At 40.5% G+C, this 138,015-nt stretch overlaps 1 protein-coding gene across 1 annotated transcript; it reads right to left on the bottom strand.

Annotated features, from left to right (window-relative positions):
* Window positions 1-22,425: 22,425 nt before the first annotated feature.
* ACBD6 (acyl-CoA binding domain containing 6) lies at window positions 22,426-136,311 on the bottom strand. Its single transcript, XM_032226982.1, has 8 exons — window positions 135,997-136,311; window positions 125,568-125,632; window positions 123,868-123,964; window positions 101,563-101,645; window positions 93,616-93,721; window positions 89,046-89,135; window positions 34,957-34,987; window positions 22,426-23,474 (listed from the first exon to the last, which is right to left on the bottom strand). Exons 1-8 carry the CDS (start codon window positions 136,276-136,278, stop codon window positions 23,320-23,322), a joined length of 909 nt encoding a protein of 302 aa, XP_032082873.1. The 5' UTR covers window positions 136,279-136,311; the 3' UTR covers window positions 22,426-23,319.
* Between the last annotated feature and the right edge of the window lie 1,704 nt (window positions 136,312-138,015).

The raw sequence follows: 138,015 nt of genomic DNA, 5'->3' as shown, positions 1-138,015 counted from the left end.
GTATGATGTTAGGGGTGCCAGCTAAAAACAAAGGACAAATTCGCTGACTCTTCACGGGGCTGGGCTGCCCAGTTGGATCCTAGCACATCTTGAAATGACTAAACTGATTTTTGCTCCTCGACAACCCTATGTCTTCCCACAGGCGGCATGAACATTGTTCTTCATTTGCTTGACTCTCACCAGCCAAGCAACAGGAATCAAGGCAATATTTCCAACTACTGAAGGGACAGAAAGTTGCTAAGCAGTTTCAGTTTTTATCCTTCCCACTTTTCTTTCTGTCTGCAATTTCTTTTCTAGAGTATGCCTTATTAAGGAGACATGGTAAAAGGCAGCTTAAAGGTGCCCTTGTTTCTTACCTACATCACACCCTTTGAGCATCCGTTATTCCCTCTCAAGTGGATCACGGAATCTTTTGCTGATGCCTTCTTCTGGTTGACATCCAGCTGCAAGGAAGTAGTAACAATCCCCCAAAGCAAGAGCTGCTGATTCTTTAGTTCTCAACCCCTGTATGGTTGTTATTCCTCCTAAAGTTGTTTTTGTCACTCAGTTAAGTGAATAGGACACCAAAACCCCCACCTCAGTCTTAGTAAACAGGGGGATTATACCTACGCTCCTGATTGGGTATAGCAGGAATTAGGGATCCCATAGCAAGCTTCCTTTTCTGGGCAACCACTCAATTGTCATTCAAGAAGAAGGCAACGACAATAAAAAAAGGAATCCAGACCTAGGAATGCACCAGGGGTTTAAAAAAACAACAAAAGGATAATTACAGGCATTTTACACCCTTCCGCTACTTTTAGGTGTCAGTTCATGGTACAGAAAACCTTTCAAATTATGAACTCTATACTAATGAAGCACAAGGTGTATTTTCTTCTGAACAGAAAAAACGAAATATTATTTACTTTGCATGACATTCATTTCCATAGGAGTTTAACAATGCCTGTAATCCAGCATGAAATTCAATGCTGGGTCTCTCTCTTTTTTTTAAACATATGTAATACAGGTTCCACCACAAAACCGCGCTCGACTAAACCGCGTCCGACTAAACCGCGTCGCTGACATCAACAGGGCGACAACAGCACGGAGACAGAAGCACGCTGTAAACCCTAAACCTAAAATTAACCCCTAAACCTAAACTAACCCCCCTAAACCTAATCCTAAACCTAACCCTTAACCTAACCCTAAACCTAACCCTAAAGCTAACCCTAACCCTAACCCTTACCTTAACTTGAATCGGCTTGCTTTCAAAGCGCTATTTAAAGTGCCCTTCTTTCTCCGCGCTGGCCCTGTTGATGACGTCAGTGACGCGGTTTAATCGGGCGCGGTTTAGTCGAGCGCGGTTTTGATGGGTCACGTGTAATACATGGCATTCTCCTAAGCCCGTGATGGCAAACGTATAGCACGTGCTCTCTGTGGGCAGGGGCGCCACCACCAGCTGCTCTTCTGGTTTCTGGTGCGCGCTGGCCACTTGGTCTTCCAGGTTTCCAGCACTCCAGCATGCGCAAAGCCCAACTGGCCAGCGCGCATGCATGTCCCGGAAACCAGAAGACCAGGTGGCCAGGGCTCGAATGTGCCCTGGCCAGCTGGTCTTCAGGTTTGCAGGCCTATGATGTGCGCGCATTCTGGTTTGGGCATTCGGTGCTGAAAAAGCTCAGCATCACTGCCCTAAGCAATTTATAACCTCATTACTTATACTGTTGTAGCAATCCACAAGTTTTCCTGTAAAGAAAGGGAGGCAATTTGACTAACCTTTTTAGGAGATTAAGATCATTCTAAAAGTATTCACAAATTGTTGGTTGGTTGGTTAGTTTGGTTTATTGGATTTATATGCCACCCTTCTCCCAAGGACTCAGGGCGGCGTACAACATTAAAAAAAACCACATATTATAAAAGTTAAAAAAAAATTAAATCGAATATCCAAAACAAACCCAATTAAGATTTAGATAACATTTTTTAAAAAGTTTTTTGATTAAAATTAACAATGATCTATCATTTATTTTGTTTTGTTCAGGCCAGGCCGGCTTGCTGGAAAAGCCAACTTTTTAGGGCGCGTCGGAAGGACCGGAGGTCGGGGATTATACGAAGCTCCGGGGGCAGCTCATTCCAGAGGGAAGGCGCTCCCACAGAGAAGGCTCTCCCCCTGGGGGTCGCTAGCCGACACTGTCTGGCCGACGGCACCCAGAGGAGGCCAACTCTTTGGGATCGCACTGGACGGTGGGAGGCTACCGGTGGCAGTAGGTGGTCTCGCAGGTACCCTGGGCCTAAAGACCTAAATAAAGGTTTTATAATGTAGATAAAATATGAAAGAAAAAGAAAAAATATCACGACAATCATTTGAAGCAAGACATTAACCAGAATGGATAGCTTCTAGGGAGCTTTTCAGAGATGGTTTGAGATCAGGAGACACAGAAGCTCACATAAGCATAAAGTTTGAGGCAGTTCTGTGCCTGGAGAGCAAGGATCTTGGAAGTTCTTTCTGAAACTCTAAATTTTGTTTTGCTCTGGGGTCTTATATAAACTAATTAGAACTTACAAACACTTTGCAGTGGGTATTATGGCCTTGTATCCGCTGAGTAACATGAGCAAGGTGACACAGCTATAACTTGAGAATTAGATAACTTGTTCATGCATTCCTTGCGGATTTGCATGCATGAGCCAAATTTCCCCGAGGAACCATTGAGTTCCCATTACTTCAAGCACAATGCTTCTCAGTGGCATCTTATCTCACATAGATAAAACAGAGCCAGTGTTGGTATATGTATGTATAAGCCCCCAACTTTCTGTTTTCTGAGGTTTTGTCTCCAACTGAATATGGCGCAGTGGTTAGGGTGCAGTACTGCAGGCCACTTCAGCTGACTGTTATCTGCAGTTCAGCGGTTCTAATCTCACCGGCTCAAGGTTGACTCAGCCTCCCATCCTTCCGAGGTGGGTGAAATGAGGACCCAGACTGTGGGGGCGATATGCTGACTCTGTAAACCGCTTAGAGAGGGCTGAAAGCCCTATGAAGCGGTATACAAGTCTAACTGCTATTGCTATTGCTATTAACTGGCTAGAAAGAATTTTATACCAAATATTTTTGTGGCTATAGAGCTAATTTTGAAAGAGCCTAGAAACTGGGCAGCACATAGCAAATTATCACATTGCAGAGGTTCAAATAATGCCTATTTTTATCTTGCCGTGAGTGTCTATCATTTACTCTCCCATAAAACAATTTTTGTTAACAGAAAAATAAGGTGAGAAATCACTAGTTCCCTGAAGTAAGTACATTTCAATATACCTTGTAGATAGTATAAATGTGTTTCTGGTCTATTTATTGTTCTGCATGGCTGCCATTCCAAAATCTAATCAGGTGAAGGATATATTTCCCAAAGGATCAGTTAAGATGCTTTCATAAGTAGAATGCAACTCTGATATTCTGAAAAAAAATCTGCTTTCCTTTCCAGATTCTATACGGAAAGGAACAGCTGAAACTGTTTCTCCTCCCAGATTCTGTTAGGAAGCTTACAAAGTTGTATTTTACCCAAGAATATGAGTCTCACAGACTTAAAATAGATAAATAGTCTTTTATATGACATGATTTCACTGTGCTTCTGAACAGGAGTCTCATTTCCCGTCAAAATTGAGTGAGTGCAGTTGGTTTAGAATCAGTCTTCGGTTTACTTCTAGTAATGTAATGATGATAAAAGTGGTTCACTGACAAAACCACGCTCGACTGAACCATGCCCGACTAAACCGCGTCGCTGACGTCATCAAAAGGGCGACAACAGCGCGGAGACAGAAGCACGCTGTAAACCCTAAACCTAAAATTAACACCTAAACCTAACCCCCCTAAACCTAATCCTAAACCTAACCCTAAACCTAACCCTTAACCTAACCCTAACCCTAACCCTTAACCTAACCCTAATCCTAAACCTAACCCTTAACCTAACTCTAAACCAAACCCTAACCCTTAACCTAACCCTAAAGCTAACCCTAAAGCTAACCCTAAACCTAACCCTTAACCTAACCCTAAAGCTAACCCTAAAGCTAACCCTAAACCTAACCCTTACCTTAAGTTGAATTGGCTTGCTTTCAAAGCGCTATTTAAATTGCCCTTCTTTCTCCGCGCTGGCTGTTGTCGCCCTGTTGATGATGTCAGCGACGCGGTTTAGTCGAGCGCGGTTTTGACGGGTCATGGATAAAAGTAGACATTGAGGAAATAAAAGTGAATGAAGACAAGTAGGCTGTTCTATCAACAGGCTTGGCTAAAAGACTCTGCATGGACTGTGCCCTCACATTTTCCTCTCTCCTGGTGCTGGGGAGTCTATTCGTGGTCATCTTTGAAGGCTACTGTCTTATCTAAATGCAAAAGCCCCACTGTTTTGGAAACTTAATTTGGTTGCCAGAACCCCTAAGATAAGGTGCAAGGTTTGATTAAACTTCTCTAATTTAGCTGATGGACAACAACAACTTTAGAGTACAAACACCTAACTACATATATTTATACACTCCTGTATTAATCCAAAAGAAACAAGTGACTGTTCTTTACTGCCTACCCATAGATGAGCCAACTTAATCATTAACCTGAATATATTCATATTCCCAATATCTTCCTTTCCAGAACTACTTCCACCCCCCCCCCCCGTCATTTAGTAATGACTCATATACCGAGACTAATGCAACTTAATTCCTAAAGAGCTTGTATTTTTTCAAGAGGAAAAGCAATTATTTCAGTAACACAACTCTTTCATCGAGATCAATCTGTGATACCCATGTTGGAATACTGTCTGAAGAATTTAAAATAGGTACAAGCAGCTTTTCCACGACCTCTTACTTTGAACGTTTCAAATGTGAAAAGATTTAATATGATGCTGTTTTTTTTCAGTTATTGACAAACCACCACAAGCACATTATCAACAGAAGAAAATCCTAGAAAAAAAAAATCGGTGTGAAATTTCACCTGTCAGACTTTATCCGCACCAAGGCGAAGGAGATGGCCATCTTCAGCTCACGTAGGGATGGATATTTCGAGATTGCAAAGGTTTTGCATGGCATATATGATTAACATCCTTAAAAAAGTAAAGGAATAAAAAAAGGACATGATTTTTCCAAAAGTTAAGCCCATTTGAGTTATTTTTTGTTTTCTGCAATAAAGCTGCAATCTATTCTCATTTTCCTGAGGGTTAAATCCCTTTGAGACTCAATGGGATTTCATTTTGGGGGGAAACCATTTTTAGAGTTGAACCATGACCTCTCCCATCAGAATATTATATCAATGTTTTCTATTGTCTACATCTACTGTACAAAACCCTTCTACAACTTCCACCTATGAAATTGTTTTTATTTTTTTACAAATGTGAACATTTCACCAGCCTTCCCAATTTCCATTATCCAAATCCTAACCCCCTGATGCATTGTCTTTAGCTGTTTGTAATCAGCAAAATAAAACAAATGAATGATTAACCCTGCAGTAAAAATAAACCTATTGCTCAGTGATCCTGTCCCTGCTTGAAAGGCAAAAGTTTCAAGGCTGCCCCACAGCAGAATCCTGGAGAGATACCGAAAGATAGTATCGAGCCCAGCAGAACGTTGACCTATCTTGGGTAAGAGCTGTGCCCAAACGATGCCCTTTTGTGCGAAATGAAACTTTTAGCAGTTCTTAACGGAGATGTGCCTTTAAATGCATTGCAACTATTTCTAAAGGAAAAATACACTCCTTGGAGATGCCAGAAGTAATTTGGGAAATTTAATAGATCAATCCATTCCAGAACCAGGAGCAGCAGATTATTTTTTCCAGCATAGAGCACTTTGCATAAGATCCGGAGCCAATATTATGGCCATCAGTCTAAAATGCTTTAAAATACTCAAGACTCTGCTTTTCTCTATCACGGAGGAGGGGCTTTTAAAAAAAAACCTGAAAGTTTACTTGAAAAAGACAGTGTTGTCGGCTGAAATCTATGCTAGCTTGCAGGATTTGGATTTCAGGTGTTTTATTTGGAAGAGGATGACAGTTTCTTAATATAAATATTGGAGGGGAGGGATTCATTCTAAGAGAGAATTGTTCACGAACATATTCTTTCATTTGGAAAACCCCACCTTTCTTTCTTGGTTCTTTGCCACTGTAATTGCATGAGGTTCTAGGTTCCCTGGGATTAGTGTAAAATGGGTTGGATGGATGCAGAATAAACTGTCCATCCTTTACTGTAGGAGGTCATCTGCTCTTTAGTGAGGGATCTGAAGCAGCAAAGGATGAGCAGTTTATCACAGGTGTAAGAATGACAAACTTTTAATAGTGGTTTGCTTCTGCATGCATCTTGTTTTCAGTTCTTTGAAAAATTCATCTTTAATGAATGGGGCAGCCCTTGAAGAGTATTCGGAGACTTCAACTCGTCCAGAACGCAGCCGCGCGAGCGATTGTGGGTGCACCTCGGTACACCCACGTTACACCTATCCTCCGCGAGCTGCACTGGTTACCGATCAGTCTCCGGATACGCTTCAAGGTGCTAGTCGTCACTTATAAAGCCCTTCATGGTATTGGATCTGGGTACTTGAGAGACCGCCTGCTGCCAATTACCTCCCACAGACCCATTAGATCTCACAGGGTTGGCCTCCTCCGGGTGCCATCTACCAGCCAATGCCACCTGGCTATTACCCGGGGGAGGGCCTTCTCTGTGGCAGCTCCGGCCCTCTGGAATGAACTCCCCGCAGGGATTCGGACCCTCACCTCTCTCCAGGCCTTCCGAAAAGCCATCAAAACCTGGCTTTGCCGGCAGGCCTGGGGGTGATGAGTTCCCTCCCCTCTCGACATGTATGGTTGTGCGACTGTTGTCTACTTTTATTATTTGTATTTTGTCTTTTTATGTTCCCCTTTTTTCCCCCTTGAATTGTTCGCCGCCCTGAGTCCTCCCGGAGAAGGGCGGTATACAAATAATAAAATACAAATACAATACAATACAATACCATAGAAAATGCCTGCATTAGATTTTGCTTTAAATCAACCCCCTCCAAGCCAACAATATGTCGAAGCATGGTACCACACTTTGTCATCTTCAACATGCACTGTAATTGGAAGTGCTGGCTGTGGATGATGGGAGGAACATTCCAACACACCTAGAGGAAAATGCCCAACCAATTGCAACCAATCATATTAATCTATTAGGCGGAATTTATTGTAAGTTGAACACTTTCTGTACACATGAAGTCATCATGTTATCTTGGTTTCTATATATCTTTCGTAAAACCCAATGGCTAACAAACTACCTGTTGTTAGGTTTCTAAACTTGACTGTGTTTTAGGCGCTCTAGGAATACCGATATCTCTAGCTAGAGTTTACCTGTGAATAGAGAAGATAGGCTTTGCACATCCAAGACTAAGCATAAATTATAAACGTTTTGCCCCAAAAGGCCAATAAAATTTAAATCCTTTTAAAAGGATTTAAAAACATCGTTTCATTTTAACACAGACAATATCATCTGTCCAAAACTGATCTGAAATAGAATCGTAGATTTCCCTCCTCCCTCTTCCTACCAAGAGGATCAAATTGATCGCTGCATTTTACCACGCATGTCCATTTAATATTTCCCAAGACACTAGTTTTATCTGAGTTTACAGAACGCTGCCCTTTATATAATAACTGTTTTTAGGCTAGATTCTTCTAGGAGTTTTACATATACCTGGACTCTACAGCAGCATTATAAAAATGACTCTCCTGGTTTAACTTACTGCACTTTAATACTTGAAAACCGTGATCTGAGAACAAATTCAGCTTGGTGGGACTCGCTATATTTTATCTCCTCTTCTCGCAGAGCTTTGATAACGATGGCCGAACTTCAAGTTGAAAAAAAAAAGCACATTACCTGTTGTCTCCCACCTGTCTCTGGTTCTAGGATTTTTCAGTTGTCTTTTTCAAAGGCTGAGAGCATTTGCTGCAAACAGTAATAAAACGTAAAATTGTGAAAATGGAGATCAGCGACTACAAATGAGGTTGAGCTAATTCGCTGGACAGAGAAGGTTTTCTCCGCATCAGAAGTAGAGCAATGGGTGGTATCTACGGAGGCATCCTGAACTCCTCCGATTTCCCATCCATTGCTCTGCTGCGTAGATATGTCAGCACAGGTCCCTGGGCCCAGAGGGGAGATTGAAATTTAAAAATTTAACTCAACGTGAAACTACCCTCTGGTTGGCTGTTTCAAGCTCGGAGAGCTTCAGAGCAGGCCTGCTACATTTCTTACAGCTCTTTCCTCTAATGCCCTCTTCCCCACTGTAACCATCTCCTTGTGTTGACAAATTTTGTACAGTTCTAAGGTGACATTTTTGAGAGAAAGAAACGTATTTATTGCCATGTGTCTTTGGATAAAAACGAAACCCAACAAGTTTCTTGGTATTTGCCTTCTGTCCGCTGGCATGACGTGTATGTACAACAACAGCAACAACAAAAGTTCTATGTAAAATAAATATGAAATGGCCTCCAGGGTTCATGTGCCTTTTTCTGACTTGAATTAAACATTCATTTTAAAGCAGAGAAAGAGGGAAAAAAACAGGGGTGGGTTTCAACCGGTTCGCGGCGGTCCCTGCGAACCGGTTGGTCGGCGAACCCGGAAGTAAGTAACTTCCGGGAACGGCGAAGGGCCCACCCGCCCGCCCGCGGTCCTTACCCGGTTTTGACGAGTTCTGCGCTTCCACGCATGCGCAGGACGCATACAGTGCCTGCTCGATCCTCCAGGAGCAGCTGGAGCATCGCACAGACGCTAGTACGCATGCGTGCACCGCGCGTGTTCACGAGGACGCCGCCGGCCCCGTTCCAACCGAACCAGTTGGAACGGGGCGAGAAACCCACCCCTGGAAAAAACCCACACATACAAACACAATATTTGAAATACAAAAGCTCAGAAAAATACCTTGCTGTTATCAAACAGTTGCCAAGATTATTAAGTCTAGCTATACACACAAACTCTAAATTCTAAATACCGCTCTACAATATGAAGCTGGAGACTATAACATTTTTGGAAAACAAAACATTAGCAATGTCATTTGAGTGCTGGTTGGGCGCTCTGGAATAGGGTCATGCATTAAATTTAAATTGCGTTTTGTTGTGAACACAAAGCATCAGAACTTTATATTTTATTTGTGCATGGACACATTCATATTGTAACAACAATAAATGTGCAAATGCAAACCAGAAAAGCCTACATATAAATGCAACCTTCAAGCACAACATCAGCAGGTCATCAGAGGACGCACAAAGGATAAACATACATCGAAGCTCAGCAAGCCAACCCAAACCATCGGCATAATATCGGTACAAGCAATGGGGTTGGTTTTTTTTTTTTTGCATTTGAAGTCTACAGCATTAAAAGCAGAAGAAGCAGAACAGCGTGCACACAAAGATACATATGCACCCTTTGTGTACATCTTTGATTTCATTTATTTGCTCTTTTTGCAGATTATCCACAGAACGCAAAACAAACATGTAACTCAATTTCTCTGAAATTTAAATTCACCACCACAATATTATTGTCAGGGTTCCAAGTATCATGCAGAATTAAATCAGAGTCCAAGGCAAAACGATCCTTAAAATTCCAATTTAATAAATCAGACATTTTAGCACATCTGTGGAATTCCAATTCTGGATGTTACATCAGATTCCCACCCAGTTGAAAGTTCATGATCTTGTCGTCACACCCACAATCCATCACATGGTCCGATCCTCTTCTTCCACGCTGGCATCTCCACCCAGCTGCTTCCGGTCAGGTGTAAAAGTACGGAGACAAAAGATGACCTTGGCTTCTAGTAAAGAATGACAACAACACATTCCACAATTCTACTCCTTTCTATTCCCCCCTCCCAACTATTACACTAATGAAACAGCATAATGAAATAAGAGAGAGCGTGGCAGGCCAAAGATCCTAAAAGGAATATAACTGGAGGCCTGACAATTATATTTCATCCGGCTTACATTTGTGAGCAATGCTTTTTTTTTTCTTTTTGCCCAGAAAAAAATAGCATTGCAGGATTCTCAATGGCTGGCTTGGTAACTGCAAGTTTTCTTTACCACTGTATCATCCATATTACCCCATTTAGTGAAAGCCAGCAGCTGCAGAGATGTGGCTGTGATGGTTGGGTGGGATGTGGTTTTCTTCATACATCTGAAAACAAAGCTGCCATTGCAGCCTCCAGAATACTCAAAACAACACAGCTGTTGTTAATAATCAGATTTGTTTTGGAACTGATTGGCAAAAGCTCTACAGACAGGTTTTTCCTGGGTGAGGGGGAAAATCCATACAAAGGGGGCAGACTTGGCATTGGTTGGGCATGCCATGGGCCATTTTCCCCATGGCAAAGCCTAAAAAAAAAGCAAGTTGGGAATAAAACCCAGAATAATTTTCACTGAAGGTAAGTGTCATTTATATACAGGATAAATATTTTGCATATTTAATATTTTCCCCTTCCTGCCACATTGAAAATGAAATTTATTATGAGAACTCTGCAGGTAGCACTTAAGATTCGGAATGGGAAATATATATTGTCCTATACGTATACACATACACTGTAGTGTAGGCAAATTCTCCAATTTCATAAACCAGGTAAGAGGTCTTGCACAATTGGCAGCAACAAATGATCCTCAAATTCAGTCAAGCCTCTGGATAACTTCAGGATTCAGCCATGGAGTCTGGCAGAGCAAGACTCAAACTAGCTTCGCTTTTCACCTGCCTAAAATGTGGAGAAACATTGGCAAAACAAGGCTATTAAACAGGGTATCATAAACAGCTTCATTGCCCATCAATGTTCTCTAACCCAGTGGTTCCCAAACTTGGCAACTTTAAGACTTGTGGACTTCAACTCCCAGAATTCTCCAGCCAGCTCTGTAGAGCTGGCTGGAGAATTCTGGGAATTGAAGTCCACAAGTCTTAAAGTTGCCAAGTTTGGGCACCACTGCTCTAACCAGTTGACAATTCAATGCCTCATGCAGCTGCACCACAGAAAGCAAAAACAAAACAACATCTGTATGAAAACAATAACTTTGTTACACAAAGACATTTTGAAGATACTGTGTACCAATAAATAATGTAAATAATGTAAATGTTGGAATTCCGCTATACGTCTACCCGTTTAAAAATCTAAGAAGTGATAGCTCTTTATATTTTGTGCAGTAACACCAGTGGTGGGATTCAGCCAGTTCGCACCTATTCGGGAGAACCGGTTGTTAACTTTCTAAGCAGTTTGGAGAACCGTTTGTTGGAAAAAATCTCCTTTTGTTTTTCCCCACTTTACAGGGCTAATCCTGTAAGGAAGGCAGGAAGGAAACATTCTAGTGTTGTTTCTAACCTAATCTTTATTGACCTGCTTACAGAAACTGCCTCTCTGGTTAACCTTATTACATTGTAACAGCTAAGGCGAAGCGCCCATCGACGTGAGTGATGTTGAGTTGGCCATGCCTACATGACCACTGAGCCATGCTTAGTCAGCTGGTCATTAGGGCAGAGAACCGGTTGTTAAATTATTTGAATCCCACCACTGAGTAATACAATCTATTGGCTGGCTTAAAGCATACTGAAACCCAGTGTTTTTCTTTGTCTTTCATAATTCAGTTTATCCAAATGTTTTCATTATGCTATTTGCTATTCATCATTCAAATAACAATATGTACACACACACACACCATAGACACATACACACATATGGGAAAATCACCCATAATTAGCCAGGTGAATGTATTTTAACATGCTACTCGAAAAAAACGGAATTCCCAAGACTGCTCCCGTTTCGCATTCTTAACAGGGACCAATTCGTATGCCAGACAAGGAGACCAGAATTTTTTCTTTAATATTGAAAGTTTCAGTGAGGAACAGTGCAGGCCGTAGATCCCTTTGTAAAGAAGAACTTGCTTCCTTCTGTTCGTTTGATATTTGCATGTGTTAATACAAGTAGTAATGTATTCTACTAGTATTCTACTAGTATAATGTATTCTACATTAACATAGTAATCAGTGGTGGGTTTCAAAAATTGTTCGAACCTACTCTGTGGGTGTGGCCTCGGCATCTTCATATCTGGTCACATGGGCGGCAGGCCACTCCCATCTGGTCACATGGGCGGCAAGCCACTCCCACAAAGGAGGCCACACCCACAGAGTAGGTTCGAGAAAAATTTGAAACCCACCACTGCACCACTGGTATGGAGAGAGACAGCACCTCAAGACTGAAGAAAAGCCATGAAAAATGAAAGATCAGAGGCAAGAGGGGGGAAATTAAAACAAAAAATAGAAATGAGAAGAAAGCAGCATAAAACTTAAGAGGAAAATCTTTAGGAAAACATTCAACAGAAATCTGTTGAAAACAATAGAGAAGCGAAAAGAAAAAAGGAAACCTTTCTGCAGCCACTGTTTCCTATTGTCCAACATTCCTGCCTTTTTCTTTTCCTGTTTTTCCTGCGGTGACTTTTCTTTATCCTGTCCAAAGGTTCTAATGTACTCAATCTCCACTTCTGCTCTTCGTCGTCCCAAGGATAGATGTTGTTGTAAATAAGTTTAAGTTTTAAGTTTAAGTTTTATTTTATTTATATGCCGCCCTATTCCCTAAAAGGGACTCAGGGCGGCGAACAACTTAAACGGGAAGGGGAAACATACAAGTACAAAATGGACATTTAAAATGACCAACAACCACACCTGTCGAGAGGGGAAGGGAGCTCGTCAACCCCAGGCCTGCCAACACAGCCAGGTTTTAACAGCTTTTCGGAAAGCAGAGAGAGAGGTGAGGTTCCAAATCTCCGCGGGGAGTTCGTTCCAAAGGGCCGGAGCTGCCACAGAGAAGGCCCTCCCCCGGGTCGTAGCCAGATGGCATTGGCTGGTGGATGGAACCCGGAGGAGGCCGACCCTGTGTGATCTGACGGGTCTTTGGGAGGTAAGCTAAATCTAAATGTCTAACCATTCTGAATTATACCCCCTGGATCTTCTAACACAACTCTTGCTATTAAAGATGATTTTTTAAAACTAATGTTTCCTTTGAACAAAAAAATATATACAGTAGCAAGGTTCAACGCCTTATCCTCCAAGCTGAAGCCTATCAAATCATCTCTTGTCTGGCTGGACACTGTAGATATCATAAATTTTAGCCCACAATTCTAGCTATCACACTGCCTACTGTACCACCCTGCCAACAAAAGTGTGTAAAGTCAGTTTTCCCAGTTGCAATGTATGGCTGTTAAGAGTTGGACCATAAGGAAGGCTGAGCGCCGAAGAATTGAGGCCTTTGAGCTATGGTGCTGGAGAAGACTCCCGCGAGTCCTTTGGGCTGCAAGCAGAAGTGGTATTCTGCTGGTTCTTACCGGTTTGGGTGAATTGATAGCAGTAGCGGCTGGAGGCTCCGCCCACCCGCCCCAACATAATGCGCGCTCATTTGCGAATCGGCAGCGAAGGTAAGTGAATCCCGCCACTGACTGCAAGGCAATCAAATCGGTCAGTCCTAGAGGAGATCAACCCTGACAGCACTTTAGAAGGCCAGATCCTGAAGATGAAACTCAAAAGACTTTGGCCACCTAATGAGAAGGAAGGACTCCCTGGGGAAGAGCCTAATGCTGGGAATGATTGAGGGCAAAAGAAGACGGGGACGGCAGAGAATGAGGTGGCTGGATGGAGTTACTGAAGCAGTTGGTGTGAGCATAAATGGACTCCAGAGGATGGCAGAGGACAGGAAGGCCTGGAGGAACATTGTCCATGGGTTTGCGATGAATTGGACATAACTTCGCAACTAACAACAACAACTCTACTAGGACTAGTGATCAGTTTTGCTGTTCCCTCTCCTTATAGGGGATGGACCATGTCTGAGGCTATGTAGGTTTTACTAGCATACTTCTCCATTGAAATCTTTAAGAACATTGCTAAATTCTCTCTGGAAATATTTTAAGGTTGTTAATGTTGCTACAGGACTGATTTGCAAGCTAAGGGGTGAGGTAAAAAGACCAAATGTTGCTAGTAAGACGTTTAAAAAACAGCTTAAAGCATCTGGATAAACCATTCATTCAGCCTTCGTGATGGTCTTATAAGTGGAACCTTAAGTTTGTAGTTCACTCAATGTTTTGGGAATAGCAATAGCAATAGCAGTTAGACTTATATACCGCTTCATAGGGCTTTCAGCCCTCTCTAAGCGGTTTACAGAGTCAGCATATCGCCCCCACAGTCTGGGTCCTCATTTCACCCACCTCGGAAGGATGGAAGGCTGAGTCAACCTTGAGCCGGTGAGATTAGAACTGCTGAACTGCAGATAACAGTCAGCTGAAGTGGCCTGCAGTACTGCACCCTAACCACTGTGCCACCTTGGCTGACAGGCTGGCCCATTTTTCCTTTGGGATACCTGGGGTTTTCTCCCACACCTGTTCTGGAAGGAATGGACTCGATATAATCGCATTCTTCACTTCCTGGTGTTTTTAAAAGGTTATATAATTGATAGCCTTCCTCCCTTCAAGAAGCGCATGTTTCACCACTGAAAGGAAACAATATTTTTTTAGAGACAGTATCGTGTCACGCAGAAATGGGCATTTAACCCTTACCCACCTCTGCAATTCAGTTGGCTGTTAGCTGAGTGTTCAGCTCCATATTCTTTTCATCTTTCATTCCCACCAGCTGAAAATGGTTGGGCTGTTTTCTCATCTCAAGAATGCTAATGCCAAATGTTTGTTATACAACCAGGCCATTGTGCAATTTGTGTTTTTGGTGCAGAGCAATAGGAAAGGGATATTAAAAGGTATGAGTGCTGGTGCATTGCTGGCAGCTGCTTTTACTGCTGTACTGTGGCTATCAGTCATCTGGGTTGGTCTTACATTATGGACGGTTTGGCGAAAATGCCAAAATAGGACAACAGCCCCCCTTTTTATGGTACCTGGGACATATCTGCCACCTTGTCCGGAAGCCAGGTTGCATTTTTTGGGGGGGGGGGGTTATTTTGCACTAAAGGTTATCCTTCCCAGCATTTTATACTTTTTGCAAGCGGTGTGCTGTCAGATGGACATCTTGTGCATTAAAAAGCACTTGATGAGTGCGTTGATGCGAGTGGCAAGCAATTGTGCCCACGGCTTTCACAAAGAACATTTGCAGAGCTTAGGATGGATACGTTTATAGCACTTTAGGACTATTTGTGAGGTTGGAACTCTTCCAAAGAAAAAAAAAAGGGGGGAAAAAGGAAAAGGCATATATTATTGTTTATAATCTGCTTTATTCAGCCAAACCTTTTCCCCACAACAGCCCCCTGGATTGCTGTTTAAATCCTCCGGTGCCTTAAACTACTGATTCTGAAAACAGTTAATGCATATCCAAGCTAAGCTTGGCATCTACTGCAGGAAATCACTTTAATTGAGAAGCATTAAATGTTAAAATGATTAAAATATAGAAAGCCAACATGGTGTATATGAAGAGCACAGGCGCGCAGCTTTAGAGCGTACCTTGGCTCAGCTGCCAAAAGCTTCGGCTTCTGAGGCTGATGGGAGTGAAGAATTCCTTAAAATGAAAGCCTGTCCATTTCCTTGGCTTGTTATAACCCTGAATGCCTTCCAGAAGGCAGTCAGCAAAACTTTTAAGAGTGGTGGTAGATCTGATGTTTTTGCTAGCCTTGTTTTTACTTTCTAAAGCAGTATTTTGACCAGAATGACCTTCCGTTAGAGAAGGAGGAATGTTCATGTCTATTCCTGGTTTATCCCATGAGAAAATGCTTTCAGCTTTTGGGAAGTAAATTTGCCCATTCCAAGCTGCATTTACATAGCAGGGATCCTAATTAAAAAGAAAGAAAGAAAATAACTCTCTGGTTCTGGAGGGGAGGGGTTAGATCAGTGTTTCTCAACCTTGGCAACTTGAAGATGTCCGGACTTCAACTCCCAGAATTCCCCAGCAAGTATTCGCTGGCTGAGGAATTCTGGGAGTTGAAGTCCGGACATCTTCAAGTTACCAAGGTTGAGAAACACTGGGTTAGATGATTTTATCCAGCTTGCAACTCCATTTTCTAAATCTGCCAATAATAAATAAACGATTGTGTAGATACCATTTTTAAAAATGTCCAGTTTTGTAGTTGGGTTTTGGCAGAGGGGGCAAAAAAATCTCCCTTTGTTGTCAATTGCTGAAGAAACTGACATGTTAAAATATCCCAAATGGTGTTAAGGCAGGTACCAAAATAAATCCATTCTGAAATTCAAAGTTCTAATGTTTGTGATAAAGAATACATTACAATACATTACTACATTACTACTTGTATTAACATTACTATCAGAGGTGGGTTCCTACCAGTTCGCACCTATTCGGTAGAACCGGTTCGTCAAATCTACCGAACCGGTTAGAAGAGGTTCCACCAGTGGACCCGGAAAGCAGGCCACACCTACAGAAGAGGTTCCAAAATTTTTTGAAACCCACCACTGGTCCTTGGATATGATTATTCTGCACTATCATGCTCATATTTATAAAACTCAGTGCCTCTGTGAAAGGTAAGGATGACTACTGCGTTTGTGGTGCAATCAGAACATTGCGTGTGTTGAAGTTGTTTTAACGCAAACCAAAGATGCCTTTTAAAAAACAAGTTGGCATCCTATTCTTATGCATGCCAGCGCTGTGTGTGAGGTAATTTAAGGTGGTTCTGACAAGTGTCGTCGGCATCTTCATATCCGGTCACATGGGCGGCAAGCCACTCCCATCCGGTCACATGGGCGGCAAGCCACTCCCACAAAGGAGGCCACACCCACAGAGTAGGTTCGAGCAATTTTTGAAACCCACCACTGGTTTGCAGTCTCCCACCGTCATGTGACCACGATTTGCAACATTTTTGCTGGTTTCTTGCATTTATCTTCGGTTTCCATAAAAAGTGCCCATTGGGAAAAATTGATTTGCTCTATGACCCATGGCTTTCCCTTAAGAATTCCCACAAAAATTGTCAAAAAATTGGGACCAGTCATTTGATGTGACTTACAATCGTAATTTCAGGCTCAATTACAGCTGTTTAACTGACCGGCAACATTCCTGGTAAAGCAATTGGAAAGCTGCAAACAGCTGTTACCACTCTCATAAAATAGGTGTGGAGTTGAAATAGGCCACCTGCTTGGACATTTCAAAGAAAAAAACTTGATGTTTGCTAAAATTCATTTGGAAAAGTGTTGGGGAAGAGAAATTGCACTGTAGATATTGGTCTCTTTGGAATAATGCCCTTTCGTCCAAGTGGAAGGCAATTGCTTTTCCAACGTTGAGAGAAAAGTGATTTGTCAAAGTTAAGAGACAGGAAGAATCTCTGTGCTAGACACACACGTCTCCCTGTTGGTGAGCCAAGGTCACAGCTACCGGTAGTAACATCTTTCACAATAAGAGGTGTGAGTAAGGGCAGTAACTGTGGGCAGAAAAGGCTCTGGAATTAAGCCAGAGAAAATGATGGACAAAATAGAGGAAGGAATCAACAGCTATATCGGGGAACAGAGGAAAACCAGTCCTTTGACATAACACCTTACTAGTGAGGGAGGTATCACAACCACATGTTAAAAATAGAAGTAGATATTTATTTAAGCTATCAGCTGATGGAAAAAAAGTGCCAAGGCATGTGTAGTTAAATATAAGAATAAAATATGATGGCATTGCAGAAGAACTGAGATATTCTTCATTTTTCTTCATATAATTCCCACCCTTTAACTTCATGAGAAGCCATTGTGGATGGTTTCTGAGCAGACCAGTGGTGGGATTCAGCCGGTTCGCACCTATTCGGGAGAATCGGTTCTTAACTTTCTAAGAGGTTCAGAGAACCGGTTGTTGGAAGAAATCTCCTTTTGGTTTTTCCCCACTTTGCAGGGCTAATCCTGTAAGGAAGGCAGGAAGGAAACATTCTAATGTTGTTTCTAGCCTAATCTTTATTGCTCTGCTTACAGAAACTGCCTCTCCGGTTAACCCTTATTACATTGTAACAGCTAAGGCGAAGCGTCCATCGATCTGAGTGACCTTGAGTTGGCCACACCCACCCAGTCACATGACCAGCGAGCCCCACCTATGCAGCCGGTCATTAGGGCAAAGAACCGGTTGTTAAATTATTTGAATCCCACCATTGGAGCAAACCTTTTGATTCTTTGTAAGGCAGAAAGGAATTCTCCAGACTGTAAGTGAAGAGAAATGTGATTCTGGAAGTTGAGCTGTCTATGATGGAAGGAGAGGAGATTGGGAATTGCTTAATAAGGCTTAAAACGACGCAAGGGGGGGGGGGGAGGGAATGAATCATGGCTATCAAGGTCATCATGGTATGATGAGGATGTAACTGGCTGAATCCTTTTGATCTTTCCAAGATCTCCAATCAGAAAGGGAATGAGTAGAAAGATACTGTAGATGTCTGCTTCGAGCATTATATGTATGGAATTTATCCTGCACCTGCTGCTGAGCTAAAGGAGCCGAGGTGGCGCAGTGGTTAGGGTGCAGTACTGCAGGCCACTTCAGCTGACTGTTATCTGCAGTTCAGCGGTTCTAATCTCACCGGCTCAAGGTCGACTCAGCCTTCCATCCTTCCGAGGTGGGTGAAATGAGGACCCGGATTGTTGGGGGCAATATGCTGACTCTGTAAACCGCTTAGAGAGGGCTGAAAGCCCTATGAAGCGGTATATAAGTCTAACTGCTATTGCTATAAAGACCCCAAGATATAAATGTGGGAGGAGGGAGGAGGGATTCAATTTCAACATACCCATTGATATACGATTCGAGCCATAGCTGAAGGATGCAGTCCATATTACTAGGTCGGTGATGGCTAACCTCTTTCCCATCGCATGCCAAAAGCGGGGGGAATGCAGGGGGGTCATGTGTGGGTGTGCCCACACCCATGCTATGTGCGTGACCCACCTGCATGCATACATGCGCGCGCCCTCCCCTCCCCCCACTTTTGGCTTGTGATGGACCCGTTTTTCACCCTCCCCAGGCTCCAGAGGCTTTCTAGGAGTCTGGGGAGGGTGAAAACAGCTGTCCTACCCTCCTGGAGGCCCTCCTGAGACCTCCCTGAAGCCCCCGGAGCGCGAGAAATGGCCCAATGCGCAAACCGGAAGTCTGAACAGCCGAAAAAGAAGGCTGAAGTCAGTTGGCCAGTGCACGCTTGCGTGCTGGTGCTGACAAGGTAACGCCTCGCGTGCCCTAACAAATGGCTCCATGTGCCAGGTGTGGTATAGTGCCATAGGTTCACCATCATGGTACTAGGCCAATATGGAATGTAAGGCCTATCAGTGCCATTATCAGCCTTGACCCATTAAACAAAAATCATTGTTTAATATCAGCTTTGCCTCAAAAAAACACTGATTTTCAAATTCACCAAATTCCAGGAACTTCAGCTTATTGAGATGCTACAATGAATGAATTATGGGCAAAAGTGTCAGATGAAAAAGGAATGAAGACATAACTGTGTCACCGATGAATTGTGTTAGCGACCAAAACCTGGAGAATTGACCTTCAGTGAGATTGTTTGTAACCTATAGCAATAGCAGTTAGACTTACATACCGCTTCATAGAGCTTTCAGCCCTCTCTAAGCGGTTTACAGAGTCAGCATATCGCCCCCAACAACAATCCGGGTCCTCATTTTACCCACCTTGGAAGGATGGAAGGCTGAGTCAACCCTGAGCCGGTGAGATTTGAACAGCCGAACTGCAGTCAGCTGAAGTAGCCTGCAGTGCAGTGCTGCATTTAACCACTGTGCCACCTCAGGTCTACCTGCCACCAGTGAAGAGGCTCCTTGATGCAAGAATGACGGATGGATTTTGTGATATTTATGATATCAAATATCAAATGTGATGAACCATGCTTGTAAGGTGTAGCTGGAGATGAGCAAAGTTGGGGCTTCTATGCAACCCAACAATTACAGGGTATCAAAGGTCCTTACTTCTTCTGGGGCCATTTTGTGCATGATAGCCTGAAGCATACATGGTGTGCATTGGAAAGAAGAAAGTTCCCTTTGCGATGATAACTACTGCCCCAATAATTAGGTAACTTATGCAGGAAGAACAGAAGACTTTCATAACCAACAAGATCGCACAGGTTGGGCTTCCTCTGGGTGCCGTCGACCGGAGAATGCCGGCTGGCAGGCCCCCGGGGGAGGGCCTTCTCTGTAGCTGCGCCAGCCCTGTGGAACGATCTACCCGTAGAGATCCGGACCCTTACCACTCTCCCGGCCTTCCGTAAAGCCACCAAGACCTGGCTGTTCCGGCAGGCCTGGGGCTGTTGATCAATATCCAGCCCCACTTAGACAGAATGGATGGTGTGTAATTTTAATAATTGTATCTTTTATCTTAAATTTTTAAATGCTTCTTTTATCTTGCCTGTAAGCCGCCCAGAGTCCCAAGGGAGTGGGCGGCATACAAATTTTATTAAATTGAAATTGAAAATTAAAATAACAAGGAGAGATAGTAGGAAAGGAAGAGGAAGAGTGGAGGAGAGGTAAGGGAAGAAGTAAGAGGTAAGGAGAGGTGGGCGGAAGGGAGAGAAAGAGAAGGAGAGGAGGGAGGAAGAGAGAGAAAGAGAAGGAGGGTAGGAAGGAGAAGAGAGAGGGTAGGAGTAGGGGAGAGGAAGGAAGAAGGGGAAGTAGAGGAGGAAGGAAGGAAGTAGAGAAGGAAGGGAGGGAGAAAAGAAAAGAAAGAGAAAATAAGGTGGTGATACAGCAGGTGCTAGGGATGGTAAACAAAGCAATCCAAACTATACCTTATAACCTTTTAAATGGAATAACAATAGTATTAGAATGGCAAAGAAAAAGAATAACTATGTGAATGTATACCTATAACTGTATGTAAGAGAATAAATGACAGTAAGAATATAAACCACAATATAGGTAAATAATATTTGGTTATGAACAGCTAAGTATAAATAAATATAGAATAGCACATAAAAATGGATAACGAATAAGGAGATTATGAATGCAAGATAGAAATGTATAGAAGGGAAAACACTAACTGCAAAGAAACCGATACGGAACTGCGGTATGATATACGATGGAACTTATTGTTCCTATGTTGTTTCAAGTTATGTGTCTGTTTCTGTTGATGTGTTTATGTGTATAAAATAAAAATTTATATTCATAAAAAAAAGAAGACTTTCATAACTGATGGAGAACTCCAGATCGTAGGAGTAAGACCTGGGATATATTGCAAGAAAATTCAGAAGAGGAAGGCATATCTTTTAGTCTGCCAACCAGGTAACAGAAGTAATTAATGGAGATGAAAGAGCATGAGAAAAGATGCTATTCATTAAAAAAAAAAAACAACTCTTAAAGAGACCATGGCAGGACCAAATGATAAAACATAAAATTAGTATATGGAGCAATTTATTTTGCAGTGAATAAAAAGATGGATAGGGCAACTATGAATATATAACATTAGGAAACCTGCAAATCAATAGATACAAACCACATCTCCTGTAGTAGGAGGAAAAACTCCGTACTGAGTGGAGTCAGCCTGAAGTAGGAAGATTTCATGAAAATAAAAATCCAGCATAGATCTATTGAATGAACTTCCACAGGGCAGGAAAATCCTGTTGATGTGTGATTCTGATTTTTAATTTTGTAACACTGGCACTTACAAATGGAGTTTGTAAGGCTAGAGAGGCTTGAAGGAAAAAGACACAGACTTGACTATTCTTCAATGGGGAAAACATGGAGAGAGTTATGATAAAAATAACTTGAAATAATAATAACAATAAAAAAATAATTCAGGGTGGGTGGAGATCTCAATGGATGAAAATGCTAATGCTACGGCTCTCCGTGACCCGACAAAAGCGCGCCGACAAAAGCGTGTCACTAAAACCGCGATGTCATCACTGTGATGTCATCACCGCGGTGACAACAGCGCGGCAACAGAAGGGCGCTTTACAACAGCGCGGCAACAGAAAGCCAATTTAAGTTAAGGTAAGGTTTAGGGTTATGTTTAGGGTTAGCGTTATGTTTAGGGTTAGCGTTATGTTTAGGGTTAGCGTTATGTTTAGGGTTATGTTTAGGGTTAGGGTTAGCTTTTGAATGCTAGTAAAAGCATTTTGCTGAGTGCTTCGGAAGGCGCGGATTTGCCCTCCGCGGTTATATCGGCGCGGAAAAGGGCTTCGCGGTTTTGTCGGTGAACCATGGCTCTCAATATCAAACTGAAAAGTTTACTATGAACTGTACCTTGCTTCGTGTGAAACACACAGAAGGCTCCCACTAGAAATTGTGTAAGTAGGACATAGTCAAAAATTGGATGCAGCCATTCTGAAAATGCACATTTCTTCTGAGACAGACTACGGTAACAAGCTTAGGGATTATAATATTTTTTCTCCCTTTCTGTCCTTGAGGTTTTAGCCATTTATGTTGATATTTCCTCTAAAAATGTTTTAGTTATATGTACAGGGTTAAAAAAAAAATCAGGATCAGATTTTGTAGTGTCCAATATAAACACATGATGCTTTTTATATAACTAGTTTGGTTTAATGGCAGGTGAAAAAAAAAGAAGAAATATTCCAGGAACATTTTTATATATTTCATATCATGCAGGAAAGTATTTTTATACCAGAAACAGAGAGATATACACAATTAACATGCCCATCAGTTCTCATAGTTTAACAACACAGCAACTACTTAGCTAACCAGCGAATCAGTTTAGGATCAAGGGGAAAAAGTCCGCTGCCTTTATTTTCGGATCTTAGAGCACCACAGTATTTCTAATTCTGAGTTCAAAAAAATATAAATAATAACACTGTCACTAATGTGGAAGTTTGGGGGGAAAAAAAGTTTTATAAACTGGCTCATATCTTCCTTTCCCCTATCCAGCTGTTGGATCTTCCTTTCCTACAAGTTGCAAATAAGAAGTTAATCCTTAAATCCACTTGGGAAAGCAGGTTCAACACTATTCGTGTGTCTAATTAGGGCTTATTCTCAAGAAGGAACACATAGGACTTCAGCTTTAGTATGGTTCCTTTTTTCTCTTCTCCGTAGCCTCCATACATGATGAAACTCCTGTGCTGATAAAGCAGGACTTCTGATGTACCAGGCTTGTAGTGTGCAATCTACCCAACTGAACATCTCTTACAGCTACATCTGACACGATAGCAGAAAGCCAATATATCCTTTTTATTAGTTTTAAGACTGAAAAAAAAAAGAAGGGACTATTAAGCAAGTCACAAACTATGGCTGAGGTTATTTTTCACATGGTAGATAGTAGGTTATGCTGTGTGAGTCACAGTCCACTCCTTAATTTTTGGATTTCCAAATATGCATCAATACCAAGTACTTTTCATTCAACAAATTCCAATCCTTATGCATTGTGCAGACTACGTAGTAGGAGAAGGATGGATTTATTACAGTTTTTGTTCCATTCTGAAAGCCTTGGGCTTCACCTCCTTGGCCTTTCGGTTAAGCTTTGCCAGCTGTGTGTTCCTGGAGCATAGAGGTGATTACTCTACAGTCTGTCACCTCCTCAGGCAAGTATCCTTCCGTGTCCCGAAGAGTAGGGTCAGCTCCGGATTGAAGCAACAGTTCCACAATATCGGAAAATTCACAGGTAGAAGCTAGAAGGGAGACCAGAACAAAACGGAAACAAGTCAGAACCAACGGTTTGCATCTGCTGAATGAGGCATATCAAAACTACAGATGCGTAGAGGGGGAGGGGAAGTAGGGTAGAGGGGAATGATGGAGGGAAGATAGTAAGTTGGAGGAGGGCGGAAGAAAGAGGTGTATGGAGAGCGGAAGAGGTATATTGGGTTTCTATTTGAGTTTGAGTTTTATTTTATTTATATTTCTGAGGGTATTGTTGACAAGAGGAACTGATGTGATTATTGTTTAATGTTGTATGGCCCCGGTTATGCACAGTATATATGTGACTGTATGAAAATGAAAAATAAAAACATTTTATACTTGAAAAAAACAAAACAACTACAGATGCAACAATCTAAACAGCCAAACAGAACAAGGAAGCTGGTATAAGAAAAATAAATTATCCTCAAGATTGGCACTCCACATTCTACAACCACGCTAAGATACGCATTCAACTTCATTATGAGTCAAAAGCAAAAAATGGCATTGCCTCGCATCACTTCAGGGATTGCCTCATCAAGGTTAAATCTGCCCATTTGTTAAGGAAACCTGGTGAGGTCTCCACTCCAATGTGAGTTTAGGGTTAGGGAACAAACGTTTTCTATTGTGGCCCTCATACTTTCCCGTGACCCGTCAAAATCGCGCTCGACTAAACCGCGCCCGATTAAACCGCGTCACTGACGTCATCAACAGGGCGACAACAGCCAGCGTGGAGAAACAAGGGCGCTTTAAATAGCGCTTTGAAAGCAAGCCGATTCAATTTAAGATAAGGGTTAGATTTAGGGTTAGGTTAAGGGTTAGGATTAGGTTTAGGGTTAGGATTAGGGTTAGGGTTAGGATTAGGTTTAGGGTTAGGTTAAGGGGGGTTAGGTTTAGGGGTTAATTTTAGGTTTAGGGTTTACAGCGTGCTTCTGTCTCCACGCTGTTGTAGCCCTGTTGATGACGTCAGCGACGCGGTTTAGTCGGGCGCGGTTTTGTTGGTGAACCATACTTTCCAACTCCTTGAGCATCAGGTTCCTTCCTCTTAGCGTTTGATTAGTTTATTTATTTAAACAATCCATACAGATGCCCAACTCAAAACAGTGCCTCTTAGAAGTGCACACAAGAGTGGAACCAAAAATCCAGCAACATAATATACAAATGAAAGATTAAATATTAATTCAAAGCAATAATAGTAATAGGAAGGAGGAGGAAGAATATTCCCAGGTATAAAAACATTGCATTTTCAATCAGTAAAACCAAAATAAACCAATCTACCAGCAGTGTTGTTTTAATCACCTGGTCTAAATGACTGAAGGAACAATCTTTAATGCCTCATGAAAGGCCAAAAGCGTCAGGCCCATCCGGATTTCGGGGGGGGAGGGGGATGTTCTTCTATAAGGTAAGGTCTTGAAAAGGCCATGGAAATAATTCTCTTTCACTGTGCTTTTAAGTAATGTTTATGGCACATTATTAACCTGGGTACTTGAGAGACCGCCTGCTGCCAATTACCTCCACTAGACCGATTAGATCCCACAGATTAGGCCTCCTCCGAATTCCATCCGCCAGCCAGTGTCGACTGGCGACTACCCGGAGGAGAGCCTTCTCTGTGGCTGCTCTGACCCTCTGGAACGAATTCCCCGTGGAGATTCGAACCCTCACCACCCTCCAGGCCTTCCACAAAGCCCTTAAAACCTGGCTGTTCCGACAGGCCTGGGGCTAAAGAGCTGTTGCCCCCGTCTCGAATGGTATGACTGTCGTGTGTTTTAAATTATGCATTGTTATGTGTCGTTTTTAATTTTTGTCTGTATCCCCTTCCCTGGTTTGAGTTGTGAGCTGCCCTGAGTCCCCTTCGGGGGAAAAGGGCAACATATAAATATAATAAACAAACAAACAAACAAATTGTATGGTTTTTCTCTACCGGTATATGTATATGGCTCCCGGTTTGTGGATTGGAGCAGGCTAAAAAACTGCTCTCTCTTTATCAATAAACACTTTGCTTTCCTGTATCTTTGGTATTTGAAGATTTCATTTGTTATGTTCATATATATGAATGTTGCATTTGAATAGATTGGCCTATTCTAGAGCTAAAAGGTTTTGATGGAAAGTCCCTTCCCTAACTCATTGTGTTTGCCCTTAAGGATTGGCTCCCAACGTTAATGCTTGTTTCTGGAACTGACAAATCAGTGGAAGAGAATATATGCAGCTCAGGATTAGACATAAAGGAGGGAGCAAATCCAAACTTAATAGACTCTGATGCAGAGGTGGGTTCCTACCAGTTTGCACCTATTCGCTAGAACCGGTTCGTCAAATCTACCGAACCGGTTAGAAGAGGTTCCACCAGTGGACCCGGAAAGCAGGCCACACCTACAGAAGAGGTTCCAACATTTTTTGAAACCCACCACTGGTCCTCGGATATGATTATTCTACACTATCATGCTCATATTTATAAAACTCAGGGCCTCTGTGAAAGGTAAGGATGACTCCTGCGTTTGTGGTGCAATCAGAACATTGCGTGTGTTGAAGTTGTTTTAACGCAAACCAAAGATGCCTTTTAAAAAACAAGTTTGCATCATATTCTTATGCAGGCCAGTGCTGTGTGTGAGGTAATTTAAGGTGGTTCTGACAAGTGTCGTCGGCATCTTCATATCCGGTCACATGGGCGGCAAGCCACTCCCACAAAGGAGGCCACACCCACAGAGTAGGTTCGAACTATTTTTGAAACCCACCACTGGTTCATACATATGAATGTTGCATTTGAATAGATTGGCCTATTCTACAGCTAAAATATTTTGATGGAAAGTCCCTTCCCTAACTTATTATTCTTGCCCTTAGGGATTGGCTGCCAACATTAATGCTTGTTTCTGTAACTGACAAATCAGTGGAAGAGAATATATGCAGCTCAGGATTAGACAGAAAGGAGGGAGCAAATCCAAACTTAATAGACTCTGATGATGCTACCTAGTTGGCAGTGAAACATCTGCAAGCAAATAATCATGCTCAGGGACCATCCAGGATTCCACTGACAAATAATTCTGGAAGTCAGGCAAAATGCATGTATAAAACAGAATATAAAATGGAAATGCACATTTTTGATAATGAAGTGCTGTTAAGGGGCAGTGATTAGCCCAGAGATGTATTGGTAAACATGAAAAAAGATGGAAGCTTAGAGATGGTTACAGTGCTACTGGAGAACAACAGAAGATATGTAAGGTAATCTAAAGATAGTTTATCCACTATCCAGATATAAAAAAAAAACATGTGCTGAGAATAATGCAAACCTCTCATCCACTGATATGGAGCTGCCTTCACAAGCATGATGGTGAAAGAATACAACTGCTATAGTGAATAACCTTGCTAAAGATTGAGAAGGCATGGGACAATTCCTGTCACCTAAATTATGTAAAGTTTTTGGCAACTAAGGAGGTACTCACTTTGTGACTTTCCCCATAATAAATGAGGCACTGAGTGGAAAGAGTTTACGGCTGGACGCTGGATCTTTCAAAGTCATGAGCCGAGGTGGCGCAGTGGTTAGAGTGCAGTACTGCAGGCCACTTCAGCTGACTGTTATCTGCAGTTCAGCGGTTCAAATCTCACCGGCTCAAGGTTGACTCAGCCTTCCATCCTTCCGAGGTGGGTAAAATGAGGACCCGGATTGTTGTTGGGGGCAATATGCTGACTCTGTAAACCGCTTAGAGAGAGCTGAAAGCCCTATGAAGCAGTATATAAGTCTAACTGCTATTGCTATTGTCACAGGACGCAAGGGGAAAACACCAATAAAACCAATCAAAATAAAAGTTGTAAAACAACAAAGTGAAATTATCTAAACAAGGTTAACAGAAAATAAATGGACAAAAAAAATATTCTCAGTTCCTGAAGGATGAACTGAGACATAGCAATAGCAATAGATATAGCAAAAGCAATAGCAATAGCAGTTAGACGTATATACCGCTTCATAGGGCTTTCAGCCCTCTCTAAGCGGTTTACAGAGTCAGCATATTGCCCCCAACAACAATCCGGGTCCTCATTTCACCCACCTCGGGAGGATGGAAGGCTGAGTCAACCCTGAGCCGGTGAGATTTGAACAGCCGACCTGCAGAACTGCAGTCAGCTGAAGAAGCCTGCAGTGGTGCATTTCACCACTGCGCCACCTCGGCTCTTAGTAACATGTTGCTAACTGAGAGATGTTGAAGTGGCAGAAAAGGGACTTAGGTAAATAGTGGGAACTATGAGCATTGGGGCAAGTGGAACAGGGCAAATGTGGAGTTTCTGATAGAAACTTTTAGCTCAATGTTCTGTGCTGAGCAGGTACCAACACCAATATATATATAATGCACAAAGAGCCACCATTTCAGTTTCTTGACTTTGATTTATTACTAGAAAGGAAAAGCATCTAAGTCTTGGAACAAGAGGAAGAGCCAAGAAGGAGAACATGGCAGCAGCTCTAATATAAGTGATAGATAGTACGGTAAAATTTCTTCGGGGATAGTCAGGAAAACATGCCTTGCTGAAATGAAGCAGAGGAGAGTAGGAGAGAGGCAGGATATTAAATTTAAATCATAACCTTTTGGAGAGAACATGAGACCTGTAACCTTGGCCTTGGCATTTCCTGACTCTTTGGGCAATCTTAAAGATGGAATTATTTTTACCAGATCATTTACAATTTTTTTAAAGGTTCAATCTTACAAGAAGACAAATTGCAAGGAAGACATATTTTAGGATGGAAAAAAAAACATTGTTTAGGGAAAGCAAACACGCTGTATCTTGCACCAACCAGATGTCGATTTTTTTTTTTAAGCTAAGGTTTTTCTTTTCAAGCTGGGAAGCAAAAGCTGGCTTCTAATCCAATGCTGCCACCATTTAAACTCAGTTATGTACAAATTGTCTTGAGAATTTAAGAGCGGCGTTGTCCACCCCCCCCCCAGCTGAATCAGTTTTGTTTCCAAATATGGATAGTGAAGTATTTTTTTTTTTCTGAATAGGCTACTTGTAAATGTTTGTGGAATCGTGAAGAACGTAATCACTTGCCAGTGACTTTATTAGTCCATGAAATAAAAGACTGATTAAAAGTGTTGGTGAAGGGCATTTAGTAGCCTAACATCAATTTATTGTCTCACATTTCCGTGATGTGAAGCTAATGCAATAGGAAGGGATAAAGTTGGGTCAAATTGAGCAAAATTGGTACTTCACAGGACGCTCATTTTGAGGCTCATAGTTGGTTGCAAGGAGAATAGCAATAGCAATAGCAGTTAGACTTATATACCGCTTCATAGGGCTTTCAGCCCTCTCTAAGCGGTTTACAGAGTCAGCATATTGCCCCCAACAACAATCCGGGTCCTCATTTTACCCACCTCGGAAGGATGGAAGGCTGAGTCAACCTTGAGCCGGTGAGATTTGAACAGCCGAACTGCAGAACTACAGTCAGCTGAAGTAGCCTGCAGTGCTGCATTTAACCACTGCGCCACCTCGGCTCAAAGGAGATGGATAATTTTTTGGGGGGTTCAAATGATTCTTCGGGGACACAACTGCAGTGGAGAGAGCAACAGAACACTAACAAGCCATCTCAATATGATTTGTCCTTAGTTTAATACTATACTATTTTTCAAACAGTGTATTTAATGTCAGTTGCGGAAATTTATTAAAAACAGCAATGTTAGTACTCTTCTGCTTCTTAACAATGGAAACAGATACACCAAATAAAAATTCCCATATGTATCCAAATTCAACTCAGATGCATCAGATGTGGTCATAAGATTTCTCCTAAAAAACTCTGCAGCTGAAGTTCCAATGGGACCTGTATTTTCAAGGTACCCCTCAAGCTGAACCCTAAATTATGTTTTTAATTATACTGCAAGTCAACACATTAATGGTGTATTTCCCTTTGCAATTAGCTGTAGTAATTAGAAAGTATCTTGAGAAAATATCTTTTCTCAGCTGACACTATGGGGAGAAGCAAATGTTTAATTAAAACAGGACAACAGTTCAGTCGAAGCTTATTTAAACCCTTGCATTGTTAAACTAAAATGACAAAAGGCCTCAAATCTAGTTTTCTATGTTCCTGCAGTCTGAGTTTTTTTTTTTGTTTGTTAACCTTATACCCTGCTGCCAATACGGGACTGATTTTTATTTTCTATTTGCCATCTTGAATGGGGAAAAATATAAATCATTGGGGAATTTACAATAGCTTTCTTTAATAGTCAGGTCTCTCTTCATACATTTTGCTATGGGAGAGCATAAGCTACAGAGTTATTGTCAAGGTGTGTAGGACTGAAGCTACCTATTAGAAGTCTCTTAAGAAGTCTGGAACGTTTTGTGTAAGTGGGCTGGTAGCAAATACAAATGAAGGACCAGGAAACTACATATAAAGTTTGTATTAAGTATTAAGTATTTGGTTTATTTGTATGCCGCCCTTCTCCAGGGGGGACTCAGGGCGGCGAACAACTCAAAGGGGAAAGGGAACATAAACAACAGTACACATAATTAAAATACATGAAAATCACACAGCCATACCAGTCGAGAGGGGAGGGGAACTCATCAACTCCAGGCCTGCCGGCACAGCCAGGTTTAGACGGCTTTCCGGAAGGCCTGGAGAGAGGTGAGGGTCCGGATCTCCGCGGGGAGTTCATTCCAAAGGGCCGGAGCTGCTACAGAGAAGGCCCTCCCCCGGGTAGTAGCCAGATGGCATTGGCTGGTGGACGGAACCCGGAGGAGGCTGACCCTGTGAGATCTGACGGGTCTTTGGGAAGTAATTGGCAGCAGGCGGTCTCTCAAGTACCCAGGTCACTTCTTGTCCACTTCTAGCACGTGAAAGTAATTTGGGAAGGGGAGGAAAAGAGAAAGGAAATCTTTGAAGCCGAGAGAGCCAAAGAGGAAGTGATGGCAAAGGACAACAGCTACACAGGCTGGTAAGAACCCTCTCCTATACAAATGGTGAAAAGTGCAGAAGACTCTGTGGCTATTCTAGACGGTTTATTTCAACCTCTTGCCACAAATTGTGTTCTATGCCCCACTGTAACATTATTTATCCATAATATGAAGCAACAAAGGCACAGCCAGTGCGCAGAACTATACAAAGATACAAATAGCCTATTTTCTGGGGTCAAAAGAAGATTATGTAAGGAATTTGTTAGGGCATTAAAAGTCCCTTTGGCAGTATACTAAAAAATTCCCAGCGTACAGAACAAGAATGATTGACACAGTATATGTACATTTCATTTCATTTCATTTGTCTTGTATGCCGCCCACTCCCGGAGGACTCCGGGCGGCTCACAATAGACAAGGGAAAGGGGATAAATAGACAAAGACAACACTTTAAAAAAGACGGACATTCACAATTTCCGTGGGGCTGGATGTTTCACAAGCCCCCCCGGCCTGCTGGAGCAGCCAGGACTTGATGGCTTTGCGGAAGGCCAGGAGGGTAGTAAGGGTCCGGATCTCCATGGGGAGGTCATTCCAGAGGGCTGGAGCTGCAACAGAGAAGGCTCTCCCCCGGGGAGTCGCCAGCCGACATTGGCTGGCCGATGGAATCCGGAGGAGACCTAACCTGTGAGATCTTATCGATCTGAGGGAGGTAATCGGCAGGAGGCGGTCTCTCAGGTACACTTTGGAAACATGTACTTGAAACATCTTTAAGGTGTTTTTCTAATTTTAACAAAGCACACCTTGTTCTCTTATTTTAACACTATAGTATTAAATACTGGATTTCTTTTTTGTATTTCACCGACATAATTCCTAATAAAAAAAAACTTCAGGTTTCCATTCTATTTTAACCCCTGTTATTGCCTCCAGCCAATTTTTGATCCTTTTCCAAAAAAAATTTGCCTCCTCACAGGTCCACCATAAATGATAATCTGTTCCGTGTATTGATTCGCATTTCCAGCATTTGGGGGAGGTGTTTGTTGAAATTTTAGCTAACCTTGATGGTGCCAGGTGCCATCTGTAAAACATTTTGTGAGTAATTTGTACTCCTGATGCATCCACAGTACCTGACGGAGGAAGGCTGCTCTACATTGAACAGAATATTTCCAAGCTTCTTAGATGTTGAGAGTTCCACATCAAAGGTAAAATGAAAATCTACTGGAAGAATTGTATCTCAGGTTCCCAAAGGACATGCTTCATAGTAACAGACAAATAGAAATACGTGCAATTTTAAAATAGATAAAAGTGGAAACACATTTAGCATGGGGTTGTCCTCCTCCGGGTGCCATCTACTAGCCAATGCCATCTGGCTATTACCCGGGGGAGGGCCTTCTCTGTGGCAGCTCCGGCCCTCTGGAATGAACTCCCCGCAGGGATCCAGACCCTCACCTCTCTCTAGGCCTTCCCAAAAGCCGTCAAAACCTGGCTTTGCCAGCAGGCCTGGAGGTGATGAGCTCCCTCCCCTCTTGACATGTATGGTTGTGCGACTGTTGTTTACTTTTATTATTTGTATTTTGTTTTTTATGTTCCCCCTTTTCCCCCTTGAATTGTTCGCCGCTCTGAGTCCTCCCGGAGAAGGGCGGCATACAAATAATAAAATTCCAATTCCAATTCCATTGTTTCCTTTTGGAAGAAGTGGTAGGGTATTATTACAATTTAGATTTAAGTCACTGTTTTTCCATGAGAAAAGAATCATCTTTTCTCTTTTCATCTTTTCTTATGAATTCTTTTATAACATATCTTTTTTTGTAAATCTGAAGAAAATGGTTCAAGTCATTTCTTGAGTTAAAATCCACACATCCAAGTCACTTTTCTGGCTTGCTATTTGTGCTCCCTTTTAATTATTAAAACCTCAGCAGGTTTCATTTGTAGGTTTTTGAGGTTGATTTTCCTTCAACCTGCAGCGAAATCAGTTTTTCAATTTTAAAGTTATGGAGAACGTTTTCAACTTCAAGGAAGAGCATCCAGTGTGATAAAACGTGTCCTTCTGAAGGTTCCTAGCATCCAAAAAGCAATTTACAAGCCATTTATAGTCAAAGTAATTAAGAAAGGAAGTGGGCGAACACGGTGTCCCTTTGATGGCCCCCTCTGGGCCTTTACTCAAAGCTGACTTTCCCAGCTTCCAGAGTTCTGAAACCCAGCAAAAAACACTGTTTTAAAATCTGGCAGCATCTATAGGGATCCCTGTGGGCAATCCCAAATCCTGTCCTTCCTTTAGAAAGGAATTCAGAGAACCGGTTTATTCACTGGCCCACTCCAATTGTTGCAAAGCTGTCTTTAGTTTGCCCCTGCTTCCCTGGAAATGCACAGCGTTTACTATTCATGGAATTATCTAGCAGAGTCTATCCTACAACTGTGTCCCTTTGAAAATGATATGATCTTTACAGAGGTTCCCTTTCATGGCTTTGCATTTTTATTTGATGCATATTTGTGTATCTAAAGGGACTTAACTGATTAATCAGTGAGGGCAATCTTAAATCAGTAGCGCTGCAGGTCAATGGCACACTTGAATCAGGAACGAATCTCGTTCCTGATTGTTATTATCTTTCCAACAGAACCCTCTGCAGTAAGCAGAATGGAGCCAGATGCTGTTTTACTTGAAAATAGCCTGTTTACATTGACACCGGGGATCTTCCGCAGATGGATGACTTGATACGAAGGGCTGCCATTTGGCACGGCGCTTGGCATATCTGAGAAGCAAGCCTTCCATGACACAAGGCGTTGCCTCTGCAATGGGCAGCCCAGGAGGATATCAGCCCACTTCTAAATACAGTGAAGTCGTCCCTGGAGATTACAACAGTTGTTGAATTTACAGCATGCCGGGGGGAACCTCTATTTGTCAAACACTTAGCAAGGCAGCCTTGACGTGGCCATAGGTGAAGATGAATTTCCATTCAGCACAGTTTGCCTTCACAGTCCATTAATCCTCAGGGTCTTCATGATGGATTTCATTTTTTTAAAAAATATTATTTATTTCCTCGCTGGTATTCCCTCCGACTGCCTTGCCACTGTGCAAAAAACCCAGAGCAGATGGCATTTTAACAGTGAAAGAAAATCCCCAGGCGGAGAGAGCAAGCCAGCCCACTCTAAAGTCATGTGGTTTCAAGTCCAAGGAGAAACCCTGATTTCCTTTGGGACGCAGAGAGGCAATCATCTGAGCATTCCCTGCAGGGAAGAAGCGTGCACAGGCGGGAGCGGGCGGGGGGGGGGTGGTGGTCTTAAAAAAAGAATATAAAGCGAACAGGCCATCCATAAGGGGGACCACGCATATCATGGTATTTTAAGAGAGAGAGGAAAGAGCTGACCACAAATGATTGGGGCACTAATGGCCGAAATATATTTGGCCGAGGAGGGTGAGGCTCTCTTGGCAGCACATCTGAGGACAACATACTTGGGATCTGTCCTTCATTTAACCTCCTAATGACTCTGACCAATGTTTAATCAGAATGAACCAGGATTTATAACTCATTTAAGGATACATTTTGGCACTTTCTGTAATCATCAGAGCTGCAGAGGCAAGGACAGCTGTCAGGCCAAATGCCTTCATAAAAAGATGGATAAACCCCCGATTCCGTTTTACCCTTTTCACTCCAAGGGTTATCGTTCAATCCTCCGTTTATTGTATAGCTCGCGGCAAAATTGATTCCCATAGGGTAAACGTGGTGCCTATGTACTTGAGTTGAATATTATAATTAATAATTTCGTGCAGTCCAATTTATACCTAAGTAAAATATTTTCAGAGGAGAGCAGATTTAAGCAAGTATGAATGGTTTATTGAAGTAATAGGATACCACCACAGTACGCATAATATTTGATTGGTGCTACTAGAATTGGTCTGATCCTGGCCAAAATGACAAGGCAGAAAATATATAGACAGACACAAGTCTGAAATTATAATACTTCATTTTCTTGTACTGACTAACAAGCAACGAACACTTCAATTGCATCAGACTCACAGAAATATAGTATCCTCCAATTATTAGAATATTTTTTTCTATGAACGTTTCTGAATCACAAATTGCAAAAAATGGTGTTTAAAAACAAACAAGGTATGGAAAAGATCCTCTCTATTCCCATTGGTATATATTTCTACCTCTCTTTATAAGCATGGCTTTATTGCAAAATTGAATGAAAATTACCAATCGTAAATAAATATTCAACTCTGGATGGTTGGATTGTAGTAGCAATCTACTAGAGTTATTTAGCTTCTGAGGGCTTGAAAAAGACTGAGGTTGCAATTATCATATGTGTATGATCAATGGTAATTTTACAAACATTTATGGAAATACAAAATAATTTGACAATTAGAGATGTAGTTTCCACAATGTTGTATCTTAAAGATTATTATTCTCATTGTGATAATGTTGCATTAACATTACTAAAGGCTTAAGGTTAAAAATCATTGTACAGAAAACTAATTTTCTGATTTTGGATCATTTATCGATCATTTCTGAATGAAAGTTTGCTCCTGCTGCAACCCTCTCTCTCTCTCTCCTCTTTAGGTATTCAAAATGCATGATTATATCAGGTTAATAGTAAATATGGTAATGTACCACTTACCATAATGCAATGCTGTTTGACCTTCATCATCCTGGAAAAAAAAAGAGAATAAGTTAAAGTTCCTTCAACTTATTTTTTTCCTGATTTCCTGGGTCAAGGCAATAAAATTGGTCAAATTTTAAAAGAGCTACATTCACTTCTGGTCTGCTTCTATCTTTTAATTTTTAAAACCTCAAAGGGGATGCAGGTGTCTATTCATTTTAAGTGACTTTTAGGCTGCTTTTACCATGCATCTCTAAGAAGTGTACTGCAATTCTTTGAATAGTATCACTAAAATCAATAAAACACTGTCTACCAATAGCATCAATAAAATGATACTGTAACAATAGCCGAATATCAAACTGATCGCCACATTCCCTATTTACATTATAGACATCGTCGCTCATTAAAGCACACAGGGCTATCCCAAATTCTCTCTGGAACTAGCTTTCAGCGGCTTCCGTGGCGGGTTGCAAATATTTTTACCACCTGTTCAGGCGCACTCCTGCGTGCGTGCAATGCTTCTGCTCATGCGCAGAAGCGTCTGGGCGGGGTCTCCCGCCGTTGCCACTACCGGTTTGGCCGAACCGGGAGCAACCCATCGCTGAGCGGCTTCCTAAAAATTAAGAACGCAGCGGACTAAATACCGATCTGTAAGATTTCTATTCTATTTCTATTGAGGCCTCTACTGCCTCCGTACTGCAGAGATCAGTGAGATTACTGGCAGAATTACTCTCCAAATTACTGAGAAATTCCACATGCATCCTCTGGAACTAAACTGATCAGATACTTGAAGTGGACTACTAGATCTCGCCTTGCCTCTCTGTGCAGATTACTCACACAGACATGAAATGTCCATTACAAAGGAGTAATTGTTACTTTTTTCACTACTAGATTGAATCTCAGCCCTGTGACCATGGGTGACAGGGCATGTTTGTTAGGTAAGCTCCCCGTTGGGAGAGCGAGTGCGTTCAGAGAAGTATTGTGAGAGTTGTGTTGGATAAAACACAAACCAGCATACAGAGATACTGCAGTTTAAATAGGCTTTTACTTTCGTGGAAATAGAGGTATCAGAGTCCATCAAACAGCCAAATCATACACGGATAAGACAGTCAGTCATCAATGTCTTTCAGTTAAGGGATAATCCAAATAACATAGTCCATAATCATACAAACAGTCCAGTACTCAAAGTTTGCTAGCAGTTGCAAAACTTACAATAGCTCACGGCACTTTCTAACAGCCAGCTTCCAAAACACTCAGATCAGATCAGCCCAGCATCTAACAAACAGAGAGCTAATAGACATTCTGGCGCCCTCTTATGGCCGATTGAGGAAAACAGCAACCAATCACATTTTACAGTATGATTTAAAGAAACAGGTATAGCATTGTTACATGATTTATATATTGCCAACCCAACCGTTAGATTAGATTCCTAACAATGTTGATTGTAAAATCCAAGGGTACTTTCAGAATCCACCTCAGTAGTTATGGAAGGTTGAAATTACCGAGTAGTAAAAAAAAGCTACATATATCAACTATCACTGTTTATTTAAGAGGACAGTATCACAGAAGTATCTCCACCATGCGTCTCTGGCCTAACCACACAAAGAGTATTTCATAACTGGTCACCAGAGAGCAGAACTCCCAGTAACCATTAGAATCTCTTGATAGATGAATGTCAATCCCCTCTCCCTTAAGGTCTGGAGGAATGCAATACCTGGCACATTTATCTTTCTCTCAATATAAATATCATTGGGGACCTCCTAGATTTCACTTAGATGAAGTAAGCAATAAATGAAAGACTATTCAGCCATGATACTCCAAAGCCTGAACTCTCCCAACAGACAATCATGTTTGTCTCAAAAGTTTTATAACTTTCTAGTATCCATTTGAAGTTTTTTATTTTCACAGCTTTGATAGATCTGCTTAAGAATGTTTATGTGACATGTTTACCCTATTGTTATATTTATTTTTTTAGCAGATTTTTTTTATATTTTTTCCCTTCTATAACACCTTACAGTCATTATATCAACATTGTTATGTCATTATACCTGTACATGTATATAATATTTCGCTTCTATATTTACACACCTTTATACACAGTTCTATATATACTTATGTATATAGTTTTTTGGCTCAATTAATTTTATTCTTGTTTTGCAGCTATTTGTACCAATCCAGTTTATTTTTTTTAACTGACCTCATTGCTTATACTTTAATTTCTAATATAAAAGGAGGAAATCAAATGTTAGAAATAAAAACAAAAAGAACCCCTTTGCATTACTATTCAGTTCACAACTCAACGAAAACATCATAAAATGGATGTCTACAAATCTATACTAGATTTCTGTACAGAGATCTCTGCTGCTGACTCTATATTCTAGAAGCAAGAGGCATGAATGCTACCAGCTGATCAATGAACTCTCTTTCTTTTGCAAGCTCCATAAAGCTCTGACTTGTCCCTTGAGCTATGCAATTCATTTTGAAGATGACTCCAGTAATACACTTGTTCCCTACTTGGTAAGGCTGTCACTACCCCAATGTTAGGCAGTAATTCCTGTGAGCGTTTGGCCTGGCACTTTTATTTCATCTCAAGCTCAGTTGCAATCTTGCCTCTTGTCCCTTTAACTGTTGCCTGCCTTTTCTGGAATTTTGCCTACACCATTAATCTTGGATTATTTCAGATTCTGCTCGATTATTCCAGAAATTCCATTTTGCATTATATGGATCGCACGTGTCTTGTATCGGTCTCCAATAGGTATGTTTGCTTATATATCATATTTATATCCCACCACGATTGTATGCAGCCTCTTGGTGGCTCACACCAGGAAAAAACTATAACAATACTAAAAATTGAAATGTACAAACTACATTCCAGATAGCAGCTGGCAAATGAAAACCACTATTTCCAGAAGCTTCCAGAAGACAACTAGAGTGAAGGCCAAACATATTTCTCATGATAGGTCATTCCAGAGGATGAGCCTGATGATGGAAAAGCACCTTTGGGCCTCGGTCCTCTTGGCTTCTAAAAAGTAATTAGGCTGATTCCAGAGATGTGGTCCTGAAGGTAACTTACCATAAATTACTTTTATATTAAAATTAGTACTATAAATTACACTCAGAACAGAGGTGGGTTCCTACTAGTTCACATCTATTCAGTAGAACCGGTTCGTCAAATCTACCGAACTGGTTAGAAGAGGTTCCCCCAGTGGACCCGGAAAGCAGGCCACACCTGCAGAAGAGGTCCCAAAAATTTTTGAAACCCACCACTGGTCCTTGGATATGATTATTCTACACTATCATGCTCCTATTTATAAAACTCAGTGCCTCTGTGAAAGGGAAGGATGACTACTGCGTTTGTGGGGCAATCAGAACATTGCGTGTGTTGAAGTTGTTTTAACGCAAACCAAAGATGCCTTTTAAAAAACAAGTTTACATCATATTCTTATGCATGCCAGTGCTGTGTGTGAGGTCATTTAAGGTGGTTCTGACAAGTGTCGTCGGCATCTTCATATCCGGTCACATGGGCGGCAAGCCACTCCCATCCGGTCACATGGGCGGCAAGCCACTCCCACAAAGGAGGCCACACCCACAGAGTAGGTTCGAACAATTTTGGAATCCCACCACTGACCCAGAAGCTGAAAAGCAATAATGCAGATCCTGCAAAATATTAGTGATATGTTCAAATACTTATAAACTGGCTAATGCATTTTACACCAACTGAGGTTTTCTTGAATCTTTATAAAAAGGTACTCTGATTATTGAATTTATCATTTTATAATGTGTCATACAATAAATACAATTCAATTACTCTGAAGTAAAGTGCTGATAGCAAAAAGTCAAGGAAAGGAGCAACAGAAGAACCTAATGCTCATAATCATATTCATATCCTAAACCCTCTTGTCATCTAAATTCAAGGTAAAGGGCAGAGAATATTAGCTCTGTATGTGGAGGAGGGTAAGAAACATACTGCCAAAGGTCATTTTAACACCCGAAGATAAAATGCTGCACAACAATATCGGATACCACCAATGCTAATCACTAGATCTCTACTATGCTCTGCCCCTTTTCTGGGATCCTTTATTGGTCCCATTGGTGGGTTTCAAAAATTTTTCGAACCTACTCTGTGGGTGTGGCCACCTTTGTGGAAGTGGCTTGCCGGCCATGTGACCTGGTGGAAGTGGCTTGCCAGCCATGTGTTCTCTCTCTCTCTCTCCTCCCTTATGTCTCTCTGTCCCTTTTTCCTTTTTTTCCTTTCATCTCTCTCTCACCTTTTCTTTCTTTTTTCTTTATTTCTTTCTTCCTTTCTTTCTCTGTGTGAGTCTGTGTGTGTGTGTGTGTGTGTGTGTGTGTGTCAGTGGTGGGTTTCAAAAAATTTTTGGAACCTCTTCTGTAGGTGTGGAATGCTTTCCGGGTCCATTGGTGGAACCTCTTCTAACCGATTCGGTAGATTTGACAAACCGGTTCTACCGAACTGGTAGGAACCCATCTCTGATTGGTCCCCATGTAGACAAGTTGCTTCTGTTGCTGTTTGATGTTGTCCACTTGGTCATCAGAACTGAAAAGCACGAAATGCAGTAAGGGCAAGAAGCTTCTGCTCACTCCTTTAGGATGTTTGTGGAGACAGGACCTAGCAAATCTAATCATTATTACTGACTAGAAGACAGAAAGTCAGGCAAATGAGCTCTTTGCCATAGTGACTTTTCATCATCAAAGGGGATGACTTTAAATTCACATATAAAATGCAAATATTGCAACAGTTTCTAAAGAGGACTTTCATTAAAAATTCAGAATTTAAAGAAACAGAGCAGATTTCAGGGCAAACCAATATGTCTCCAAATGACTACAAATAATGGCCACAACGAAGATCAAAGAATTGGTGAGTGGACCAGTTTTATGATACCTCTCCAGATAAGAAAAGGATCGGAGATCACCCATATTTGCCCTGGGCAGTTGATTCTCGGAAGAAGACTGCATGATAGTGGTCTCCCATGGATCGGAGCACCAGAAGATGAAGAAAAGCTATCTGTCAGGCCTGCAGTTATATCCCTTTTAGGATCTTTGGCCTGTCACACTCTCTCTTATTTCATTATGCTGTTTCATTAGTGTAGTAGTTGGGAGTGGGGAATAGAAAGGAGTAGGATTGTGGAATGTGTTGTTGTCATTCTTTTCTAGAAGCCAAGGTCATCTTTTGTCTCCGCACCTCGACACCTGACCGGAACCAGCTGGGTGGAGATGCCAGCATGGAAGAAGAGGATGTGATGGATTTGTGGGTGTGGGGACAAGTTAATGAACTTTCAACTGGGTGGGAATCTGATGTAATTTGCAGAATTGGGATTCTACAGATGTGCTAAGATATCTGATTTATTAAATTGGAACTTTAAGGATCGTTTTGCCTTGGACTCTGATTTAATTCTACATGATACTTGGAACGCTGACACTATCATGGTCTCAGCTGCAGCAGGATCTTTTAAAGGACACCAGGTTTACTAACTTCTCTTTCTAGGCACTTTTGGAGATCACCTGTTTAATTAACGTAAGGCTAAGAGAGATCTTTAAAACATCACAAGTGAGTTTACTTTCATTCTTGAATAAAAGAAAAAATAATCATAAGCTTGAAGGGGCTTTGCTTTGCTCTGACCTGCCATTCATATCCCTCTGTAGACCACCAACATCTGGCTGGCAAGTTCGCAAGAGCAAGATAGGGGAAACCTTGCAGCCATCCAGTCCACCCCTTTGGCTTTAAAAGAATGACCTTCCTTATGAAATTGCATAAATTTAATCCAGTACAAGTCTATTACAGTAAATTTAGACACTTGACACCAACGATCGTTATTTAAAGAGAGAGGAAGCAAGGATATATTTTAGCTTCTCTCCCTTTCAACTTCTGTATTAATTCTCTAGTGCGAGTCTTGACAAAATCCAAGTTTCATTCCAAAATCTTACCCAAGAAATGTTGTTTCAGTTTCTTATCTGCTGATTACTTAGGCATCGTCTCTCCAAACCCCTTCCCCTACTATCGAGGCAAAGATTAGTTATTAATAGTAATTTTCCCCAAAAGTCCTGTTATTTACCACTATTCTTAGAAAAACCAATAGATGGAATCAAAGTATTTAAATTCTTGTATGTTTCTTTCAAGTCTTGGCAATCTGGAAAGTACAACAATGAACTGTCCCTGGCCAGTCCCACAAATCTACAAATGTTATTCGGTGCTACACAATCGCATATAATCACATCCCAGCTACAATGGAATATTCAGAGCAAAGGCTATCAACTAGTTGATATATGGTGCAGAGATATGTAATTGCTGTGATCCAACTGTCCTATTCAGTCCGATCTGCATATACTTCAATTTGTATCAAATTACCTAGTGAGGTTCAAATCTGGCTTAATCTTCATAAAAGCTTGCTTTAAACTTTTGCATTTGAAATTTCAGATTAAATTAAATTTCCCCCTTACAGTTGCCTGGCTTTCAAGAATAATTGTCATCGCAGAAGGCAGGAACAAATCTCAACCTAAGTTTTTATAGTTTTATCAGTTCAATATTGCCTTATTTGGTCTTGAAAGAGCTCTAATAGAACTGAAACATTGAGCTCTTGGCAATAACATTCAGAAAGATCTAACTACTTTGTTCAGATCTGTTTGGAATATGTCTTTTCTTTGCCAACTGTCTAGCCAAGTAGCTTTTGCCCAACCCAATTTCAATTGCTAGATTCAATGTTTTGCCATCTGTGTTGCTGGAGGGAAAATGTAAGAATAATTCCAGTGCAAAAGTGATCATGTTCCGTCCACTTGGGGAAATATTGGCCTTCTATGTGCTTCAGTGCTGTTCTTTCTACTTCAGTGGCTGTAATAATAACTTTCTTAATTAACAGCCCGTGTAGATCAGATAGGAATATTCTTCTGTTATCTGGCAAGTTGCCCAAGATCCCCAGAAGAGTCGCCAAATATTGCCACTCAACATTTAATAGTATAATGTTCTTGACCATTTGGGTACTGGTTGTATATTTTTAATATATTCAATTCAAATTCAATTTATGTTTTAATGTAAACTTAGTTTCTTATGGGTTTTTTTTTGGTCTTTGAACTTAAACAAAGCTAAATGTTTCTGCACTTGAGGTTTTGCTGCAGAGAAGTATTAGACCTTGTCTAATACTGTCTGATTACTCAGTCTTGAATGACTATCCTTGGCAAGAGGAAAAACAATCAATTTCTCAACCCTGAGACTTTTCAGCTTAAAAACTCTTTACTGCAGAAGAAAAGTATCCTAAAAAGGTGCTACAGCTCTGATTGATAGAAACAATATAATTCTACAGGACTTTATAAAGAGTATTGTTTTGCCAAATCATACAAAGTTTCTGATGTTTAAAATACACACGTTTGTAGTTTAGCACTACACAAAATAGATTTGGAATGTACAGACTTCAAAATGTTGGCTAAATTTTTGGAATGGAGGAAAGTTTTGGTAAAAGTAAATAAAGGAATAAATAAATAGGAAGGGTACAGTAAAAATTTCCACGTGTAATTTTGATAAATTGCTTCTGGAGAGTACTAAGAAAAATTTCCAGTCGTGCTATAAAAATGCAACTATAAATAAGCAAATGGAGCAGGTGATCTTTTTTTCTTGGAAAATGAGCAGGGTAATTAAGTCTCATTTTGAGTTACTAAACAAGGAGGGGGAATATTTCTAATAGTTATTTATACTCTGTTCTGTTAGCAAATGAATTACTGCCTAAAAGTAGCTCATTTGGAGCTGTACCTATCAACAAGAACTAAGCGATACTGAAATATGAGAAAAAATGCTTAATTGATCATGATTTTATTTTTCACATTTCTTCAGTCTGGAAGTCATATGATCACACGGAGACTGAGCTTTCACATTACATGGATCTTAAAAGCATTTTACTAAGTTTCTATATCAGCTCTCAACTGTCATCGTTTTTAAAGATGATTGGCAGTATTAATTTTTGATTGCCTTAGTTCACATTAAAAAAGAACAACTTTAAAGCAAATACGGCTTTTCTGCTAATTTAAAATAAACCAAGGTCCATAGGAAAATATTTTAAAAATTCCATGAATGACAGATGGTCTTACCCGAACTGTTATTTTAAGAGGTGTTTGCACGATGGTCCAGTGCAGTGGTGGGATTCAACCAGTTCGCACCACTTCGGGAGAACCGGTTGTTAACTTTCTGAGCAGTTTGGTGAACTGGTTGTTGGAAGAAATTATTAGGGCAGAGAACCATTTGTTAAATTATCTGAATGTCCATAACGGTTCAAAAGGCTCAGCTATGAGACCCCGTAACACCTTGGTGAGGTGCCACGTAGGAAACCTATAGCAATAGCAATTAGACTTATATACCGCTTCATAGGGCTTTCAGCCCTCTCTAAGCGGTTTACAGAGTCAGCATATTGCCCCCAACAATCCGGGTCCTCATTTTACCCACCTCGGAAGGATGGAAGGCTGAGTCAACCTTTGAGCCGGTGAGATTTGAACAGCCAAACTGCAGAACTGCAGTCAGCTGAAGTAGCCTGCAGTGCTGCATTTAACCACTGCGCCACCTCGGCTCCACCTCCTATGGACTGGCGGTGGACGTAGGTGGGCTGCCCCTTGAGAAACCTCTTAACTAAGGGCAAACGAGGCAGCGGAGTGGAGCCCTCCCCAGGAATCACCGTGGCTAGTGCCACCAACTGTCTTCTTACAGTAGCTAGGGACAGGCCCTTATCTAAACCCTCCTGGAGGTGGCCTGCTTTCTGGGTCCACTGGTGGAACGTCTTCTAACCGGTTCGGTAGATTTGACGAACCGGTTCTACCGAATGGGTGCGGACTGGTAGGAACCCACCTCTGATATGGCCTGAAATGCATTTTTAGGCAGAAGTAATTATCTAAGTATCTTGAAGAGGAGGAAATAGGAAAGGCTGAGTAACCAGATCTTTGCAGATGTGTGGCAGAGATACCTGAATCAGGAGAAAGGAAGGGGCTGGAAACAATGGAGGATGGGTAAGTAAGTGAAACATTGCCATGCCGAGAAACTGGCAGCAATATTAGCAGAGGGGAAACATGGTAGGAGAGTAGGAAAGGCACAGGGTTGATGGTCTGATAAGCTATACCAGTGTTTCTCAACCTTGGTGACTTAAAGTCGCCAAGTTTGAGAAACACTGAGCTATACCATCCTGGTTCTTGTTCGTTACTTCTGAGACCATCACAATAAGGAACAGGTGTGCTGTTACTTACATTGGCAGCAGTTAATAGAAGGGAAGATTCTGGGAATATTGGGGGGGGGGCGAGATGATCTGGCACACAGGCCATTCATTCCTTAGAGGAGGGGAGATAGGAGCTAATACATGCAAGCCAAGCCTTGACCCCCAACAAATCACAGTGGGATTCCTCTAGATTTTCTGGGGGCACCTGAAACAACCATAGCATTCTAGGTTTGTTTCTGCCAATTTTGGGCCAGCTCAAAATGATCTGGTAGAATTTCCAGAAAGTGATTGCTCTTTCAGGCTTGAAACAAAACATTTTCCCCTGTAATACAACCCATTAAAACACAATCTACTAAAAACTATTGGAGACAGTCACTGATTTACTGATTTATATATTGGTATTGAGAAATACCAACATATAAAGTTTATTCTTTAAAAAAAATATTTGATGCACTTCATCCTTAGAGGCAGGATGTTTTACAGAGAGGGTATTTCAAGGACAGATGGCCCTATGGATAAACCCTACCTCTAAATTATTGCCAAAGCACAATTTGTATGCATCTGTGGACAGCAGGACCTTCCCTGAAGATTGCTAGTATCTTACGACGACCATTTCTTGAAAAGCTCCACACTGTACTTAGAATTTGGCAGCTAGTGCAGACTAATGCAATAAGCGCGTGGTGAAATAACCTAGTTGCCTCAAAACAAAGAAAATATGAGTCAAAAATGTTGTGCCACTTCATTGTAATGCCACCACCCCATTATGATAAATATTTCTTTGGTAGCCTTTGTATGTGGGGAAGGGGACAAAATATGCCCTTGAGCTGAAAATATTGCCTGTCTCTTAATATATCAATATTTACAAATTGCAGATAGGTGAATTAAAAAGCAGGACTATACAGTTTTCAAATCCCATTCTTATGGGCTACTATGTACTATAATATAGTTCATTATTTGGGCAGCCACATATATAATTTTGATAACTGGGTAATGAATATTTAGCAGTAAACAGAAAATGCAACCAATCAGACTCACTCCATAAAATGTCTGTTCTGAATGTATTTATTGAACTTAACTCTTGATTTTAAACTTCACAACTCTTAGGAGAAATAAACAAACTAAAAACAAAAAAGATCCAAACTGTCTGACTTATTCTATACCAACCATTTATTTCCTGGACTTTTTTTTTCTCACTCCATGAGAAAATGTTCACGTCCAAATCAAAAATACTATTTTAAAACTACTGTGAAAGAAACTAATTCCAGTATTCCTTCAGCATAACAAAGCGATCTCTCTTTTTTTTGGTTAACCTTAAGAAGAAGAAAAAGAGGTAAATCACGTAAACGTCAACCTATTTCCTGCAGGCAGTTTTCTAAGATTTTAGTCAGGGGTCTCTCTTCTGCCTTTCTCCCAACTGCTTATCAGTTTAGTATGGATGAGGCAGGTATCTGGTTATTTAAAGAATAGGATAAATGGTCCGAGACAGTTTCTCCCAGCCCCAATTCACCAGGGAACACTCAAGAATTCCACCTGACACTGGGACAGCGTTGTGCTCTTAAACAATCTGGCGGTCTGATCCGATTGTTCCCCAGTGGGAAGGCAGCAGGCCGCAGCTCACTCAAGAGTCATTGATTGGATTAACAGCCTAATTCCCAACAGATGAATAGAATACTGATGTCTTGTCAACCCAGATCATAGAAAGAAAACACAATCTGCTAATACAATTGGAGATTTAACTCTTTAAACTCCCCTACAAGGCAGCAGAGATCTGGACTTCAAATTCAGCAGGACGTTGTTGTTTAACTGACCAGCGGTTAAAAGCTTTTTCCTGCCTCTTGACTGATTTTATATGAAAGCTTGTTTGTAAACACAGACAATTGATAGAAATCTTTTTTAAAAAAAAAAATCTAAAAAGAATTGTAGCATTGGTACAACTTTTGGCAAGTCTAAAAAGCTCTCATCAATGTATATCTTGCATTTTATTTGGTATATTTTAAGGCAGTATACAGTATCCTCGCTCCTCCTATGTACATTTCCCACAATAAATTGGTACGAGGGGAGCTGGGGAGGGGGAATAGCTAAACAAAACCTTAGTATTTCCACCATTGTTATCTTCACATTCACCACCTAGAATATTCAGTGGAAGGATAGTAGAAAGCCAAATCCACGCAATCTCACAGCCAAAACAGCTCAACATTCCTGGGGAACATTCACATTGGTCCTCACAGATGACCAAGATGAAAGCATCTATGAAAAGACGCAGTTTTATATAGATGGTCATGTATTTCTTCATGATTATTGGAATCTTGTCCCTTTACAATTGGGCAATATGCTTCCCTCCGTGGCCTGACAAAACCGCGCTCGTCAAAATAGCGGCTAAAGCCGTGACGTCATCACTGCGACATCATCACCGCGGCGACAACAGCGCAGTGACAGAAGGGCTCTTTAAAACAGCGCGGCGGCAGAAAGCCGATTTAAATTAAGGTAAGGGTTAGGATTAGGTTTAGGGGTTTGGTTTAGGGTTAGGTTTAGGCTTAGGTTTAGGGTGCTGAGTGCTTCGGAAGGCACGGATTTGCCCTCCGTGGTTATGTCATCGCGCTAGGGTCGACTTTTTCCTTAGCGCTTCGGACGGCACGGATTTGCCCTCCGCGCTTATGTCGGCGCGGATAAGGGCTTTGCGGTTTTGTCGGTGAACCGCTTCCCCCAACATTCCTTCAAGGGAAGGAAATGAATTAGAAATGTTTGCTTGCTGTGCTTCTAATTCTTTCCAAATAGGAATCTGATGATTTAACAGTGAAAAAACATCAGGGATTGGATGAATAATTGATACATTTAAAATAGTCTTAAAATATCACTATGTATCTTTATTTTATAATCAGGAAAAAAATAAAGCATTGTAAGTTCGTCAACACTGAACTGAAACCTAGGAATAATTTCCGTAAATATCTTCTTTAAAAGATAACTTAAAAGGGTTGCATGTATTCCACAAATGTTGACCTATATATGCATCAAGTAAGAAATGTTATGCACGGGAGGAACAGGAAACAGCAGTCCAGAAAAATAAAATAACAAAGCACAATGTTAAAAAAAAAGAATAGCTTGTTGATAAATTGCAGGTATGATTAAATTGATGATTTCTGTCAAAACCAAAGATGGCAGGCATCTGTCAGAAATATGGATTCATCATGAATTATGATTCTTCTATCTGGCACCGGAGTGATAAATTTAAAGGCCTATAATATTTAATAACATATTTCCATTTGAATTTGTTTGGTTTTCGGTAGCTAGGGGACTATTCGAGCAATTGATTTTAGTTAAACACATCTGTAATTTACTACATCTTCATTCATTCTGTGCTTTTTGGGGGGGGGGGAGTTTAGCTGAAATTCCACCTTAGCCAGGAAAAATATTCTAGAGCCTCAAAGCGAAGAGACTAGCAGAGGGGTGATTTCACTTAATCTCTCTGAACTTCAGGCCCCACGTGCTGTCCAACAGCCGGTCCTCTTTGGGCTCTCTGCCAGCTGTGACTTTGCATGCTTTATGGCAGAGATTACTGAAAGGAGATTAACTTTCCTAAACCCCTTAGATTTTAATTATTTCTGTATGTATTTATAAAACCTACAGTCTGCTAGTATCCGAGCACAACTGTCCAAATAGCCATCCTTAACCTGGTTTGGTAAAGACTGATGCCACTAAGTGTACAGCACAAGACATGGCCTGATTCTCTTTCCTGTATCCTATATATTATAATTGCAAATAAAGGCTAGAAATATAATATTTAAAACAGTACAGTATTATTATTTAATTGCAGTATTACCATTTCGCCACTGTTTGAAATGTATAGTTTTTCGTTGGTTTCTTTGTATTTCAGACTCTTATTACTGGATTTCCAAGTACACTTCAAAAATTATTATATTGTTATAGAGACTAATTTGTTTTTGTATTTAATAACGGCAGCAAGACTGTTGGTGGCGCAATACTGGAAGAAGGAAGATTTGCCTACTATTCAAGAATGGACATTGAAAGTAGCAAACCTAGCAGAGATGGCTAAAATATCAGCAAATCTCAAGGACCATTCAAATGAGAGATATAAACTGGAGTGGACAAGAATAAATATGGGACTAAGAAATTCCAGATAGTTTATGACTGAAGAAACAAGGAATGATATAATCTGTTTAGAGCTAGCCTAGCAAAGAGGAGTTAAAGCTCAAATGAAAGATGATACTAACTTTTTTTAAAGTTTATTTTATAATATCTTTGTTAAAGATTTATACCCTGTATTGGTTCTGGGAAGTCGGGGGGGGGAGGTTGGGGTGGGGTGGGGGTGAGGAGGGTAGGGGAGGGAAGTAAACATTTGTAAAAGTTTTTTTTTCAAAAATGTTCAATAAAAAAAATTATTCAGCAAAGTAAAACTGAAATAAATCCTTTCTTTGCTTTTACAGTACGATACAAATTATTATCTAACGTGGAATAATAGTAGCGCCCCATGCAAAATATAATATATCTCTGATCTGAATTTTTAGCTGTCGGAATAAAAGAAAAGAAAATGCGCTACTAGATAATTATTCAAGGACATTAGCATAAAAAATGGAGCCTTTATTCTGGTGGATCAATAATTTTTGAATATTTAAAAATGCAACCAGACCAAAGACAATCAAAAGTGCAGAAACTGTTAATTTATTTATCCACTCAAACGTCTTTTTCACTGCTATCAAAAGAACTCTCAGCAGTTTATAGTGCATAGAACAGAGGTGGGTTCCTACCAGTTCGCACCAGTTCGGTAGAACCGAAATCTACTGAACCGGTTAGAAGAGGTTCCACCAGTGGACCCGGAAAGCAGGCCATACCGACAGAAGAGGTTCCCAAATTTTTTGAAACCCAACACACAGAGAGAGAGAGAGAGAGAGAGAGAGAGAGAGAGAGGAGAGAGAGAGAGAGAGAGAGAGGAAGGAAGGAAGGAAGGAAGGAATAAAGAAAAAATGAAAAAAAGAAAGAAAAAGTGAGAGAGATGAAAGAAAAAAAGGAAAAAGGGACAGAGAGACAAAAGGAAGGAGAGAGGGAGAGAGAGAGAGAGAGAGAAAGAGAGAGAGAGAGAACACAACGCCAGCAAGCCACTCCCACCAGGTCACATGGCCGGCAAGCCACTCCCACAAAGGAGGCCACACCCACAGAGTAGGTTCGAATTTTTTTTGAAACCCACCACTGGCATAGAACCAAAACTTAAAACATTCAGAGTTACATCAAAACGTAATAACAACACTAACACTAAAATGACCTTATTAGGTCTCACATAAAAACATAATAAATTGCAGAAATAGAACAAAAATCAGAAACACACATGCAACTGACAGTCTGATTTGGTCTAGGACTGTATGGTTTTCATAGATTTGAATTTTCCTGAAGTCTGAGATGTATAGGAACTTTTGGATGGGAATCCAAATGAACCCTGTTCTGTTCTGCAACATGAATGGTAGACACCACTCTTCACTTATTGTGCATTATACTCAAAACAACTTAGTGAGAAGAAGGGGGTAAAATCTGCCATTCCGGAAGATCATTTTAAACAATCCTTACAGCTTTAGCCCAAACCCCCTAGCCTGCAAATACTTGCCTAATATCTCTAAGACAACTGTGCCGGATTATTGTAAACTTATGTAGGCCACTGTTTGCAATGCTGGATCTGAATGACACTACAAGAATGTTATAAACCATTCTTTTCAACTTGTAGGCAGGTAAAATAAGGCAAGGAAAGCTGTAATATGAAATATTATGACGTTTCCTTCAAATAGTGTCCAATGTTTTTGTGTACAGCAGTGGTAGTCAACCTTTTTCTATCTACCGCCCGCTAGTGGATCTTTCTTGATGGAAAAATTTCCTTACCGCCCACCAGTTTTTGCGCATGTGCGAAACATGAGCATATTTCTTTTTTTTCAGACATGGGTTCTAAATTTGTTTCACAATTTAACAACTACTTTTACTCTTATGTTTTGATCTGCACTCCACACAGTGCTTTTTTCCCTCCCCTTTTCCTTTTTATTACAAATACCCCAAACAATGGTGCCAATTTTTATTAAGTGTCACCATAAAAAAAATTCCTTTTCCTGCCTTCTTCACCTTTCTTATAGTATTTCACTATACCAAGGATCTCTTTTTCCCTTTTTTATTTTCTCCTTCTTCTTCCTTTACTTATTTCTTTCTTTTATTTTATAAGATAGCAAAACTTAATTTATCAGCCAGACTAAACACTGCTTACTCTCCTCCTTTATTTTATCCCCTTTTCTCTATTTTTCTTCCTTTTGTTATTTTTTTTATCTTTTCCTTTTTAATCTCCTTTTTCTAAACCTTCCTTAGGGCAATGTACAAAAGTAAGGCTGAGCTAGTTAAGCCCACTTCTTATTATTAGCCAACAACAATTCTCTCCTGCCTATAACTTTTCTTTCTCCTATTTTGCAACTGCTCTGCTCCGCTTCTGCCTGTCCCTGCTATCAATTTCCACTCCTCCCCTTTCTCTTCCCATGTGTTTGCTTGTTTGCGGGCATGCGCACGTTGGTTTATTGATGTGTGCGCTCACGCCTGCCCACTCGCTCAAACGGAGGTTTTAACCTCCGAAGTCCCTACCGCCCACCTGGAATCCCAAAACGCCCACTAGTGGGCGGTAGGGACCAGGTTGACCGTGACCCGTCAAAACCATGCTCGACTAAGCCGCGCCCAATTAAACCGCGTCACTGACGTCATCAACAGGGCGACAACAGCCAGCACGGAGAAAGAAGGGCGCTTAAAATAGCGCTTTGAAAGCAAGCCGATTCAACTTAAGGTAAGGGTTAGGTTTAGGGTTAGGTTTAGGGTTAGGTTAAGGGTTAGGGTTAGGTTTAGGGTTAGGTTAAGGGTTAGGGTTAGATTAAGGGTTAGGTTTAGGATTAGGTTTAGGGGGGTTAGGTTTAGGGGTTAATTTTAGGTTTAGGGTTTACAGCGTGCTTCTGTCTCCGTGCTGTTGTCGCTCTGTTGATGACGTCAGCGACGCGGTTTAGTCGAGCGCGGTTTTGTGGTGGAACCCAGGTTGACAACCCATGGTGTACAGCATCTAAACTGAAACTCCATTAATGATCAAGAGATCTGGTTCGTATATCTGGGATATTACTTTCCAGAGCCTCTGAGTATATATATATACTTCTTTATGATTGCATTAATGTTCCTGGCTGACAGATGAACATGGTTTTCTATTAGCCTGGTGGAACAATCCAGATTTGAAGGAGAAAAGGTGATTCAGAGTGTGGTTGGGTGCACATATCCCACCTGTCAGCACTTCCTTAAATCAAATGTATCTTTTTTCTGGCAACTCTTGTGAGCCCAGGAATGTTATGCAGCTTCTTTAAAGAGCTGCTGACAGATGCACAGCCTTGTTTTCTACAAGTGTACTTGTAAATGTTGAGAGCTTGCCAGTAACTTAGGTCACAGAAACTTATTTTTTTTTTTCCCCTGAGGAAAATATCTACTTTATTATAAAGTATCCATATTACCAAAGACATATTTGGGTTCACAGTGAAGTCAAATGACACATCCATTACGATAAACATTAATTGCAACGATTTGTTCCCCCCCCCTTCTAACTCTAAAATGTGCTACCGGAAGCAACAGGGTGCATGATTCGAAATGTGTTCCTACATAAGCCAAGAAGGAATTTAACCTGCTCGCCTGGGGAAAAACAGTTGATCGCTCTGAGATAAATCTTAATTTTCAAAAATCCTTGTGAGAGTGGCTGAATAGAAAGTTTACAAAATTAATCATTTTTTGTAATTATCTAAGTATGCATATCAAGAGAAGAGAGAAGGTTGGCAACTATTTTAAGACCATCTCTATAACATACGCTTTAGATAGCAATAGCAATAGCAGTTAGACTTATATACCGCTTCATAGGGCTTTCAGCCCTCTCTAAGCGGTTTACAGAGTCAGCATATCGCCCCCACAATCTGGGTCCTCTTTTTACCCACCTCGGAAGGATGGAAGGCTGAGTCAACCTTGAGCCGGTGAGATTTGAACCGCTGAACTGCTGAACTAGCAGTCAGCTGAAGTGGCCTGCAGTACTGCACTCTACCCACTGCGCCACCTCGGCTCTTAACCAGATACTTTGTTAGTGGACTTCAACAATGCACAAAAGCCCTGTTAAAATGCAAAATAAGTAACAAATAATTTCTGTACAATCTACCTTCACATACAGTGGATATAAAAAGTATACACATCTTTGTGGTGCCAGTGTTGTGACTTAGCACATTTCACAAGAAATGTGGCAGTGTCAGGCACAAGAAATCAACCGCCAAGGCTGTTTAAATGAGTACAGGTGCCCCTCCAGCAGCTGAATCAGATAAGGAGGCGGCGTGGGAATCAGGGCCAGCGTCAAAGGCAACCTGAGAGCTCTGAGGGGGAAGAGGGAATGGAGCTAGCGGAAAGAGAGAGAGACAGAGGCAGAGTCAGGGCCGTCCGTCTGTCCAGTGGTGGGTTTCAAAAATTGTTCGAACCTACTCTGTGGGTGTGGCCTTCTTTATGGGAGTGGCTTGCCACCCATGTGACCGGATATGAAGATGCCGACGACACTTGTCAGAACCGCCTTAAATTACCTCACACACAGCACTGGCATGCATAAGAATATGATGTAAACTTGTTTTTTAAAAGGCATCCTTGGTTTGCGTTAAAACAACTTCAACACACGCAATGTTCTGATTGCACCACAAACGCAGTAATAGTCTTCCTTACCTTTCACAGAGGCACTGAGTTTTATAAATAGGAGCATGATAGTGTAGAATAATCATATCCAAGGACCAGTGGTGGGTTTCAAAAAATTTTGGAACCTCTTCTGTAGGTGTGGCCTGCTTTCCGGGTCCACTGGTGGAACCTCTTCTAACCGGTTCGGTAGATTTGACGAACCGGTTCTACGGAATAGGAAGAGGAGGAACAGCCGGGTCCAGTGCCTGATGCACAGATGTGAAGAAGGCAGAGGAGAGGAGATAGCAGTGGAAATCTGTGGGCTGATTCTTGGGAAGGAAGAGCCACCGCCGCTAGAAAACCCCCACCCTAGCTCTGGGGATAAAAGACAAGGGGGGCGGAGATGAACAGATGTGGCAGACAACTGTTCATCTCCCTACCAGACAGACTTGTTAGCCTTGCGGTGAAAGACAAACTTTTTGCCAGGGCTGCTGGTGCTCCTAATAAAGGAATCATTGCTTCAACTACAGAGGCTTTGTCGTTGGTGGGGAGCTGGGTCATAACCAGAGGTGGGTTCCTACCAGTTCGCACCTATTCGGTAGAACCGGTTCGTCAAATCTACCGAACCGGTTAGAAGAGGTTCCACCAGTGGACCCGGAAAGCCGGCCACACCTACAGAAAAGGTTCCAAAATTTGTTTGAAACCCACCACTGGTCCTTGGATGTGATTATTCTACACTATCATGCTCCTATTTATAAAACTCAGTGCCTCTGTGAAAGGTAAGGATGACTACTGCGTTTGTGGTGCAATCAGAACATTGCGTGTGTTGAAGTTGTTTTAACGCAAACCAAAGATGCCTTTTAAAAAACAAGTTGACATCCTATTCTTATGCATGCCAGTGCTGTGTGTGAGGTAATGTAAGGTGGTTCTGACAAGTGTCGTTGGCATCTTCATATCCGGTCACATGGGTGGCAAGCCACTCCCATCCGGTCACATGGGCGGCAAGCCACTCCCACAAAGGAGGCCACACCCACAGAGTAGGTTCGAACAATTTTTGAAACCCACCACTGGTCAGAACAAGGTTTATTCCAAGCTAGCTCTCTGCAAGAATGTGAACTAACAGTCAAGGCAAATTGGTGGCCGATAAGAGTTATTGGAATTCGGGGAGGGCTGGATTTAGATCTCTTGTGGACATGAGAGATTCCAAACTGATGGTGTGCTTGACCACTCCCTCGGGCTCAGCCACGTCATTTCCTACAGCCAAGTTTTTGAGATGTAACAAAAAATAATAATAACCAGACCAAGATAAATCATTTCAGATTTTTTTTCCCACCTTGAACATAGCATGGAAACTGTACAATTCAAATGACTGTCAAACTGGCGGCCCACAGGCACGATGCGTAATGCACGGGCCGCGGCCGCCCCAACTCCGTGAAAGAGAAAAACGCCATGAAACGTCACGTGACGGCAACATGATGCCATGAGCTTGACACGTGTTTTAGAGGGGAAAATAACAATTAAAAAAAACTAGAGTAATGCAGCTGCATAAGTGTGCCCAATGCTCTTATAAGTAGGGATGTGGCTGTGTTCAGATTTAACCAATCATATTCAAACTGATGGTAAATAGTATTTAGTAGACACCTGCCATGAATTAAAGGGGCTCTGATCAAGCCCATATACAGTCCAGCAGTTCTAGTAGGATTTTCCTTACATTTACTCCATTGCCTCTTACAGCAAAAGCCACAGTCTATAAAGAGCTTAAGTGTGACACAGAAATATTAAGAGAGAAGTTTGAAACAACTCTGGCAATGCATGCAGTTTTAAACAGATTTCCTGGGGGGGAGAGCAGAATCCTCGAATAGCTCTCAAATTATGTTTTAACATTTCTTTGAATGGACTTTTACGTCTTTCAATTCATTTTTTTAAATTTCTTTATCTTTTTTATTTTTATTTTTATTTTTTCTTGTAAATGTGTTTTTTATTTTCCATTTTCATTTCGTACAGTTCACATATATACTGTGCATAACTGGGGCTATATAACAATAAACAATAAACACAGCCATTCCTCTTGTCAACAATACCCCCCCCCCCAAAATAGAAACCCAATGCACCTCTTCGATCCTCCATACACCCTTTCTTACGCCCCCCTCCAACTTTCCATCTTCCCTCCTTCATTCCCCTCTACCCTACTTCCCCTCCCCCTCTACCACTCCTCTCTCCCAGTACACTCCCTCCCTTCCTTCTCACCCTCCCTCCCATCCTCTCTCCCACCCTCTCTACCCCTCTTTCTTCTACCCCTCTACTCCTCCCTTCGGTGTATTTCTTCTATCTACTAATATATTCAGCTTGTCCTATTTTTACATTGGTGGATTAATCTTGAGACAGAAATTGAGCAAGTTAAAGGCTACCTCTATTGCTCTCCCAATGTATTTCACTTGATCTGCAAGATGCGACACAAAAATATTTACTTGGATTCATTTCTGCTATTTCTAGAGCCTCCTTTCTTCTTTCAAATACAATGGAAGCGCTATTCTAGGCAGGACTTTTCATTGACAAATATCTGCCCTGGCTTAGCAGAACTCTCCTGATAAAGCAAAATATACTTCCATGTCCTAAATATATCACGGTGGGTAAATACTCTCAACATCAAAATACTGTTCTGAGTTACTGGATACAGAGGGTCAATCATGTTGGGAGGGGAGAATGGGCTGCTTTCTGTTAACTGCCCAAGATAATGCTTTTGAGTGTATCTTGATGGAATCAGGAAAATTGGATTGTCTACCCATTTGCTGGCCTAAAACAACCTTTTTATACATATATCCCATTAAAAAGAAACACAGGAAGGCCCTTTTAAAAATAACTAAATATTTACCTATAATCCAGAAGTCAGTCAGAAAAGCTTTAATTCTCTCTGCAATTCTTAAGTAATGCAGTATGTCAGAATTTAATAAATTGGGGTAGGACACTGTGTTTAAAACTGTTTCAACCAAAGATAGATTTGCAGGCTTAGCTATCTCTAAATGGAGATAGGTTGTATTTACAATACAGAACAGATCATTAACATTATCTGAATTGCACATGACAGCATATATTTTTTTTGGTATACTGGAGGCATTTCTGCTGTGCAAGCAGTGTATTGCCTAGGCATCATTTCATAAACTTAAATAATATACCCATGAATACTATTCATTTTCAAGCGTCAAAATTCACCAGGCATAATTTAAAAGCAAATATTAAATATTATAATACACGTAAAATAAAAAGCAACACCATCACCAATGAAATAACATTACTGAAAGTAAATCTGTTGTAGCAAATTTTACTTTTGGAACTACCACTGGAAGGAATCTCTCTGTGGTAGACTGGCATTCCCGTGGGAGATGACAAGAACACAAATTCAAATGAGAATATCCATTAAAAAGGTTAGACATTATAAGGAACGAAGGGATCATTTCGGATTCACAGGAATGATTTGCACAAACACCTGAATTTTAAGGAGATGTTTCTTTTCAACTGCCTGCAGTTTGTTCATTGCAAGAAAATGTGTAAAAACAATTTTCTCAACTTGATTCAGAGCGAACGTGGAGGAAAAACAAACTATTTCAGACAAAGAAGATAAGCAGAAAATGAAGAAATCCTAATCAGAGGGTGCCGTGTGAACGGGACCTTTGAGAATACAAATTCACATTGTGCGAACAAAACCACATAATGAAGACAACTGAATTCCAACGTTTTGCAAGCCACCTCAGTCCCAAATCCTCATCTTAAAAAACAAGCAGGCCAAGATAGGTTTTTAAGGTTTCAGGTTTCATTTTATTTATATGCCACCCTATTCCCAGCGGGACTCAGGGCGGCTCACAAACCCAAGAGAGGAAGGGAAACACAAGAACTACAAATACAAGCATTTAAAATAACCAACAGACACACAATCGAGAGGGGAAGGGAACTCGTCAACCCCAGGCCTGCCGACACAGCCAGGTTTTAACGGCTTTTCGGAAGGCCTGGAGAGAGGTGAGGGTCCGAATCTCGGCGGGGAGTTCGTTCCAAAGGGCCGGCGCTGCCACAGAGAAGGCCCTCCCCCGGGTAGTAGCCAGATGGCATTGGCTGGTGGAGGGAACCCAGAGGAGGCCAACCCTGTGTGATCTAATGGGTCTTTGGGAGGTAATTGGCAGCAGGCGGTCTCTCAAGTACCCAGGTCCAATACCATGAAGGGCTTTATAAGTGACGACTAGCACCTTGAAGCGTATCCGGAGACCAATTGGTAACCAGTGCAGCTCGCGGAGGATAGGTGTAACGTGGGTGTACCGAGGTGCACCCACAAGTTTGCAATACCTTAGAAATTGTATGATATCAGTAACGCTGATAAGAGGACATACGAATTATACAGAATTATACTTCAACCCATCTCAGGAAACAATGCATTCAGGAAACAAATGAGGTACTTAATCCTTACTGAGCTTCTTAATTTTATAAAACGTCAAAAATTCAACTTGAAAATGGGGTAGGGGGTGATGAAGACAGAGACACAAGGAATGATTGTTTGACCAATGTTAAAAGGATCATGAGGCTGCAGTTAAGGGAGGGAGAGCGAAGGAGATGTAGCACTGGTTCTAATCAAATCAGTTTAAAAAGCTGCAGCCTCTCAGAGTTAACCTTGCCAATCAGAGCATAAGCAGAGGCATGCTTGTGCACATTAAACTGGGAACATGTCCTTGAACCCACATAGATGCTTCACAGCAACCTGCAAATGCTATGCTACAAGCATCCTTAGTAAAGAAATAACCCCCCCCCACCCCGCACCCTTTGAATTCCATTATGAGTGCTGCAGAGAAATGCGTTATCCTCAAGTGGCAATGAGCATGAAGAAGAAAGCTCATACACTTTCCTGTTATTAAAAGGTGAGCTCATGGGATTAAAGGCTTCAGTAATGTGAAAAATAATTTTTAGAAAAGGCTTAGGAAAAAGATCCCAACATATGCAGGTGTTACAATTCCAACAGATGCATTACAAACCCATTCCAATGGTTGAAGGCAAGGCAGTCTATTCAAAATTAGTATTCATTGAACATAGGCATGGGTGATCTAAAGGGATTAACTGGAGACTTTTAACTCTGCCATATATTAGGCAAAGTAGACTCGACAAAAAAACCACTCACTTTGCCTAACTGAAGTCATCCCATTTCTCCAAATACAAGGCCATAGAGGAAAAGTAACATTGAGACTGCCTTGAGTAGCAATTCCCCAAATAATAGAATCTCATTCTAGTTATGAAATTTTGAAGAATTCAAAAAGTTTGCCTGGGTTTCGCATGGATCTTAACCAATTAAGAATGCAGGGAAAGAGTTTAACTGAGGAAAGAAAATATGAAATAAAATAAAAAGCACCAGTCTTAGAACTGACAATGAAAATACTGAAGAGGTATATAACTTTTAGCTTTAAGGATCAACTATCACCAAAGGAAAAATAAAAAAATACACTAAACTAGAACTCGGTACAGCAACCATGAAGGTTGAAGGAAAATGCTGTGAAGTCTATTCTTATAACATTCACAACAGTACAAGCAATGCAGAGGTGGGTTCCTACCAGTTCGCACCTATTCGGTAGAACCGGTTCGTCAAATCTACCAAACCGGTTAGAAGAGGTTCCACCAGTGGACCCGGAAAGCAGGCCACACCTACAGAAGAGGTTCCAAAATTTTTTGAAACCCACCACTGGTCCTTGGATATGATTATTCTACACTATCATGCTCCTATTTATAAAACTCAGTGCCTCTGTGAAAGGTAAGGATGACTACTGCGTTTGTGGTGCAATCAGAACATTGTGTGTGTTGAAGTTGTTTTAACGCAAACCAAAGATGCCTTTTAAAAAACAAGTTTACATCCTATTCTTATGCATGCCAGTGCTGTGTGTGAGGGAATTTAAGGTGGTTCTGACAAGTGTCGTCAGCATCTTCGTATCCGGTGACATGGGCGGCAAGCCACTCCCATCCGGTCACATGGGCGGCAAGCCACTCCCACAAAGGAGGCCACACACACAGAGTAGGTTTGAACAATTTTTGAAACCCACCACTGAAGCAATGGTATTTGCTCTGACACTCTATGGGAGCAAAACTTGGATTCTGAAAAAAAAAAAGGATAGGAAGAATGTTTCTGGCGAAAAACCCTCAGAATGAACTACTCCCAGAGATCCGGACCTTACCCGCTCTCATGGCCTTCAGGAAAGCCGTTAAAACCTGGCTATTCCGGCAGGCCTGGGGCTGTTGACCTCACTGCTGAGGTCCAGCCCCGATCAGAACGAATGTATGTGTGGTGATTTTAAATCTGCCCTTTCTTTTTAGTATCTCTTCTTCTTTCTTTTTGTAAGCCTCCCGGAGTCCTTCGGGATTGGGCGGCCTATAAATTATATTAATAAATAAATAAATAAATAAATGGAACTTGCAAAGATGGCTAACTTAATTTCCTTGATCAGAGAAAAGACAATATATTTATGGTTGATTGGAAACCCGTTATAGACTTTTTGCAGGAAACCGAAAAATGCACTTGTGGCTTTGATGATTAGGAAAAAATCCGTATATTTTTATAAAGATTAAAAAACACAAAAGATTAAAATAATAGGGAAAAAAAGTAACTTTTTAAATCATAGAGGCTGTGTAACCTGTAATCATACTTGTATTTGCTGCAAAGGAAACTGGAAGCTTCTATTTCTTCTCATTCTTTCTTTTTTTATTTCTCTCTTTCTTTGTTCTCATTCCTAATCGGTTAATTTTTAACTAAACTCTTTTTACTATAGCTTTCTTTAAAACTTTTAATATAAAAGTTTATATTGAAAAAATATTCTCCATACAGAGTTAGCAATGACCTCAAAATTGGCAAAAGACCTAAGATAGCGTATAAAAGTTCCTGATTTTTGAGAGTCACAAAATAGATCAACTATGTGCCGGATGAAGTGATTCAATAAATTATTTTTTTATTTTTGAAGTTATTATTCCTTGCTTCTTGAAAAACATGAAAGAGATGACTGGGAATTTGTTTAGATGCTATATATTGTAGCTGTCTCTAATGGCTTGCTATTCCTTTAGATCAGTGTTTCTCAACCTTGGCAACTTGAAGATGTCTGGACTTCAAGTCCCAGAATTCCCCAGCCAGCGAATGTATTCGCTGGCTGGGGAATTCTGGGACTTGAAGTCCAGACATCTTCAAGTTGCCAAGGTTGAGAAACACTGCTTTAGATTGAACCTTGAATGTAGACAGGAAAAAAAATGAGTAATTCCTCCCACAAGTTGTGATATTAATATTGATATCCCTCTACCTGAGGGATTATAGAGGTACACCTGAAATTCTGTGCTCTGTTTGAGAACCCAGAACTGTGATGACAACTTGTGGGTTTCTGCAGTTGCTAAATTAAGAATGGGTTCTCTAAAAATAAAAGAGCAAAAAGTGATTGTGAGTTGAGAATGAAAATCATGTATAACTTAGTCAGTCTTAGTGGAGCTGGAGAGCTTTGACACACTGAGGCTGAATCAGCAATTTCATTTTAAAAAATTCCTTTTTTTTTACAAAAAGCCTTGGGCCGATCATATTACCCTTTTGCGCCGTCTGGTGGCTATCGCGATTATTTCTCTATAGTTCAAATTCAGAAGATGGTCTCTTTTCTGAGCACTGTGACAGGCTGACCAAATTCCAAATTTCAAAGGGCATCTTCTGAACTTGACTGCCCACTATGTAGTTACTTACCAAGCACACCTAAATTACATTAAAGTAATCAAAACATCTTGGAACAACTGGAATGAACATCCACAGGCAGAGTGAGAATGGCTGATTGCGGGGAGAAGGGGTCATGGGAATGAGGGTGGGAGGGAATAATGGCTACAGCTTTCCTCGTGGTTGTGCTAAAAATTACTTCCTGAAAGCACTAATGTCTTTGAATGTTTTTTTTATTGAAAATTTTGAAAAAAAAACTTTTGCAAATGTATACTTCCCTTCCCACCCAAACCCCACCCCTCCCAACCTTCCCTCCCCGGACTTCCCAGAACTAAAACCAATCTTTAACAAAAATATTCTAAAATAAACGTAAAAGTAAAAAGTTAATATCCTCTACCATTTGAGCTTTAACTCCTCTTTGCTAGGCTAGCTCTAAACAGATTATGTCATTTCTTGTTTCTTCAGTCATAAACTATCTGGAATTTCTTAGTCCCATATTTATTTTGAATATAGTCAATCCATCTTCTCCACTCCAGTTTATATCTCTCATTGGAGTGGTCCTTGAGATATGCTGATATTTTAGCCATCTCTGCTAAGTTTGTTACTTTTAATGTCCATTCTTGAATAGTAGGCAGATCTTCCTTCTTAGCAGTTAGCAATAGCAATAGCAGTTAGACTTCATAGGCTTCATAGGCTTCATAGGGCTTTCAGCCCTCTCTAAGCGGTTTACAGTCAGCCTATCACCCCCACAGTCTGGGTCCTCATTTCACCCACCTCGGAAGGATGGAAGGCTGAGTCAACCTTGAGCCGGTGAGATTAGAACCGCTGAACTGCAGATAACAGTCAGCTGAAGTGGCCTGCAGTACTGCACCCTAACCACTGCGCCACCTCGGCTCTCTTCTTCCAGTATTGCGCCACCAGCAGTCTTGCTGCCGTTATTAAATGCAAAATCAGGTTAGTCTCTATTACTGTACGATCAATAATTATACCTAACAAAAACAACTTTGTTAGGTATAATGTCTTTGAATTTTTATCAGTCAGTTTAATACTGCTTTTTTATGTTCAACCTATAGAGAAGCAAAAGGGACAGTCAAGAAAAAATAAGATGCTGAGGGAAACAAAAGACAATATAGAAAATAAACCTATAAAAAGGGGGAGAAGGAGAAAATGATAGATGTGTGTGAACTAATGGTTCAATAAAGAGAAAGCTAGGATTAACTGGGAGGAACATGGATAGCACCACATATTTTTTTGTTTTTTTCATTTCAGCATCCCAAATAGGAAACAACGATAACATAATATGGCATATGGGAGAGAAAAAACTGGGAACTCTGCAGCTATTACCATTTATAATTAAGTAATGTGAAAAAAAGGAAGTTTGGCAGCTCTATCATTGCAGATCACTTCAGTTCCACTAGTATACGATTTAAAATAAAATTTACATCAATGATGTTGGAAAAATATTATTTCATTTTAAAACACAGCATTTTCGTGGGGCTTTGGATTTGGGGAAAAAACCCTCCCAAATTAAAATTATTTGCCACTTCAACTCTGGAACCCTAGGGACTCCGAAGTTTAGTTCAGTTCTGAAGACTGTTCAGTAAAGAACAGTCAGTTTTCCTACTGAGGTCTCCTAAACATTATCTGGAATCCTAGAGACTTTGGCTGTATTTTGGTACAAAAACAATTTAAAAGAAACCTATTCACCTGGATTCACTCCCTATGTTTATGGTGAAGAAGAACAAATAGACAGCTTTTGCTTAGCATATCATTCAATCCTAGAATTAATCTCAATTAGTTATCTTAAAAAAGTCAGATTTATAAATTATGATATGAAATTGGCTTGGTTGAAATAAATCACAATTAAGATTCACCAGCCTGTGCTTTAGGCATGAGAATAAACTGGGATTAATTAAAGTAAATTATATCCTCTGATACGGGGGGGGGGGAGAGCTCTTTTTGGTCAAGGTGAGGGAACATGGAAATCCACTGATTTGCTATATTCATTCATGTTTTAATAAACCAACTTGGGCAAGTTGTGATCAGAAAAAAACCATGTAAAGGCTCAACTTAATTTTGCAGTCTATTCCGTTTCAAGAATGAAAATTAGCAAGAAAGCATCACTCTTACAGTATGTTTCCCCCACCGAGTTATTTCAAATTTAAGAATTAGTAGGCTTATTCCTGAAAGCTATGTGCAAATTCTTTTGAGTTCAGCCACTATTAACATGATTAAATTACTTGTACTTCTGAAGAGATGCTAATAAATTACATCAACTTCACTGTTTAGTGTGACTTCTCTAAATTGCACGCTTCTATGTCTCATAACAGACTGCAACACAACAGAGGCTACCTCTTCTAGTTTTGTACCATCCCGAAGAGTCTACCAAAGTATGTAAACTTATGTAAAACTGTACAGGATTCTACCCTTTATAAGATCAGGCCCTCTGGCCAGTGTCAAGTCATCTGTCACTGTAAAGTACTTGTATCCAAGCCAGATATTTATTGCTATTGATCGACCTGATCCTAGAGAAAGACTTTTGTTCTCCCAGCCCAGGACTTTGACCTCAATTAAGTTATGAATTTCCATCCAATAGACTATTCCACTTACCCTGCTGCTCTCTCTGACTGGATTAATTAGAATTAGCCAGGCCACCCACAAATCCCTCATGGATCATATTATTATTATTATTATAAATATAGAGTTGCCAGCAGTATACCAGGAAGAATTTTGAAAGTACATCATTCAGAGTCTGCCAATACTAATTTATCTGAATTTGATTACCTCATTTGCTGTTTTTTATTCCTATTAAAATGGAATTCTCCTTGACATTATCCCAGTTCTGAAGTTTATCCATACATATAAAGACAATTATTCTGGCACTTGGATTCACATAATGCTTTCCAGTTGCTGATTCAGAATGTTAAAACAGTCCATCTCCAGATAGCAGCTATAGAAAAGTCACTAGCAATTAGTAAACTAAAATGGTTTTTTTAGACATCATTTTCTATCCATTTAGATTTAGATAGCACAAAAAGAATAACCTTAAACATAAATCTAAATCAATAACGTAAAACACAATAATTTTTTAGTGGATTGGATAGTTATAAAAATTTCATGAAAGTAAAATCAGATCTTAACATCAACTTTTAATGCATTATTGACACCTGCCTGTTTGCTAATGAAATCAGCTGAATTCCATAAGACCAAACTATTGTTTCTAATGCATGACCATCTTTTAGGTAACCATTTAATAGTCATTTTATAAATCAGATCAGGGATTGTTAAACTTTTAGAGTCTGGTGAGATAATTTGGAATTTTTGGAACATGCCATGGATATTCTCAAAGTTTCTCTAAAGTGCAGGGATGATAGTCTAGTCATAACTTGATTGACATGTACATACTGGACATTTTCCAGAAGGACTCAGATAAAGTTGGTCCAAATTCCACTTTAGATTTCCAGGATGTTCTTCATTCACCAATATATACCCAGATAAAGCAAGGCGCTAAACTATCTGACATTTTTATGTTTTAAGATTGCCAATGGGGTACACAGGAACTCTTGAAAATAACATTAATAACATTAATGCTAGAGCTGTTGCATCATATTTCATTTTTTAAAGAAAGCGGCAAAGTAATTGTGAAGTCAGGAGGATCAGTTGCCCTTTGTACATCCAAGATATTTTTGCATTTACCATATTGCCCATCCCTGATTCAGATCAGCTAGCATGATAGATTTAAAATATACAATTTTGATAAGACTCGATTTTATATTTTGTAATGCCTCCTTAAATTATTTAATATAATTTTGCATCTTTCTGACAACTATCAAAAATCCAGAACCTGGTTGTCTCTGGTGGGATATTTTAAATTTCAGCTTTAAAGCCAGATATATTTAAGTTCTGTACGCAAAGATTGTGAAATTGCATGTAGGGATGTACAGTAAGTATAATGGGACTTATTAATGTCATTTGAAATTTATGTCTCTTGCTACTGAGGATTCAACAGATCAATTATATGTACTTCACATGAACATTTTATTTTACAGTAAAGGAATACCAGGTACAAGTATCCCAACAACCTGCCTCTTTTCACAATACAAAATAAATGCTTGCAGACTAGCTGATGATCTCATCTCATGATCATTGACAGGAATGAAATTTCGGTAACAATCTGAACACGAATGAACAACTCTTTGCCTATTAAAAAGTTTGTTCAGGAATTTAGGCAAACTTATGCATAAATGGAAAGTTCAAAACTTGAAATTATTCATTTTATTTTTCAGACTTCCCATCTGTTTGAATTTTGAATATTTCCATCTTGTGTTGGACACTGAGCGTAAATTACAGATTCTGCTACTGTGACCCCAGTCTTCACTCATTTTTTCTGATAAAGAATGTTGGTATTGATTATCCCAGGATTATTATTCAAGTGGGCCTCAATATAGTTGCCAAACCTGTTCAAAATGGAACTTCGTGGATCTTTTGTTAACTATAAGGCTATCCAACCCATACATTTGGCAAGGTATATTTTGAATAAGGGGTTGCCAATTATGTAGGAAAACCTGCGCGTTGAAAGTGGAGATTTAACATCTGTTAGAACTGGCCAGAGTATTTAAAACAGATGTATAAGCTCAGGTATGAAGCAATTATTTTAAAGTAATTGAAGGAGCTGTATAGATTGCACTTCTCACCTGTGACTTCAGAAGCTGATCCTAGCTGTCATTGCTTAAGTGTACATGCACAGCTAGAATTCATAAAATGAATTAAGATATCAGGTCAGGGACTCCCTTGAAACCGGAAACCTATTTAGATGGCTTCATTAATGAGGGGAGGGGGGCATTCTTATTTCCTTGAACTATGGACCATATTTCTGTTTTTTAAAGCTATTATTATGGTATTTTATATTTGTATTTGCTGTTTTTATATTCTGGCTTTTTATCTATTGTTGTGTGCCACTGATAAATAAATATTATATGAGTTGCATACATCTAAAGCAGTGTTTCTCAACGTTGGTGACTTTAAGTCCTGTGGACTTCAAGTTGCTAAGGTCGAGAAACACTGATCTAAAGTGAAGATTAAAGGAACTAGACCGATGTCCATTTTCACCCTTCCTTCTTAATATATACATGGAACCCCTGATATGTGCTATTGGATAACCTAGGGAGATTGATGGAGTCATACATAACCCATTGACACAAATTGTATTAATTTGAAGATGACATTCTTTTGTACGTTTCTAAACTTCATACTGCTACCCCAGCAGAAATGCTTTTAGTAAAATAGCAGAATATTGCATTAATTGTTTCAAATAAAATTGATATCTATAGGTAAAAATCTGGTTACATACCCATTTAAGGAGTATCAATTTCACATTAAATATCTATGTATATGTATACCAACATACTGTATATAACTCAGTAATGAGAGGTTTCTTCAGATATTGACAGATGGGAGTAATTAAACTTTACCTTTTGGGAAAAGGTGAAGTTATGCAATTATAAGAGAATGGGTATTGAGTGAGTTTCACAGTTTTGAGACGTAAGGATGTGGCGAAAGTATGAGATCATATTCAATCAACTGTATCTAATAATACCCTATTTTTCCTCTGTATTTATTGCATCTAAATGCACTTAAGCTCTTTGAGAGAGGTTAATATTTGCCTCTAAAAGCTTGCTTCTGGAGAAAAGTATTCAGTATCCAATAGGTAAAAACTATAAGCCAACTTATAGTTGGCTTATATGTCATCTTCCTGGACAATATGTTCAAAAGAGTGACTGATGACCATGTCCAATCAATTTTTTAAATAAAAGAACAGCTAATTTTGCAGATCTATTCTAATCTAGTTTCAGGCATGATTTCTGAAATAACAACTATCTTGATCGCCTTGATGGATGACAAATGTCAGATGCTATATAAAGAACATAAGTGTGTGTGCTAGTATTGTTGTATTGGACTTCTGCATCTTTCATTATTATCAATTCTGATATCCTTCTACTTTGAATGTTTGAACTGTGGGTACTGTATTATAATTATTCCACTTCAGTTTAGTTGATTCCAGAAGGTGGTGCTGTGGGATTGCTTTGTCTGATGAAAATTGTGATGTGACGTTCCCCAAAAGCTTTACTTCGACCTCCATACTTCCTAGCAACTTCATCAAACCATTGGTAGGGTTTAACCAGGGATGTCAGTTGACTTATTATTAAGAATGTGGACAATAACTAGCTCTGTCCTCAATATAAGTAAGGTAGCTGATGTTCTGAACCAGTGCTCAAGATGAATAAAATATTTATTGAGGGATTATAACAGACTGAATCCAAATAAGAAAATCCTGTCTAAGGGCATTTCAACTGCATCTTGATTAGTTTTTGAAAGGTCTACATTGCTCTAAAACAGGTGCACATTGACATAATGGGCAAAGGAACTATGATATAACTGGAGCAGTGGCTTTTAGCCCATTTCTTCTGTTTTTTTGATAGAGTGGAAGTGAGGGTGTGATAAAAGAGCACAGACTTTTCTAAATTCTAAACCTTCAGTTCTCATGAAATGAAAACGAAAACAGAAGCTCAGGATGGTGGATGATCGGCAAATATCTAAAGGTTTTCCACATGAAGCAGTGCATTGCAATGTTGAATATAAAATCTGCACAACCCTAACCTTTCAGCTATGGTTCACCGACAAATGCGCGCACGACAAAAGCGTGCCGACAAAACCGCGGGGACAAAAGCGCGAGTTTGAAATCTCGCCGAAGAATGAGGACAGAAGCGCGCCAACAGAAGCGCGCTCTTAACCTTACCCCAAAGGTAACCCTAAAGGTAACCCTAACCTAACCCTAAACCTAAACCTAACCCTGAACCTAACCCTGAACCTAACCCTAACCCTAACCCTGAACCTAACCTTAAACCTAACCCTTACCCTAACCCTTACCTTAACTGTAATGGTGCTTCTGTCGGCGCGCCTTTGTGGGCACACTATCGACGTCACAGTTTTATCAATGCGGTTTTGTCGGTGCGCTGTTGTCGGGCGCACTTTTGTTGGGTCATGTCAGCTATTTGCTCTAGGCTTGGCCATAGCATAAAACTCTCTAGCATAAAGAAATACTGCCTATATAAGATTAACCGCCAGTGATTTTACTTCTTCCCACAAATCTCCTCATGTTGTCCTCATTTATGTAGAATCCAGGGGTGGGTTTCTCGCCCCGTTCCAACCGGATCGGTTGGAACGAGGCCGGCGTCGTCCTCACGCACGCACGCGGCGTCCTCGCGCACGCACGCGGCGTCCTCGCGCACGCACACGGTGCGCACGTGCATACTAGCATCTGCGCGATGCTCCAGCTGCTCCTGGAGGATCGCGCAGGTGCTGTATGCATTCTGCGCATGCGTGGAAAGCGCAGAATTTGTAAAAACCAGGTAAGGAGCGGGCGTGGGTGTGCGGGCGCGCGCGGGCTTCGCCGTTCCCGGAAGTTACTTACTTCCGGGTTCGGCGACCAACCGGATCGCAGGGACCGGTGCGAACCGGTCGAAACCCACCCCTGGTAGAATCCTACGGTTACAGCAAATGGTACATGATACATTAATCTAAACAGGATAGTTGTGACTCCTCCAAGAATGTGGGCTTTATTCATTCTGTCTGTTCTCAACTTAATTTTCGACACTGGTTTTACCTTCAGAGTTGGGTAACTCCCATTTGCCCACTGAATGCGAGCCGAAGCAGAATAACCTATAAGTAACAACGAAGAAATCCCTTTTAACTTTAAATAAATTCTTTTGTCAGGGACAGCTCTACAGAGTGACAGGGTGTGAATATGACTGATGCCAGTTTGAAAAGTAGGGATTTGTCACTGTTAAGTAAAGACAGCAGGTATGCATGCTTTTTCATGCTTCAAAATAAAGCTCAGGATTAAGGAAACAATTTGAAGCCGGAGCCTCTCTGTTATAAAGCACTCACCTGGAAAACTAATGTAACTGCCAAAAGAATACTGTTTTATTCTTGAACAACAGATTGCAGCTTCACACCTGATTTTTTTTTTTAAAGAGGAGATAACTTCAAGAAGGCTTAGCCCTCTAGGACAATGTCTTCCAAACTTATTCAGGTGGTTTAGCACATTAGGCAGATGCTTTTCAGATGGCTAAACCACCAAGAAAACAGTAAGAAGATGAGGAAAGTTAAAAAGGAAATTGGACCACCAAAGAATGCTTTTTATCACATTAAAATATATTCATTAAAATGCAAGCATGAAAATATTTCACAAATATCCACTCACATAGTTTTAAAAATTGATGTCCATATGTTTAACTCATGCTTTTAGCCATCATGCAAATTTATCATTTGATGACTGAGGCTTGCTACTTTCTTTAAAACATTGATGGTCTATGACTGTAATAAAAACTAGCTTGGAATACCACTTCAAACAACGACAAGTAAAGGCTTGGGAAGTATTCAATTTTGTACATCAAATGCTATATATTCCATTACGACCAATTGTGGTTAATATCAATTCTTGAGCTGAAATAAGCCAACTTCAAAACCACAGTTGAGAAATTTGATTTAATGATTACAATTTAGGGTTGAACCTGTTAAATCTAAAATGGAAGCCAAAGCCAATCTATATAGCACAAAAAGAATATCTGTAGTAAACGCCTTTATAAAATGCACGGAAGTTTTTGCAGAAATCTTTATTATGTAAATATACAGCTAGACCATTTATATGATAATTAAAAAACTATTAATATCATGGGAAATTATTCAGTTCCCTACTTCTGGCAATTTTAACTAGATACAAATTTGCTTAAGCAGCACAAATGAAGAATTCATATAATACCAGCTTTTGAAATGCTAGTTTGTGAACCAATAAGAACATTGTTTTAAAATCAATGAGATTTGTAATGCCAAGCACTGAAAATAAACTGAAGTTCTTTATGAAGTCCACCAACAATAACATATCCAAATTTTTAGGTCTAGGAATGTCAACATTTAGGCAATTTACCAAAATAAAATTCAGTGCAGGCTAATCATGTACTTTCATGGAGACTGTATGCATTTATGTCAAACCTCTTTTCAGCTGAAACATTATGTTAGGTGTAGATGAAACTGCATTTAGTGGACATTTATATTAAAGCCACATATGTGGGAAAAGTTGTACTGTATATGAAAAAAAATGTTGAGAAAAATGTTGTGTACAAAATTATGTATTAGAAAATACGAAGAATGTATATGTACATTCAAAACTATGTGTTAAAAGTCATTGTATGTGGAACAAAACGAGACTTTAAGGGCAGAATTTTGATGGAATTGACTAATTTGATGGAATTGACTAATTTGATGGAATTGACTAATTTGATGGAATTGACTAATTTGATGGAATTGACTGAATGCACATGCTACTAACAAAAACAGATATTCTGTGGTGTAACTGCATGTATGGGGTATTTATGTCTGTTTATCCCTCCATCCATCCGTCTGTCATCATTCTTTTTTAGTTTTTGAACATTGTTCCTTAAGGGAACCTTCAAATTATAACTAAAGACAACACATTTTATAAAAACATGCGAGGAACTAAATTACCTCTTCCAAATAAATTACTTTTTCCTTGATAATAAAGACAGTCCATTTTAATAACCAGTACGTCTTATGAGTGCTATTGGTAAACTTTGACTGTAATTTTCTGCAATTTATTCGATTAAAGAACATCAGAAAAACAGAAATCTACTGTGTCTGATAAAGCATATGCCTCTCTGTTCAAAAGAATTAGTTTTAGTGCTTCCTGTTTCCAGAACTAAAAGCTAGATTACAAATCAAAATAAGTCACTGCTGAATCAGAAATAAATTCCAAACATCCAGCAGAAGCATGGGAATGCTCTGAACACGAAAGGGATTGTTTCCCCAGTGCCTGCTGAGTATCAACCACTTAGCATTCAACTTGCTGCCAACCTGCATTCTTTAGAGAGACCTGGTGGAACTGTGCCATTACTAATAACTGTGACTGGCACCAAGTCAATATTTTAATGCACAAAGCTATCCTGTGTCACTAAGCAGATTTTCCTTTTCTTTGGGTTAATAGATTTCACAACCATTCACAGCACAGTATTGAGAGTAATTTGGAATAGCCAAATTGTGGAAGGGAATATGAAGTCCGATCCTATGCAATGTGACACTTAAGTGTCTTTGCCCAGTGCGGTATAGCAATAGCAATAGCAGTTAGACTTACATACCGCTTCATAGAGCTTTCAGCCCTCTCTAAGCGGTTTACAGAGTCAGCATATCACCCCCACAGTCTGGGTCCTCATTTCACCCATCTCGGAAGGATGGAAGGCTGAGTCAACCTTGAGCCGGTGAGATTAGAACCGCTGAACTGCAGATAACAGTCAGTTGAAGTGGCCTGCAGTACTGCACCCTAACCACTACGCCACCTCGGCTCTTCTGTATGCTGTTGCCTTTTTACTCCTCATTCATACAGCCTTCAAGCAAAACTGGGAATGGATAAAAGGATGAAATCTTAAGTAAGGGGTCTCAAAATCAAAACGTTGTAAGTGCAATGTAAGAACTAGTTCACTAGCTTGCTGAAGCCTTTATACAGTATGTATATCACTGCATAACTCTTTAATAAATCAAATATGAAATTTCCTCAACAATTGGTGCAGAAAACCCCTGAAATTATGGTTCAAGTACCTTAAAACCACTATGCTGTCATCAATTTATTTCTGTAAATTGTAAATTGTATAATGGTTATAGATTCCTTATGAAATGTACACACATATCTATACAACTACAGTGTAATATCTTACATATGCTGAGAAATGGAGCAAACTGCCAAGTCAGTAGTTTTTCCACATATTAGCTTTCACTATGGATGACTTTTAACAGTGGTAGAGATTCAAGATTTAATAAATTTATATGCCGCCCAATCCCGAAGGACTCCGGGCGGCTTACATAAAACAATTCTAAAAGAATACTAAAAAATTTAAAATAAGAAAGAACAAATTAAAAAGACACATCATGCACTCAGCCTTAGTGGGGCTGGACCTCGTTCATGAGGTCAACAGCCTCAGGCCTGCCGGAACAGCCAGGTCTTAGTAGACTTTCAGAAGGCCGAGAGAGTGGGGAGGGTCCGGATCTCTGGGGGTAGGTCGTTCCATAGGGCCAGGGCAGCTACAGAGAAGGCCCTCCCCCGAGGAGCCTCCAGACGACATTGTCTAGTCGACGGCACCCGGAGAAGGCCCATCCTCTGAGATCCTATCGGACGCTGGGAGGTATGTGGCAGAAGCCGGTCTCGTAGATATCCGAGTCCTAAGCCATGTAGGGCTTTAAAGGTGATAACCAGCATCGTTCGGAGACCGATGGGGAGCCAGTGCAGCTCGCGGAGGATGGGTGTATCTCGGTAGGCCGAGATACCTATGTTATCACCCTTTTTTATCTAGAGTTTCATATTTAATGCATTCTGGTGATCACTTACGTCTATTAGAAAAACAAGATTGCACACAAAAGCTGATGAACCTCTTTGTTTTTATTTTCATGGAGGGACCAATATCTAAGGGCAAAAACACTTCACAAGACAATTTCCTGGCTTAACTAACACTCATTACTTTTTATAACACAGGCAAACTGCCTACAATTTGCTTATGTTCACCAGACACTCATATACACAAGCCTGCTTTGAAAGCTGATTGGAACATTTCTCTATACGTGAACAATTCTGCTCTATCTTTAATTATTTATTTTTATTATTTCTGGTTCCTTTCACTTTGCTGTACACTGCTTAGTGCAGTGGTGGGTTTCAAAAATTTTTGGAACCTCTTCTGTAGGTGTAGCCTGCTTTCCGGGTCCACTGGTGGAACCTCTTCTAACCGGTTCGGTAGATTTCACGAACCGGTTCTACCAAACTGGTGCGAACTGGTAGGAACCCACCTCTGGCTTAGTGACATAAGACTGACCTGGTTATCAGGGAAAGAAAATGAAATAAATACTAAATAATGAAGAGCTGAGGTGGCGCAGTGGTTAAATGCAGCACTGCAGGCTACTTCAGCTGACTGCAGTTCTGCAGTTCAGCTGTTCAAATCTCACCGGCTCAGGGTTGACTCAGCCTTCCATCCTTCCGAGGTGGGTAAAATGAGGACCCGGATTGTTGGGGGTGATATGCTGACTCTGTAAACCGCTTAGAGAGGGCTGAAAGCCCTATGAAGCGGTATATAAGTCTAACTGCTATTGCTATTGCTATTGCTAAATACCATACGGGCTAAAAGCGAAACCTGTTGGAGACAATAGCCCAAATGCTGAACTTTAGTTAACCAAGCACCAGCTTTTTAAGATGGCTTAACAGAAAATGCCAGAATCACTGAAATAAAAATACCTTCAAAATCTATTCCTATCATACAGCCCTGTATCATGGTCGATGACATCGAAATCACCAAGAGGCCTAAAAGAGTTAATAGGGCTGCATTCCCTCAATCCAGCTCCCAGTCAGTGATAATAATCCATTAACTGGCCAAAGCCAGCTGTAACCTCATATTCTTTTGGAAAGCCTAATATGTAAATTGTATCATGGGGAGTGCTGGAACTGGAAGTTAAGTTATTGGGAAAGACATCAACCATCTCAGGTATGCTTATGATAGGAATTGATGGCTAGAAGCAAGAGAGACTGAATGAATTTCCTGTTGTTATTTATAGGTGTTGAAGATCAGCCAGTCTGATCTGTCTTATCTTATCTAAAAACATACAAAGATTATGTCAGTGCTTACCCAATACGAACAGGCAAAGAAGCTGCAGTAACAGATTTTATCTTCCTAGACTCAAAAAGTAACAGGATTGGCATCTGTAGCTATGAAATACTCAGACATCTCCTGCAAGAGATATCTGATAAGAAAGGATGCCATTATCTTCCTAGTTATAATATATAGTTGTGGAAAGCAGCCTACTAAAAAAATCTGGAAAAAAAAATGATACTTCTGAATTGTAGCGTTGGAGGAAATTATTAAAAACAGCTTGAACTATAAGAATAAATAATTCCCTCCTACATAAAGTCAAACCAGACTGTTGACTGTAAGACAAATTATGAAGTTGAAGGCAACAATCATTGGAGAAGATGTGAAAAAAAAAAAATCAAAGGCAATTTTGTTTTAAAAAAGCCTACAGAAGACAACGTAGCTGGATGTAGTTATTCTACAGCCGAGGTGGCGCAGTGGTTAGGGTGCAGTACTGCAGGCCACTTCAGCTGACTGTTATCTGCAGTTCAGCAGATCTAATCTCACCAGCTCAAGGTTGACTCAGCCTTCCATCCTTCTGAGGTGGGTGAAATGAGGACCCAGACTGTGGGGGCGATATGCTGACTCTGTAAACTGCTTAGAGAGGGCTGAAAGCCCTATGAAGCGGTATATAAGTCTAACTGCTATTGCTATTGCTATTCTTGAAACAGGCACAAGCTTTCAAGAACTGCTCAAGAAGCAGGTACTGCCAGACAATCTCTTAACAATTTTTGATCATTTTTGAACCAGAAGTAGTACATTAGTACATGGGTCCAGAGGAGGATCTGTTTGCTCTTTATAGAGATCATAAAATAGTAATCTCCAGTGGGTTTAAGAGCTCTGACGGTTGAGGAAAAATCATGCTGAACTTCCTTCTCTCTCTCTCTCTCTCTCTCTCTCTCTCTCTCTCTCTCTGTGTGTGTGTGTGTGTGTGTGTGTGTGTCTGTCTCTCTCTCTCTCTCTGTCTCTCTCTCTCTCTCCCTCCCTAATCATCATAAAAGCCAGGTCCTCTCTGGTCAGTTTGATTAGCCATGAGGGATGAAGTGTTGAACAGGCACTTGTTGGCTTTCACATTTGCCAACATCCTGTTCACTTCCTTGACTTGTAAACTGAACAATAGACAAACCAAGAGGACACACACTTATCAGTTATATGATTACTTCATTCCTAATGGATCCAGAAGCGAAGCACGCTTGACTTTATCTGAAAAAAAGTTTACAAATGGTTTATAATGAATCATCATTTATACCATTTTTTTTTCTCCCTGGCATCCTTATGGAAAAAGCAGTATGCAGGTTGAAGAACCATGTTAGTGTATTCTGCAGAGATGGAACAAAGGAAGAGAAATAAGCATTTTCTGCTACCTCCAGTGCCAATATTGCACCAAATGGATTTTAGGCCATGCTTGATCTCTTTTGCCCTTTCATTCATCTGCATTCCAACTGTTAATCCCCTCCACTTCATTACCCCCAACGATCCATTAATCTAGGAGGCTGTGGAAGGAGAATTTTGCTGCAATAGTGTCTATTGTCCAAGCAATTTCTGTAAACCAGTTATTTTCCTATGAAAGTTAATGTAGTATCCAGGTAAAAAGAGTGATTTCTCATGATAAGGGAAATGGAAAAAAAAAATCAAATACTCTGCCATTTAGCATAGAAAAGGGGAAGTAAAATATTTCTACACTCACAATATAGAGTTTTGTTTCAGAGCTTGACAAGTGCTTTTCAAATTTCAGTAGTCATTCAACAGTTGCGATATATGTGATATGATGTAGGGTGGGACAGCTCCCAATTAATAATTATCTGGTCCATGGGAGTTCCTAAACATTCTCTTACTATTGAGATGTTAAATTGGATTGAATTAGCTCATTAAACTTGTTGCTCAGTATAAGGTCAGTGTCAATGTGGAGAAAAGGCATTTGTTCGGATAGATTCTTAGATAATTTAAATTATACTTAATAAATGAGATATGCAGGTACATCTAACAAAACCATTTTTGATGCTTTCAAGTCAGCCTTGACCTTTGGCAAATACATGTACCAACCCCTGAAGTTTTCTTGGCAAGGGTTTTCAGAAGTGGTTTGCCACTGCAGTCTTTCTAGGGCTGAGAGACAGAGACTGGCCCAAGGTCACCCATCTGGCTTTATGCCTAAAATGGGACTAGAACTCCCAGTCTCCCAGTTTCTAACATACCATATTTTTCGGAGTATAAGATGCACTGGGAGTATAAGATGCACCAAGGTTTTGAAGAGGCAAATTAAAAAAAAAGTAGGTAGGTAGACAGAGGGATAGAGAGGGAAAGAAAGAGAGAGAAATACTGTAGATAGGTAGGGAGAGAGAGAGAGAGAGAGAGAGAGAGAGAGAGAGAGAGAGAGAGAGTAGGTAGGTTGGTAGGTAGCGGGATAGAGATAAATAGAAATACAGTAGAAAGGTAGGGGGAGAGAGAGAGAGTAGGTAGGTACGTAGGTAGATAGAGGGGGAGAGAGAGAAATACAGTAGAAAAGTAGGGAGAGAGAGAGTAGGTAGGTACGTAGGTAGATAGAGGGGGAGAGAGAGAAATACAGTAGATAGGTAGGGAGAGAGAGTAGGTAGGTAAGTAGGTAGAGGGATATATCGTGCCACGGGGACCAGTTTCGTGGAAGACCATTTTTCCATGAACCGGAGCATGTGCAGTTTACCGTGACCTGACAAATGCGCGCCCGACAACAGCGCACCGACAAAACCGCAGAGATAAAACCACGACGTCGACAGCATGCCCACAAAGGCGCGCCAACAAAAGAGCGCCGACAGAAGCGTGATTACGGTTAAGGGAAGGGTTAGGGTTAGGTTTAGGATTACCTTTAGGGTTAGGTTTAGAGTATGCTTCTGTCGGCACGCTGTTGTCGGCACGCTTCTGCGCTCATTCGTCGGCGTGATTTTGAACTTGTGGTTTTCTCCCCGCAGTTTCATCGCCGCACTTTTGTCGAGCGCGCATTTGTCGGTGAACCCAGTTTACAGTAGGGTTCGCACTCCTATGCCTCATGATCTGGAGTTGAGCTGAGGTGGTGATGCTAGCACTGGGGAGTGGCTGCAAATCTGAAGCTTTGCTTGCTCACATGCTGTTTACCTCCAGCTACGTGGTAAAATATAATCTTCGTTCTGGTCATATCAGACTGCCTTCCTCTCAAAAAATAACAGGTTCCAGGGTTGTATAGGTTTTAAGAATAGTCTCCAACACTGAGTGCAAAGTTTATAGTATAACTGGCATCACATTAAAATGAAAGAAGATGTAAAAACATTTTGGAGGTATAGAATGAAAGGAAGAGAATTGAAAGAAATATTAAGCAATCTTTGACATAGCTGTAATTTCTTCTTCTTTTGTGGCTAACTGTAGAAATTGTTCTTCAGATAGTTGATAAAATCAGCCTGTCTATGCTGGATTTGTATCATGATCTGTGGCCAAGCAAGTACTTCTAAAATTGATTTTTCTTTTTGGCAACCAATGGTTCAGTCAATAATAATGTCGTTTGAGAAGGATTGAGTCATGAGGGAGATGAACCTTCCTTTCCATTTATTATGTTTGTATTGTCTCAAATTGAAAGAGAGTCCTTTCCCACTTCCAAATACGTGCATGACTGTACTGTAAAGTAAAGCTATTCTGCATCTATACTTCCAGAAGCACTCTTACAAGCACCTTAGTAGCTGAATTCATGGCCTGCTGTCAGCCTGCAGAAGGAAAACATATTTGGAGGCACTCTTAGCTCCAAACATCTCTGAAGGAACAAATCACCTGTGGATTCAGGGATCCTAAAACTCATGGGGCTGCTCTTAACCCTTCGGAATCTCTACATGATGCAGAATGCAGCAGAGCAAGGATGTTCATGTATCACCAGTACTCTGCAAGCTGCACTAGTTGCCAGAGAACTTCTAGGTGCATTTCAAGATGCTGGTTATCATCTATAAAGTTCTTCATGGCATAGGACTAATTATCCGCGAGACTGCCTATTTTCCATGGTTTCTGCCCTTCCATATTGTGCAAGTCCCATTTGTCAAACAATGCTGGGTAGCAAGAGTGTGTAGCAAGACTGTGCGATCCCACAGAGTTGGCCTCCTCAGGGTGCCGTTGGCCAGACAGTGTCGGCTAGCGACCCCCAGGGGGAGAGCCTTCTCTGTGGGGGCGCCTTCCCTCTGGAATCAGCTGCCCCCCGGAGCTTCGTATAATCCCCGACCTCCGGTCCTTCCGACGCGCCCTAAAAAGTTGGTTTTTCTAGCAAGCTGGCTTGGCCTGAACAAAGTAAAATAAATGATTGATTGAATTGTTAATTTTAATCTAATTTTTAAAAAGTTATCGTTAATATTAATTGGGTTTGTTTTTCGATACTCTATCTATTTTCCTTTATAACTTTTGTAATATGTATTTTTTTTAATGTTGTATGCCGCCCTGAGTCCTTTGGGAGAAGGGCGGCATATAAATCCAACAAACAAACAAACAAACAAACTTGGAAAACGTCTCTGTTGTGTTGCCTACTTTCTGGAATATCATCCCATAATATGTGCATCTCTCATCTTAATGGTGTTTCAGAAGGCAGTAAAAACCCAGCTGATTAGCTGTTTACAGCTTGCCTCTTAAGACTTAAGACTGTCAAGTTGAGTTATAATTTACCAAAGTTACAAATAAAAAAATAATAATTTAGAGCATCCATTTTGCACTGCTTCTAGTTAATTTTAAAACAATGTTCCATATTGCTTTGATGTAATCTGAGAATATTTAACACGTTGCCAAGAGGGTTGAACATTATAGGATAAAATACTTATATAACTCTAGAAGTAAAGCTAATATGATATATTTTGTCAACGTGTTTAAATCTTTCCATTGATATTAATGCTTCAATGAGCAATATAAATATAAAGGTAAAGCTTCAATTTAAAGATTTTTTTTAGATTTTAGATTTTATTTATTATTTATAGGCTGCCCTTTTCCCTGAGGGGACTCAGGGCGGCTTACAATTCATGGGAGGGGAAGTGCAAGACAAAACAAGACAATACGTGAGTGAAAAAAAATAAAACGATAAAACACAACTTTCATTCAGCATTCGGGTGGGGCAGATTAGAATCTTTATCCCCAGGCCTGGTGGGATAGCCAGATCTTAAGGGCTGTGCGGAAGGTCTGGACGGTGGTGAGGGTGCGAATCTCCACGGGGAGATCGTTCCAAAGGGTCGGAGCTGCTACTGAAGGCCTGGAAAAATCCCCATCAAACTTTAAAATCCTTTTTCTCCTCCTCTTCCTTCTCCCACACTGCTGATTCGGGGGAGATTATATAGAAAGAATGAGATCAGATGGGGGATTAATAAAATGAAATTACACAGGAAAACCCTCTGCTTTTTCATAAAAATAGTCCTGAGCTTAAATGATTTTCATATATTATTAGTCTATACTATCCAAGCAGACAGATTATCAATAATAGAAGTAGCCTGATTAAAACATAATTTTAAGACCACAATATGATCTAATGTCAGGTCCATGTTTCTTTTATTGCACAATGTTACTATGAATGATCCATGTCTAAGGACTATGAATACTTAATATTAATATCTTATCACAAGATTATAGTGCATGCAGTCTATAAACAACAAATTATAAAAATGTAGAAGTAATAATCTACTTATACAGTGACAGTTTGTGTGATGATGGAAGCAAACAAAACAGCATTGAAGATTTTAAAATGTCATTCTATAAACTGGAACTCATATTATTAACATTTATGGTATTATTTATTATCATATTATTCAATTTATGAACTGTTTTTTAAGAGTTCCATGACAGTATCTGGAGGAAAGATAAAGTGTTTTGGTCATAAAGCAAATAGAAATCAACAGTTATACAAATTTTACAATCTCCAGTCCCCCATGTGTATACACAAATATAAATATAACGCCATATTATATAATATATAATATAAGAGCCGAGGTGGCGCAGTGGTTAAATGCAGCACTGTAGGCTACTGCTAGATCAGCAGTTCAGCGGTTCAAATCTCACCGGCTCAGGGTTGACTCAGCCTTCCATCCTTCCGAGGTGGGTAAAATGAGGACCCAGATTGTTGGGGGCAATATGCTGACTCTCTGTAAACCGCTTAGAGAGGGCTGAAAGCCCTATGAAGCGGTATATAAGTCTACTGCTATTACTGCTATATATTTATACTATAGTGTTGTATTTGTGCTGATAAATAAATAAAGGGAGACTAGTATAGATCTATTTCAAGCTATTTAGCTCTCATCAGCTAGCCATACCCTTACTGGGATTCGAACCTGTGCTGTATTATACTATAGTATTTATACTATGCTAACTCTTCCTATCTAAATCAGTAAGGAGTATACTATATTCTTCTTACTGATGGATAGACTGAGAAATCTACAAAGCATGCAAGATTAAACCTATTAGGTTTTAGGAAAAGATAACCATTCTATAAAATGGAATAGGAAAACAAATGATTATTTCATTGCACTGAAGCCAACACAAACAGCCTTCTAATCCTAAGAAATGTCTACTGCTAATGTGAAAATGGAGAATCATGTCAATGGGTAGATGACCATTCAGACAACTAGTTACAAGGAAACCGATGTTTTTTTCAATATGGGTTCACTTCTTTCAGTGTTCAAAGGGCCAGAGGATGATAAGTAAGCGTGAAGCTTCAGTGCTCTTTTTCCAGCTATGGATTTAGCAACAAAATCATCAATATGTCTAGAAATGATCATCTGTTGCTTGGACATCTTGTTCACCTCAGCATAAAAAGACTTGTCCAAAAGCCATTTGTCTTCAGACAAATGTTTGAAAATGTATTTTTCTTCTCCTAAAAGAAGCACTGGTAGCTTGCCATACACCTTGGCAATTGAAATATGTATAGCTCCTGTGAAATAAAAATGGCATTTAAGCCACTTAGCTTCTGACCTTTCTTGCCAGTCTATTACTGGGTAGCTTGGTGATTAACTTCTTTCAATAAGGCCTTGAAGATGAGAAAATCACACCGAGGATATTTAAAGTGAAGGCTATATAATAATCTTCTACAACAGCACAGGGATGCTCCCAAATTTTTCAGGCTGGAGGAGTGGAAGATGACTTAACTTATGTTTCATACAAAGGACCATGTTCCTTTAAAAAAAATAATTTTTATTGAAAGTTTAAAGGCGAACAAAGAAACTAACGTAAAATAATACAAAATAGCAATAGCCAACAGCAGTTCGACTTATATACCGCTTCATAGGGCTTTCAGCCCTCTCTAAGCGGTTTACAGAGTCAGCATATCGCCCCCACAGTCTGGGTCCTCATTTCACCCACCTCGGAAGGATGGAAGGCTGAGTCAACCTTGAGCCGGTGAGATTTGAACCGCTGAACTGCAGATAGCAGTCAGCTGAAGTGGCCTGCAGTACTGCACCCTAACCACTGCGCCACCTCGGCTCTCAGCCCTCTCTAAGCGGTTTACAGAGTCAGCATATTGCCCCCAACAACAATCCAGGTCCTCATTTTACCCACCTTGGAAGGATGGAAGGCTGAGTCAACCCTGAGCCGGTGAGATTTGAACTGCAGAACTGCAGAACTGCAGTCAGCTGAAGTAGCCTGCAGTGCTGCATTTAACCACTGGGCCACCTCGGCTTGGTGTTTTCAAAAGAAAACAAAGAGAAAGAAAAGAAATGAAAGTGCAGAAAGCTAAAAATAATTTTTTTCCCTTTGCAATATGAAGAATTTTGATCCCTGGAGGCATAGAAATGAGAGGGCACAATGGCTCTGCTGGAAAGCTGACAGTTCGTGTCCCACTGTGTGATGGGGTGAGTTCCCATTAGTCGGCGTGCATGTCGTTACTAGTCATACTGGCTACATGAACACGAAAATGTCTTCAGACAACTCTGGCTAAGAAACCAGAGAAACTGCCCCCTCCAGTCAGACACACCTGGCAGGGACACTTTTACCTTTGGGCATAGACACACCATGATAACTGAGTATCTCTTCCAAGGCTTTCCTTATTATCTCAGCAAACATTCGCCTGTGATGTATTTCTTGCTTACAGCCTCCTTTATTGTTGATAAATCAGTTCTCAAAAGTGAAAGTTAGCTACCATTTCTGTATCTTCAGTGTCAATTCTAAAAGGGCTACTGTTCTGACCTCCCTCGTCCCACACCAACACACACTCCGAGCCAAAGATAAGTTACGACATTTAATTAACAGACAGACAGGTCCTTGGCAGCAAACCGGCACAGACAAGCTTAGGTAGCAATCCAGCACAAATAAGGCTTGGCAGCAATCCAGCCTGCCAAGCTCAGAATCATGTTCTCCGACATTAGTTCCTGTGTTGACTTCTGCAAGAGGGGCGTGTGCACAAGCAGTCTTTTTATAGTCTGGAGAGGAGACTAATGACCACCAGCTGAGTGCAATTACCTCCTGTAACTGCGCAACTGTTCCTGATGCCTATTAGCTCTTCGGTGCCGGGCATCCAGGAACAACTCATTGCTGACCTCAGGCTTACACTCCCTTGTCTCCTCCCCACTGGTCCAAGGCTCAGGTGCCTCCTGGTGGCCAACCAGCCTCTCTGCACCCTGCTTGGAGTCGGAACCCTGTCCAGGGTCCTCCACGTCCTCCAGAGCCGACTCATAGGGCCCCTCGCTGTCGGAGTCTGGTGGCAGCTCCAACGGCTCCTGCTGGGCCACAACAGGCTACTATCCCTCTTGTCATTAATTTGGTCTTTTTTATACTGGAGTTGGATAAATGAGAGCCCAATTTTTTAAAAACTGTAAAGTTTTAAAGTTTAAAGTTCCTTTGCTTTCATTACTAAGACTTGCAGATCATTTGGATTTTCAGGTATCAGGTATGATATTTCTTAATCCAATATGAAAACATAACCTTCTTCTAATCCATCTTTCCTCCACATATATTCAGACATATACTGTCTTGTTTATTCAGAGTTTCATTACGTGGCAGCACCTAGTCAACTTTGGTTGATCTGGAAAACTAAGGAGAGTCCATTTTGATTTGTATTTGGATGGGAGACCATCTAAGAATTCAAGAATTATTACTGACAAGACTGGGAAGTAAAATCCATAAAGAAATGAATGAAACCACTTCTGTAGTTCTTGAAAAATAATTGCATTGAATTCTTTATCTTGCTTTATGATGACTTGTGGCGCTATAATTTAGGGAACAACAGTTGAAGATCCAGAGGATATTGGTTTTCATTCTAGTTTATCAATTAATTTCTAGGGTTACAGTAATGAATTCAGACACCAATCTTCTGGAGCCTTATTTTCCATCCAGGGAAACTGATTTTGCCACTGAATTTGGAACCCAAAAGAAAGAGTAACCCAGAACTTTGAACTGAATGACTGCTGAACATACTTTTTCTGCCCAATTGTCTATTGGTAAGGATTTATAAAACAACCTAAACTCTTACATCTCAAAGGATATTTTGTGTGAGAAACTGAGACTGTATATTTATATCTACATTGTTTTTCAAAGTGTTACTCCAAATAAATAATTTTTTAAAAAAAAATTGGGACAGTCATTCCTTTTAAAGAAGTTTAAATCTTAGTTCTCAGCATAATTCTTGCACCCCAACCACCCATCAGGAAATGGCCTATGGCTAAGGATTTAGGTAATTAGATTAGATAAATTATCTTTTTCCACACAAAGCTAGGCCTCCCTCCCCAAAACAATCCTTTGGGCATCCTCCATTTTCTAAGCAATCATCACCTCTTTTAAAATGTGTTGTCAAAGGTAATAATTAACACTCAAAGAGATGGACTTTTCCCTTATTATTTGAGGGAAGGGAGACTGGCCATATTGTCACTGTTATTCAATACTATGTGGCAATTTCAAAAGCTTCTAACTAAGAGGGAAGAGAATCTTAAAGTTACAACTAGTTTCTCAGCTTGGCACGATAGGTTAAAACTGGATCATAAATGAGGTAAGCATTCCAAACCAGAATTTGGAAAATATTTGCAGCTTTAAGACTCCCTTCATGTATCTTCAACAACAATTGTTATTGGATACTACAAATTTCTGTTAAAAAAAAAAAGACTGTTCTTGTCATTCTCAGATTGTGGATTAACCCTATTATCTTTTACGTTGCCCGTTATATGAAAATAAATATAACAGGAAAGAGTTTGTGAGGAAGATAGTACCGTGTTTCCCTGAAAATAAGACATGCCCTGCTAATAAGCCCAATCGGGCTTTTCAGAGCATGCGCCATAATAAGCCCTCCCACAAAAATAAGCCCGCCCCAACTATTTAAGCGCATGCGCAACCGGTCCCCGCCATTACCACTGTACCACCTACCGGTACAGCTTGCCGGGCAAAAAGAGGGCTCGCTACAAAAACAGCGGCAGACCAGCAATGCGATCACCCCCTCCCGCCTGTTCCTTCTCACGCAAAAAAACACCACCCACCCCAATGGTAAAGGCAGCCTGCCTGGTTCCCTACCTCACCGTCCCTTTAGCAAGGGGTAGCAGGTGGAGGGGGAGAAGTGAAGCATGCCCCTTACCTTTCCAGGTCCGTTGCGTTCCTCGCCCTTTCACCCATTGAATCCCCGTGTAAATGGGCGAAAGGGCGAGGAATGCAACAGACCTGGAAAGGTAAGAGACGTGCCTCATGGTCCAATACCGCCCACCACGCCCCAATGGTAAGGGCAGCCTGCCTGGTTCCCTTCCCCCTGTCCCTTTAGCGGGGGGAGAAGTGAGACGTACATCCTAGCACTACCAGAGACTGTCAGCTCTGCTGCGTTCCTCACCCTTTCACCCATTGAATCCCCTTGTAAAAAAAACCTCGCGAGTTGAGCTCATGAGGTTTATTTTACAAGGGGATTCAATGGGTGAAAGGGCGATGAATGCAACGGACCTGGAAAGGTGAGAGGTGCGCCTCGCTTCTCCCCCCCGCCACCCCTCGCTAAAGGGATGGCGGGGAAGAGAACCAGCAGGTTGCCTTTACCATTGGGGCAAGGTAGGCGGTGTTGGGCTGCGAGGCGCACCTCTTACCCTTTCAGCTCCGTTGTGTTCCTCACCATTGTGTTCAGGAAAGTCCCTGGTAAAAAAAAAACCCGTCTCGCGATTTCAAGAAGTTTGATTGAACTTGCGAGATTTTTTTTTTAAACAGCCCCTTCCCTGAGCACAATGGCGAGGAACGCGACGGAGCTGAAAAGGTAAAAGGCGCGCCTCGCTTCTCACCTGCCCCAGAAAATAATAAACCCTCCCGTATAATAAGCCCAAGGCCATATTTCATGAGGCAGAAGAAAATAAGACCCTGTCTTATTTTCGGGGAAACACGGTAAGTGAACTATTTCTGAAATGAAAATTCTTTTATTTAATTTTAATGAAAGTGAGTCGCAAAGTATAGCCTTATTTGCATTAGCTTCATCTAAATGCAGAAGTTAAAAGGCAGTAGGTGTAGGATCAGTATTAAATGGAAATAGTAATGGTATTTCTGATATAGCTAGATTAAAGCTTTTGGGACTGTTGCTGGTGTCCCCATTTACTTTGGGATTATTCTTTGGATTTAAATAAAATCCAAAGCTGCAGAGAGAATTATAGTGAGAAGAAGGGATGTAAAAACAAAAAAGTCAGTAAGCTTAACACAGTGAACGATGAAATGAATTGACCACATTATCAATCAGGGACTTGAGATGGACTGGAATAAAGTCATTTTCTATAGAAAGATCACGCCTTTTATTACATAGGACACTATTACAGCTAGGAAGAATATAACAAAAATTATTTGGTTACAATGCAATCAGCGATCAAATAGGACTGATTAGGCTATGTTGACAATGAACTATGTTTAATATGACAGTCATCTAGGTTTATGTTCCAATCATTAAATTGATTGGAAACTGAGGAATGGAAAAAAGTTGTTAACAACGCAGGTGAAAATCAACTGCCTACAGATCAAGAAGCACAAGGAAGCAAACTAGTTGTCAGAATAAGCCGATTAATTTGTTAAGAAGAGGAGAGAAGTTAAATATAAGAAAGGTCAAGATTTCAAGAAACAATTTTGCAAACAATTACAAAGAGCTGTTTAAAAAGATAATCAGAAGAAAAGTCTTTCAAAAGATCTCTGAAGTCAATGAAGACTTTGAAAAAAATATATGCAGATGACTAGTTGCATTTATACCTGACAAAATCAGAATCTTACAGTAATGATTTCCTCTTGAACCCTTTATAGAAGTGAAAACTGAACTTTGAAGAAACAGAATAGAATATTGAGGTTTTTGAATTTTAGTGTTGGAGAAGACTCCTGAGAACATCACAGATAATGAACAAAACAAAACGAAGAAATGTATCCTTGATTAATTTAGTAATTAGTAATTTAATAGATTTGTATGCCGCCCAATCCCGTAGGACTCCGGGCGGTTTACAGAAACAAGATAAAAGTTAAGAAATAGAAAGATAAACAATTTAAAACAACACATCATACATTCCGTCTAAATGGGGCTGGACCTTGTTCGTGGGGTCAACAGCCCCAGGCCTGCCAGAATAGCCAGGTTTTAGTGGCTTTTCGGAACGCCGAGAGAGTGGGAAGGGTCCGGATCTCTACGGGAAGATCGTTCCACAGGGCCGGAGCAGCTACAGAGAAGGCCCTCCTCCGAGGGGCTGCCAGCCGGCATTGTCCGGTCGATGGCACCTGGAGAAGGCCCAACCTGTGAGTTCTTATCGGCCGTTGGGAAGTATGTGGCAGGAGGCGGTCTCTCAGACATCCAGGTCCTAAGCCATGTAGGGCTTTAAAAGTAATGACTAGCACCTTGAAGCGCGTTCAGAGACCAATAGGAAGCCAGTGCAGCTCGCGGAGGATAGCTGTAATATGGGTGTATCTAGGTACACCCGTTATCACTCGCGCGGCTGCATTCTGAACCAGCTGTAGTCTCCGAACACTTTTCAGGGGCAGCCCCATGTAGAGTGCATTGGATTAAATTATCCCAGAACTCTTGCTCAAGGTAGAAATAACCAAGACCAAATTATCATATTTCAGACACATTATGCAAAGATTGAGCTCTCGGGAGAGGTCTAAATGCTGTGAAAAGGAAAGAAAAGAATGGATGGACATAATTGTGGTAGCAATAGGTATGCCATTGGAAGACCTGAAGAACCAAGAAGAGGACACACCTTCCTGAAGAAAAGCAATCAATATGGTCATTAAGAGTTGGTAGCAACTGATGGTGTCTAATCTATCAATAGATAAAGATTTTAACTGAATTGTATATTTTTGTGATATCGATAGATGCAATTTCCTATAGCTACATATATTTAATAACTATTGAAACTTAAAACCTCAACTGATGGTGTCTAATCTATCAATAGATAAAGATTTTAATTGAATTGTATATTTTTGTGATATCGATGGATGTAATTTCCTATAGCTACACATATTTAATAACTATTGAAACTTGAAACCTCAAGAATAAATTTTATTTATGCAACATTACATGGAAATAATTTACACCGTCTGCCCCAATAAAACAGAGCACTTGAAGTTTTACTTTTCATCTTTTTTCTAGGCATGAAATTAAAAATACTTCTTTGTGGCTTTTCAGCAATCACTTAAATGTTTCCAAATATGTTGACGATAACTAAACCATATTAATAAACCTAAATGAAATATTTATTGAAGACTACATAATGTATTAGCGCTTATGAGCTGTATTGACCACTAGGGCAAATAATAAGATAATGGACTTGTTGTCTGTTTCATCTGGCCTGTTATTATTGAGTTTCTCTGTTTAAGAGGCAAAAGGGAACTTCGCATCTTTTTTTCTCTTCTACTTCTCTCTCTTTAAAATTATATGTATAGTCACTGAGTGATTGTTGGGCTAAGCCCAGACTCTGAATATAACACAAATGTACTTCGAACATGTCTCTTTTTGAATGAGGCATGCTGCTACTTATGTACTCAGTATTCTTTAAGCATTCTGTATATGTTCAGGAGTATAGTACCTGTTCTGTCCCCACTTCTTTGCTCGTTAACAGACAACAGGCAGACAAACTTAAAAGGAAAGAACTTTATCAGTCCTCGGCTCAGACTGGCTGCGAGCCCAAAAATAAACATAAATAAAGTCTCTGACAAGAAGATAACAGAATGCAAAACAAAACTCTTATAAAGCAATTCACTTCTCCAAGTGTCTCCTTGAATCAGGGTTACAGAAAGCCAATCACTTCTCCAAGTGTCTCTCACAAACAAACCACGACCGATGAGTGATGAACGTTGACTCCTGCAACCAGGGCGTGGCACCATCCGTTCTTTTATCACCAGAAGACGCCACTAACGAGCCTCAGCTGCATTGTTAATCTTGCATCCTGACTCAACTCACAGCAAACTTCTGCTGAGTCACAACAAGTACCTATCAAGGGCTCCTGATGAATGTCAGGTATACCTCTATAGAAATTCTCCTTCCATTCCATATTAGCATAAACACGTTGCCTGTAATTATGGAATAGCTCTCCTTCTGCAGCAGCTTTGGGCCTCTACTCCTCATAGGTGGAGAAAGAATATTTTAAACAAACTTTCCATTCTGTTTTCTATTTATTGTTTTGTATTCATTTTTCATCTTAGCTTTGCTCTTTTGTTTTCTATCTACATAGTGATATGCTGTCAGGCACAAGAGTTCAGGGCGAAATGTTAAGTTCCAATTAAACTAATTTATTGCTTATGTGCAGGAATCTAGTCAACAAAAAAGGCCAACACTATTTTGGTTGCAAGATAATGGAATTCAAGAGGGTTGGAATTAGACTACGTATAGGGCTGATTCTGCTTTTGATTCCACCTCAGCCTCTGCCACTCCTTCTCCTACATCTGCTGTGCTATTTCATAGGTGCTTCTTACTGTTTTGTCTGTGTTCTAACCCCCCCCCCCTCGTTCCACACCAAAGCACACTCCAAGCCAGAGATAAATTATAGCATTTAATTAACAGACAAACAGGTCCTTGGCAGCAACCCAGAACAGACAAACTTGGGCAGCAATAAACACAGATAAGGCTTGGCAGCAATCCAGCCTGTCAAGCTCATACAAAGTTCTCCAACATTCGATTCTGTGTTGACTTCTGCAAAGAGGGGCGTGTGCACAAGTAGCCTTTTTATAGTCTGCAGAGGAGCCTAATGACCACCAGCTGAGCGCAATTATCTCCTGTAATTGTGTAATTGTTCCTGACGCCTAGTAGCTCTTCGATGGCGTGCATCCAGGAACAACTCACTACTGGCCTCCGGCTCACTCTCCCTTGTTTCCTCCCCACTGATCCAAGGCTCAGGTGCCTCCTGGTGGCCAACCAGCCTCTCTGCATCCTGCTCGGAGTCAGAACCCTGTCCAGGGTTCTCCACATCCTCCAGAGCCGACTCATAGGGCCCCTTGCTGTCGGAGTCTGGTGGCAGCTCCAACAGCTCCTGCTGGGCCACAACAGTCTGCTCATGTAAGAGTACATTTTTCAATCTGCTTTTTTTACCACCAAAATAAAGAAGCAGTCACTGTCCATATCTCCTCACATTAACACACTAATAGGACAGCAGAATTCTGAGGGGACCCATGTGAGAAGAAAAGTGTCAAATAATCCTTTCCTTGCCACTACTTTCAAACCATGTCATTTAAAAAAATGTCCTGCATGAAGTCTAATATAATTCTGATAACAAACAAGGTAATAAATAATCCTGTTAAACCACTAAAAGGCATGAAATGATTAACACAATGAAAGAATATTGCAAATACCTAAAATCTACTGTAATTTCTTTACTTCAAAATATATAAGGGGAACACATTCATTGTAGCTTCAGCTCCTACCTGGCTATTAATATCAGCAGTATGCTGGAGAAGCACTGTAGCAAGTTCTTTGTGTCCTCTATCACATGCCCAATGCAGCAAAGCTCTACCCTAAAATAACAAAGAAAAAAAAAGTTAGTTAAAGTTTGGTAGCACATCACGTATCAACATTATACCAATTACATTCATGCTAACAGCACCACTTTTTCTTACTGAAATGTCTGTATAAATCAGAAATGTATTACCAACCATTATCAGCCTGAAATGACCTTTTGAAAGTTACAAGCAGCACCAAAAAGCAATGGCCATCACATTTATCCTATTCAACAAAGTGAATTAGTAGGAGGTTTGAAAATTAGCAAATTTGGAAGAAAAATGTTATATCGTACCAGTAGTTGATATATCTATTTGCAATTTTGATTATTTCACTTTGTTTCCTTTCTTCCAAACTAAGATGAAAAGAGGTGGGTAAAACGAGGACCCAGATTGTTGTTGGGGGCGACATGCTGACTCTGTAAACCGCTTAGAGTGGGCTGAAAGCCCTATGAAGCAGTATATAAGTCTAACTGCTATTGCTATTGCTATAAGAAAGCGAATCTGTATCTTTATAACCTTTAAGAATTTAAAATAAACAGCAAAAACAAGACAAGGTGTTGGCTTTAGAAAATTTTAAATGAATTAAAGGCTGAGAAATATGTTGAAATATGGGATTTTGAATATGAAGATCTTGAAATTAATTCTAAAGTATAAATGCATTTTCATGAAAAAGAAAAAAAATATTTTCATTATTGGAAGATAACTAATTTATAATGTTGTTCAGAGATATTTTTGAGGAATTATATCACAATCTTGAATCAACAATGCCAGTTATGTTGTATGCTCTTATGAACTCTCTGTTCCAAGAAGAAACTTACTTCACTTAAGTGTGGAGAACAATGTAAGAATTTCCTAATAGATAAAATAAAATTAAGTTTTAAAAATTAAGAAGGAAATAAAGATGCCACTCCCAGAGGTCAATTGGAATAATTTATTCTTACCGGACTTACAAAAAAAGTTTGTTAAAGTTTTGAATGAAATCAAGACAAGGGCCACTGATTATTTGAATAGATTGAAGAATAAAATTATGTTCCACAAAAAGAAAGAACACAAAGTTGGCTTAGTATGGGTAGTTCTTTCTAGAATTGTTGACATCTGGACTGGAAAAATATTGCATGTTGGATTTGCTTGTACCTAAGAGTTAATATATAGCACAATGACTTTTATATTTTTAAGTAATATTATTATTTTAGGGATCTATTGGATTTTTTTGCTTGAGATCTGAATTGGAAAAATAATACTGCTTATTGGACTTGCCTACAGTTAAGAATCAAGTTAGGAGATTGTTGTGCCCCAGCAGGAGCCGTTGGAGCTGCAAACAGACTCCGCCAGTGAGGGGCCTTATGAGTCGGCTCTGGAAGAGATGGAGGACCCTGGATAGGGTTCCGACTCCAAGCAGGGCACAGAGAGGCTGGTTGGCCACCAGGAGGCGCCTGAGGCATGAAGCAACGGTGAGAGCCAAAGGGAGTGTGCTCCTGACGTCATGCCTTGGAGTAGTGACGAGGAGACAAGGGAGGTGGTCCTGGATGCCCGGCAATGCCGGGCAGATCGACGGAGAGAACAGCTACGCAGTTACAAAAGATAATTGGACCCAGGTGGTTGTAATTAGACTCCTCTCAGGATTGTATTTAAGGAGAGACTCTGGGAGGAGTCTGGTTTACAGGATTCAACTTCACTCTTAACACTGGAGAAGCTGTTATCTGGCTCTGTCGAAGTCTGAGTTGCTGCCAAGGTTCTTATCTGTTTATTATGCTTGGGCTTTCAGCCACCGAGATTTATGTTTCCTGCTAATAAAGTGATGTGGAATTCCAGTTAAGCTTGTCTCGGCATTCGTTACTGGACGGAGGAGGGGGTCAGAACAGGAGATGAAAAGGTTTATAACTGTTAATCAAGAAAAGACAACCAGATATGGTGAAGTTGTTTATACTTATTGCGATGAGAGTGGGAAGTTGCTTTCTTAGTCTTTTTTTTCTTTTTTCTATTTTTTCTTTATTTTTTGCTTTTCTGCACCTTTTACTTTCTATTTTCTTTTTTGGGTTTGTATTATCTTTTAATGTTTACATTTTGCATAAAAATTATTGAAAAAAACCCAACCTGAAAACTTGAAAATCTTAGAATGGAAGTGTTTTTCTAAAGTACTGTGATTAAAACACTTTTAAAGCATAGGTGAAAGCTAGGAAATAATCTGCTGTCTTAAAATTTGATACGCTTCTCATATAGGAAACATTTTATTTACTGCAATGTTTATCATTTCTATTTTCATTGTTTTCACACAACTGTAAAAATCAAAATATTCTTAGGTGTAAGCAGGGGTGGGCTTCTCGCCCCGTTCCAACCGGTTCGGCGCACGCATGCGTACTAGCGTCTGTGCGATGCTCAAGCTGCTCCTGGAGGATCGTGCAGGTGCTGTATGCGTCCTGCGCATGCGTGGAAGCGCAGAACTCGTCAAAACCGGGTAAGGAGCGCGGGCGGGCAGGTGGGCCAGTCGCCATTCCCGGAAGTTACTTACTTCCGGGTTCGCCGACCAACCGGTTCGCAGGGACTGCCGCGAGCCGGTTGAAATCCACCCCTGGGTGTAAGTAGCATACCGCAGTTTCATCTCTAAAATGAAATATTCCTATATGAACCTTGTTTGAGAAAATGGCCATTACTTTTCAACTGCATAAATGTACTTAAATGATAACGTCATAAGAGTTATTTTTACTGCAATAAACTACTGCAATAATCTAAAAATTATAAAATCAAAGAAGAAGCATGATTAGTAAGCTAAAGAAATAATAACACTACCTGACCAAGAACTATTTTTCAGAAGCAAATATGCTGGCTGGAAATTTGTAAATTCCATGCAATGACTTTAACTACTGTAGAGATTTGAGAATTAAAACTGATCATGTGTCAAATCTTCATTTATAATTCAAACAAATTTGTCTTCTGTAGCTAAAATATATTTGCCCTCTAATACCACTAATAGAGTCAGAAGCTCCTTAAGCACTGAGAAGTTTCAGTTCACTTCATGCAGGATGAAGGCTTCTAGCTTTGAATTTTAAACTCTTTCCTCTGCTTTCAACAAATTAATTTTGTTTGAATTCCTGATTAATAATAAAAGGCCATGCCATCAGCATTCAGAACTCCAGCCGGGAATGTCATGGCTCAAAGGACAGAAATCTGCTCAGCGCTACAAGAGAACCCAACTGAATTTGTGGCGTCTCAGTCTATGAATGCGTAAGCACTTCATCTGTTCGCTACGAAACAATGTATTGGGACACTACACGTGTTGCAGACCAAGAGCAGAACAAGCAGGCAGTATGACGATAAGGGGGAAGCCAGCATGTTGGACAGCTTTCAATTTTGTCTGACCATAAATACAACTGGGCCACAGAAATGTGCTCTTCTAGCAACTCTTGGGTTTTAAAAAACGAGATTTCGCTAACTCCGTTCCAAGTATTTAAGTTAACACCGCTACAGAATTATGAGTGCAGGTGATTGTTGCAAAGCAAAAGATAATTGAATGGCATCCTATTTGGTGTTTCTTTAAATGAATTTATTTCCCTGAGTTTAGTTCAGCTTCTATGCACACAGAACACAAGAAGAATACTAACTTGAACAAGCAGCATTGTTAAAACTTTTCCTTCTTAGCAGCATGGTGTGACAAGAACAAAAATTGCTACATAAACGCAAACTGATTTTTTTTTAAAAAAAAATCACAGAACCTCTTATATGTTGTATGGAGGTTGAAAGCCAGGGCCTATTAAAGTGGCAATATTTTAGCTGACCGCAATAACACAGTGCTAAAACAGAATGGAAGAATTCAAAACAAAAAAGCAATTTTACAGAAAAAATAATAATCAAAGTTCATCCAGAGGACCCACAGAACTGCTCTGACATAAGCTCTAGACCAGTGATAGCGAATCTTTTTTCCCTCGGGTGCCGAAAGCGCACACATGTGCCCACACCCATAATTCAATGCCCCCGTCCCACATACCCCTGTGCATGAGCACACAAACCCCCCCCCCGTGCCCGGTTTTGGGCCTAGCAGGCCTCCCTTGGAGCCTGGGGAGGACAAAAACGGCCTCCCCCAGCTCCCCGGAAATCAGAAACTGATTATTTGTCTTCTTTTAATTCTTTATTTTTTTTATTAATTACTTTTTTTTTTTTGTAAGCCGCCCGGACTCCTCCGGGATTGGGCGGCCTATAAATCCATTAAATACAAATACAAATACTTGGCTTTTCAAAATATGTTTGGTAAATTGTAACTATTCTCAATTTTGAAAGACAAAATCCAATCATGTATTATGGGCTTATTTCTAAGAAGCTGCATATTTTTACAAGAGTAAAATAAGCTATATAAATAAGATACACAGATAAAACTGGACAATTATATCTGCATAGATGTCTGGCCAAACTGGGACAGAGATACAGCAGCTTCAAGGAAGATTTTAAAAGACATTAATCTCATATATCAGACTTACTGACTGAACCCACCCTGGCCCAATACCTTGTCGTCTTTTGCGTTCACGTCGACTTTTTTTGATCGGATGGCTTTGGTTACATGGTCAATGTTGTTTTCTCTGCAATAGTCAAATATGTTCTTATCTTCCTCCCTAAGAAGAAATAAAAAAGGGGTATATTCCCTGTTACCAAGCAAGAAATGCAAACTTACACAAACATGAGAAGCCAGCTTTTTCATCAGTTCAATCATTTCCCCGTTACTGATTATTTTAAACTTTCAGTGTTTTTGGCAAATATTGTAGACATCCTGCATCACAGAACACTTAAAGTGGTTAGAGTGCAGTACTGCAGGCCACTTCAGCTGACTGCTAGCTGCAGTTCGGCGGTTCAAATCTCACCGGCTCAAGGTTGACTCAGCCTTCCATCCTTCCCAGGTGGGTGAAATGAGGACCCAGACTGTGGGGGCGATATGCTGGCTCTGTAAACCGCTTAGAGAGGGCTGAAAGCCCTATGAAGCGGTATATAAGTCTAACTGCTATTGCTAAATAATATACTGCAAACAATTCTCAAAGAACTGTAAGCTATAAATGGGTTTCATTTAGAAAAAAAAAAACCATTATGCATTTCTCATAATAATTGGCCAATGCCATTTGGCTATTACCCGGAGGAGGGCCTTCTCTGTGGCTGCTCCGGCCCTCTGGAATGAGCTCCCCGTGGAGATTCGGACTATCACCACCCTCCAGGCTTTCCGCAAAGCCCTTAAAACCTGGCTGTGCCGACAGGCCTGGGGCTGATGAGTTCCCCGCCCCCGCTCGAATTGTGTGGGTGTTGACTGTTTTTAAATTGTTGTAGTTGTTTGTCCGTTGTCTTTTCTCCATGTTTGTATTCCCCCCCTCCTTACTTTGGTTTGTGAGCCACCCTGAGTCCCTCTGGGAATAGGGCGGCATAGAAATGTAATAAATCAAATCAAATCAAATCAATAATTCAAATTTTAAAAGAAAAAAACCAATTAATGTAGTTATTTGGGAAATCTATTCACTGTCTTTTAAATGTGATGCTAATATATCTAATATAAATTTCCTCCTCACCACTCCCTTCTTCAGCAAATCTGGGTTCTTAGCATAAGGAAAGCAACTCTCTTATCTTAGGGACTACAAACAAACAAACAAACAAACAAAAAGATAAATTATCTATTCAGAGGCCTATCTAGCAAAGAGACATTTATTCCAGGTTCTCTGCCTGAACACTACTGTAACTTTTGCCAAGCAGTGGATTATTTATCTGTGAAGGATTTCAAATACTTGGAATTTACGGTAGAAAAACTTGAGGCGTGAGATGAGAAAAGGAAAAAGAAACATAACTGAAACTATATCAACACATTTGTCCTTACCATGTTCATATACTGGCTTTTGTTCTTTAAACTCAACTCTCTGCAAAAGATCCCTCAATTCCATCCAATCGTGGCATTTTTGATCCCCCCTTCTCACTGTGTTCACTCTTTTTTTTAGTGATCTGATCTTCATTGCTTTTCTCTCACCTCAGTTTACATCTTTTGTACTAATAAAACGTTTCGTATTTAATTCCCATCCGTACATTCTTAACATTACAGTTAAGTCTTCTTGTTTTGCTATACATAATTAAGTACCTTATTTCCCACTGCATTCCTTTCTACAAAAGGGACAGAAGCACCCTCTTTACAACATTCATTTTTCCTTCTTTTGTTCAAATGTCTCAATCTTTTTAATAAATATTCTATCACGTTACACAATCTTATCTATTTCCTCCATTAACTTGGAATACCTTGGTATAATTCATTTCTTGTCAAACACTCATTCAAGTAACATGCACTGCAGAGGGGCGGGGTTGCTATTGGCATTACTGCCGGTTCGGTGCGCAAAAGCCCCCCACCTCTGATGCAATGTATCTAATATTTCAGCAAATGTTAGTTCTCATTTAACAATATAGTTTCATTTGCAGAAATATACAAACTTTCATGTCATAATTAATTTGTAATGTCACTATGAGTAGTTACAATCAGGCTCTCCTCTCCCCTTCTCTCCCTCAGGCTTGCCCCACAGAGGCCTCTCCTCGCCTTTCCCCTTTTCTCCCTCAGGTTTGCCCCACAGAAGCTCTCCTCTCCCCTTCTCTCCCTCAGGCTTGCCCCACAGAGGCCTCTCCTCACCTATCCCCTTTTCTCCCTCAGGTTTGCCCCACAGAAGCTCTCCTCTCCCCTTCTCTCCCTCAGGCTTGCCCCACAGAGGCCTCTCCTCGCCTTTCCCCTTTTCTCCCTCAGGTTTGCCCCACAGAAGCTCTCCTCTCCCCTTCTATCCCTCAGGCTTGCCCCACAGAGGCCTCTCCTCACCTTTCCCCTTTTCTCCCTCAGGTTTGCCCCAAAGAAGCTCTCCGATCCCCTTCTATCCCTCAGGCTTGCCCCACAGAGGCCTCTCCTCACCTTTCCCCTTTTCTCCCTCAGGTTTGCCCCACAGAAGCTCTCCGATCCCCTTCTCTCCCTCAGGCTTGCCCAACAGAAGCTCTCCAATCCCCTTCTCTCCCTCAGGCTTGCCCCACAGAGGCCTCTCCTCGCCTTTCCCCTTTTCTTCCTCAGGTTTGCCCCACAGAAGCTCTCCTCTCTCCCTCAGGCTTGCCCCACAGAGGCCTCTCCTATCTTATCCCCTTCTCTCCCTCAGTCTAACTCCTCTAGCATCAGAGCGTTTTTCAGGTGGCGAGGGGGAGTAGAATGTCTAAACTCCCAGCCTGCAGGCCGGATGAGTCACGCGCTGGCCATGCCCATACCCAAGTGGCAGTTGGAACAGAGTTCTTTTCAGATGGAGAGGGGGAGTAGAATGTCTAACTCCTTAGCATCAGAGTGTGTTAATAATAATAAAAGTAATACTAATGATCTGATGGTCATTTCAAAAAAATTCTTTCTTAGCGAGCACCTAGAAGCCAAGAGGAACATACGTGCCAAATTTCAAATTTGTAGGCTTTGTTTCTGGAGATTTCATGATGATGCATGAGTGGCATTTCGTGTGTGTGTGTATTGATTGATATAAAAGCCTAATTAAAAATATTTTAAGAAAACAACAATATGTAAAAAGAAAAAAAATCTCCTAAAACAGAAAATAATAAGAAAAAAATTCCCCCTTATCTCCAACAAGTACATCTTTTTCTGAATGAAAACCTCAAATGTCTTATCATATGTTGTATTACCTAGGGAATCTTCAGCAAACATCTATTTTTTTTTAAAGGAAAAAAAAATATTGTTGAGAGCTGCAGAACCATCCAGTACTGGAAATAATGCATAAATCTTCTTTGTCAGCTTTTCTAGCATGTCAGCTTTGAAACTAAAGAGCCAACTGATAAGATGGCTGTGTTCCACCACTATTCTTCTTATTTTTCTGAAATCGTCTAACTGTTACAGAAAGATGTACCATGTGCCACAAACAGGTGGTCTTCCCTCTACTTGTCATTGTGCTACTGAAGCAAGAGATGGAAGCCAAGACACAGTTGCAACAGATACTGTTTATGTCAAGGCCCTCTTACACCTCATAGGGCCCATCCTCTCATAATCTCTAATTATCTCTTCGTTTAATCGCCCCATCACTTCGGAGGCTCTCTTGGGTACAGGAAGAGGAAAAGCTCATTAACTGAACCCTTTCTCCTCTCTCCAGCCACCCATAGCTTTTAATTGCTTGGTGTTGTTATTATCTATCAGTGCAACTGGGATCATTTTCATAAGAAAAGGCGGTGGTGAGGAGAGAGAAGCAAGCATTGTCCCTGAGGAATGCACTGCAGACAACCCTTTGCTTTCTCCATTATTTATGCCAGCTGAGGTTTTATAGGCTGAATAAATCCATAACTCAAGTTTATTCTGAGCAGTCTGCTTCCCTAGAGAGGAAGGGATGCCCACTTGCCTGAACACTTCTGTGCTCTCCTCAGAGAATAACCCGAGCCTAATGAGACATGTGTTACCCAATTGCCGACGCATGAAAAAAGTATACACTACACGCAAGATTAGCAATGCAAGAACCTGTGAAAAACCACATACACCCTCCACTCAAAGCAACATACTTTTGTTTCTCTCTCAGTGCAAGGGAATTTAGCTTAGCAATATTCTAGTTTGCCTGGATAAAAATACAAGTATGCTCTGTACTTGTTAGAAAATGAGAATGCAAATAAACGCTGTACGTTCCTTGAAGAACATTTATGCCACTGCCACCAGTAACCCATTGCCTCATTTGATTTCAAGCTGTACCTCGGTAAACTGGAAAAAAATATTTTAATCAATGCTTGGATAATAAATTGTAATTATTTGGAAAGCTGATTTTTCCCCCCCTTGTTTCCCTTACGGCTCTACCACTGATAACGAATGTAATGTAGTATTTTAAATGTTAGCGAAATCTACTAAATGATACTGGTTGCATCATTTCTGCTCTCCTTTGTTTTTAAAGGACAAGCATCCTCTATCTCAGTCCAAGTGGTGACAGAATTGTTTTGTGGGGAAACTGGAGGAAAAAGATGTATTAGGTATATTCACCACCTTGAGTTATTCATTAAACTCAAACATAAATCATAAAATCATAAAGGCAGGATAAATAAATAAGTAATTTCCTTGCTCTTTTATTTGAAAACATTTCCACCCTCGCAGAGTTAGTGAGTTATTTCTTCTTGGTCCTTCCTTTAAAGCAGGCAACTACAATAAGAACACCTTATCTTAAAACATTTAAAAGTTTAAATAAAACATTTAAATGTTTACAATACAGTGTTCTTATTGTAGTTGCCTGCTTCAAGTTTTAAATAAAAAGTTTAAGCAAAACATTTAAATGTTTACAATAAGGTGGTTTTTTTCAATGCTTGGGAACCTTTGAATCTGGCAGTATCACGAAGGAAGTTTCATAGCTCTTTAAAAGACAAAAATCTGTAGAAGCTTTGATTCCTAAATTCTAATTTACTGTAGAAGTCTTTCTTTTTTATCCTTATCTCTTTATTGGAAGAAATTTATATAGCTTCTTAGATCACAGTTTGATGTGATCAAATTTTGATGTATAGAACTGTTTTTTTTCTTAAATTTAAGCATCTCTCTCCCTCTTAAATGCTGTATACTCTTCTTCAAATGTAATGTGAACATATGAGCAATCCCAAATAAACAAGAAGAGGGAATGTACAAGCCTAACCTAACAATTTATATTTTGGCTTTTTATTTGGGCATTGACTATTATTGAAAGCATTTGAATAATACAAACAAAAAACAAAAACAAATTAAGATTCAGGATTCTAGTAAAAGAAATTATTACCTGCAAAATAAATATTAACCTTGATTAGACAAATATTTATTTACTAAATTTATATGCTGTCCATCTCATTCTTCTATAGGAAGAGTCTCTCTACAAAAGACTTTTCTATGTCTTTTGGAATGAAAAAAAAATGTACATCTCAAAAGAGGCTGGAATAGGTCCTGGAAAGAACATTGTACCTCTGGACAAAATACTAAGAAAATCCTCCCTCTACCTAATTGGAAAAAACCACAAATGATAGATCTCTTATCAAAGAAAGAAACTTCATTTTGGTGAAGACAAACCTAAGTTATTTGTAACTTAAAAGTGATAACGTTTTTGAGTTGTATCTCCAAATAGGTAACATGAAATGTTGAAATGAAGAAATCATATTTCTTATTTCCATAATTTATGCATGTAAGGAACCTGGCTGAAACTTAGGAATCTATTATAAATTTTAATGCCTTTCAAATGTTGTTCTAGATGTTATATAAAAAATAACAACAGAGATGCATCTCTCTCTCTCTCTTTTTCTCTTTCTGATGTTTAAAGGAACATGCTCATTTTTTGTATGAGTACAAAATTAATGCTAGGAGAAATCCAATGATATCCATAGTATGGTTTCATGTTTATTTCTCCCAATTTAATGATTAACATTCCTAACTATTTAATTATTATTATTATAATTATTTCTGAATTATTTGTTTAGGGAAAATGTATAAACTGTGTAAGGAAAGCTGTTTTAAAATTTTTTTTTAGAACTACAGTACATACATGTTCATGTATACTTACCTCTGTTACTTCCTGTCAAAATTGTTCATTTATCTCTCAGACTAAATAATCAATTCTAGAGACATCAATCTTTCTATTTCTGTATTAGGCTGGTCTTAACCCAAAGAGTTGCCAGATGGCTGCTTGAGTTAATGAGATTAATAACATTCTGATAAATTACATGGCATCAGAGTGAAAACTATGATAGGGACTATTAAGCATGCTAGATAAAACTGGAGGTTGGAGGACAGGAGTCTGTAATACAAAATTTGTTGACTTTCAAATTTCATCCTTTTTATCTAGATTCAAGGAATCATGTTTCTCTGAAATGACTAGATGTAGTCAAGTACCAAGTGTGGTACTTTCAGCATTTATCTTAAAAGATATTTGGGGATTTATTTATTTATTTATTAGACTTATATACTGCTTCATAGGGCTTTCAGCCCTCTCTAAGCGGTTTACAAATTTTTTAGCAAATTGAGTCAGCAACTTGCCCCCACAGTCCGGGTCCTCATTTCAACCACCTCAGAAGGATGGAAGGCTGAGTCGACCTTGAGCCGGTGAGATTTGAACCGCTGAACTGCAGATCACAGTCAACTAAAGTGGCCTGCAGTACTGCACCCTAACCACTGCGCCACCTTGGCTCTTATAATAATCAACTTTTGTTTCAAATCCCGAATTCCAACCAACAGAATATCATCCAGTCACACACCTTACCCACAACAGAACACAGGTGGGTTCCTACCAGTTCGCACCTATTCGGTAGAACCGGTTCATCAAATCTACCGAACCGGTTAGAAGAGGTTCCACCAGTGGACCCGGAAAGTAGGCCACACCTACAGAAGAGGTTCCAAAAATTTTTGAAACCCACCACTGCAACAGAGGCATGTGGGAATTAACAATTTGGTTCTCTATTCTCAATCTAGAAATTTGCCACCTATGCTACCAACGATGTTATTACCCTTATCTGAAGATTGAATTCACAAATGTCTCTACTTACTACCTATGGAAGGAAAAGGGAATGGCCTTAAAAGATAGAGGAAAAGCAGCTAACAAGGGAATTGTCAGATTGGAAGGGCCAATGTTACAATAAAAATGGTACTGACCGACATCGCTTCATTTTCTTAGTCTTGTCTATCTTGTATGGCTGCCATCAGCTCAAAGTTTTAAAGCAGTGTTTCTCAACCTTGACGACTTTAAGTCCTGTGGACTTCAACTCCCAGAATTCCCCAGCTGGCTGGGGGATTCTGGGAGTTGAAGTTCACAGGACTTTTGAGAAACACTGTTTTAAAGTTTAACAGAACAAATACGATACTTATCTCATTACTCTGTATTTCCGTTTCTTAGCTTCTTTTATTTAACCATAACTTTCATATTTCATCTTCACACATTTTCTTTTAATTTCACAAACTGACCTCAATTAGTAACCTTACATTTATACTGCTTCCATAATTTGTCTTGACCAGCTGATCATTTAGCATAATCTTTACGTTTGTTAAGAGGTTAATAAAGAATTACCATACAATTTTATCAGTGCTTACACCAGAACTCTGAACTGATTTTCCAGGCGGGTTTCCAGTTAGATATATAAGACTATAGCTTCAGCTAGAACATTCCATTAAAAAGCACTGAATACAGCTTATAAATAAAAGTGAAGGACAAGGGCATTAAAAATCATCACAGTTTTTATTTAATATTTTCTCCCAAATATTAATCTTTCTACAAAATTTACCTTTTAAATGACATAGACCTATCATACACCCAGATACACCCAAACATTTCACATTGCGGGGAAATTAGTACCAGCAATATAAACAATTACTGATTCAAACAGTTATATACCTAGAACTGTATATACTTTTACATTATTTCTAACCTAATAGGAAAAGTATCCTGTTTCAAATATTCTGAAAAAAGCCGTAAACCATAAAAATATCACTCTAATTCACCTGATGGTTTCTTCTTGATACAGTGAGCTGACAACTGGGCCTCCGAATACAGATTTTCCTTCTTTTCCTTTCTTTTCTGGTATCTGAAAAAACAAATGTAGTAATACTTGTTTACACATTTGGATTCTGAAACTATGCAGATCATGCTCAAGAATAATTCTATGGAATCATTTCCCCCTCTCATTTTCAGACCCTAGTTATAACATTTAAGATCACAGAAACATACCTTGCCACATCAGAAAAAGAAAAGCATACTTATAACAGTTATGCCAGGATCCAACAAATTTAGGTACCAAATATAGTAAATAAGTATGCATAATAATAAAATACTTTTGAGTTCATATGAATCGAGGAACGTGTTGTCATTATTAGCACCAAACTGGTATCACAGTCAAGTCCATTTTGATTATTCCTCAAGCTTCCTTACTATCAGGTTCAATTTAAACAGAAATCATACGCTGTTAAGTATTCCATATTGTAAAACAAATACATTGTTAAACAAGTGCAGAAAATTATTATTATTTTTTTGCAATTTTTTAAATTATTTTTAAACATTAAAAAAACCATTAAAAAATTTCACATCCATTACATACAGAATATCGTTTGGTTACAAGTATTTTTGCATCCATATTCTCAATTACATTTACAATCACAGATTTTTCCATCTAATATAACTAAATACCTCACTTTCATTGTACAACGTATATTCAATTACAATTAATGTTTTTTCTTTTCAACAAACCTAACTCCCTTACATTCTTGATTATCTGTTTAATAACAATATGCCTTTATATAATCACTTATCCCATTCTGAATATTTTTACAATATAAAAAAGATTTACTGCCTATTTATATTTGTATATCACTGTTTTCGATTATGTATAATCCCACCGATCATCTATCGAGTATGCTTATGTTCATTATTGTCCTTGTACATCATACATTCAAAAACAAGCGCAGAAAATTATTTTGGTTGAACAAGCATGAAGGAGCAGTGAAGTGTCTCAATGTCAAGCAAGTTAAGACTCATGTGAAAATCTTACAATACAGTCCAGGTTACTCAGTCTCTGAAACAGATCTTAAAAGACTAGTATGTGTGCAACTATTTTGAATTCTAGTAACAGGAGATTTAATAGAAATATGGAGAAATGTGTTCACGATGGGCATGCAATCACTTGTTTGATTGGCATGGAAGTTTTGGACATAACATGCCGATCGAGGTAGACTCCTAAATGCTGGGGATACAACATCAACAACATCAACAACATTAGAAAATGATCCATGTTACGCATATAGGAGAGCTCTAGGGCATCAGCATATGGAGCACAGTATACTTCTGGATTGCCTGCAGGGAGTTGAAGGCAACATTTTTATGGTTCTGCTCCTACCTTAATTTCTTGAATTAATTCTGGGCGCTGGAAGAGCAGGGATTGAGCCCTTGGGACCTCCTTTGTGGGGTTTTCCATCGTTTGCACCTCTCTCCCCGTATTATTTAATGTATACATACAGCTGTTGAGAGAGATCACCTGCTGGCTCAGGGTGAGTGTCACCAATATGCCAATGACAGTCAATTATACGTAGCTATCCCAGGTTGAGATGGAGATGTCACACAAGTTCCGAATCAGTGCCCTGGAGGTGGTCAGGAAGAGTGAGACATAACAAGCTCAGACTAAATCCCACCAAGACCGAATTTTTTGATGCCATTAGAGCAACATTGTCACATCAGTCCCTGTCTTGTTTCAGGTTGAGCACACCCATGCCAAACTGACTTACAAATAGTTTACTAGTGAGTGGCAAGCAATTACATACATGGCAGGGAGAGCGTGACCCGCCAAATGCGCGCACGACAAAAGCGTGCCGATGAAACCGCGGCGCGAAAACCCCGATGTCATCAACACACCCACAAGAGCATGCCGACAACAGCGCAATTTAAGTTAAGGTAAGGGTTAGGGTCAGGTTTAGGGTTAGGTTTAGGTTCAGGGTTAGGTTTAGGTTTAGAGCGCGCTTCTGTCAGCGCGCTGTTGTCAGCGCGCTTCTGCGCTCATTTGTCGGTGCAGTTTAGAACTCACGGTTTTCTCACCGCGGTTTCATCGGGCGCGCTTTTGTTGGGCGCGCTTTTGTCGGTGAACCAGGGAGAGAACTGATGAGTTCTCTCATTCTCTCTCACACACACACATACACTTGACCAATGTGGGAAAGCAAGTTTTTTTTTCCTGAGGGAGCTCACTCTAAAGCCAAAATAGAGCATGGATAAGCATAGTCTACAGTAGCGCAGGGAGCCAGCTGCCAAGGAAGTTAGTCAGTCAGCCTAGGGTCAAACAGCTAAGATTCAGAATGCAAACAAGGAAGGAGCAGAGAGGTGAATTTGGTTTGATTATTCCCAACAATGAGCCTGGCTGTTGGCAGTTATTCTAACATAGGCTGGCTACAAGGATATCTCAATTAAGAAATACAACATCTCTGTTTCTTAAGGATCAGAGTACTTCTGTTTGATACTTTGAAGTTACCATTACGTTCTCCATCTAGGTAAACGGTAGTCAACCTGGTCCCTACCGCCCACTAGTGGGCGTTCCAGCTTTCATGGTGGGCGGTGGGGGTTTGCTGTAACTCTGCTTTATAAATTTGATAAAGAAAAGTTACTTCCCTACTTTATAAATCACCATTACTGTGGAACCGGTGGGCAGTTAGAAAATTTTAATACTACCAGAAATACAAAAGTGGACAGTGGGTATAAAAAGGCTGAATACCCCTGATCTAGGTTGTCTTTGGATGATTTGTTTATCATCTGATTTTCCTGTCAACTTCAGGTGATTGACAGCTTACTGAATCTTTTTTTTAAAAAAAATATAATATTAAAGATTTTAAAGGAAGATAAAACTAATATACATTATAACGTAAAATAATTCCCACCCTATTTTCTAACTGACACCTTGCTGAATTATGAGACTGTCAAGCAGCCCTCAGCTGCTTATTCCTCTAGATCAGAGTCGATCACAGTTCCGGTACTCACTTTTTAAGGAGTAAAGGTCCTCTGAAGAAGCTACAGTAATGCAAGATCTGAGGATTCTTCATTCTTGTCTTTCCTCGGCTTTGTTTACTGCAGTGGTTGGGAGGCCCTAGTGATGGTGATTCATTGTGAAGAACAAGGGAAATGACTCTGATGAAACTATGCAAGGAGTATTACGTAGGCAAGAGGGGAGGGGTGAAACATTTTTCAAAACCAGCGAAACAAGATCATATTCAGAAGCAGATTGGGTAAACGCTTCTCTGACTCACTGAGGCTAAGAGGAGGAGGTCTAATTCAATCAAGATTCGAGAGTTTAATAAAATAAAGAGCCGAGGTGGCGCAGTGGTTAGGGTGCAGTACTGCAGGCCACTTTAGCTGACTGTGATCTGCAGTTCAGCGGTTCAAATCTCACCAGGCTCAAGGTCGACTCAGCCTTCCATCCTTCCGAGGTGGGTGAAATGAGGACCCGGACTGTGGGGGCAAGTTGCTGACTCAATTTGCTAAAAAAAAAATCTGTAAACCGCTTAGAGAGGGCTGAAAGCCCTATGAAGCGGTATATAAGTCTAATAAATAAATAAATAAATAAACAAATAGATCAAATGTTTCAGTGGAATTGATTTTCTGGTCTACCTAGTAGAGACAACTCAAAATCTGGCGACAAGGCTCCTTTTGGGTCAACCCCATTAGCATAGAATCCCACCTATGTTAGCCACAAGTGAATTCGATTAGTGTCAGGTGCAAAAAGTCAGGTCCACACATGAAGATCCAGTTAAACTGATTTATTGCTACTCATGCCTATGTACAGGAATCTTCTCAAGTAACAGTTAGCACATGCTTGGATTTAGGCAAGGGTCATTAGAATTCAAGGGAAGTTGGACTTAGTTCAACTTCTGGCTATGTAGGGATTTTAGGCTGATCGCTCTTTTAACTCTGCCCCCAGATTTTGCCACCCCCTTCTCCTACAATTCCATTACAATCACCCAAACAAGAGATGCCATATTTTAAGTTATAAACATCAGTAGGGGAAGTATCCAAAGGAGGAAATTCTGTTATAATGGTCAATTTTAATTATACACAAACAAACTGGATATATTCCAGTGGTGGGATTCAGCCAGTTCGCACCTACTCGGGAGAACCGGTTCTTAACTTTCTAAGAGGTTCGGAGAACCGGTTGTTGGAAGAAATCTTCTTTTGGTTTTTTTCCGCTTTACAGGGCTAATCCTGTAAGGAAGGCAGGAAGGAGACATTCTGGTGTTGTTTCTAGCTTAATTTTTATTGCCCTGCTTACAGAAACTGCCTCTCCGGCTAACCCTCATTACATTGTAACAGCTAAGGCAAAGTGCCCATTGACCTGAGTGACCTTGAGTTGGCCACGCCCACACGGTCACATGATCACTAAGCCCCGCCTACCCACCTGGTCATTAGGACAGAGAACCGGTTGTTAAATTATTTGAACCCCATCACTGATGTATTCATATTCCATGACAATAAAGAAACCAAATTCTAGAAGTACATCTTGGAAGAGTTGGCCATGATGCTTGAATTTGAGTGTGGTAGACAAGAAATGGTGAACTTTATGCAATTAGATTTCACGCATATGTAAATAAAGCACCACCAAGGATTCCGCGCTGCATCTTACCACAGAGGACCAAAAATGGCAATTCAGTCAGTCTCTTGCGGCATTCAGCTTTCAATGCTCAGTGTAGTCCCGCTTGGGAGGAATGAGAGACTGCTGGAAGGTTACAACAGTTTGTGCTGCCCGCTACCTCAATCTTTCACTCCAGTCCACCATTGATGCAAGTGTTTCAGGTTCACCGACAAAAGCGCGCCCGATGAAACCGCGGTGACAAAACCACAAGTTCTAAACTGCGCCGACGAATGAGCGCTGAAGTGCGCCGACAACAGCGCGCCAATAGAAGCGCACTCTAAATCTAACCCTAACCCTGACCCTTGCCTTAACTTAAATTGCACTGTTGTCGGTGCGCTGTTGTCGGCGCGTTGATGACATTGCGGTTTTAGCACCGCGGTTTTGTCGGCGCGCTTTTGTCGTGTGCGCATTTGTCGGGTCATGGTGTTTCAGGGTGGGAGTAATTCATGTGTTCTCTGTTGGTGTTTGTCACTTTCTGCCAGGGCTGCTCAAACTGGGTCCTATCTTCTTGTTGCGACTTGGCAGTCAGTTTCAGTTTCAGTTTTGGTTTATTTCTATGCCGCCCTTCTCCAGGAGGGACTCAGGGCGGCAAACATCTCAACGGGGAAAGGGAACATAAACAACAGTACACAGTCAGGCCTCTTTAGAAGGCCACCAATGCTGTTATCATCTACTATATCTTTGTTAGCATGCTGTATAAAAGATACATCTGTGTAAAACAGGGGTAGTCAACCTTTTTATACCTACCGCCCACTTTTGTATCTCTGTTAGTAGTACAATTTTCTGACCGGCCACCGGTTCCACAGTAATGGTGATTTATAAAGTAGGGAAGTAACTTTACTTTATAAAATTTATAAAGCAGAGTTACAGCAAAGCCCTACCGCCCACCATGAAAGCTGGAACGCCCACTAGTGGGTGGTAGGGACCAGGTTGACTACCACTGATCTACTCTATCTATCTATCTATCTATCTATCTATCTATCTATCTATCTATCTATCTATCTATCTATCTAATCTATCTATCTATCTATCTAATCTATCTATCTATCTAATCTATCTATCTAATCTATCTATCTATCTATCTATCTATCTATCTATCTATCTATCTATTTTCTCTCACTTTCTCTCTATCATCTTTCTCTCTTATCTATCCATCTATCCATCTATCCATCTATCCATCTATCCATCCATCCATCCATCCATCCATCCATCCATCCATCCATCCATCCATCCATCCATCCATCTATAAAATTTATAAAGCAGAGTTACAGCAAATCCCTACCGCCCACCATGAAAGCTGGAATGCCCACTAGTGGGCGGTAGGGACCAGGTTGACTACCACTGATCTACTGTATCTATCTATCTATCTATCTATCTATCTATCTATCTATCTATCTATCTATCTTCTCTCACTTTCTCTCTATCATCTTTCTCTCTTATCTATCCATCTATCCATCCATCCATCCATCCATCCATCCATCCATCCATCCATCCATCTATCGCAGGGGTAGTCAACCTTTTTATACCTACCGCCCACTTTTGTATCTCTGTTAGTAGTAAAATTTTCTGATGGCCCACCGGTTCCACAGTGATGGTGATTTATAAAGTAGGGAAGTAACTTTACTTTATAAAATTTATAAAACAGAGTTACAGCAAACACCTACCGCCCACCATGAAAGCTGGAACGCCCACTAGTGGGCGGTAGGGACCAGGTTGACTACCACTGGTGTAAAAGATACATCTGATACACTGCATGACAGATTCCAAATATTTCGAAAGATTTGATAAATCCTGGTTTAGGTCTGCACACTTGGAAGAGTCTAAATAACAACAATCAGACATTGGGCAGTAAACCCTCATTGGTTCGCTCAAAAGGACAGTGGTTTGCTATTTTTGCCTGTGTACTGTATATTCTTCAATAAAAACCATAGTTTGACTGAAGGTACAACCAGTTCTGGACCAGCTGTCACTGGCAATGGTGCTCCAGAGGTCTCCAATTCTGAAAGCCATATTCCAAATGGAATGGAAATGGAGCGAGTACCATTTGCTAACATCATTAATTCAGTCTTGCCTCTATCCCACTTATTTCTTTAATAGACATGTCAGGAGATGTACTTCTAAACTGTAGCCACGCATAAAAGAGGTGTCATGTATCCCACATGAGAGGTTAAAATATAATGACAGACACATTAAATACACTGTCCAAGGCCTTCACAACAATTTTATCTCCATCTTCTTTTAAAAAAGACAGTAACTCAAACACAATTACAGGCTCTTACAAAATTAAAATCCAATCGTGGTTGAACAACAAAAAAACTTGAAGAGGATGGCTGAATTATGCAAAAATCAGATATAAAAGAAAGCTCACTAACAAAATTGAATCCTGACTTTTAGCGGGCATCTGTGTCCAGATACAAACCTTCTTGCATATTATTGAATTTCAGTTTTTTGTTCTCTGCAAAATTATTGTAATAAATTCAAACTTTTAAAGTATATTGGAATAAAAGTATCATATTCCATTTACATCAGTGGGCGGATCATGACAGGATGTATTTTTTTTTCATGCCACTCCAATTTCTCTTGTCTATGGAGATTCTCAGTCGTCCAAGTCGTGGCTGTCCCAAAGCTGCTCTTTCAAAAGGCAACGGGACAAAATCCAGTTGCCTTTTGAAAAAGTACCTTTGGGACATCCAGTTTCTCTTCCTTCTAACCTCTTCCAAATGATTCCTCCAAATATAACATAGTTTACAAGACTACATGCAGATATTTTCCATTCTTGCATATGCAACTGAAAACATGAAGCAAATATTCTGAAATTTCATAACAGCATATTATAGACGAGAGGCGTCAAACTCATGTTGTCACGGTGGCATCACATGACTTATCGGGAGTTTCCCCCCCCCTTCGGGCATGGGCATGGCCAGCGCATGAAACACCCAGCCTGTGGCCCGGGAGTTTGACAGCTCTGTTATAGATAAACCTGGGACTCTGAATCAGAAAAAATTATTATCCATAACACAATTTCAGATTAATGTATAAAAGATATGATACATGGGCTATAGTTCAAACATTTTCTGCTGGAAGATTTTGAGAATTGCTCTGTATATACCTTTCTCGCCTCAAAATCAGTGTTGTTAGTTCTGTATGTGTGTGTGTGTGTGTGCATACACACACACACACACCCAAATCCACAGAAACGAAATCCACATTTTGAGAAATGTACTTCTGATTTCAATATTTATTAATATAAATATTAATTTACATTAAGCATCCCTCTTTTTTTTTTTAAGTGAAATTAAGATTAACAACTGGGTTATCCTGTCAACTAGTTGCCTAATCAAATTATCTTAATGAACAATTGTTAACACAGCTTAAAAGGTTCTGGAAATAGCCAGACAGAATCTTAGTCTTCAGTTAAATTATCTCATCCTTTTGATGTTTTAATTACACATTTTAATTTACATCCCGGGGCGAACTTTATAGAAATTGCTTAGGAAATCTATGTACTCAATAAACAGTCACACCATACAAGGTTCCTCAAAAGAAAAGTTATACATTACTACAGATATTTAACTAGATTTTGGCCAAAGCTAAATATAGCACATGGCTATCTGTGTTACAAGGGAAAAAATCTTCTCAGCTGCACATGAAAAAAACAAAGGGCCTCATTCACAGTTATCACAAAAGACTACAAGCCATCATTGATGATTAAAGGCAATAATGTTGTATACAATACTAAGAACTAAGTGTATGAGCAAAACCATTTTATCATTTGCTTTATTGGTACAGTTTGTTTAAGGAATGTCCTATTCTGTGATGCCTCATAGTTTAATTGGGAACACATTACAAATATAAAAATACCTTTTGTCTGATCGCCAATATTTGCTTATAAAATGGTCCATAACTTACAAACTCTACCAGAGGTATGTAAATTTATAAGCACAATTATAAGATTGTGGATTCCAACTTCAGCAAAGTTATACAAGATCCTCTATGAAGAGCCGAGGTGGCACAGTGGTTAGGGTGCAGTACTGCAGGCCACTTCAGCTGACTGCTATCTGCAGTTCAGCGGTTCAAATCTCACCGGCTCAAGGTTGACTCAGCCTTCCATCCTTCCGAGGTGGGTGAAATGAGGACCCGGATTGTTGTTGGGGGCAATATGCTGACTCTGTAAACCGCTTAGAGAGGGCTGAAAGCCCTATGAAGCGGTATATAAGTCTAACTGCTATTGCTATTGCTATGAACAAAAATGGAATGCACAAGCATTGGTGTTTCACCTAATTAAACACATGCTGACCTAAAATAATACTACCGGTATTATCTGATCCCAGTACAAAATAAATTTGCTTGTTTCAAGCATATTGGGAATTCAACTTTTTGCATATATCTCATTCAATTTTTGCACATGTATAAACAGCTCCCATAAGATGTAATTTTTCATATGGTAACGACAAAAAAAAAAATACCAATACCCACTTATTGCTGAAATATTACATTCCCAGCTCAATAACCCTGCAATTAATATTCAGCCAGTCATAAAACTATCAGAGTTTAGCAAGACTAAAATGGATTATAAAAATAATACAGGGTTGTAAGTAACTTTGGACTGATTCTAGTAATCTTTCTAAAAGGAAATATTTTTAATTATAAAATGTAATAATAGCACAACTATTATTTGCTGCTATGCTTGGAATTTGTTGAAATGCAATTGTAATGTCTTTTAAACATTTAAAAAAGCCTTAGATATACTGTACTTCCATACAAAAGTGATGTATAGGAATACTCTAAATCAGAAATATCATTCACCGATCAAGAAATTTTGCATTTCTTTCTTTCTTATTTTATTCAATTTTGTGATAACCCAACTTTTTCAAAGACTGAAAAAAGAATCTGGCCAATTGGAGGAACAATATTCAATAAACGTAGACGAACAAAACTTAGCATAACTAAAAGGAGCTTCACAACCACTATATTTCCAAGCCAGGGAGAACAACCAGGTTTCCAGCAATTTCCAAAATGTCAAATTGATGGGAGCCACTTGAAAATTGGCACAATACAAAGTGGATACAGTGATACATGAGGAGGATCTGGTAAAATGATTATAAAAGTGATGTATCAGAAAAATATTGCTGTTTTTTCTATCTCTGTTCAGGGCTTAGTCCCGGCTGAGGAAGCAAACTCAACTAAACACCGATTGTGTTTGACAATCATAATTGTACTTCAGGACCAAAAGTGGTTAATTTTGTGTGAATTAATTGTTACCTCTTGTTTACTAGTTAAAACCAATGCCAGGAATGTTAAGAGGAAACGCCACCTCTGTATTCAGATGGTCACAAAATTACTACCTTTAACACTGAAAAGCAGAAGATGTAACAATATAGGGTGTGCCCTTGGCAGAATAGCAAATGAAGCATGTAATGACAGCAAATAAAATGTTTCTGTCTTTAGTTGAGCTTCACACCAGCATATTCTGAATGCCTGAAATATTATACTTGCCAGACACTATTAGGTGTTTTTTTTAAATAACATTTATCTTTATTTAAATGCACCTTGACATTTTTCAGAACATGAAGTCAGTTTGCATCTAAACAATTTTTTTTAAATGTGCTTCTTATTTCTTTCTGTGATTCTAATGAAAAAGCTTCTATAATTCAGTGACAAAGTTCATTTGGTACAATATGTCCAAAATACACTGCTTTAATATTTTATTCTAAACAATGTTTGAGGCTTCATGAACAATTACAAAAGTGATGGATGGAGAGTTTTAACTTGTAACCTTTTTAAAAACAGAAAATTATCTATTAATCAAAATGTTTTTATTTTATTTTATGACATATAAAAATTCCATTTTCAGTTAAACAGTGCATTGTCTGGGTACAAATAATTTTAGAAAATAATCATCAAGGTGTTTAGAACAATGTTCATTGCATTAGTATTAATTCTATAACAACAACAATAATAATACTGTGTTTCCCTGAAAATACGACAGGCTCTTATTTTCTTTTTACTTACAAAATATGGCCTTGGGCTTATTATTAGGGGGGGGGGGCTTATTGTTTTGGGGTTGCCGGACGGCTGCTCCCTTGCGAACTGGCTCCAAAAGAGCCGGGCACAGCCTCAGGGGGGAAGCAGCCATGAGGTGACCAAGCTCATGAGCAGCCACCCAGCAAACCCCCCTCTCCAGCCGGGCAGAGCGCCATTCATTGACCTAGGGGGTATCCCTAAGGCGCCAAGCCACGTGGCTCTCTGCCTGCTCCCCAGCTCCCGCGGCTTGGCACATTAGGGATACCCCCAAGGTCAGAGCATGGAGCACGCAAAAGGCTAATTTGAATCTCCCGCTCAATCCTTATAAGGAGAGCAGGAGAAAAAAAAATTTCCAAATGAAAAAAATAATACTTTGAATATATATACATGTAGAAAATATAGGATAGGTTCATATGTCTTTAGGGAAAATTCTGTGTTTACGCTAATTTTATTTAAATAGCTCGTGTCAACCTGTGAAGGAATCTGCCCTTGCATGCTTAGAAATCCTAAGAAGTCTCTGAATGCCATAGGCATTCAATTTAAAACACATTTATTTTAATAGCACTAATTATTCTGTGTGTGAGCCAAAAATGAGATCTACCAGTGAGGGGGGAAAATGGTAGGCCAGGCCTTTTCTCATCTTCCTCCAAGGCCAAAGATTGTAGGTTTCACCTTTTCAAGAACTCTGATCTCAGTCAAAACAAAGACTGTTTAATACAACTGTAAATCTACAAGGGTATGTGTTGTGGCCCAGCAGGAGCCGTTGGAGCTGCCACCAGACTCCGACAGCGAGGGGCCCTATGAGTCAGCCCTGGAGGACCCTGGACAGGGTTCCGACTCTGAGCAGGGCGCAGAGAGACTGGTTGGCTACCAGGTGGCGCCTGAGCTTTGGATCAGAGAGGAGGAGACAAGGGAGAGTGATCCAGAAACCAACAGTGAGTTGTTCCGGGATGCACGCCGCCGAAGAGCTACTCGGCGTCAAGAACAATTACGTAATTACAGGAGGCAATTACGCTCAGCTGATGGTCATTAGGCTCCCCTCCAGACTATAAAAAAGACTGCTTGTGCCACACCCTTCTTGCAGAAGTCAACGCTTTGACTAAAGAGAAACAAACTTGGCAGGCTGGATTGCTGCCAGAGTATGTCTGAATTGCTGCCAAGGTTTGTCGGACTTGCTGCCAAGGTCCTTATCTGTTTGTTTACTTGGCTTTCAGCCACCGAGAGTCTGGTCTTGTTATTAAAGGACATTCTCATTAAGCGTGTCTTGGATTTCATTACTGGATGGAGGAGGGGGTCAGAACAGATATTTTGAATGGGCAGCTAAGCTATTATGAGCAGAGGCAAACTATCTAAGTATTCCTTATCTCATGCCCTTGCCAGATGTAATAGGATTATAGTAATTAGAAGTAAAGCAGAAGAATGTGGAAGTAACCATTTCTACTGCAAAAATCTCCCTTATATAGCATTTACCTATTCCTAGTCCAGACACTTGCAGGGGAAAAAAAAACTCTCCACCAACCTTTTGTTTTAGTTGAATGCCAGTCAAGCTGTACTTTAATTCACCCACCCCCCAAATAATATCTTCATTTACCAGGAAAAGGCAAGGTAGACATCAATAAATAAGGAGTCATGATGAAAAAATAAAACCCTGAGCTATCTCTCCTGCCTAGATCCAGCAAGCAAAGAGCAATGATAGACTGGTGGTAATGATCAGAGGAACTTCAGGAATTTGAGTTTTTTAGACACACTTTCATTTGGCTTTTCCTGCTTAAATTAAAAATATGATGGCAATGAGCTCTCGGGGAGCCACTAAACTTTGGTCCAGATGTCAACAACTAGGAAACGTCAAAAACTATTCCTTTCCCACGTGATACGATATGTGAGTCTACGTGTTGCCGTTTTGTTTAAAGCTGTGTTTAAAGTTATCCTGTTATTTTAAAATCTTTCATGAACATTATTCATGACATCGTGTATCATACATAATAGGTGAGCCTCAGTCTTTAATTGCAATGGTTTCACAGTGCTGAAAGCAGCCATCCATTACATATTAATTAATTATAAATGCAATGGGAAATAAGATGTGGGTGGATGCCACCTCGGCCACAGACTTGAGGTATTATTTTTTAGTTGCTTTCAGGCGATTTTTCACAGTTCTTAAAATAATGAACCAAGATAATCATAGTATAACCAAAAGGAAGGCAAGGACAGTAGCTGCGGTACCAAATACGTAAGAGGAGTGGAATCTATTCTTGGCAATAACTCAACCTACAAAAACCAGATATCATGATAGAAAATGTGATCTCAAACTGCTGTACCATAGAAGCCTATCCAATTAGCCTATTAAGGGTTCATCGACAAAAGCGCAACCGACGAAACCGCGGCGACAAAACCACGAGTTCTAAACCGCGCCGACGAATGAGCGCTGAAGCGCGCCAACAACAGCGCGCCGACAGAAGCGTGCTCTAAACCTAACACTAACCCTAAACCTAACCCTAAACCTAATCCTAAACCTAACCCTGACCCTGACCCTAACCCTTACCTTAACTTAAACCGCACTGTTGTTGGCGCGCTGTTGTCGGCGCGTTGATGACGTTGCAGTTTTAGCGCCGCGCTTTTGTCACCCCGCTTTTGTCATGCGCGCATTTGTCGGGTCACGCCTATTAAGGCCTACATCTCTGACTCATTTCTAATTTGGCGTATGGAATCCAGATTGAGTTAGTTCCTACAATGTCTCAAAAATGACCCTTTCAAACAGGTACAAGCTGAACTATTTTGTCCACGGAAGTATCGTATAGTCTATTAACACACAAATGCTTACATAACAAATCATAATTTATCGTTTTGCTATCTCAGAACAACCAAACACTACAGGAAAAGGCATTGAATATTTCCATTTAAGAGGATGTTTCCTGAGAAAAGATCAGTTCAAAAAGTGATACGGCATTTTCTGAATATGATTTTCAAATCGATTCAGAAAGTAGTTGGGTTTCTTAAGCTTTAAAGCCTGAATTTCTTGCTACAATGATAATAATAAAACCCTGTATCATGAAAAGAAGTTCAAGAGAAGAAAATTTAAAAGTCTGGTAACTAATGGTAACTGGAAAAAAAGTTAAATTTCCAGTTAAGTCCTATACAATAATAGTTTTTAAAATTATGATTTCTCAAATTCCAGGAGCCTGTATGACAGTATTATATTTTAATCCATTACTAAAATAAAAATGGTCAAATCATACATAAAGCAGAAGCAATAAATTTAAAGAGACATAAAATCAAAGAAAAAATAAGCAATGCGAACAGTTCAGTTCTATATCCTTCTGCTCAAAGGCAACGCAATTCAAGATACATACATAAATAATATTGCTCCTTTCATTTGGGGAAAGATATATTCAGGTACCATCAGAGGTGGGTTCCTACCAGTTCGCACCAGTTCGGTAGAACCGGTTGGTCAAATCTACCAAACCGGTTAGAAGAGGTTCCACCAGAAAGCAGGCCACACCTACAGAAGAGGTTCCAAAATTTTTGGAAACCCACCACACACACACACACACACAGACTCACAAAGAGAGAGAAAGAGAAAGAAAGGAAGAAAAAAGAAAGAAAAAAAGAAAAAAAGAAAGAAAAAGTGAGAGATGAAAGAAAAAAGGAAAAAGGGAGAGATAGATAAAAGGAAGGAGAGAGAGAGAGAGAGGGAGGGAGGGAGGGAGGGAACACATGGCCGGCAAGCCACTCCCACCAGGTCACATGGCCGGCAAGCCACTCCCACAAAGAAGGCCACACCCACAGAGTAGGTTCAAAAAAAAATTGAAACCCACCACTGGTACCATCAACTGTCCACTCAAATGTAATAATAGTAACAATCAAATGCCTTCTTTGTTAAGGATCATTTCAACTTTTCCTAATAGCAATCTACTATTCATGACAGATATGAAAACAAAGATATGAAGAATCTATGTCTCTCTCATTAGGCATTAACTTATTTCCTTTCCTTTTTTGGTGTTCTCAAAGAAGGAAATCTTTCTAAAACTAAAATCACTATAGAGTAAATTCTGTTCAATTTTAATAACTTGCTTTTCAAATATGAATTCTCATATTTGATAGTGGTTGTTTTTGTTTTGTTTAGTAATTAAAAAGAATTAATCTGTGCAGCATAATACCAAAGAAACAATAGTATAACATTTTAAGTGGTTTTATAATGTTAATAGGGCATATTTAAAATAAAACACTTGTCTTCATATAATTTACGTAGTTGAGTATAAATATAAATCCAAATTAGGTTTTTGATTAATGAGCATTTAAGATCACAAAAGGATCTCAAAATTAAAATATGCATGGATAAAAAATATTGGAAAAAAATTTGGAAATGGGTGCAAGAAATTACAGGAGAACAGATAAAATACAAACCTGAAATCTTTCTACTGGGAATAATGAAAGGGAAATAGACAAAGAAAATTAAGTACATATTAACACATCTGCTAACTACAGCTAGAATAGTATTTGCCCAATGCTGGAAACAAAATAATACCCCCTCGGATGAATTAGTGATAAAAAAAACCTTTGGATTGTGCAGAGATGGACAAATTAACACTGAAATTAAAAGATAAAGAAGAGTTGGAATATTATGAAATTTGGAACAATTGGTACAAATGGCTGCAAAACAGGAATAAAATTATATATATATATATATATAATGTATGTTATATTTATGCTGATAAATAAATAAAGGGAGACTAGTATAGATCTATTTCAAGCTATTTAGCTCTCATCAGCTAGCCATACCCTATGTTGGGAATCGAACCTGTGCTCTATTGCCTCTCAGGCAGATGTGTTAACCATTGAGCTACAAGGCTCGACTCCTTATCAGCCAGCCAGGGTGAGAGGTATATATTTAAAGTCACAACCCCTGGTATGCCCAAATATGGGAGGAAGGTCACACTTCCATATATACATACATACATACATACATACATACATACATACATACATACATATATATATCTGTGTATAAAGTGTGTAAATATAGAAGCGAAATATTATATACATGTACAGGTATGATGACATAACAAGGTTGATATAATGACTGTAAGGTGTTGTAGAAGGGGGGAAAAATCTGCTAAAAAACATGCATGATATATACTGTATTACAATTTTAAGAGTATATCAGAGCAAAATCTCAAATTGTTGTTTGAGAAACAGAAAATTATTCTACATGCATATATTACTATGCAAAGTTTATTTTAAAGTATATAATCTCTCATACCACAATGAAATTGTGCATACTGAAAACTTCAATAATGTATGAATCTCTTTATGAAAGATATATAATTAATATAATATATAATTTATGTTAACAAAATGAAAAAGAAAAGCAAGGATGTAATGCTACAAATAAATTAGGTCAAGGCTTAATTTCCCTTTGAACTTTCAAACTAATCAGATGTTTTCCTGACTGCTAATAGGCAAATTAATACTGTATCATCTAATGTAGTTTGCATACTCAAGGCGGAGAGATCTGAAGTCTGATTTTGCTTATAGTCATCTCTCATCAATGTTAACTTTCCAGTTAAGTTTAGAGATCCTACATTTCATTTGACTTCTTATATTTTATACCAAAAACATAGATGTAAGAACTTTATTAAAAACGTTGTGTTGTACAGTAAACCTTTATCAGGCAGTCCTCGGTTTACAACTATAATGGAATTCAGAATTTCCAGCATAAATCATGATGGTTTGTAAGTCGAGGTGACTGGGCATGATTTTACGACTTTGTTCTGATGATTGTTACGTGAACACCTAGTTGTTAACAGAATGCCACAATTGTTAAACCAAATCAATCTATTCCATGGGTGTATTTTCCTGCAAACTTGCAAAAATAAATAATTCATACATTGCAGTCGTGACTGTGGAATGATGCAACTGGCAATTATTATCCATAATTTTGAATTTAGTTAAACTGGGTTGATTAGGTTTACAGGTAGTGTTCGACTTACAATCCACACAATGGAGCCCACAATTTCCACCGCTAAGCAAGACAGTTGTTAAGTGAGTTGTGTCCCATTTTACAATCTTTTTTTTTGCCACAGTTAAGCAAATTAATTGTTCAGTGAATAATGTAGTCGTTAAGTAAATCTTGACTTTCCTTACCCGAAACTGGCTGGGAAGTTACAAGTGGTGATCACGTGACCTGGGATTAGTGTGTGCCAGTTGCCAAGCGCCCGGATTTTTATCATGTGACCATGGGGATGCTGCAAATAAGAGCCGAGGTGGCGCAGTGGTTAAATGCAGCACTGCAAGCTACTTCAGCTGACTGCTAGTTCTGCAGTTCGGCTGTTCAAATCTCACCGGCTCAGGGTTGACTCAGCCTTCCATCCTTCCGAGGTGGATAAAATGAGGACCCGGATTGTTGTTGGGGGCAATATGCTGACTCTGTAAACCGCTTAGAGAGGGCTGAAAGCCCTATGAAGCGGTATATAAGTCTAACTGCTATTGCTATTGCTAATTGTCTTAAGTGTGGAAACTGGCCGTAAGTCACCTTTTTCTGTGATGATGTAATTTTGAATGGTCACTAAATTTAAGTTGAGGACTACCTGTAATATGTTATATTATTTTTTAAAAAAGCTTTAGAAGATAGAATTAATGAGAAATTATTTTCTTCGTAAAGGTAAAGAACTGTTGATTTTATGAAAACAACACAGGATGTGCTAGTAAAACTACTTTTAAGGTTTTTAAGGCAGCAAAGATGTGATTTACTTGGGAAACACTGTGAGCCACTAAAATGATTTGAGTCCATTCTAGTTGCTACATCAACAGTTCTGAAAAACCATTCTAGGGTCTAGGGAGCCTCTTTCCCAAGTTACATGGAGTCAAAGAACTATTTTAAAATTACTGTACTCAGTTTTAATTTCTAATACAGTAAATATTGATATAGTCTACACAGTAGCAATAGCAGTTAGACTTATATACCGCTTCATAGGGCTTCCAGCCCTCTCTACGCGGTTTACAGAGTCAGCATATTGCCCCCATAGTCTGGGTCCTCATTTCACCCACCTCGGAAGGATGGAAGGCTGAGTCAACCCTGAGCCGGTGAGATTAGAACCGCTGAACTGCAGATAACAGTCAGCTGAAGTGGCCTGCACCCTAACCACTGCGCCACCTCGGCTACACAAACCATAACTTTTCAGGTTCTTCAATCATTTTTAAGAATTCGAAGGGATCCCGAGACAAAAACGTTTGACTGTGTCTCATAGTGACACTACTATAAAATGCAACACAAAAAAGTACAAGGGACTTATTATCACATATGGTGGACCTGCCCGGAAACGCAAAAATATTGGAAAAAAGTTTGGAAATGGGTGCAAGAAATTACAGGAGAACAGATAAAATACAAACCCGAAATCTTTCTACTGGGAATAATCAAAGGGAAATATACAAAGAAAATTAAGTACATATTAACACATCTGCTAACTACAGCTAGAATAGCATTTGCCCAATGCTGGAAACAAAACAATACCCCCTCGGATGAATTAGTGATAAAAAAAACCTTTGGATTGTGCAGAGATGGACAAATTAACATTGAAATTAAAAGATAAAGAAGAGTTGGAATATTATGAAATTTGGAACAATTGGTACAAATGGCTGCAAAACAAGAATAAAATTAATTAAGCCAAAAAACTATATATAAATATATATAGAACTGGGTATAAAGGTGTGTAAATATAGAAGCGAAATATTATGTTACATGTAGAGGTATGATGACATAACAATGTTGATGTAATGACTGTAAGATGTTGTAGAAGGGAAAAAATAATAATAAAAACCTGCTAATAAAAAAAATGCAACACATTTTATCAGTGTTTTCATAAGGAAAAGCCATTCAGATGACAAACTATTTTTTTTCTGTATCGCACCTGAAGTGCAAGCAAATTATGAAATGATTTATCGGTCAAATCTCAAACATTTCAATGATAAGAGACATTAGTTCTTAATACTTTCCAACAGTGGCTGGCTAATACTGCCATCTGGAGGGGATTTTATAAAGGAAATATTTTCTGAGAACGAATATATGCACCTACCGTATTTATTGGAGTATAAGACGCACCTATTTCCCTCCAAAAAGAAGCTGAAAATCTGGGTGCGTCTTATACACTGAATACAGCATTTTTGCCTCCCAAAACCCTGCCCCCTTCACCAAAATATCCGTATGCAGAGCCTCTAGGAAACTTTTAGAGAGCTCCTGGGGGCTGGGGAGGGCAGAAATGAGCAAAAAGGCCTGGGTTTTTTTGCTCAATTTTACCCCCCAACCCCCAGGAGCACTCTATAAGCTCCCTAAAGGCTAACCATACCCTTTTTTGGGGGGGGGGGAAATGGGCCGTTTTTGGGATGTTTGCAGAGTGCAAAAACTTTTTTAAAAAAATTTTCCTCTTCAAAACCTTGCTGCGTCTTATACTCTAAAAAAATATGGTATTTCATGCTTTGGTAAACACTTTGTTATTTTTCTAGCCTGCTTTTTGAGGAGCACAGAATCTACTTTCAGTGCTTTCCTCATCTTCAAGCAGAATATCTCACATTTGTTATCTTGGACTTATTTATATTACATTTCTAGGAGTTGCCTCTAAAAGCTCTAAAGCGAGTCACTAAAAAAATAAAATAAAAAATAACGAAGGAGGAATGAAACAATGTATATGTTCTGTCCCCCCTCCTTCTCTCGTTAACAGACGACATGCAAACAAACTTAAAAGGAACTCTCTTTATCAGTCCTCAGCTCAGACTGGCTGCGAGCCCAAAAATAAACATAAATAAAGTCTCTAACCAGATAACAGAATACCAAACAAAAACTCCTACAAAACAATGCACTTCTCCAAGTGCCTCCTTGAATCAGGGTTACAGAAAGCAAATCACTTCTCCAAGTGCTCTCAAATAAACCACCACCGATGATCAATGTTGAACGAACGAAGGAACGTTGACTCCTGCAACCAGGGCTTGGCACCATCCGTCCTTTTATCCCCAGAAGATGCCCCTAACGAGCCCCAGTTAATCTTGCATCCCGAAAAGACTCACAGAAGACTGCTGCTGAGTCACAACTGTAGGTTACATAAGAAAAGGCTACAATATTCACACCTTTTTATGAGCTTCCAGGAGACGCTTTGGAAATCAGACTCTGAACTAGAAAGGTCTTTGATCTGATTAAAAGAGCAATTATATTCTCAACAGAAGGATTAATAAAAGAAAAGAAGTAATATTGCATTTATATAATTTAGTTGGCCACATAAGCTGTCAGCAGCCTGATTTACTTTGCTATTGAAAAAGCCACCATATTCCCCTGTACATTAACTTTCGTTCATTATTAGCATCAGAGCTCCCTCTTGTGGCAACTGCATGGACTAGCTACAATAAAATGTTGAAAAATCATTTAAAAGCTTTACCAAGTTCCATTAGCTACTGTCAACACTGAGCTATCAATCTTAAGACAGATACCATTTTAAAATTATTTCATTTGTAACTTCGGGAAATGTCACCAAGGGATATTAGGCTAACTAATAACAGTTTAATTTGCAACAACAAACAATTTAATAGGATGGTTAAATATATTGCAGACTGTAGTTTCCCGAATTTCCTGGAACAAGTTAATATGCAATTAACTATTAATTAATAGCGCTCTACATGGGGCTACCCTTGAAAAGTGTTCGGAGACTGCAACTAATCCAGAATGCAGCCGCGCGAGCGATATTGGGTGTACCTAGATACACCCATGTTACACCTATCCTCCGCGAGCTGCACTGGCTACCTATTGGTCTCTGGACACAATTCAAGGTGTTGGTTATTACCTTTAAAGCCCTACATGGCTTAGGGCCAGCATACCAGCAAGACCGCCTACTGCCACACTCCTCCCAACGGCCGGTAAGATCCCACAGGGTGGGCCTCCTTCAGATGCCGTCAGCCAGACAATGTCGGTTGGCGGCTCTTCGGAGGAGAGCCTTCTCTGTGGCTGCTCCAACCCTTTGGAACGAACTACCCCCAGAAATCCGGACCTTACCCACTTTCATGGCCTTCAGGAAAGCTGTCAAGACCTGGCTTTTCCAGCAGGCCTGGGGCTGTTGACCTCATTGTTGAGGTCCAGCCCCAACCGAAACAAATGTATCTGTGTTGTTTTTAACCTGTCTTTTTTTATTCTTATTTTCTTTTATTATTTTTCTTCCCCTCGCTGTAAGCCGCCCGGAGTCTTCTGGGATTGGGCGGCCTATAAATAAAATTAAACTTAAACTTATTGCCCAAATGACAACAAAATGGCACAAATTATCTTAAGCACTTCCCCACCCCCACCCTATATTGAAATGTGGCCCTCAACCACAATTTCCTATTCTACTTTTTCTACTATTTTACTTTTCCAAAGGCAGGGCAAGGAGAAATTTCTCTAGGCAAATGAAAAGGGACTTGAAGTAATATTCTGGGCTTTTTTTCCTGCTGGCGAAAGAAGTTGTACATAATTATGCTACCTCTGCCCCTCCGGGATTGACTTCCTATATTTTATCTGTGATAAACGCACCTACAAACTGAAGGACTTTGATCTCTTAATTAAGACATGAAGAGAGATGAATCAAAAAGAAATAACACCTGCTTGCATGCTTTGAAGGGTTCTGCATATTCAATTTGAATAGGGAGAAATATAAAATTGTTAAAATTGTTGTGAATTTTAAACTATTCTTTTATTTTGCTTTTCTTTTTCTTCTTTCGTTGTAAGTCCTCCGGGATTGGGCGGCTTATAAATTTAATAAATGAAATAAATGAATAATTTAATTTACAGTATAATATTGCCATAATTGTTACAAAATCCTAAGACGGACAATATGAAATATATGGTCTTAGGACAGTTAGTAGGTTCGCAATTCCCTCTGCAGTTAAACAAGGCAGAACACAAGGCTCTCCCCAATTCTAGCAACATGAAAGGAAAAAGTTGGGGTGAAAGATTTATACGATCTGAAGAGAAACCCCAAATCAGAGTTGGGGTTGAGCACTGTACCTGAAGGAAATAAACTTTTAAAATTCAACCACTAAATAAAAATATTCCTCCAAGGAATTACTCATCAGATAGAACTAATTAATGGTGTACTTCTTAACTACCTAACTTCCAAGGCTATAATTCTTCAGCCAGCCTAAAGCTAGTGATTGTGAGGCCAAGAATTCTCAAGCTGCAATCTGTCAAACAAAAAAATGTCTATATTGCAATCTTCTGGTGCAATAAAATCCCGTTCCGTCAAAAATAAGGCACCCATTGAACTTTTGATAAATCACAATATACAACTAGCTGGTTTGGTGTGTATTAACAAAGCATAACACTCTGGAGAAACAATAGCAACCTAACATTATATATGGGTTAAAGAATTAATCCATTTATTTAAAATATCACAATGCCCATTGACTTACAAAACTAAGAAGCCCCCCATATGTTTATTCATACACATCAAGTGAAGGATGACTATGCTTTTTTGATATCACTTCTAGCCCGTCCAACATGCCTAACAGTAAGGAATAATAGGAGATATAATCAAAAATCCTCTGGAGGCTACAGATTCCTCATCATTGAGGAATAATAATAATCCTTCAAATAATAATCATAACGGGTTTGACATACCTGTGGATTCCATGTAGGGTCCAATTTTTTCACAGCATCAATGTATTCCTGCATTGCCTGTTCAAGACTTGTGTCACCCAATGCTTTCCAAGCTTCCCTAAGACATACATAGTAGAAGAATCATTATTTAGTAGAAGTTAACATGTGTGTGTCTGTGTGTGTGTGTGTGTGTGTGTGTATTGTGTCACAACCCCTGGTATGCCCAAATATGGGAGGAAGCATATTGCTTCCTTTCTCTGTCTATCGGCTCACCCCAGGAGACCATCCAGACAGAAAGCCCATATATGTGTGTGTGTGTGTGTGTGTGTGTGTGTGTGTATTGTGTCACAACCCCTGGTATGCCCAAATATGGGAGGAAGCATACTGCTTCCTTTCTCTGTCTATCGGCTCACCCCAGGAGACCATCCAGACAGAAAGCCCATATATATGTGTGTGTGTGTGTGTGTGTGTTGCAATTGTGCTGATAAATAAATAAAGGGAGACTAGTATAGATATAGGTAATTTAAGGTGGTTCTGACAAGTATCATCAGCATCTTCATATCCGGTCACATGGGCGGCAAGCCACTCCCATCTGGTCACATGGGCGGCAAGCCACTCCCACAAAGGAAGCCACACCCACAGAGTAGGTTCGAACAATTTTTGAAACCCACCACTGCTTTCAACCTTCTCTTTCCCCAATTGATAATGGTGACGCTTAGAACTTAAGAGGTATTGTGGATCAGTCAGACTGGTGCTGCAAAATGTGAAGATATTAAAGGGATCGATTCCATTATCCGATCCAAGTCTTTGATCATAAAATGCAATCCGGTTCTCGTTCTCCTCCCTGATGTCTCCTTCTCTGAGAAACAATCAGGCCAAACACGACATGACTCTTCAAGGATGCTATCCTTCCTATTCAGCCAGGTTTTTTGAAAAATCAGCAGACTAGGTGAATGGTTGGCACAACTAATGTATCTTGTCATGAACTAATCTTCAGGACTAATTTCTCTCGTCCATAAGAGCCGAGGTGGCGCAGTAGTTAGGGTGCAGTACTGCAGGCCACTTCAGCTGACTGCAATTCTGCAGTTCGGCTGTTCAAATCTCACCGGCTCAAGGTTGACTCAGCCTTCCATCCTTCCGAGGTGGGTGAAATGAGAACCCGGATTGTTGTTGGGGGCGATATGCTGACTCTGTAAACCGCTTAGAGAGGGCTGAAAGCCCTATGAAGCGGTATATAAGTCTAACTGCTATTGCTATTGTTATTACCTTTGTTCATTTGCTATTACTGTTTGTTATTATTTGTTATTATTTGTCCATTTGCTATTTGTTATTACTGAGTCATGGTGGTTAGAATGCAGCATTGTAGGCTAGCTCTGCCCACAGGCCAGGAGTTTGGTCATAACAGGGAAGCACTCAGCCTTCCAAGGTCAGTAAAATGAGGAGCCAGATTGTTGGGGGCAATAGGCCGACTCTGTAAACTGCTTAGGGAGGGCTGTAAAGCACTGTGAAGTGGTATATAAGTCTAAGTGCTATTGCTATTATAGTTTGCCACTGCAGAGATGTGAATCAATATCTCATATACTTCCTGCCATCGATTAATACGGATAGAGAAAAATTTTACATTTATGTGACTAGCATGTAGTTGCCAGATGTGGGAAATTTTAGGAATTGGGAGGGAAAAACTCAGAAATATGGAGAAACCATTATCTAATTTCACATACCATTTCTGCTTGCCTTCAAAATCAAAAAATCCAGGTTTGGGAACGTTGCAGTGACCACATTTGACCTAAAGGAAAGACAATAAGGGGATAACATTAGAGTACATGCGGAATGTTAAAACAATACATATTGTTACGGTAGTTGATATGATTTATCTAACAACAAAAACAAGACTTTTCTTTTGCCCTAAAAACATAAGAATTGCTTTAAAAAAACCAAATCAAACCCATAGTGTCAATCATGGTCCTGATCAGATGTCTGAAAATTCACAGCTGTCAGCGTTCCAAATATCATGCAGAATTAAATCAGAGTCCAAGGCACAGCTATCCTTAAAGTTCCAATTTAATAAGACAGACATGTTGGCATCATACGGTGGAATCCCAATTCTGGAAGTTACATCAGATTCCCACCCAGTTGAAAGTTCATGATCTTGTCCCCACACCCACAAATCCATCACATAGTCCAATTTTCTTCTTCAATGCTGGCATCTCCACCCAGCTGCTTCCAGTCCGGTGCAGAGGTGTGGAGACAAAAAGATGACCTTGGGCTTCTAGAAAAGAATGACAACAACACATTCCACAATCCTACTCCTTTCTATTCCCCCCTTCCAACTATTACACTAATGAAACAGCATATTGAAATAAGAGAGAGTATGGCAGGCCAAAGATCCTAAAAGGGATATAACTGCAGGTTTGACAACAGCTGGACACAATGATGGTGAAAACAAAGCTTCTCCCCATTTATTTCTACTCAGCAAGATCCTGCCTGTGAACACCAAAATTCCTTTAATGAATCTATGCCCAAAAGATGCACAGAGTTCTAAACTGTTAAGCATTACATAACAAAACGGGGTGAACTTAAAATTGCACACCAAGTGAGTTGGAACTCAGAATTGTGTTAGTTGGCGACACCATATAGAATTGCTTAATTTGCAACACAGTGTTCTCCTTACCTCATGTATAAACAAGGTGAAACTGCCTTTACACACTTTACACATCTGACAAGACCAATATACTTTATTATTTAACATCCTCCTCGTATCTAAAGGAAGCTTTGTTACCTAGACTAGATGTCCTCGAGATATGCGGATTTACTCAAAGGGAATATACCAGAGGTGGGTTCCTACCAGTTCGCACCTATTCGGTAGAACCGGTTCGTCAAATCTACTAAACCGGTTAGAAGAGGTTCCACCAGGGGACCCGGAAAGCAGGCCACACCTACAGAAGAGGTTCCAAATTTTTTGAAACCCACCACTGGTCCTTGGATATGATTATTCTACACTATCATGCTCGTATTTATAAAACTCAGTGCCTCTGTGAAAGGCAAGGATGACTACTGCGTTTGTGGTGCAATCAGAACATTGCGTGTGTTGAAGTTGTTTTAACGCAAACCAAAGATGCCTTTTAAAAAACAAGTTGACATCCTATTCTTATGCATGCCAGTGCTGTGTGTGAGGTAATTTAAGGTGGTTCTGACAAGTGTCGTCGGCATCTTCATATCCATGGGCGGCAAGCCACTCCCATCCGGTCACATGGGCAGCAAGCCACTCCCACAAAGGAGGCCACACCCACAGAGTAGGTTCAAACAATTTTTGAAACCCACCACTGGAATATACTCAAAGGGAAGATAATAATAAGAGTTCACATTGTCACAGTGCAGAGGAAGAGTAATTTACGCGGGGACCATGTCTTCGTTAGTGTGATCTCTTGCTTCTGGCAAGGGGGCAACCTTGCCAATTATGTGTCACTCCTAGTTCAGGGTTTCCCAAACTGTGAGCTGTACCTCCCTTGGAGAGGTGCAAAGAAGAGTTCAGGAAGGTGCGAAGAACTTTTTAATTGTACATTGTTATGATACTGTAAATCCACCTTTCCTAAAATAATGGTTTCAAGTGAGTAATATGGCAGTAGACAAGAAACAAACCTTATTTTTAATAAAAACATAAGAAATCGAAGTTTCACTGTATTTTTGCCAGAGTTCATTTTGGCGTTTGGATTTTGGGGAGAGGTAGGTGCAATAAAATTCCATTAAAGAGAGGTGCAATAAAAGGTTTAAGAGCCCCTGCCCTAGTTCCTTATTTAGATGATTATAAACTAATAATCCAATTAGCCCTATGCTTCTTAGAATTTGCTGCAATCTATATAAGATCCATGTGAATACAATATCGGGCCTCTTAGCTTTGCTTGCTGGGAATCCAATGATCATTGTATTCTTTTCTTAGATTAATAAGTGAAATAGTTTAGAACTCTTCCGTTATTTTGATTTTCTATAATTTTTCCACTACAGATTATTCTGAGAGAGATCTAGTCACAACATCTGAATACTGGCAAGTACTCTATATAGGTTAGAACAGTGATCCAAACCTTTTGGGCACCAGGGACCGGTTCCATTGAGAAACGTTTTCCCACAGACTGGAAGGGACATGCTAACTGCTATTGCTATTGTCGGCGTGCATTTGTCGGGCGCTTCGTAGGGCTTTCAGCCCCTCTAAGCGGTTTACAGAGTCAGCATATCGCCCCCAACAACAATCCGGGTCCTCATTTTACCCACCTCGGAAGGATGGAAGGCTGAGTCAACCCTGAGCCGGTGAGATTTGAACAGCCGAACTGCAGAACTGCAGTCAGCTGAAGGAGCCTGCAGTGCTGCATTTAACCACTGCGCCACCTGGGCTCTTGCGCGCCGACAAAACCGCACCGACAAAAGCGCGCCATCAACAAGCAACATAGTGGGACGCGAAAACAACGTTATAACCCTAACCGCGGTTTTGTGGGTGCGCTTTTGACGTCACGGTTTTGTCGGCGCGGTTTTGGCGTCACGGTTTTGTCGGGCGCGCATTTGTCGGGTCACGGGGATCCCTGCATTCGGGGGATGGGGCTTTGCTTGTTTGTGCCGGTCCACAGACCAGAGGTTGGAGACCCCTGGCTTAGAATCACCACAAATTACTTGTCACAAGTTGAGGATGACTGCATAAAGTTTCACACGAGCAGAAGCTAAATCTCACAGCTAAAACTTTTCTATTAATAGTAACCTCATACACTTGAAGACTAGGCACAGAGGTTTCATGACATAAAACAGCTAAATGAAAAAAAAATGACATTTTCCTCCATATTTATTACACCTAACACAGCAACCTTTGCTGGTGTTCCCTGGACTCTTTTCAGTGAGATGAGCAGAATATAATGCCTGTAGGAGTTTGTGGGTTTCCTCTCAAATAAAGTTCTTCATATCCAGACTGAGCTTAATGTCAAACGGATGGAGTCCATGGGGATAAAATCGTAGTTTCTTTCGAGGGAACCCGAGTAGCTACACTAAAAGTTATTTGTAGTTTCAGCTATTCACCTGTTGATCCTAGACCTTGGATAAACACCCATCATGGATTATTCAAGTGACTAGATGGGGTGGGAATAGCAGTCTCCAGGAAATAATTAATGCATCTTTGAAAGGTGGAGTAATGCTGTTTGGAAGGAAGCTCCCTCTTGAAGAGGCAACTCTGTTGTGTTTGACAACTTCTACCCAGTCTCCAACTGTTCTGGCCCCCACTTAGCCTGTTCCAAAACTACAGTCACACAAGCTTGCAAAAGAAAGCCTTTATCAGTCCCGGCTTACGCTAGCTGCGAGCCCAAAATAAACATAGATAAAGCCTCTGGCAAAAAGGTTACGCAGCAGAATGCAAAAACAAACTCTTACAGCAAACCAGGTTTTCAGGAAGCAAAATCACTTATCCAAGTGTCTCTTTGAATCATAAACACAAACTCAAACAGGGACGGAACTGAATTCTCGAACAAACAAACGACGTTGACTTCTGCAACCAGGGCGTGGCACCATCAGTCCTTTTATCCGTAGGAGAAGACTCTAACGAGCAACAGCTGTGTGTAATCACCTCCTATGAGTCCTCAATTGTGCCTTACGTCAGTCAGCTCTTCTCCTACGTGCATCCCGAAACAACTCACAGGAGGGTTCTTGCTCAGCCTCTCTTGTCTCCTCCCCACTGATCCAAGGCTCAGGCATTACCTGGGGACCAACTAGTCTCTCTGAGCCCTGCTCGGAGTTAGACCCCTGTCCAGAGCCCTCTTCCTCTTCCAAGCATGACTCATAGGGCCCCTCGCTGTCAGAGTCTGATAACAGCTCCAAAAGCTCCAGCCGAGCCACAACACCAACCTGTTCTGTCCCCCCTTCACGGCTCTTAACAAACGGCAAGACAAATAAACTTAAAAGGAACTTTTTATCAGTTCTCTGCTCAGACTGGCTTCGAGCCCAAAAATAACATAAATACAGTCTCTGACTAGATAACAGAATGAAAAACAAAACAACTCTAACAAGCAATGCACTTCTCCAAGTGTAGCCTTGAATCAGGGTTACAGGAAACACTGAAGCACTTATCCAAGTGTATCAAGCAATGTTGTACACACAAAGGAACGTTGACTCCTGCAACTAGGGGGGGGCAGCATCCGTCCTTTTATCTCCAAACCTGCCCCAAACAAGCCCCAGCTGCATAATGAGTCTTGTATCCCGAAAAGACTCACAGCAGACATCTGCTGAGTCACAACACCAACCCACCTTTTTATGTCAATGTGACTTATTTTTCAATATTTATATCTCACCCCAGTCCTAGCAGACTCTGGGTAGGGAGCAGTACGGTAAAAAATACAGCACAAAACAAAATATATAATATATAATATCTAAAGGAGGCACTGAGTCTCTTAAACTTTGCAAAGAAGTTTCAGTAATGTTTCTTGCCTTACCTTATATTTGATGTAAATATAAATACTTTATATTTACTTTATAAAACGAGTGGGGCCAACCTATTTTCCTAAGCACCAGAAGGCAAGACAAGAAACAATGGATGGAAATTAATCAAGGGGAGATGCAACCTAGAACTAAGGAGAAATTTTCTAATGGTAAGAGCAATCAACCAGTGGGAGCAGCGTTCAGAAGTTGTGGCTGCTCCGTTAATGGAGGCTTTTTAGAAGAGACCAGAGATATATTTGTCCAGAATGGTATAGGGTCTCCTACTTGAGCAGGGGGCTGGGTTAGAAGACCTCCAAGGTGTCTTCCAATTGTTATTCTGTTAAATCCTCTCCTGACAGACAGATTCTATATGATCAAAGCATGCATATTTAGATTGCTCCTTTGAAATTAAGAAATGTGTACATAAAGAGCACTTCATAATTTCAATACCAACTGATAATTTACACAGATGAAGTGGTACATCCAAGATTCAGTACGGTATCACCGTTTTCAGCCTACTGAAATCTTTTCACACTTTCAGCTGGAAATGAAATACTGCAAAATGCCTTGAACAATGAAAACATATGTATAAGAGCTGGATCGCTCCAGCCTCTGAGAATTTTTGTCTTCATTTATAACATTTAGGTGGCTGGCTAACTCAAACAATGAGATTCTGGATGGTATACTAAAACAATTACGTGTTCATCCAGGCTAAAATATATTTAATTCACCAACTTGGAACTCTACTCATTCTGACCCAAGTGCTGGGGAAAATAGTCCAGTCTTAACTGTTTAAGGCAGTGTTTCTCAACCTTGGCAACTTGAAGATGTCCAGACTTCAACTCCCAGAATTCCCCAGCCAGCATGCTGGCTGGGGAATTCTGGGAGTTGAAGTCCGGACATCTTCAAGTTGCCAAGGTTGAGAAACACTGGTTTAAGGATTTACAGAGTACATGGAATTATAAATAAGCAGAATTTTCAATGGACTATAATCTGAATTAACTTGAAGGGCCACCAGTTAGAACATGGGGAGAGGGAAAGAAGATTGTGTGTTGCTAGTAGATAAAATAAAATGCCATCCGGATTTCGAAAAAGGGAAGTCTTTAAATTATATAGATCCTAAATTTCAATACCTCTAGCTTACGTATATACCACATGTTCAATATGTTCAAAACTGAAAAGAGCTTGTGATTTGAAGTGGCGTGGTGAGCTAAATCAATCCCAGTGTTTTTTTACAAACCATAAGTTTATAGCTTCACATATTAATGGAGCCAATTAAAGCAACATTTAGCAAACCTTGGGATGCAAAACTACACTTCAATCATAAATAATTCATGAGTCAGTGGCATCCTCGCTGTTGGTCAATGCAGTTGCCAAACCAGATGTTCCTGGTGTGTTGACAAGGTGGTTTACTAAACTATTTGATGAAGCAAATGCTGTAATGTGTTTCTACTAAGGAAGGGAGGCTTTTAAGAGAAACCAGTCTGCTGCTGAATCAAGAGGCGTTAGAACACTATTTGCAACTTTGGTGCATGTGATTTTGCCCTTTCAAAAAGTTCTGCACTCTAGCTACGTTCGATTAAAAACCATGGACATCGGATGGGTGTTATTTCTTTTTTTCCCTAGGGAGCGGGAAGGGAAGACCCCTGCCCACACTCTCCTTTTGCCCCTAACTTTATTGAATAGATACGCCGAAGCAGATACGTATCCAGTTCCCTACCTCCTCCTGCTCCAACCCTTGGTTCCTAGATTCTAGGCGTTTCGCTTGCTCAATACACTCAGTCATACATCATCTTCAATTGTGCAAAGCCAGATAGGTATTGAGTAAACCATAATTAACCAGATGCCTGCATTCGGCAAAGAGTCTTGGGTTCCTCATATCTGATATACAGAAAGGAAAAATTCCGTGTTATGGCAACAGGTGTGTGTGGGTATCTTCCTTCCTTCCTTCCCTAGGGAGCGGGAAGGGAAGACCCCTGCCCACACTCTCCTTTTGCCCCTAACTTTATTGAATAGATCCTTCCTTCCTTCCTTCCTTCCTTCCTTCCTTCCTTCCTTCCTTCTTTCTTTTAAAGGGAGTGGGGCACTCCTTTTAAAGGGAGTGGGGCAAACAAAACCGGCCCCTTCCTGCTCCAACCCTTGGTTCCTAGATTCTAGGTGTTTCGCTTGCTCAATACACTCAGTCATACATCATCTTCAATTGTGCAAAGCCATATAGATATTGAGTAAACCATAATTAACCCACATTCAGCAAAGAGTCTTGGGTTCCCCATATCTGATATACAGAAACGAAAAATTCTGTGTTATGGCAACAGGTGTCTGTCTATCTGTCCTTCCTTCCTCCCTCCCTCCCTCCCTCTTTTTCTTTCTTTCTTTCTTCTTTCTTTCTTTCTTTCTTTCTTTCTTTCTTCTTTCTTTCTTTCTTTCTTTTTCTTTCTTAACAATACAAACACTGGCTTCGTAGAACCAGCCTGCTATTTATTGGTCCCAATGGCGGAGAAGTTATCCATGCACCCTTCAAACGTGAGTTTAACGGTGTGTTATTGTGTGTGAGATACACACTGGCTTCGAGTGAGTCCCTGCAGTTGTCTTATGCGAGGCTTTCCGGAAGGCATCAGGCTTTGCTAGGTAACCCTTGGTTCCTAGATTCTAGGCGTTTCGCTTGTACACTCAGTCATACATCATCTTCAATTGTGCAAAGCCATATAGGTATTGAGTAAACCATAATTAACCAGATGCCTGCATTTGGCAAAGAGTTCCTCATATCTGATATACAGAAACGAAAAATTCCATGTTATGGCAACAGGTGTGTCTGTGTGTGTGTCTGTCTGTCTGTCTGAAGAACCAGCCTGCTATTTATTGGTCCTAATCAAGGAGAAGTTATCCACGCACCCTTCAAACCTGAGCTTTGTGCGTGGTGTGTTATTGTGTGTGAGATACACACTGGCTTCCAGTGAGTCCCTGCGGTTGTTTTATGCGAGGCTTTCCGGAAGGCACCAGGCTTTGCTAGACGGCGAGATCCCCTTTGCTTGGACCTGAAGCCAGCAGCTGGATGACCTCGGGAGGACCCTCCCTTCTCAGTCCCCGGGAAGGAGGAGGAGGAGGCGAAAAAGCCTTGCAAAACAGTCTCTCGCACATGCACAATGACACACACACACAAACGCTGCCTCCACCAGCCAGATAGAGAGTCAGATAGGAGATCCTCCACCTTCAGGAGCAGTCTACCTGTAAAGACCCCCCTTCAGCCAGATAGAGAGTCAGATAGGAGATCCTCCACCTTCAGGAGCAGTCTACCTGTAAAGACACCCCCTTCAGCCAGATAGAGAGTCAGATAGGAGATCCTCCACCTTCAGGAGCAGTCTACCTGTAAAGACACCCCCTTCAGCCAGATAGAGAGTCAGATAGGAGATCCTCCACCTTCAGGAGCAGTCTACCTGTAAAGACCCCCCTTCAGCCAGATAGAGAGTCAGATAGGAGATCCTCCACCTTCAGGAGCAGTCTACCTGTAAAGACCCCCCTTCAGCCAGATAGAGAGTCAGATAGGAGATCCTCCACCTTCAGGAGCAGTCTACCTGTAAAGACCCCCCTTCAGCCAGATAGAGAGTCAGATAGGAGATCCTCCACCTTCAGGAGCAGTCTACCTGTAAAGACCCCCCTTCAGCCAGATAGAGAGTCAGATAGGAGATCCTCCACCTTCAGGAGCAGTCTACCTGTAAAGACCCCCCTTCAGCCAGATAGAGAGTCAGATAGGAGATCCTCCACCTTCAGGAGCAGTCTACCTGTAAAGACCCCCCTTCAGCCAGATAGAGAGTCAGATAGGAGATCCTCCACCTTCAGGAGCAGTCTACCTGTAAAGACCCCCCTTCAGCCAGATAGAGAGTCAGATAGGAGATCCTCCACCTTCAGGAGCAGTCTACCTGTAAAGACCCCCCTTCAGCCAGATAGAGAGTCAGATAGGAGATCCTCCACCTTCAGGAGCAGTCTACCTGTAAAGACCCCCCTTCAGCCAGATAGAGAGTCAGATAGGAGATCCTCCACCTTCAGGAGCAGTCTACCTGTAAAGACCCCCCTTCAGCCAGATAGAGAGTCAGATAGGAGATCCTCCACCTTCAGGAGCAGTCTACCTGTAAAGACCCCCCTTCAGCCAGATAGAGAGTCAGATAGGAGATCCTCCACCTTCAGGAGCAGTCTACCTGTAAAGACCCCCCTTCAGCCAGATAGAGAGTCAGATAGGAGATCCTCCACCTTCAGGAGCAGTCTACCTGTAAAGACCCCCCTTCAGCCAGATAGAGAGTCAGATAGGAGATCCTCCACCTTCAGGAGCAGTCTACCTGTAAAGACCCCCCTTCAGCCAGATAGAGAGTCAGATAGGAGATCCTCCACCTTCAGGAGCAGTCTACCTGTAAAGACCCCCCTTCAGCCAGATAGAGAGTCAGATAGGAGATCCTCCACCTTCAGGAGCAGTCTACCTGTAAAGACCCCCCTTCAGCCAGATAGAGAGTCAGATAGGAGATCCTCCACCTTCAGGAGCAGTCTACCTGTAAAGACCCCCCTTCAGCCAGATAGAGAGTCAGATAGGAGATCCTCCACCTTCAGGAGCAGTCTACCTGTAAAGACCCCCCTTCAGCCAGATAGAGAGTCAGATAGGAGATCCTCCACCTTCAGGAGCAGTCTACCTGTAAAGACCCCCCTTCAGCCAGATAGAGAGTCAGATAGGAGATCCTCCACCTTCAGGAGCAGTCTACCTGTAAAGACCCCCCTTCAGCCAGATAGAGAGTCAGATAGGAGATCCTCCACCTTCAGGAGCAGTCTACCTGTAAAGACCCCCCTTCAGCCAGATAGAGAGTCAGATAGGAGATCCTCCACCTTCAGGAGCAGTCTACCTGTAAAGACCCCCCTTCAGCCAGATAGAGAGTCAGATAGGAGATCCTCCACCTTCAGGAGCAGTCTACCTGTAAAGACCCCCCTTCAGCCAGATAGAGAGTCAGATAGGAGATCCTCCACCTTCAGGAGCAGTCTACCTGTAAAGACCCCCCTTCAGCCAGATAGAGAGTCAGATAGGAGATCCTCCACCTTCAGGAGCAGTCTACCTGTAAAGACCCCCCTTCAGCCAGATAGAGAGTCAGATAGGAGATCCTCCACCTTCAGGAGCAGTCTACCTGTAAAGACCCCCCTTCAGCCAGATAGAGAGTCAGATAGGAGATCCTCCACCTTCAGGAGCAGTCTACCTGTAAAGACCCCCCTTCAGCCAGATAGAGAGTCAGATAGGAGATCCTCCACCTTCAGGAGCAGTCTACCTGTAAAGACCCCCCTTCAGCCAGATAGAGAGTCAGATAGGAGATCCTCCACCTTCAGGAGCAGTCTACCTGTAAAGACCCCCCTTCAGCCAGATAGAGAGTCAGATAGGAGATCCTCCACCTTCAGGAGCAGTCTACCTGTAAAGACCCCCCTTCAGCCAGATAGAGAGTCAGATAGGAGATCCTCCACCTTCAGGAGCAGTCTACCTGTAAAGACCCCCCTTCAGCCAGATAGAGAGTCAGATAGGAGATCCTCCACCTTCAGGAGCAGTCTACCTGTAAAGACCCCCCTTCAGCCAGATAGAGAGTCAGATAGGAGATCCTCCACCTTCAGGAGCAGTCTACCTGTAAAGACACCCCCCCCCTTCCTGGTCCAACCCAAGCGGTCCGTGGGCGCGGGCAGCCTCACCTGCTTGTAGCGCGCGTACAGGTAGAGGAGCTGGTCCTTGCCGGCGGCGGCGGCCAACGCCGGGACGCGCTGCACCGCCCTCTCGAACTGCTCGGCCAGGCAGTTCAGCGGCGGCGGCGGGGAGGAGGAGCGGCTGTCCGAGTCGGAACCGGGGCCCGGGGATTCCCCCAGCCCTCCCATCAGCATCACCACGGCCGCGGCCGCCCTCCCGTCTTCCCCCGAGCTGCAGTCGTCTCCTCCGCCGGCTCTCCGCGAGCCCTGAGCCGGGAACAGCGACGCCATGGCGGCCGTTCTCCCGCCCGGCCCGCGGCCTCATCTCGCCCCGCCCACCGCCCCGCCCACTCCGAGGAAGCGCGCGGCCGCCAGCCAACAGCGGCTCCCGCCTGGGGACGAAGCCACGCCCCGCATCCCACGCGGAGGCTCCCCCCCCCCCCAGAGACCGGCTCCCGCATGCGCGGGAGAAAAAAAAACGAAACCAAACCAGAGAGCTACGCAATTTTACAGATCGTCATCACGCCCGAGGAAATGCTCTCGGGGCCGATTTTTTTTGTAGTGGTTTTTTTTTCCCCTCCTTTCCCGGAGATGTTTCACTCGTGGCAAGCCGCTCTTGCCTCTGGGAGGCTTCTCTATGGAAGGGCGCCCGTGTCTCCGAGCTAAAAGAAATAAAACTGTTTAGAAGGAGGGAAAGTTCTGTTTCAGAAGTTAGAAAGGCCGAACTTTCTTCAGGGTGTTCGGTGCAAAGCTTTGAGATGTACAGTGTGCAGGGAGTTATCACCCAGCCCTCTCCCAGAAAAAATGAAATGAAATATCCTAGGAAGTATTGAAAAGGCAGAATATTATATTTCCCTGGATGTGAAACGGGAGAAACATGTTTTAAAGACAAAGTAGCTCCCTGCAGCTTCCTGCCCATCCCCACTTTGTCAATGGGCCATTAAGAAAGCCAAGCCAGTCCACTTTACATAATAAAGACTTCTCCCCTTCAGTTCCGTGGTGATGGGATTAAGGCATGATTAGCCTTTACTCACTCACCACATGGCATCTGAGAACTCAACCAAACCTGGATTCAAAACGCAGCCCAGAGAGTTGCCCCTGCACGGCCCCATGGGAGTCTGACGACCAATCAGAATACAAGCTCAAGATCAAAGGCCAGAGAGAGCATAAAACCAGGGACTCATCATCTCAGTCCTTCCTTCTCTTCTCCACCTTCCTTCCTTCCTTCCTTCCTTCCTTCCCTCCCTCCCCCCTCCCTCCCTCCCTCCTTCCTTCCTCTTACAGCCTTTGGCTATTCAGCCTTTTGGATATTCATGTTATGCTAAACACAGAAAAGATATCAGAATTACTGAGTGTAAATAAATGAATGGATGGATAGATCGATAAATGTTGGAAGTGAAAATGAAACATTTGTTCACCATTCAATATGTAACATTCTTTTCACTCTGTTCCACATCCTCTTCCTTTATCTTTATTTCTTTATTTTCCATTCAGTCTATTGAGATATTATGGCTTCTAATTTTTTTCTTGACTTTCCTGAAATCATTCAGCCTGCACTCTTAATTTCTTTCACTTCTAAGCTTTTCATTCTCAAGATCCACTCAAAGAATTATCTGTCCTACATCCAGAACTTTTCGGGATCCATGTATCCATCGCTAATTCTCTCTCCCTATCATCAAAGAGAATGAAATTAATCTTTTTAGAATTATTTTACTCCATTGCCATATTCACATAATGAATAAATTCTTAAAACAATTTTAGAATGTCTTCTAGGCAGATACTCATCAGTCATCATTGTCATTCATTGAATTTAAATAGCCCAATCACCTTTTCTCTCATTTGTCCCACATCACCCAAGATAACATGGTATATTTTTCCTCTTAATTTCACAATTTCTTCCTAAAACTCATCTGTGGTTCTTCCACTAGCAACATCTTGGTGGAATCTTCCTGCTGTAAGGTAGGTTTCACTTAAATTTGTTGTGAGAGTAAGAACATAAAATTTTTGTTAATAACTAACTCCAATTAG

Source organism: Thamnophis elegans, chromosome 11 (genome assembly GCF_009769535.1).
Source record: "Thamnophis elegans isolate rThaEle1 chromosome 11, rThaEle1.pri, whole genome shotgun sequence".
In the NCBI taxonomy this organism is placed as follows: domain Eukaryota; kingdom Metazoa; phylum Chordata; class Lepidosauria; order Squamata; family Colubridae; genus Thamnophis; species Thamnophis elegans.
Note: the sequence above shows the minus strand (reverse complement) of the source record. Positions and strands in the feature narration are given on the sequence as shown.

Coding starts and splice junctions, on each gene's coding strand:
- ACBD6 (XM_032226982.1), bottom strand. CDS start 136,278: ATGGCGTCGCTGTTCCCGGCTCAGGGCTCGCGGAGAGCCGGCGGAGGA. Junction 125,633..135,996: donor TGTACGCGCGCTACAAGCAG/GTGAGGCTGCCC, acceptor TCTTTCCTTTAG/GTCAAATGTGGTCACTGCAA. Junction 101,646..123,867: donor ACCCTACATGGAATCCACAG/GTATGTCAAACC, acceptor TTGTTTTTTCAG/ATACCAGAAAAGAAAGGAAA.